At 49.3% G+C, this 137,885-nt stretch overlaps 7 protein-coding genes and 1 long non-coding RNA gene across 27 annotated transcripts; 6 read left to right on the top strand and 2 right to left on the bottom strand.

Moving 5' to 3' along the window:
- Positions 1–9,589: 9,589 nt before the first annotated feature.
- On the top strand, positions 9,590–32,588 carry LOC137750726 (eukaryotic translation initiation factor 3 subunit C). Its single transcript, XM_068525220.1, has 21 exons — positions 9,590–9,651; positions 9,788–9,927; positions 11,114–11,179; positions 11,286–11,475; positions 11,865–11,990; positions 12,182–12,236; positions 12,369–12,478; positions 12,878–13,005; positions 21,545–21,704; positions 21,841–21,944; positions 22,411–22,552; positions 22,742–22,867; positions 23,000–23,093; positions 23,797–23,987; positions 24,227–24,451; positions 29,821–30,184; positions 31,568–31,727; positions 31,819–31,884; positions 31,974–32,061; positions 32,160–32,322; positions 32,421–32,588. Exons 2-21 carry the CDS (start codon positions 9,827–9,829, stop codon positions 32,501–32,503), a joined length of 2,742 nt encoding a protein of 913 aa, XP_068381321.1. The 5' UTR covers positions 9,590–9,651; positions 9,788–9,826; the 3' UTR covers positions 32,504–32,588.
- A 26,498-nt stretch (positions 32,589–59,086) lies between these two features.
- Positions 59,087–70,470, top strand: ATXN2L (ataxin 2 like). Of its 12 annotated transcripts, none has more exons than XR_011070520.1 (23): positions 59,087–59,696; positions 61,197–61,233; positions 61,451–61,507; positions 61,596–61,667; positions 62,066–62,216; positions 62,620–62,744; positions 63,592–63,683; positions 64,138–64,338; positions 64,949–65,124; positions 65,291–65,401; positions 65,957–66,151; positions 66,236–66,307; positions 66,544–66,614; positions 66,791–67,086; positions 67,166–67,235; positions 67,626–67,772; positions 67,897–67,969; positions 68,063–68,250; positions 68,602–68,731; positions 68,822–68,943; positions 69,111–69,323; positions 69,457–70,009; positions 70,122–70,470. XR_011070520.1 is itself a non-coding variant. In XM_068525113.1 (23 exons), exons 1-23 carry the CDS (start codon positions 59,401–59,403, stop codon positions 70,127–70,129), a joined length of 3,093 nt encoding a protein of 1,030 aa, XP_068381214.1. In that variant the 5' UTR covers positions 59,198–59,400; the 3' UTR covers positions 70,130–70,470. The 12 variants fall into 12 exon arrangements, 7 of the variants coding, with proteins under 7 accessions (XP_068381214.1, XP_068381211.1, XP_068381215.1 ...); XR_011070518.1 differs by having other exon boundaries at positions 59,197–59,696; positions 65,960–66,151; XM_068525113.1 differs by having other exon boundaries at positions 59,198–59,696; positions 69,457–69,646.
- Positions 70,471–72,901: 2,431 nt separating this feature from the next.
- On the bottom strand, positions 72,902–76,381 carry TUFM (Tu translation elongation factor, mitochondrial). The gene is made up of 10 exons (XM_068524642.1): positions 76,217–76,381; positions 75,920–76,114; positions 75,281–75,447; positions 74,962–75,066; positions 74,705–74,869; positions 74,425–74,557; positions 74,237–74,341; positions 73,965–74,116; positions 73,756–73,875; positions 72,902–73,268 (listed from the first exon to the last, which is right to left on the bottom strand). The coding sequence occupies exons 1-10, from the start codon at positions 76,257–76,259 to the stop codon at positions 73,095–73,097; spliced, it is 1,359 nt and encodes a 452-aa protein (XP_068380743.1). The 5' UTR covers positions 76,260–76,381; the 3' UTR covers positions 72,902–73,094.
- A 283-nt stretch (positions 76,382–76,664) lies between these two features.
- Positions 76,665–81,083, top strand: LOC137749972 (uncharacterized). The gene is made up of 3 exons (XR_011070335.1): positions 76,665–76,831; positions 79,664–79,795; positions 80,925–81,083. It is a non-coding gene; the product is annotated as an uncharacterized lncRNA (long non-coding RNA).
- Positions 81,084–86,069: 4,986 nt separating this feature from the next.
- SH2B1 (SH2B adaptor protein 1) lies at positions 86,070–94,408 on the top strand. Of its 6 annotated transcripts, none has more exons than XM_068524033.1 (9): positions 86,070–86,154; positions 88,312–89,339; positions 89,597–89,698; positions 89,924–90,015; positions 90,128–90,303; positions 91,950–92,153; positions 92,364–92,575; positions 92,716–92,887; positions 93,627–94,408. In XM_068524033.1, the coding sequence occupies exons 2-9, from the start codon at positions 88,401–88,403 to the stop codon at positions 94,001–94,003; spliced, it is 2,274 nt and encodes a 757-aa protein (XP_068380134.1). In that variant the 5' UTR covers positions 86,070–86,154; positions 88,312–88,400; the 3' UTR covers positions 94,004–94,408. The 6 variants fall into 6 exon arrangements, with proteins under 6 accessions (XP_068380134.1, XP_068380132.1, XP_068380133.1 ...); XM_068524031.1 differs by lacking the exon at positions 86,070–86,154 and adding an exon at positions 86,264–86,343; XM_068524032.1 differs by lacking the exon at positions 86,070–86,154 and adding an exon at positions 86,390–87,963.
- A 4,215-nt stretch (positions 94,409–98,623) lies between these two features.
- ATP2A1 (ATPase sarcoplasmic/endoplasmic reticulum Ca2+ transporting 1) lies at positions 98,624–114,832 on the top strand. Its single transcript, XM_068565784.1, has 22 exons — positions 98,624–98,756; positions 99,065–99,082; positions 99,421–99,503; positions 100,890–100,994; positions 101,699–101,837; positions 103,770–103,850; positions 104,737–104,822; positions 104,974–105,271; positions 105,464–105,630; positions 108,452–108,540; positions 108,834–108,936; positions 109,185–109,316; positions 110,599–110,721; positions 110,847–111,065; positions 111,730–112,065; positions 112,263–112,483; positions 112,572–112,774; positions 112,967–113,052; positions 113,151–113,284; positions 113,397–113,514; positions 113,675–113,792; positions 114,558–114,832. The coding sequence occupies exons 1-22, from the start codon at positions 98,639–98,641 to the stop codon at positions 114,581–114,583; spliced, it is 3,003 nt and encodes a 1,000-aa protein (XP_068421885.1). The 5' UTR covers positions 98,624–98,638; the 3' UTR covers positions 114,584–114,832.
- RABEP2 (rabaptin, RAB GTPase binding effector protein 2) lies at positions 114,803–126,308 on the bottom strand. 4 transcript variants are annotated; one of them, XM_068565785.1, is made up of 14 exons: positions 125,934–126,308; positions 125,219–125,428; positions 123,000–123,157; positions 120,347–120,457; positions 119,912–120,259; positions 118,884–118,979; positions 118,700–118,798; positions 117,571–117,855; positions 116,576–116,753; positions 116,414–116,425; positions 116,266–116,321; positions 116,116–116,169; positions 115,908–116,045; positions 114,803–115,465 (listed from the first exon to the last, which is right to left on the bottom strand). In XM_068565785.1, exons 1-14 carry the CDS (start codon positions 125,992–125,994, stop codon positions 115,364–115,366), a joined length of 1,908 nt encoding a protein of 635 aa, XP_068421886.1. In that variant the 5' UTR covers positions 125,995–126,308; the 3' UTR covers positions 114,803–115,363. The 4 variants fall into 4 exon arrangements, with proteins under 4 accessions (XP_068421886.1, XP_068421887.1, XP_068421888.1 ...); XM_068565786.1 differs by having other exon boundaries at positions 115,908–116,024; positions 125,934–126,306; XM_068565787.1 differs by having other exon boundaries at positions 117,571–117,726; positions 125,934–126,304.
- Positions 126,309–130,978: 4,670 nt separating this feature from the next.
- On the top strand, positions 130,979–136,475 carry CD19 (CD19 molecule). The gene is made up of 14 exons (XM_068524182.1): positions 130,979–131,069; positions 131,319–131,606; positions 131,930–132,133; positions 132,251–132,544; positions 133,579–133,689; positions 133,960–134,008; positions 134,332–134,420; positions 134,808–134,921; positions 135,044–135,148; positions 135,230–135,298; positions 135,403–135,462; positions 135,558–135,614; positions 136,192–136,284; positions 136,387–136,475. Exons 1-14 carry the CDS (start codon positions 130,979–130,981, stop codon positions 136,473–136,475), a joined length of 1,713 nt encoding a protein of 570 aa, XP_068380283.1.
- The last annotated feature ends 1,410 nt before the right edge of the window (positions 136,476–137,885 follow it).

Genomic DNA, 137,885 nt, shown 5'->3' with positions numbered 1-137,885 from the left:
AGAAGTTGAAAGAACTTACACAATGAGTACTGATGTATGTACCACCTGGGTTCTACAATGAATGTTTTGTTCTAGTTGCTTTGTCTTGTAGCCAACCTTCCATGCAAATCTATCCTTTACTTAGTTCAACTTATTTTTGTGATGCATTTCAAAGTAGGAGGTTGACTGCAATACACCTCCCTCTTAATGCTTCAGCATGCACATTTTTACCTAGAATCCAGTCTATTTTACAAGTCCCCTTTCTTTTTTTTTAATTTATTTATTTTTGGCAGCGTTGGGTCTTCATTGCTGCGCGCGCAGGCTTTCTCTAGTTGTGGCGAGCGGGGGCTACTCTTCGTTGTGGTGCGAGGGCTTCTCATTGTGGTGGCTTCTCTTGTTGCGGAGCATGGGCTCTAGGCGCTCGGGCTTCAGTAGTTGCAGCACACGGGCTCAGTAGTTGCGGTTCGTGGGCTCTAGGGCATGCAGGCTTCAGTAGTTCTGGCACACAGGCTTAGCTGCTCCACGGCATGTGGGAAGTCCCAACAGTACCTTAAAAAAGGACTTGTAGGGGGACTTCCCTGGTGGCACAGTGGTTAAGAATCCACCTGCCAACGCAGGGGACACAGGTTCGAGCCCTGATCCAGGAAGATCCCACATGCCGCAGAGCAACTATGCCCGTGAGCCACAACTACTGAGCCCACGTGCCACAACTACTGAAGCCCACGCGCCTAGAACCTGTGCTCCGCAACAAGAGAAGCCACTGCAATGAGAAGCCCACGCACTGCAAAGAAGAGTAGCCCCCGCTCGCCACAACTAGAGAAATCCCGCACACAGCAACGAAGACCCAACACAGCCAAAAATAAATAAATAAATAAATAAATAAAATTTAAAAAATAAGGTACTATTTATATACAGTAAAATGCACAAATCGTTATATATTTTTAAAGTAACTGAGGTTGGCTTAGCAGTATTTCCCATACTTCACTGTTAACCGTCTCTACCATATTTGTGATATCTGTGCATGACAGTACATTTATTAAGATTTTTTGGGAATTCCCTTGGCGGTCCAGTGGTTAGGACTCTGTGCTTCCACTGCAGTGGGTACAGGTTCCGTCGGGGAATTAAGATCCCATGTGGTGCAGCTAAAAAAAAAAAATTTTTTTTCACTAAAGGGAATTTCCTGGTGGTCCAGTGGTTAGGACATAGCACTCTCACTGCTGAGGGCCTGGGTTCAATCCCTGGTCAGGGAACTAAGTTCCCACAGCCTCACAGTATGGCCAAATAAATACTTTTCATTAAAGCAACTAATTTTTAATAAAATTCACTCATTTTAAAGGGAAACGATGTTACTATTGAAATCATGAGCTTGGAATGCTAGTTATATATATTTTTTCTATGACACATTAAAATAAATACATAGGACTTCCCTGGTGGTCCAGTGGTTAACACTCTGAGCTCCCATTGCAGGGGGTCCAGGCTAGATCCCTGATCACGGAACTAGATCCTGCGGGCCACAACTAAGACCTGGCGCAGCCAAGTAAATAAATATTTTTTAAAAATACATAGCTGTTAGAGTGTAAAATGAACATTCAGGTACCCCCTGAGACTACCTCATCTCTACCAGTGATGCTTGTGGCCCACACTCAGGGGAAATGCTGACACAGTGCTTGATAGCATGGGCTTTGGCGGTGGAGAAACCTGGTTTTGGGGTCCCAACTCCGCTATTCAGTAGCTCTATGATCTTAGACAAGTCTCTCCATCTCTCTGCACCTTAATTTCTTGACGTGTCAAATGGGAATAACAATAGTATCAACACAGCATAAGGTGGTTGTGGAAATCACATGAGCTCCTGGGAAACCATAGCACTCAGTATATGTTAGCTTAGATCATGCTATGGTTTGAATCCCGCCTTTACCTTTTACATTGCCTTATGCCAGTGGTTCTCAAACTTTAGTGTGCACCAGAGGGCTTGTTAAAGTACAGATTGCTGGGACTTCCCTGGTGGTGCAGTGGTTGAGAATCTGCCTGCCAATGCAGGGGACACGGGTTCAATCCCTAGTCCGGGAAGATCCCACATGCCACGGAGCAACTAAGCCCTTGCACCACAACTACTGAGCCTGCAAGCCACAAATACTGAGCCCGCGCACCTAGAGCCCGTGCTCCGCAACAAAGAAGCCACCGCAATGAGAAGCCCGTGCACCACAATGAAGAGTAGCCCCTACTCACTGCAACTAGAGAAAGCCCGCACGCAGCAACGAAGACCCAGTGCAGCCAAAAATAAATTAATAAAATAAATAAATTTTTTTTAAAAGTACAGATTGCTGGGTTCATATCCAAAATATATAAAGAAACCATACAATCCAATAGCAAAAAAAGGAAATAATCCAATTTAAAAATGGGCAAAGGAACTGAATAGATGTTTCTCCAAAGAAATACGAAAGGCCAACAGGCCAACAGGTACTTGAAAAGATGCTCAACAGCACTAGTCATGGGAGTTCCTTGGTGACCTAGTGGTTAGGATTCGGGGCTTTCACTGCCGTGCCAGGGTTCAATCCCTGGTCGGGGAACTGATATCCCGCAAGCCGAGTGGCGCGGCCAAAAAAAAAAAAAACTAGTCATTAGGGAAATGCAAATCAAAACCACAATGAGATGTCACCTCACACCTCTTAGAAGAGCCATCATCAAAAAGACCAGAGGTAACAAATGCTGGCATGGACGTATAGAAAAGGGAACACTTGGGCACTGTTGGTGGGATTGTAAATTTGCACAGCCACTATGGAAAACAGTATAGAAGATCCTCAAAAAATTAAAAGAACTACCATATGATGCAGAAATTCCACTTCTGCAAATATATCCAAAGGAAACGAAAACACTAATTTGAAAAGATATCTGCACCCCTATGTACATAGCAGCATTATTTACAATAGCCAAGACATGGAAACAACCTAAGTGTCCATTGATGGATGAATGGATGAAGAATTTGTGGAATATATATATATATATATATATATATATATATATATATATATATACAATGGAATATTATTCAGCTGTTAAAAATGAGGAAATTCTACCATTTGCAACTACATGGATGAAGCTTGAAGGCATTATAGTAAGTGAAATAAGTCAGATAGAGAAGGACAAACACTGTATGATTTCACTTACATGTGGAATAAAAAAAAAAAAACACTTTTTTTTTTTTTGGCTACGCCACTCAGCTTGTGGGATCTTGGTTCCCCATCCAGGGATTGAACATAGGCCACAGCAGTGAAAGCGCTAATTTATGATCCATGAGCATAGGATGTCTTTCTGCTTATTTAGATCTTTATTTTCTTTCAACAGTGCTTTGTAGTTTTCATCGTATATATTTGAACCTCTTTTGTTAAATTTATGCCTAAGTATTTTATTCTTTTTGGTGCTCTTGTACATGGAATTACTTTCCTAATTTCCTTTTTGGATTCTTCATTACAAGTGTCTAGAAATACAATTGATTTTTGTCTATTGATCTTTTACGCTCCAACTCTGCTGAACTTGTTATTAGTTCAAATAGATTTTTGTAGATTCCTTAGGATTTTCTATATACAAGATTATGTCCTCTGCAAACCTTTCTAATCGGGATGCTTTTTATTTCACTTTCTGGCCTAATTGCCTTGACTAGAGCCTCCATTACAACATTAAATAGAAGTGGCAACATTCTTCAACATTCAAATAGAAGTAGACATTTTTGTCTTGTTCCTGATATTAGGGAAAAAGCTTTTAGTCTTTCATCATTAAGTATGATATTAGCTGTGGATTTTTTGTGGATGCCCTTTATCATATTGAGGAAGTTCCCTTCTATTCCTAGTTTGTTAGGTGTTTTGATCATGAAGGGGTTTTCAATGTTGTCAACTGCTTTTTTTTTCATCTATTGAGATGATCGTGTGGTTTTTGTCCTTTATTCTATTGATATGGTGTATTAGCGAATTAATATTCATTTTCATATGTAAAGCTGACTTTGCATTTCTGATAAATCCCACTTGGTCATGGTCTATGTATTAGATTTTCTAGTATTTTGCTGAGGATTTTTATGCCTCTATTCGTAAGAGAAATTGGTCTGTAATTTTCTTTTCTCGTGTCATTTTTGTCTGGTTTTGATATCCAGGCAATGCAGGCCTCAGAGAATGAGTTGGGAAGTGTCCCCTCTTCTATTTTTTGTGATGAGTTTGTGAAGAACTGGTGTTAATTCTTTAAATATTTGAGGAATTAACTAGTGAAATGATCTGGATCTGGGCTTTTCTCTGTGGGTACTTTTTGCTACATGTGGTTTTTAAGCAGTTAATATGTGGTTAGTATGACTGAGAAACTGAAATTTTAATTTCATTTAATATTAATTAATTAGGTTAAATATAATAAGCCACAGATGGTTGTTCTTACAGAACAGGTCTTGAACAGTGGTACTCAATGGGGTGGTATTGCCCCCTATCGTCATTCTGGAAGTTTGTGGGGTTTTGAATCTCACTGTAAATGGGGCAGAGCCCTTTAGAGGGTGAGGGCCTAGCCATCCTGCCAAGCACAACATGGTCCTGTGTGAAGAGTAATTTTCCTACGTCTGAGTGGCTTTTTAGTGTCTCCCCGCAACCCAGACATCTAATTCCATTTTACATGTGAACCCAAAGTATATCTTGCTTGGTTTTAATATACGTGAATTTTCCAGGATTTCAACTATCATGTTCATTGAAGGACGACTGCACTTCGTTTTGTTTGAACATTTACCAAGAGCTTTTTGCTGTATTTGGAAAATCCCCTCACTAAAGGCAACACCCAGTGTCTCATTCACTGTGATTCTAAGTACATATAAAAATGCTAAGTATATATACACATACTTATTTCAAAATATCAAATATGAAGAAAAAAATTCAACGTTTGTTCATATGATAATCGTCGTTTCATAAATCCAAACTATGTCATTGCAAGTAGGTGCAAATCTCTATTTCTTTATATCTTCTAGGGAAATCACATCTCAACATTTACATATTTAAATGCATATTTTCAATAAAATTTTTTTCCTATTTTTCCTTTATAAATATACTTAGAGCACAGCAGTATTTACTGAAGCTGAATGTACACTTACTCAATGACTCAGCTATCCCACCGAAGAGGATAAGTATTTATGTCCACAAAAAGACTCGTATCAAGATGTTGATAAAAGCTTTATTCACAAGAGCCCAAGACTGGAAAGAGCCCAGATCAACAGGAGAATTAATACATGGTGACATAGTCATGCGATTGAAGACTATTCAGCAATCAAAAAAGAAGGAACTTTCAGTTCACGTAACAACATGGATGAATCTTATAGGCTTCTTAAAGTAGCCAAACACTAAAGAGGACATACCTTATAATTCTACTTTTTACATGAAACTCAAGAAAAGGCAAAACTAATTGATTACGGTAGAAGTCAAAACAGTTGGTGCACTCAGCTGTATATATCTTCAATATTTATTATTATTATTGTCTTTCAATAATACTAATGAAAAGAACACATTATTGAACACGTACTATGGGAAATGCACTGAGAGGGTACTAAGACATACAAGATACTATCCTTGTCTTCAAGGAGCTTGGTGGCTATTTGGGAAAATAAAACACATACAAAGTAAAATAAAATAGTGTGTGTCAGAAGTTTATATTATCTATTAATTTCATAAAATGTTTCAAGATATTTGTTTTAAAAGTGGGGCATTGGGTCTGCCTGAGCTGAGGCCTCAGTGGCTGGAGTTGAGTAAGAGAGGGCATGGTACCCAGGATTTAGTCCCAACAAGGAGTCAGCACCACCTCCTTCCCTACCCCATGCTCTGTTCTCTGCCTCCTCTCAGTCCACTCCCCTTCCAAGTTATGATTTATTCCACTGTGATCAGTATTAGAAAATAAAATTATACATTCAGAAGAGTCTTCTGTGGCTTCTAAATCAGAGGACCTCACTCTGTCACTAGCTTAACCATTTCCTGCTCTTTCAGAGTCTTAGTTTTCTCATTTGTAAAATGAGGTTAGTAATAGCTGCTTTTCCTGCCTACCTACAAGTTTGTTATGAGTTTTACATGCCTTTATGCATTTGAAATTGCCATTCAATTGCCAGTAATGATTATCACCTTTCTGCTTGCTGGTTACATTATTACAGGCACTGGGAGAGAAGCAATTTGCTTAGGGTCATGTGACGCCCACAATGAACTGGAGATGCCAGACTGATCAAAAGTTCCTCCAGGGTGTGCTTCTTGCTCTGGAACCATTAAGGACCTCATCAAAATCTAGGCATTAACAAAATTCATCCGTTAAAAACACCCACGTTCTGCTTGGCTCCAGTTACAGAACCTAGTTATACTCACAAAGGAAGACATCCTCGGGGTTTTTTTTACTTTGCTGTCCTCACTCCCATCCATCTTCTTCATAAGACCAAGTTGTGGCAACTCAAACATTGTTAGCGTCTAGCTCTAAAACAGCAAACCTCCCAATAGTTCAGATGGCTGTGAAATAATATTCGGGTTAAAATACAGGCTAGCAGTGTAATCCTGGGCAAGTCACTTGGCCTCTTAGGAGGGCCAAGGAATTCCCTGGCAGTCCAGTGGTTAAGGCTCCGTGCTTCCACTGCAGGGGGCCTGGGTTCGATCCCTGGTCAAGGAACTAAGATCCCACAAACAGTGACATATGGCAAAAAAAAAAAAAAAAAAAAAGAGGGTTGGGACAATAATATCTGCCTTACAGGGTTGTTGTGAAGATTTAAAAGAGGTATTCATCAATAGGAACACATTTTAGATTTCATGATATATAATGATATGATAGTCTGCCATTAAAAAGAATGAGAAGGGAAGAGGGATAAATTTGGAATTTGGAATTAATAGATACACACTACTGTATGTAAAATAGATAATCAACAAGGACCTAGTGTATAGCACAGGGGACTATATTCAATGTCTTGTAATAACCTATAGTGGAAAGCAATCTGAAAAAGAATACCTATTTATATATGCATGTATAACTAAATAACTTTGCTGTATACCTGAAACATTGTAAATGAACTATATTTCAATTAAAAATAAAATTTAAAAAAAGAATGAGAGGGCTTCCCTGGTGGCACAGTGGTTAAGAATCTGCCTGCCAATGCAGGGGACACAGGTTCGAGCCCTGGTCTGGGAAGATCCCACATGCCGCAGAGCAACTAAGCCTGTGCACCACAACTACTGAGCCTGTGCTCTAGAGCCCACGAGCCACAACTACTGAGCCCGAGTGCCACAACTACTGAAGCCCACGCGCCTAGAGCCCGTGCTATGCAACAAGAGAAGCCACCCAATGAGAAGCCTGCGCACCGCAACGAAGACCCAATGCGGCCAAAAATAAAAATAAATAAATAAATTTATAAAAAAAAAAAGGAGAGATCCATAAGCATTAAAGAATGAGCTGCAAGATACATGAATAATGAAATAAGACGTAGAAGAGCACATAAAATATGACATGATTTGTGTAAGAAATCATGTCATCCCATCTCTCTCTCTAGGTAGACAGACAGATGGTTATAGATAGACAGATAAATAGTTATCGATAGATCTGTCGACCTGTCTTTCTGTATATAGATATAGGTACATAAAAGGATATAGATATATGTATGTATGTTCATGTATAAGGATTATATAGATAAGGATATATAGACAGAGAGAGATATCCAATATCACATGTAGACATCCAAGAGATAGATAGATAGATGTTTATACAATTCTTACACGTATACATACACCCGTATATCTATATCCTTTTATGTATCTATATCTAAATACAGAGAGAGACATCTGGAAGATTACGCTATAGACTGATCATTATATTTGCCCCTAGGGAGAGAAGCTAAGGAACTGGAGATTGGGGTGGAAAGGAGATTTTTTTCCCCCCTGTATATTCTTTTGTATCATTTATATTTTTAATCATGTACAAGTATTATTTTCAGATAAAGAGAGATGATCACATGAAAGGGCCTGGAACATGGTAGGTGCTTTAAAGATATTTGTGGATGTCCAGTGAACCTTGTTCATTTAACTAAGGTGTCTCAAATGTATTTAAATTTTTTCTTTAAAAACAAAAACGAACCACAGCAGAATGTGGTATGTGGTATCACATGAAGTTTTGACAATGCTTAGTGGATTGTCGGTACATAGGTGTTCATTAAAATAGTGTTTATTCTTGTCTCTATGTTTGAAATATTTCACGATAAAAAAATTTAAGAAGCCTGCTGGGTAGTGACAGGAGGGGGATACGAGAAGGGAGTTTGGGTGGGGTTCTGGTCATGTTCTGTTTCTTGATGTGGGCATACAGATGTGCTCACTTCGTGGAAACTCATCAGGCTGTACACTTATGATCTGTCACTCATCTGAATCTATGTTACAGTTCAATAAAAATTTTACTAAAAAAGCCCCCTCCCTGTTAAATCGAAAAATTTCATAATGACTTAGTAAAGGATTAGTGAAAAATAAACAGTTTGGATATGATTTTTCCTTTGCAAATGATCAGGGTCTTGGGTGTAACTAGAAACCACTCTAAAATCAGTAGCTTTACTTTAGTCTGAATTTGCATTTCTTCATCTTCAGTGACAATGATCTTCAAATCACTCAACCTCCTTTACCCTTTACTCAAGCTCCCTTGGCCATTTCAGTGCATTCCCTTTCTGTTTTGGGAGGTAAAGAGGTTGACTTCAGCATCAGGTGGATCTGTGGGGAGAGAGGGAGGAAGAGAGGAAAGGAGAGAGAAAGAGAGACAGAGAGGAAAAGGGGGGAAAGTGGAAGGAGAACAGGGGTGACAGGCCAGGATGTGTGGAAAGGCCCTGCCACATTCTAACCCCAATATACCAGCTGTTGAACTTGCCCTGAACTTTCCTGTCTCTAGGATTTTGTTCAGACTGTTTCCTCTACCTAAAGTGGCCTCCTTCTTTCCCCATGATCTGCTAAGTCCCAGTTTTCTTTCAGGGGAGCATTGTACCCCCAGTGCTAAACAGTACCAGACATGCAGCAAGTGCTGAATGAATGAAACCACCTTAAAAAATGTAAAACAGTCGCATAAGCATTTGTGGAATAGTGAATGAATACTAGCTAATATTTATTATATGCTTATGTTGTGCAAGGCATTGTCCTAAATGCTTCACATATACTAAGCCACTTAATTCTCATAACACCCTATGAAGTAGGTCCTATTATGGTCCTAACCTGGGGAAACTGAATCACAGAGAGGTTAGGAAATCTGCCTAGGTTCACACACTAGTAAGTGATGGAGCTGGGATTCAAATACAAAGTCCGATCCGAAGTTTGCTCTAAGCCTGGCTCCAAAACCTTGCAGCTCATCAGCATCGCGTGGGCGCTTTAAGAAAGTAAACTGGCCCTGAAATTCTGATTCCACAGGTGAGGTGTGTGCTTGGTTGGCTGGCTGTGAGCAACAACACCCGAGGGCAAAGCGCGGTCGGATCCAGGAATGTCGAGACCGCCTCCTCGCGGCCAAGTTTACTGCAGGCCTGACCCTGCCCCCTGCGAGGCGCGAGGGCCACTGGGAGTTGTAGTCTCACAGTATGGTTCGTCGGCGTCTCCCGGAAGTGACGCAAAGGTCCCGCCTTCTCCTCGCCGCGTTTCCGCTGCTTCGGCTAAGTAGCGTGATTCGGGAGGTCAGCAGGTACGTACTTCTTGGGCCTCGTGCTTTGGGGAGGAGGGCCCGGGTTGGGGTACGTGCGGAGACGGTGAGGATGGGGGTCAGGAGGTGGCGGCCCGGGCCCTTTCTCGTGGCCCGTGACTTTCGGGCTCTACCGTAGGTCTGGCCGTGCCCGCCGCAGCCGCTCAGCGCCGTCGCCATGTCGCGGTTTTTTACCACCGGTTCGGACAGCGAGTCCGAGTCGTCCCTGTCCGGGGAGGAGCTCGTCACCAAACCTGTCGGGGGTAACTACGGCAAACAGTGAGTGAGGGCCTGGGCCATGGGGACCACTCGTGGGGGTGAGGGGTTCGGCAGGCTGTGGAAGGCCGCGTATGTGGGAGGGGAATGGAAATGGGGGCGGTGAGAGCGGGTTCTAAGGATGTTGAGAGTTTAAGGGACCGGAGCAGTGTTGGAGGGACAACCGTAACGCTAAGGGTGCTGTGAATTGTGGGAATCCACCCACCCGGCAAAGGATAGAGTCACAGAGAAGAGGTTTCCCACTGGCTGGGTGTGTTGCATCAGCAAGAAACCCCCAATACTCGCTTGATACCTGGGAGTTCCTTGATGTGGCTCTGAGGTTCTTAAACATCTATTAGTATTTTCCTGTTGTTTATTTCCATTTAAATACTCTTCTCCCATCTCTGCAAATTAAAATTCTTTTCTCCCTTTGGAACGTTGGAATGTTGTTTTTCAAACTTTGGTCATACACATGCCACTTTCATTATTTTTGCCACATACTTGTACTTAAGAGTATATATACATACCACTTCAAAGTCTTGTTTCAGCATAAAACTCATTTTTAAAGGTGAAAAATACAATCTGTGTATACCCACATGAATATGATTTCATATCTGTGCCACAAGTGGAAAATCAACATCACTTGCTATAAAATAAGAAATAATTGGAAAAGTTAATAAGATGGAAAGAAAAGAGATATTGTTGCCAGCTGAATGCTGTCTGGTCTGGTTTTTAATTATTAAGTAAAAATAACTAGTAATGGAGGTGTCAAAGCCGTTGAGACTCTTTCCTTGCCCTTGGCCTGTCACACTCTAGGAAATATTGCTTTCTAGGACCTAGTTCAGGTACCACCTTTTTCATTCATTCTAGGTAAAGTACCTCTTTTGTCAACTTCTTTTAGTAATTCTTAGTGATTTGTGTCTTCACATAATTAATTTCTTGACACAGTAAGTAAGCACTGTCGTTTGTTTATGTTTGAGAGGCTGGAGATGGTCATTTTTTAAATGTGTTACAACATTTGATAAAAGGCTTTACTTGAAGTAAGCTCAAAAGATTGAGTTCTATATGATGCGGCTGTGAAGAGGAAGAATAAAACAAGATGAGTGTGGTAGGAATGGGCTACCTGCCCCATCTGAGAAGAAAAAGAGAGATCATTTGGAAAGACTGGAGCTAGGAATAGAGGTTAATGGTCTCTTTTCCTTCCAAATAGGCCACTGTTGCTGAGTGAGGATGAAGAAGATACCAAGAGAGTTGTCCGAAGCGCCAAGGATAAGAGGTGAGGCCATGGGGAGGCGGGGTGATGGGGAGTTTCTGGAGCAGTGGTGGATTTTCTGGTTGGTGATGGTGGGCATGGGCAATGTGGTATTGGGCTCTCAAACCAGGTTTGAGGAACTGACCAACCTTATCCGGACCATCCGTAATGCCATGAAGATTCGGGATGTAACCAAGTGCCTGGAAGAGTTTGAGCTCCTGGGAAAAGCATATGGGAAGGCTAAGAGCATTGTGGACAAGGAAGGTGTCCCCCGGTTCTATATCCGAATCCTGGCTGACCTGGAGGACTACCTTAATGAGGTGTGATTCCTGTGGGTGCAGGGGGATCTAGAAGGGGATTGTGGACCTGGAGCTTTCTCCTGACCCACACCCAGGGATCATGTCTTCTCTGACTTGTTTGGCAGATATTCAGTATTTCCCAGAACATAAGAAATACGGGGATGAAGCAAGGAGCTTCATTTATGCTAAGAATTTTAATCGTATATATTTTTATATTACCTCTTATTTGTGGTTTTGTACTTTTGATACATAAATGAAGCATTGGTAAACAATAAGTTAACAGATATAGTTATTAAGTAGTATAGATGTTTATAGATAGCAGAACTCAAAAGTTGTGAAGCCTGAAGTTTAGGGAATACTACTTAATCTCAGATCCCTGTTCTCCCTTTCTTCCCTATTCTTTCCTTCAGCTATGGGAAGATAAGGAAGGGAAGAAGAAGATGAACAAGAATAATGCCAAGGCCCTGAGCACCCTGCGCCAGAAGATCCGAAAATACAACCGAGATTTTGAGTCCCATATTACAAATTACAAGCAGGTGAGGCTGCTAGAGGGAGACTCTCTGAACTTTGGGGACAGTGACCTCATGACTGAGACAAAAAAGTATTTGCAAATGGGAGATGTGTGACTGGAGAAGGAATCATGAGAAAGCTCTGTGCGGTGGAGGAGATGGGATGGGGTAGTGGTTGGCAGGCATCCTTAATTATTCTCTCCTTTCCTTCTGTCAAGAACCCTGAGCAGTCTGCAGATGAAGATGCTGAGAAGAATGAGGAGGATTCAGAAGGTGAGTGAGGAAAACCCTTAATTGCAGATGGTTAGGAGGTCTAAAATTAAGGGTTTCCTTGGCTTGTTTTCTTGGTTGTCATTCAGCTCTTCACCATTCTAACTCTTTTTTTTCTCTCCCCTTTCCCACCAGGCTCTTCAGATGAGGATGAGGATGATGAAGGAGTCAGTGCTGCAGCTTTCCTAAAGAAGAAATCAGAAGCTCCTTCTGGGGAGAGTCGGAAGTTCCTCAAAAAGATGGAGGTAAGAGCCAGGGTTACACTGAGGGGTGGTTTGTCTGTTGTGGACCATTCTTGGGTCTCTGGGGAGAAGAAAAGACTCACAGAGCCCTAGGGTTGGGAGGGGTGGGGTTTAGCAGAGTCTGGTCTGGGGACAGGTTTCCTCTTCGATTAGAGCACTGAGTGACTTGGAATCTGGAGAACTAGATTGCGGGCCCAGCTCTGCCCCAGGGTAGCTTTGTGTCCCTGGAGCAAGTTACCACTTCTCTCTGGGTCTTGGTGGTCCAGTCCAGCTCTTAATATCCTGATTCAACCACTCTTCTTCTGCTCCTGAGAGTCTCTGAAACATGTGTCAGCAGGGAGAGCAGAGACACCAGTCAGTCTTCCCATCTTGTTTCTTCTGATCATCTTTTTTTTCTCTAAGGATGAAGATGAGGACTCAGAAGATTCAGAAGATGATGAAGATTGGGACACAGGTTCCACATCTTCTGATTCAGATTCAGAGGAGGAAGAAGGGAAACAGACAGTGCTGGCATCAAGATTCCTTAAAAAGTAAGAAAAGTAGTGGTACTTTGGGCCACAGTCGGAGGGGTAGGAAGCCTTTAATCATCTTGAAAGTTGTTGCTCCTGTGGAGTCCTTTTATTTATTTATTTATTTTTTCCATTTCAGTTTTAATTTTTATTTGTCTTTTATTTTTTATTTTGACATTAAAAGGTTTTTTTATTGAAGTATAGTTGCTGTATAATATTATACAAGTTATGGGTGTACAGTGTAGTGATCCATAATTTTTTTAACTTATTTTTTATTTTATTTTATTTATTTGGCTGTGTCGGGTCTTAGTTGTGGCACGTGGGATCTTCTTTGCAGCATGCGGGATCTTTTGTTGCGGTGCACAGGCTCTTCATTGAGGCGTGGGCCTCTCTCTAGTTGTGGCTTGCAGGCTCAGTAGTTGCAGCACGCGGGCTTAGTTGCCCCACGCGGGCTTAGTTGCCCCACAGCATGTGGGATCTTAGTTCCCCGACCAGGGGTTGAACCCACGTCCCCTGCATTGGAAGGTGGATTCTTAACCACTGGACCACCAGGGAAGTCCCTAGTGATCCGTAATTTTTAAAAGTTATACTCCATTTATAGATTAGTTCCTGGTGTTGTACAGTATATCCTTGTAGCTTATTTTATACCTAGTGATTTGTACCTCTTAATCCCCTACTCCTATATTGCTCCTCCCCCCATGGAGTCCTTTTAGGTTGTAGAGGCCAACAGAGGGATCTCAGAGTCAAGTATGTTAGTTGGCTAAGGTCATAAAGCTAATGTGTCCTGCAGATGAGATTTGAAGGTTCCACTGTCCAAATATTTAACCATGACATTACTTGCTGCATGTGGACTGAGTGTTTATCTCTCTTTGATGCTGATTAGCTGTGTGATATTGGGTAAGCTACTTAACCTTTCCAGTCTTCAGTTTTATCTTTTGTAAAATGGAGTGGTACTTGACCCTGTCTCAAGGATACCTGCAAAAATATAGGGAGGTGATACGCCTGGCTCAGCCTGGGACTGGCATGTGGTGTGCCCTCAGTGACAGTAGCGTCTCTTCTCACTCTTCTGAGAACCTAGCATATAGCATATAGACTGCAGCAAGCCTTCCTGAACTTTACTAGTATCGTCATGGTATGGGGGAGGATTCTGATTTGGATTCTGGTCACAGCCCTTACTACTTTAGTATCTGTCAACTTGGGTGAGTTACTTAACCTTCTTAGGTCCTGGTTTCCTCCTTTGAAGTCAAGGTGACACCTATCCCTGTGTATTCTACAGAAGTTGAGTATCAAGCTCAGTGATAACTGGCAGAAATACTGATGCTCTAAGGGTTGCTTTCCTACTTTCAAAAGTTGGGGTTATGCAGCTTCAGGAGTTAGTTCCCTCACACTAGAGGGGTCAGACACAGCCATTTTATTGAGAAGCATTTTTCATCGTGTGCTCCAGGGAACACTGGTCAAATGCAGGGGGAGTATTGTGTATCTGATGTCTTTTTACTCACAACACTTCTGACACCATATGTGTTTTTTTCTCATACCAGCTAGTTTTCCAACTCTCTGGACACTGACTGGGTGTTCAACACTAATTCAGTTCTGACACTACCCAAAGTTAGCATAGACCCCGTGAGACTGCCACCACCTTAGAGGCCAGTTGTAAGTTCCAAGTGTGGCTCCTGTACTTCTGACCAACCGGCTCTAAATTCACAGAGTTCCTACAGTCCCCTCCTCAGATTCGATAATTTGCTAGATCGACCCACAGAACTCAGGAAAGCTCTTTAGTTACTATTACCAGCGTATTATAAAGGATACAACTCAGGAACCGCCAAGTGGAAGAGATGCATAGGGCAGGGTATGGGAGAAGGGGCATGGAGCTTCAGTGTCCTCTCTGAGTTCATCATCCTCCTAGCATTTCAGTGGTTCATCAACCAGGAAGCTCTCCAAATTATCATTCAAGGATTTTTATGGAGGCTTCATTACATAGCCTTGATTGGTTAAATCGTTGGCCGTTGATGCTGGGCTCCATTTCCAGTTCCTCTTATCCTTCCTGGCGGTCAGAGGGTGGAGCTATAAGTTCCACCCCTCTAATCATGCTTTGGTCTTTCTGGCAACCAGCCCCCATCCTGAAAGCTTTCTGGAGGCCTGTCAAGGCCTCATTAGAATGAAAGATGCTCCTATTGCTCAGGAAATTCCAAGGGATTTAGGAGCTCTGTGTCAGGAACTGAGGACAAAGACCACATAAATTTTTTTTTTTTTTTTTTTTTAAAAGGGCAGTTTAATATGGATACATGGGAGCAATTTTTTTTTTTTTTTAAGTATTTGTTTACTTATTTATTTATGGCTGTGTTGGGTCTTCGTTTCTGTGCGAGGGCTTTCTCTAGTTGTGGCAAGCGGGGGCCACTCTTCATCGCGGTGCGCGGGCCTCTCACTATCGCGGCCTCTCTTGTTGCGGAGCACAGGCTCCAGAAGCGCAGGCTCAGTAATTGTGGCTCACGGGCCTAGTTGCTCCGCGGCATGTGGGATCTTCCCAGACCAGGGCTCGAACCCGTGTCCCCTGCATTATTGGCAGGCAGATTCTCAACCACTGCGCCACCAGGGAAGCCCCCACATAAATATTTCTTATTATGCCACAGTATCATATTCCCTTCTTGGAGAGTTTACAACCATATATCAGTTAAGCAAAATTGATCTGTTTAACTTTGTTTCATTAGCTATCTCTTAAATTTGCTTTACTGTGAAACTCATGTTTTAAGCCTACTGACATCCTATAGAAATATCAACCTTATTATTGGTTCATATCTTTTATATTTCCTTTGTGTTTTTGTCTTTTCAATAATTGTGTATTGAAGTCTCCATTATTTGGACCAGTGTGTGTAGTGTGCACTGCACATGTGCATTGCACAAAGGCTCCTGTCTGAGGGAACAAGTGGGGACTAAGGTTAAACTTAGGATATCATGAGAACAGAAAACTACAGACCAATATCTTTTATGAATTTAGGTTCAAAAATCCTCAGCAAAAACCAGTCCAGCAACATACAAAAAGGCTTTTACATCATGACCAAGTGCAATTTATCCTAATAATGCAAAGTTAGTGTAACGCACGACAGTCAATTAACGTAATACACCATATAAATAGGATAAAGGATAAAAACCATATAGTCATCTCAGTAGACACAGAGAAAGCATTTGAGAATAATCCTAACACTCCCTCATGATAAAAGCACTCAACAAAGTAGGACTAGAAGGGGGCTTCCTCTGCTTGATAATAGGGCATCTTTGAGAACACACATACAGTTGACCCTTGAACAACATTGGTTTGAACTGCACAGATCCACTTATACACAGACTTTTTCAATAAATGTGTGCTGTAGTACCACACGGTCCATGGTTGGTTGAATCTTCAGATGCAGAGGACCAACTGTAGAGTCACATGCGGATTTTTGACGGGGGATTGCCACCCCATCCCCATGTCGTACCCCACATCGATCATGGGTCAACTGTATATCTTCTCCTGTCCTTTTATTTTGCACTTCACCATGGTTTATGTTTAGAGATGTCTCTTACAAACACAGCTCGGCTTTTTTTCGTTTTCATCTCATGATCATTGCTATTTTTTTTTCTGTTTTCAATTGTGCCACTCATAAAATTTACCATTAATCATTTTTTAAGTGTCCAATTCAGTATCATTGAGCTCATTCACTCGGTTGTGCAACCACCACCACTGTCTCCAAAACTTGATCTCTGCTTTTTAATCTCTGCAGGTTAATTTACATTTATTGTGATTATAAATGTATTTTGTCTTGTTCTTGCTCTCTTATTAATGTGCTTTTTATTTATCCTCTTCCTATTTTTAACTTCCTTTTTTTAACATAAATTTATTTATTTATTTTTGCATTGGGTCTTCGTTGCTGCGCGTGGGCTGTCTCTAGTAGTAGCAAGCGGGGGCTGTTCGTTGCAGTGCATGGGCTCTCATTGCGGTGGCGTCTCTTTTTTTTAATTTAATTAATTTTTATTTTTTTATACAGCAGGTTCTTATTAGTTATCTATTTTATACATATTACTGCATATATTGTCAATTCCAATCTCCCATGTTGGTGTCTCTTGTTTTGGAGCATGGGCTCTAGGCACACGGGCTTCAGTAGTTGTGGCTCGTGGGCTCTAGAGCGCAGGCTCAGTAGTTGTGGCCCACGGGCTTAGTTGCTGCACGGCACATGGGATCTTCCTGGACCAGGGCTCAAACCCGTGTCCTTTGCATTGGTAGGTGTATTCTTAACCAGGGTGCCACCAAGGAAGCCCACCACACATATTTAAAGTTAGCAATTTGGTAAGTTGTGACATGTTTATACTCATGAAACCATCACTGCAATCAGAGTAAATAAAATCCATCACTCCTAAAAATTGCTTTACGCCCCTTTGTAAACCTTCTCTCCTGCCCCACTTCTCTTTGCCCTTTCTGTGGTCAACTGCTGATTTGTTTTCTATCACTAGATAGGTTGGCATTTTTTAGAGTTTTATATAAATGGATTCATACAGTATGTAATTTGGTTGGGAGCGATTTGGCTTTCAGAATTATTTTTCAGAATAATTATTTTAAGATTAATCCTATCTTTATCATTTTTACTTTAGAGGTTACCCTTGATATATTTTTTTAACCTGTGAAATTTTACTTTGTGTACCTAACCCACCTGATTCCCCCCCACCCCCCGCCAAAAAAAATCTAAAATTAGATTTAGTTAAAGTGTCAAGTGTCAGAGGTTGGGTTAACCATGGGATCCTCAAAGGCCTTATTGACATTAAGAGTTTGTGGCTTTGTAGTGTCAAAGAATAACTCAGAGACACTATTTTACTTGTATAACAAGGTAGACCAACTTTTAAGATCGATTTCTAACCAAGACAAAAAAGAATTTGATAAGAGAAAGAGGAATAAGGAGAGAGGGAGAAACCGCAGACGGTGGTGGGAATGTTGAATTTTGTTTGCACATTTGTGTGTGTGTAAACTCATTAGCTATCTAAGCCAGCCAAGGTTAGTTTCAGTTGTTAATGGATTATTTAGAAACATGACAGGCTGTCCCTATAATGTCTGCCAGCATCCTTTTTCAACATCTCCGTATTAAACCAGTCTATACCCTTCCTCTCATCAGAATTTCTCAGCTTTCATCTTTTGGTCAAAACAAGCACGTAAAGGAACACATTTAATCTCAAGAGCTTCAGTTTCTTTGATGTGGGATAATAAGGTTGTCTAGCAACATTAAAGCACCTGGATATTAGATAGTGGGTTTGGGCAGAAAATATGAGGATAGTCACAGATACAATAAAAGAAACATTTAGGACCTTTATTTAATTTTCTAATCAGGCTAAGCCTATCAAGGAGAATGTCTTTTAAGAATCACTTTAGTGAACTTTTAATCAAGTGGCTTTTTTCTTAATTGATTTGTTTTTTCCAAAGTATTTATCGAGGTTCAGTAAGATGTTATTTATTGCACATCTTTATTTATTAGCCTTGACTGACCAGTATTTGAGATCAGTTTTATTTAGGGTTAATTCTTTTTTTTTTTTTTAATTTTTAGCCGAGCCTCGTGGCTTATGGAATCTTAGTTCCCTGACCAGGGATTAAACCCACGCCCTCGGCAGTGAAAGCTTAGAGTCCTAACCACTGGACTGTCAGGGAATTCCCTATTTAAGGTTAATTCTTAGCTAAGGAATTTGTTAGTTTGGGGCTGAAATGTTTAAATTATTTGTTATTTTGGACCATACAAGAGGTAAATTACAGATCACATGTTCGTGTTTCTGAATTGGTAGTTGGGGTAGGAATTCTTAAGTACAAACTGATGAAATCTAGTATCTTGGACCCCTTCTCATAAGTTACCATGTTGGAGTCTTAATCAAATGTGAATATTGGTTTGCAACTTTGGGAGCTCCCTGGTAAAATCTGAAACTATCCCTATGCACAGAGGACAAGGGGAGACCGAAGAAAGAGGCAGACCACTCCAGATTGGTAGGTGGCAGGTGTAATAAGCAAGGGAACTTAAATACAAGGTTTATCTTTGGTGGCCTCAAGATGAGTAGATCTCTGCACCTGTCTTCCAGAATCTTAAGAGTTTATATAGAGGCTATAATAGAGCTCAGTCACATATTCAGATCAGATGGTCTCAACACATTGCTCTCAAGGCTGCATCCTTGAAGTGGCTCCTAAGGTGGGAACCGTGAGCAGAACGTACATTCCAAGGACAGGGGAGGGAGTAAGGAGCCTCCAGTACCCTGGATCCAGCTCTTGGGTCAGCCCATGGTCACATCCTCTCAATGACCTCTTCCAATAGTGAGCAACCAAGATTTTTACTGTGAAACTTCGATAATGATGAACTGATTCAAAAGAAGTTAAAAGAGGAGGAATACACAGAATACATTTGTTATCTCAAATTAGGAATCCTAATCTGAAGGGTTTTGGAGGAAGTTGTCTACATCTGATATGGTTGCCCTGTGGAATCTCGCCGAGATGCTGTCTGCTTCTAAGAGCTACCTGCTTCTGGAGGCCTTTTTTAAAGTGAACCTCAGGATAGATCTCTGGTGGGACTGGATCTCCAAGTTGTTAGGATCCTAAGGAAGAGTGTATGTCTAGAGGCTCTAGATCATAGTTGTGGTTAAGAGGGTGTGGAATGGTCCTTTTCAGTGTAGTTTTAGGACTAACTTCTATTGGTGTCTCTTAATGTCTTCAGTTTCTTAGCTGTGTATTTAGGTGGAGGTGTATCTGGTGATGTCCCTCTACCTGAGAGCATAAATGTCAGTTTTCTGATCGATTCTAACGATGTGAATATACCAAGGTATAATCTGTCATAGGGGAGAGATCAAGTCAAGTTTTAGGTCTTTCAGTTAGAATTTCATAGGGTGAGAGTTTGTGTTTTTGAGGTGTGAATCACAATATCCTGAGGGCTTCGAGCAAAACTTCAGGCCAAGGATAATTAAGTTCTTTTGAAGTTTAGACGGCATTGATTTTTAAATAGGATGAGGTCCTGTGATCTCAGAGCTTTGGGGATGGATGATGCAGACCAAGCAGTTTCAGCTTAATGAACATACTTAGCGTATTTGCAAAGGATTTTAGCTATGAAATGAGTTTTTATCGTTAGGGAGTATTGCATTAGTACAGGAGGAAAAACCATTAAGCTTTTATTGAGTTATGGCATAGGGAGTTCCCTGGTGGTCTAGTGGTTTGGGATTCGGTGCTGTCACTGCCATGGCCCGGGTTCCGTCCCTGGTTGGAGAACTGAGATCCCACAAGCATCCCACAAGCCACGTGGCATGGCCCAAAAAAAAAAAAAAATGGCATAAATCTTTTGGCAAGGGCAAGTTTTAATCCAACTGGCAAATTTATAAGCTATTACTAAAGCATATTCAAACCTTTTAAGCAGTTAAAATGAAATTTATTTATAAATGTTTAAATGGTGTTTTAATTATAGATAACTTGAATGTCTGTTCAAGTCTTTCTGGAGAGACTTTTTCCTCAGTATCTTTATAAAGTTTGAAATAATTTGTCCCTGTCATTTGGTTTATATTTCATTATATAAGTATTAAAGTCTGGAAATGGTTTCAGACATCAAATAGCTTAAGTCCACTTTGAGGTAGCCAGTGATCTTTTTCTCTTTTGTTGGGGACATTTTGTTGTATTGAACAGTTTTTTTTTTTTTTTTAATTCAGAATTTATATTAATAATTTTCATAAGAGGGGAAAGAAAGGCAGGGAAAAGCAGCCAGTCTGGGAACCGCAAAAATTTTTTTGCACTTTTTTTTTTTCTAAGCACTGATTTTAAACTGATAAATCAGTTGGTGATTAAAAGATTAGTCTGGGGACTTCCCTGGTGGTGCAGTGGTTAAGAATCTCCCTGCCGATGCAGGGACACAGGTTCAAGCCCTGGTCCAGGAAGATCCCACATGCCGTGGAGCAACTAAGCCTGTGCACCACTACTACTGAGCCTGCGCTCTAGAGCCTGGAGCCACAACGCCTGGAGCCCGTGCTCCGCAACAAGAGAAGCCATCGCAGTGAGAAGATGGCGCACTGCAACAAAGAGTAGCCCCCACTAGCCGCAGCTAGAGAGGACCCGTGCACAACAACGAAGACCCAACGCAGCCATAACTAACTAACGAACTAAATCAATAAATAGATTTATTTATTAAAAAAAAAAAAAAAGATTAGTCTGGACAGAGCAGCTAGTACCAGAGAACAACTGTGTTGCATATGGATTCTTTGGAAAACCTTAGAGTTTAGTTGTGGAGCAACATGACAGGCTGTTTCTGTGTCTGTAGTGGCCTGGTTAGCACCTCTGTCTTATTAAACTAGACCATACTCTTTCCTTCATACGAGTTGCTTAGTGTAATATGGTAACAGACCTTGGTAAGTGGTCTGGCAGATTCAAATGCTTAGTGGTCCTTGCTTTGGTTATGGTTAGTTATCCATAGGTCATTCTTGTAGAGTGTAATTTGGACCCAGGAGGAGAAAAAGAGGGATTTCGTGGGAGGAAGAAGCCTCAAGGTGGAGAGGGGGCTGATCCTTCATCTTTTCCTGTGTCTCTTGGCAGGGCCCCCACCACAGAGGAGGACAAGAAGGCAGCTGAGAAGAAACGGGAGGACAAAGCCAAGAAAAAGCACGATAGGAAATCCAAGCGCCTGGATGAGGAGGAGGAAGACAATGAAGGCGGGGAGTGGGAAAGGGTCCGGGGTGGAGTGCCCCTGGTTAAGGTGAGGATTTTAGAACGAAAAAGAATTGGGAAACAGTTGGGGAGAGCATACAGGTACCCTCCTGGTCGGATTTGGGAGAACAATTAAGGCAAGAACAGGTTTCTGTCAGCCTGCACATAACTTGTGTGTTACCTAGGAGAAGCCAAAAATGTTTGCCAAGGGAACTGAGATCACCCACGCTGTTGTCATCAAGAAACTGAATGAGATCCTACAGGCACGAGGCAAGAAGGGAACTGATCGGTAAGATTCATGGGCCTGGGCTATGTCACTACAGGGTGAAAGCTCATTTTCTCTTAAGACACAGGGTGAAGGTTGGTGGGGAAATAGTGCTATTTTGGGAAGATCTTTGTGTGGTTACAGTAGAAGGAATGATGTACTTGGAATACACCAGTCTATTTTCTGCTGTTTACATTCTGTTTGACCTTAGATCAATCACTTAACCTTTGGGGGCTGTTTTCCCATTTGTAAAATGGGAATAATACTCATCTTCTTTAGTTATTCAGTGACTAAAGAGGATGGTAGATTGTTAGCATTATTGCTATTTCTGTTTGGAATTTATGAGGGAGAAGCAAGTATATAGATGGTGAGGCTAGGGGTGGGTATTGGGAATGAGGCTGCTTTTCTTGTCTGAAGAGGGCATGCTGTATGACAGGATAAGACTTTTTTATTTGTTTCCTGTGCCTCACCCAATTCTGTACCCCTCCAGTGCAGCCCAGATTGAGCTGCTACAGCTGCTGGTTCAGATTGCCTCTGAAAACAACCTGGGAGAGGGTGTCACCGTCAAGATCAAGTTCAATATCATCGCCTCTCTTTATGACTACAACCCCAACCTGGCCACATACATGAAGGTGAGAACAATAACGAGCATCCCACGGCGGAGCTGGTGGGTCATGGGAAGGTGGCTAGTGACTCAAGACTCAAGGACTGTTGGAGCAGTCTTGGTGGTTGAAGGCCCGTGGATTTCTGGTGAAGGGCTCTTGGGAGGCATCTGCTTGTTCCACCTTCACAGCTCTGACTGCTGTCTGATCTCTTGGCAGCCTGAGATGTGGCAGAAGTGTCTGGACTGCATCAATGAGCTGATGGACATCCTGTTTGCAAACCCCAACATCTTTGTTGGAGAGAACATTCTGGAAGAGAGTGAGAACCTGCATAACGCTGACCAGGTAAAGAGGGCATTTGGCAGGCTATTTGGAAGTGTGTGTTGTCTGCTTTGGGAAGGCTTGTTGGAGACAGAAGGGTTGAAGTCCAGGACTGGAATCTGGGCTAATTTATTTCCTCCTTTGCCTTCTCTTCAGCCGCTGCGTGTCCGTGGCTGTATCCTAACTCTGGTGGAACGAATGGATGAAGAATTTACCAAGATAATGCAAAACACTGATCCTCACTCCCAAGGTGAGCCCGAGCAAGCATGGGCATCAGTGAGAGGAAAAGTGCAGGGATTAAAATGAAGGATTATACTAAGTGAGAATGTTCGGAAAGCCAGCCCTCCCTCACCCCAGCATTCATACCACAGGGCCTCTTTAAGATACTGGACCCCACTCCCGTAGCTTCTGATTCAATAGGTCTGGGTGAGGCCTCACATTTTGCATTTCAAACATGTTCCTAAGTGATGCTGCTGTCTGCTACTTTGAGAACTGTTGGGGTATGATGGTCTCTGTCCACTTGGCTTGTTTAGCTTGTACGCCTTAAGCATTAGAATGGGGAAGTGCAGGACATTTACACAGTAAAATGTGAGTGTCCACATGTGTCCACCAAGTCAAAGGTGTATTGATGAACAAGACAGCTTGGGGCCTTCATGCTCATGGAGCTTACATTTCGGTGCTGAAGCAAGGCAGTTCTACAAAAAAAATGAACGAGTCAGTTGTAGATAATGTAAAGTGTGAATTAGAAATTCAGATCGGGACATGTGACAGAGGATGTCTGGAGTGGTGGCTGCTTTAGATAATGGTTGAAGAAGCATCTGTAGGTAGGGCCCATTTGAGGTGAGAGCCGAATGAGAGGAGGAGGAGTTAATCAGGGGAGGAATTAGCAGAACAGAGTGCCTGGGAAAGCCTGGGTGCCTGGCTAAGCTGAGGGTGGGTGCTCTCCCTGCCAGAGTACGTGGAGCACCTGAAGGACGAGGCACAGGTGTGCACCATCATTGAGCGTGTGCAGCGCTACCTGGAGGAGAAGGGCACCACTGACGAGATCTGTCGCGTCTACTTGAGGTGCATCCTCCACACCTACTACAAGTTTGATTACAAGGCCCATCAGCGGCAGCTTACCCCCCCTGAGGGCTCCTCAAAGGTAAGTGCTTGGCCACCATGTCAGAGGGGAGAGGGGTGTGTCCATCGGTTCTGCATGTCTGTCAGGACTTCATGGCAGATCTTCTATTCCCTGGGGACTGTCTGTGGTGGAGCAGAGGGACAAGGATGAGGCTGGATGGGGTCTCGTCTTTGGTTGCTGAAGGTTGAGCCATTTAGAACCATTGTCCTTGCCGCATCTCCTCCTCCAGCAATATCTCCCCCCACCCCCTACCCCTCCAGTCAGAGCAAGACCAGGCCGAAAATGAGGGCGAGGACTCAGCTGTGCTGATGGAGAGACTGTGCAAGTACATCTATGCCAAAGACCGCACAGACCGAATCCGCACATGCGCCATCCTCTGCCATATCTACCATCATGCTCTGCACTCCCGCTGGTACCAGGCCCGTGACCTCATGCTCATGAGCCACCTACAAGACAACATTCAGCACGCGGACCCGCCAGTACAGGTAGGATGGGAAGGAGGCGTTCTGGCCCTGGTGGCAAAGGGAAGACCAGGCCAGGCCCCCGTCCTCTCTGTTCAGGCAAAGTGTCTCAGGCAGATTAGCCACCTGTCTGGCTAATGCAGATACAGGGAGACACTTGGTCCTTCCCGAGTGCTAGCATTCTTTGATTCTCCTACATATTAACATAGAGTCCTCTGGGATAGGATTTGGGTTCAACTAATATTTATTATAACTACTATGTGTCTGGTTTGGAACAAACATTAGGAGATCATCTTACTTAAAAAGATGAAAAAGCATTTAAGCAGTTAAACTGAGAAGGACAGGGACCCAAATACAGTGTGACGTGTGAAACATAAAACTTTGTGTGTGGCAGCATTGTGAGGACATTTTCATGTAGGAGTATTACAGCTGTGTCTAGGTATAGATCCTATAAATGTGTGTTTAGAACAATTGTGAGGGATTTATGTATAAAACATTTGGTGAGCCTGTCTGGTGGTGCTTTTTGAATAGCTCTCCTACTTTTTATTCCATTGTATGAATTTATCACAGGTTCTTGAATTTCCTCTTGATAGATACCTGATCAACCAGTTTGGGGTATTATAAATGAAGCTCTTGTGATATATGTATAAGTTTGTGTGGATGTATGGTTTCTCTTGGGTAAATACTTAAGAGTGGAATTGCTGCATCATAGTGTAGGTGTATGTCCAGTTTTATAAGAAGCTCAAAAGTGAGACTTCCCTGGTGGTACAGTGGTTAAGAATCTGCCTGCCAATGCAGGGGACACGGGTTCGAGCCCTGGTCCGGGAAGATCCCACATGCCGCAGAGCAACTAAGCCCACAACTACTGAGCCTGCACTCTAGAGCCTGCAAGCCACAGCTACTGAGCCCCCGCTCAGTACGAGTACTCTACTCAACGAAGAGTAGCCCCCGCTCACTGCAACTAGAGAAAGCTCGCGCACATCAGTGAAGACCCAAGGCAGCCAAAAGTAAATAAATAAATTTATAAAAAAAAAAAAAAAAAGAATGAAACTCAGAAATGGTTGTACCATTTTTCTTTTTTTTTTTAAAATAAATTTATTTATTTATTTATATTTATTTTTGGCTGTGTTGGGTCTTCGTTTCTGTGCGAGGGCTTTCTCCAGTTGCGGCAAGTGGGGGCCTCTCCCGTTGGGGAGCACAGGCTCCAGGCGCGCAGGCTCAGTAGTTGTGGCTCACGGGCTTAGTCGCTCCGCGGCATGTGGGATCTTCCCAGACCAGGGCTCGAACCCGTGTCCCCTGCATTGGCAGGCAGATTCTTAACCACTGCGCCACCAGGGAAGCCCGGTTGTACCATTTTTCACTTCTACCTTGTCAATATTTAGTGTTGTTGGTCTTCTTAATTTTGGCCATCGTGGTTGTTGTCTAATGGTATCTCAATGTGGTGTTAGTTTGTATTTCCCTGATAACTGTTGAAATTGACTACTTTTTAAATGTTTATTGTCCCTTTATATATCTTCCTTTGTGAGATGTCTGGTCAACTTTTGCCCCCCCCGCTTTTTTTGAAGATTGGATTATTCATCTTTTTATTATTGAGTTGTAGGAAATCTTTATATATCCTGGATACCAGTCCTTTGTCATATAAATGTTTACCAAATATTCTTTTCCAGTCTGTGGTTTGCCTATTCATTTTCTTAACTATGTGTTTTGATGTATATTCTAATATATCAGTTTTATCTCTTTTGGTTATTTTCTGGGTCCTATCTAAAGAAACTTTTTCCTACTTGCAATTCATAAGGATAATCTTTTTTTATTTTTAAAAAGTTTTTGGAAGTTCTTGTGGTTTTAGCTTTCACATTTAGGTCTCTGTTGTCTGCATATGGTGTGAAGTCAGGGTCAGAGACGTTCTTTCCCCATTATATTGCTTTGGTGCCTTTGTGGAAAACCACATGAAAAACCAACCACATGACCCTATAAATGTGTTTCTGGGCTCTCTATTCTATTCCATTCATTCATCTTTTTGTCTTTCCTTATGCCAGTTCCACACTGTCTCTATGGCTGTGCCTTTAGAGTTAAGCCTTTTTTTTTTTTTTTTTTTAAATTAATTAATTTATGGCTGCATTGGGTCTTGGTTGCTTCGCCCAGGCTTTCTCTAGTTGCGGTGAGCAGGGGTTGCTCTTGGTTGCAGTGCGTGGGCTTCTCATTGCAGTGGCTTCTCTTGTTGCGCAGCATGGGCTCTAGGCGTGCAGGCTTCAGTACTTGTGGTACTCGGGCTCAGTAGTTGTGGCTTGCAGGCTCTAGAGCGCAGGCTGAGTAGTTGTAGCGCACGGGCTTAGTTGCTCCACGGCATGTGGGATCTTCCCGGACCAGGGCTCGAACCCGTGTCTCCTGCATTGGCAGGCGGATTCTTAACCACTGCACCACAAGGGAAGTCCCTAGAGTAAGTTTTGAAGTCAGGTAGTATGACTCCTCCAACTTTGTTGTTTTTTAAGAATAGTTGGAATGTTCTGTGACATTTGCATTTCCACATAAATTTCAAAGTCAGCTTGTCAATTTGTGCAAAAATGCCTGCTGGGATTATATTGAATCTGTAAATCAATTTTGGGAGAACTGACACCTTAACAACTTTGAACCTTTTGATCTTACGTGTTATTCTTCATTTAATTTCTTCAGCTTCTCTCTGCAGAGGTAATACACATCTTTTAAAAAATTATTCCTGAGAATTATACGATTTTTGATGCTATCGTAAATGCAATTTTTTAATTTAATTTAATTTTATTTTATTTTTTATTTTGTCCACACGGTTTGCGGGATCTCAGTTCCTCAACCAAGGATTGAACCTGGGCCACGGCAGAGAAAGCACTGAATCCTAACCACTAGACCACCAGGGGACTCCTGTTAATTTCATTTTTAAATTGTTAACTACCAGTATCTAAAAATAGAGTTAATTTTTTTACATTGGCCTTGGATCCTGCCATCTTGCTAAATTCAGTTTTAGTCTGGCCTTCTGTCCTCTGTATTTGCGGATTCAACCAACTGCAGATTGAAGATATTTGGGGGGAGGGGGAGGGATTCCAGAAAGTTCCCCAAAAAAACAAAATTTGCCTTGTTTGGTAACTATTTACATAGCACTTACATTGTATTAGGTGTTACAAGTAATCTACAGATGATTTAAATTACATGGGAGGATGTACCGTAAGTTATATTCAAATACTATGCCATTTCATATAAGAGACTTGAGCATCTGCAGATTTTGGTATCCATGGAGGGTCCAGGAACCAATCCCCCATGGATACTGAGGGACAGCTGTATTGGGTCTAGTGTTTTATAGATTCCTTAAGTTTTTTTTACTGAATTAATCATGTCATCTGCACATAGGGACAGTTTTATTACTATACCAATCTCTGAGACTTTTCTTTCTTTTTTATTTCTTTTTTGCCATATTGTAATGACTCAAATCGCTAATACTTAGTGCTGAATAGAAGTGAGAGCAGACATCTTGCCTCCTTCCCAGTATCAGCAGGGAAGCGGTGAACATTTCACCATTAAGAAGAATGTTACCTATTTTTATAGATAGTATTTTTGTAGATAGACTTTCTCAGATTGATGGAGTTCTCTTCTGATCCTAGTTGGCTGGGAATTTTTGTCCTTAATAGGTGTTGAATTTTGTCAAAATCTTTTTCTGCATCTATTGAAATAATGCACAGTTATTTCTCCATTATTCTGTTCATATGGTGAATAACCTTGATTTTAGATTTTTATACCAGACTTTCATTCCTGTGATATATCCTACTTGGTCATGGTATATTATCTCTTCTATGTATTGCTGGATTTTGCTTGCTGGTATGTTTTTAAGGCTCTTTGTATCTAAGTTCATGACCGATATTGACCTCTATATTTTTGTTGTCAGTAAAGACTTGGTCTTTCCCCCCCACCAAAATCCGTACTACCTACAATCTTCCCTATCTTAATTATTGGTAAGTCCATCTTTTCAGTTGCCTAGGCCCAGAAGCCTTGAATTCATCTTTGATTCTTGTTTTTCTCTCACATTTGATTCCCCACCCATTTGTGTTGAAAATCCCTATCTGACCACTTATTATAACTTCCACTGCTACCCTCTGGTCTAAGCCACCATCAGGTTCCCGGTCTGTCTCTCTGCTTCTGCCCTTATATCCCTTCAGGCTGTTCTTTCTTTTTCTTTTTCTTTTTTTTTTTTTTAACGTTTATTCCTTTTACTTTTTTAATTAATTTATTTTTGGCTGCATTGGGTCTTCATTGCTGCGCACGGGCTTTCTCTAGTTGCGGCGAGTGGGGGCTGCTCTTCATTGCGGTGTGCGGGCTTCTCATTGTGGTGGCTCCTCTTTGTTACGGAGCACGGGCTCTGGGGCACGCGGGCTTCAGTAGTTGCGGCACGTGGGCTTAGTTGCTCCGCGGCATGTGGGATCTTCCCGGACCAGGGCTCAAACCCATGTCCCCTGCTTTGGCAGGCAGATCCTTTTTTTTTTTTTTAATTTTAAATATACTTATTTATTTTTGGCTGCATTGGGTCTTTGTTGCTGTGCATGGGCTTTCTCTTGTTGCGGTGTGCGGGCTTCTCCTTGCGGTGGCTTCTCTTGTTGCAGAGCATGGGCTCTAGGCGCGCGGGCTTCAGTAGCTGTGGCGTGTGGGCTCAGTAGTTGTGGCACACAAGCTTAGTTGCTCCACAGCATGTGGAATCTTCCCGGACCAGGGATCGAACCCATGTCCTCTGCATTGGCAGGCGGATTCTTAACCAGTGTACCACCAGGGAAGCCCCTTCAGGCTGTTCTTAATGCAGCAGCCAGAGTAACCCTGTTAATAAAGTCAAATTATGTCACTTATTTGCTCAAAAGCTTCCTGTGGTTTCCCATCTTAAAATCTTCAACACGGCTTACAACGCCCTGTGCTTGCCCAGACTCCAGTTTCTGATCACATCTTTTACCAGCTCTAGCCATATCGCATTCCTTGTCCTTGAATACGTCTGGCATAGGGCCTTTTCACTTGCTTTTCATGTTTCCTAGAATATTCTTCTTCCTCCAGAGATCTGTATGACTTGCTCTTTCTTTTTCTATTAGGTCTTTGTTTTTAAACATCCCCTTCAAAATGAGGCCTTCCCTAGTTATACTACATAAAATTGTGAGTTCCCACCACTACTGCCACCACTCAGACTCCCTTCTTAACTCCCTCGTCTGCTTTATTTTTCTCCTTAGCTTGAGTCACCACCTGCATATTATGCTTATTTTGTCCTCCATACCCCTGTCCCTAGAGTGTAAGCTCCATGGAAGGGGAGGAACGGGTCTATTTTGTTCTCTGTCCTAACCCTGTGAAAGACTTGCCTTGTGGCTATCACCTCTGAGTGCATTGCCCTTCGCTCTTAGATCCTGTACAACCGCACCATGGTGCAGCTGGGCATCTGTGCCTTCCGCCAAGGCCTGACCAAGGATGCTCACAATGCCCTGCTGGACATCCAGTCAAGCGGCCGGGCCAAGGAGCTTCTGGGCCAGGGTCTGCTGCTGCGCAGCCTGCAAGAGCGCAACCAGGAGCAGGAGAAGGTGGAGCGGCGCCGGCAGGTGCCCTTCCACCTGCACATAAATCTGGAGCTGCTGGAGTGTGTTTACCTGGTGTCGGCCATGCTCCTGGAGATCCCCTACATGGCCGCCCATGAGAGTGACGCCCGCCGGCGCATGATCAGCAAGCAGTTCCATCACCAGCTGCGGGTGGGCGAGCGACAGCCCTTGCTGGGTGAGTGTGGGGCTCTGTAGTGCAGCAGACTTTGTTCATTTGTTCCTTGATTACTTGTAATCAAAGGATTAAGAGAAGATAAAGGGAGTAAACTTTCCCACAAGATGATTCCCTTTGATTTAATGGCATTTCCATGTATGGCATAAAAGCATCATTTTTACTAAGTAGTCTTCATGGTCTCTTACCATAGGACACGTTGTCTTAGCTTACAAATTAAGCTCCCTGCTTCCTATCATTCTCCCCTTCAGTCTGTATTTGTCAGTAGTATCTTTCTACGAAGTGTGGGATGTTATACACCCCCAGCACCTTCAGAAGTTCTTCATTGCCTGTAGAATGAAGTCCAGCCTCTTTAGTCACTAAGTTAAAGTCTCCATGACCTGATTCCAACAATATTTTTAATTTAGTATAAACTTACGTACTACTTTTTTCTGCCTGGCACTAATAAGTGTTTTATAAATAATAATAATTCATTTATTCTTCATTAGTCATAGCCCTATGAAGATACTATTATGACCCCCCTTTTTCCTGATTAAGAAACTGAGGCACAAAAGTTAAGTGACTTTACCCAGGGTTAACACAGCTGGTATGTGTCTCTCTGACCTTTTCGTCTTTTTCCCTTTCATCCATATTATTTTTTAGCTAACTAACTAGACCCTTGGCGTTCAAGAATCTAACATTGGCTTCTTTGAACACTTTTAGAGATCTGATCATTCAATCCAGAGGTTGAGTGAGTTGTGATTTCACTGGGAAAGGAATTTGAATTGTGCCCTTCCTGTAAGGCTGGTGCATGGAAGGACTTGGCAAGTGAGCCAAGCTTACTGCCCACAGCCACGTCCCTCTACAGATTTGTCCTCTACTGGTTGTGTGTATGGTCATATTAAGAGCAGGCGCACTTTAGGCACATTTTGTCTGCGCTGTGTAGTGGTGCTTTACTTCGTTTTGTTTTCATTGGAAAATTGCCAGTGAAAATCTGTATGTCCAGCATCTCTTAGGGCTTCTTGGTTCACATTCCCCGCCTCTCTACTACTGTCTGCAGTGGATGTTAGACATTTTTTTTAGGTCAGTGAACCTTGTAAGAATCTGATAAAAGCTGTGGACCCTTTCCTAGGAAAATGTGCATAAGGGTACACACAGCAATTTGTCAGCATTTTCAAGGAACTCACCAATCCCCTGAGGCACATCATAGACTAAGTCTAAATGTAAATACAGTTATTCTGATATTAAGTGACTATTACAGTTACATGGCTACTTAATGGAGAGCTGGGAGAGTCTCAGTCCAGTTGTTTGCTCTCCTAGCCTGGGTTCCTCCTTAAATAGTGCTTGTGGGGGAAGGAGCCCTCATCCCAAGTTTTCCTAGGCCCTCCCTCATTCCCAACCTTTCAGGTCCCCCCGAGTCAATGAGGGAACACGTGGTCGCTGCCTCCAAGGCCATGAAGATGGGTGACTGGAAGACCTGCCACAGTTTTATCATCAACGAGAAGATGAATGGCAAAGTGTGGGACCTTTTCCCGGAGGCTGACAAAGTCCGATCCATGCTGGTTAGGTGAGCAGAGAACAAGACCCTAGTGGGTGGGGAAGAAAAGACTTGGTCTCCTTCACTGAAGATCTCCCCCTTTTCTCCCTTCTCCCCACAGGAAGATCCAGGAAGAGTCACTGCGGACCTACCTCTTCACCTACAGCAGTGTCTATGACTCCATCAGGTAGGATGGGCCCTGAGGAGGCACAGGAGCCCCAGCTTTGTGGTCAAGGGTTCTAATTGCTCCCTGCTCTTGGCCTTCTTTCTCCCCAGCATGGAGACACTGTCTGACATGTTTGAACTGGACCTGCCCACTGTGCACTCCATCATCAGCAAGATGATCATTAACGAGGAGTTGATGGTAAGGGCCATCAACATGGGCACATGGGCAGGTGGAGTCATGGAGAGATTGGAGTGCAGGAGACTGATCTGTCCCTTCCTCCGCCTCACTTCTGTCAGGCCTCCCTGGACCAGCCGACACAGACAGTGGTGATGCACCGCACTGAGCCCACTGCCCAGCAGAACCTGGCCCTGCAGCTGGCTGAGAAGCTGGGCAGCCTGGTGGAAAACAATGAGCGGGTGTTTGACCACAAGCAGGGTACCTATGGTGGCTACTTCCGAGGTGAGTGCTTCCATCCCCTCTGTGCTCCCAGGGTCCTGGCCCCCTTACTGCCTCTCACTTGGCATTCACCCCCTCCCCTCCCCATCTCTCTCCTGCAGACCAGAAGGATGGCTACCGCAAAAATGAGGGCTACATGCGCCGGGGTGGCTACCGCCAGCAGCAGTCTCAGACAGCCTACTGATTGCTTGACTTCAGTTCCCAGTGCCCTAAACCATTCAACGTTTAGGTCCAGCCACACCCCAGTCATTAAAGGTCTATTTAGAGTTGCTGCAGTTCTGCCTGTCTGTGTGTCGCCAGCGGTGTGTTGGACACATTTATTTGCTAATCATATTTCTAAGCTTCTATCCCATGACAGGCACAAGGCTCAGGATGCAGGGATGACTTGCACGTATCCCTGACTTCAAAGAGCTTGCTGCTTTTTGACATTTGACCGGCAAATTGTAATAACATGTGATAAGTTATAACGGGTGTTTTTTTAAATGGTGGTGGGTATATTGAATAGGATGTGATTATGGGGCATAAACGTCAGGGAAAGCATAGTGGAGGCAGTGGTGATGGACGTTGCAAGTGGATGGGTGGTGGTTCACCAGGCAGGGAAAAGGGAGAGTTAGTCTAGACCCGTGTGAAGTGTAGTCCTCAGACCAGTGTGGATGCACAGTTAGCCTGTCCATGACAAAACAGGCACCATAATTAAGAGTAAGCACTGAGAAACTTTGCCATTGCTGAGATATCTAAGCATGTGATCGATTTTCTGATTTGTGTGTATAGTGTTTTTGAAAGTATATACCCACAATAGGCTGGAAATTTTTTTAATGGCCCTTCACCACATTTGAAAAGCATGGTGTAGGCAAAGGAAAAAGAGCACTTAAACAGGATGAGAGGAACAGAAGAATAGTGTGGTTGGTATAAAGTGTTTGTGGAGTATGTGCAGGAGATCAACTAGAGGCTTAATCTGGGGGCCACCTCATGAAGGCTAAATGCTTTGGACTTGTGGAAACAAAATAGAATGGATCCATTTTTAAGAAGGGTAATGGAGCAGTACTGTGGAGTATAGAGTTGGAGGCAGAGAGCCTACCAGAGTAAAAAGCATCTAAAGCCAGGGTGGGGCTTCCCTGGTGGCACAGTGGTTGGGAATCCACCTGCCAATGCAGGGGACACGGGTTCGAGCCCTGGTCCGGGAGGATTCCATGTGCCGCGGAGCGGCTAGGCCCGTGCGCCACAACTACTGAGCCTGCGCTCTAGAGCCCGTGCTCCGCAACAAGAGAAGCCACCGCAGTGAGAAGCCCGTGCACCGCAACTAGAGAAGGCCCGCGCGAAGCAGTGAAACCCAGCACAGTCTAAATAAATAAATAAATAAATTTTAAAAATAAATAAATAAAGCCAGGATCGGGTTGGGATCAGAGGTGAGGGAATGATAGAAGAGGGATGTATGTGTCAAGCTGTGGGGTTCTGTGACAGGTTGAATCTGAGAGTAGTAAGAGCGACAGATTCTCGTGTCTGGGGATAAATTGACAGTAGGGATGTTATCAAGAAATTGTTGGGCTAGTCTTTGTGTTCAGAAATACAAGAAGAGCAGGGGTTCAGAGTGGGCTTGATAATGAGGTTGGTTTTACGAATGTTGAGTTTGAGGTTCCTCTGGGACATAAGCAAGGCAGTTGGATGTTAAGGTTTGGGATGCATATTAATTAGACTATTAAGCTGCTCTAACAAATGGACTCCAAAGCAATGATTCACACAAAATGGTTTAGTTCTCATGTGACAGTCCAGAGGTAGGTGAGTGGCCCTGGCTTGCAGTTAAGCAACTATATTACAGGATCATCTGGGGACTCAGGGTCCTACTGTCTTAATGCTTCACCATCCCCTAGGTGGTGGTTCTCATCTGTATGGTTGAAGCTAGTGCACCAGCCCCACATCTTTGTTCAGGCCCATAGGAAGGGGAAGAGAAAATAGAGGGCCTGGAAATTACCCTGATCCCATGGGCTAGAACCTAGTCTCAAATTCTTAACCATCCTGTGGAGAAGGCTAAAATGCCTCTATCTGGATGGTTGTGTGTTCATTTAAACTTGGGGGTTATATTATTAAAAGAAGAGGAGAGTGGACCATGGGGGCACAATTATTAGTCCGTCACAGAAGGAAAAGAACAAAAGATTTTGGATTGAGTGGCTTATAAATGGTTGTCAAAAGTATGGTAGTGGGTAACATTTATCAGAGCCAGCATTATTGACTGCTTACATGCTGGGTGCTTTACACGCCTTACTTCATTTAATCCTTCTAGAATAATCCTATTATCTCCATTTTATAGTTGGGGAAACTGACATTAAGTGATCTGCCTGAGATCACATAACTAGGAAGTACGGTAGATAGATGCACAATAAGGCAGCCTGACTCTGTGATCCTAGCTCTTAACCGTTGTACTTAGTGATAATTATATTCCAGGAATGGTCAGCATAGAGGAGGAGACAGCTAATGACTGAACTCTCAGCATGTGAGTGGTAGGTGAAAGGGGGAAGCCAAAGAAAGGAGTGGCCACAGAGGCAGTAGAACCAGGGAGGAAAGGTGATGGAAAGGCTGAAGAGTCTGCATCTCTAGACTAGGCTTCCCCGTACTAAATTTGGCCAGTTTAGCATCCTTTGGCAGAAGGTACAGTCATCGTGTTGCCCGGTTCCATGAAGTCCCTTTCCATTTTCCAGTCTAGAACTGGTAACCACTGAACAGTGTTGTCAAAGCTTTTTCTGTCTGGGCTAGATATTAAATATTTTAAGCCTTGTAGGCCACATGTGATATGTCACATAATACCGTTTTTCTTTTGAACAACTCTTTAAACATGTAAAATCCAGTCTTGGCTAACTGATTGTACAGAAACAATCCACGGACCAGATTTGCCCCAATCCTTGCCCTAGATACAGAGGGATTGGTGCCACCTGGAATTGTACCACATGGCATTATTGACGGAGGCCTAGAATACGTTCAACATGATTTTGCCTCAGCCTGGCCTTACGGAGGGAGGCAAAATATGACCTCTGCCAATGCACGCCCTTCAGTTTTTGTTTTTGTTTTTTGTTTTAAAGATTATTTATTTATTTTTGGTTGTGTCAGGTTTTAGTTGCGGCACGCAGGCTCTTTGTTGTGGCTTGCTGGCTTCTCTCCAGTTGTGGTGTGTGGGTTTTCTCTTCTCTAGTTGTGGCGTGCAGGCTCCAGAGCACGTGGGCTCTGTAGTTTGCGGCATGCAGGCGCTCTAGCTGAGGCGTGCGAGCTCAGTAGTTGTGGCGCATGGACTTAGTTTCCCCACGGCATGTGGGATCTTAGTTCCCTGACCAGGGTTTGAACTCCCGTCCCCTGCATTGGAAGGCAGATTCTTTACCACTGGACCACCAGAGAAGTCCCACGCCCTTCAGTTTTGGTGAAAAGCTCAACTTCACAAGTTTTTCTCAAAATTTTCAAGAGTTCACAGAATTTCTCAGTTGTACGAATCTAGCTGAAACAATAGTCTTTTATGAAAATAAAGTCAGATTCAAAAGTTTTCAAGACCTCAGCAGGAGTTTGAGCAAACCTAGAGGATAAAAAACACTTTTTGTTAAAGGAAACTCCAATCAAAATGTCTCAAAAGTATGTTCAAGCAAATTTGGATGAAATAAGAATGAAACAGTTTTTGTGAAAGCTAAGCTTAGATTCATAAATTTTCCTGTTATGAATTTGAGCAAATGTAGCTAAGACAGCCATTTTTGTGAAAGCAAGCGCAAATTCACAGTTCTCAGATGCAACTTCCTAGCATCAGTTTATGCAAGTGTAGGTGGAAAGCAACAGTATTGGCTCTTGTGAAATTGTGTGAAAGCACAGATCATGAGTTCTCAGAAACTGCTTCCCAACTTCTGGTGCTGGTCAAGATTTAAGCCCACTACAGCCTATCTCCAACTGATTATAACCAAAAATTGGAAAAAATACAAAAAGTTACCTGAGGATTCTGAAAAATAAAAGAAGTCAGATTAGGGAGGGGGAGTCAAAACTTAACGCAATCCCTACAGGGCTGAGTTTCCTGGTGTTTTTCCTTTTTCATGGCTTTCACTTCTGAGGTCAGGCTGCAAAACCCCCTAAAGAACCCAGCTTAGCTTTGGCCAGAGGACTGGGAAAAGGGATCCTGTGAGCTGGAGAACATAATAGGAAATCCATTTCTTTTTTTTCCTCTGCTGGCCCCCAAGAGCAGGCAAAAGTTGCAAGGCTGCAGCACTCTAGCTCTGGCAGCTAAAACTATTATTGTCTGGGCAGAGGAACCAGGAAAAGGGGACACTTGTCTAAAGAAGGGGAATCACCATTCTGTTTCTCTTCCTATTTTGGCCCAAGTATGGCCCTGTCATAGAGCTAGAGCTGTAGTGGTGGCACAGGCAGCTAAAACGTCTAAGGAACCCTATCCTTCTGACAGGTTAAATTGCCTGCTGAAACAAAAATATTCTTGAGAGGATTTAGACAGAATCTAGAGTCTCACAACATAATATTCAAAATGTCCAAGATATTGTCCAGAATTACCATGTGACCAATTCTCAAGGGAAAAAGTCCATTGACAGATGCCAGCTCATATCAAAACCTATAAAGCAGCTATTATAACTACTGCATGAAATGAATATAAACACACTTTAAGTGGATGGAAAGATAGAAGTTCTTAGCAGATTCTCAACAAAATACAAGCAAACTAAATTCAGCAGCATATTGGAAGGATTATATGCCATGACCAAAAGGGTTTATTGCAGAAATGCAAGGGTGGTTCAATGTAAGAAAATCAGTGTAATACACCACATTCATAGGACAAAGAAAAACCCATATGAGCATCTCAGTTGATGCAGAAAAGGCATTTGACAAAACACAATGCCCTTCCATGATAAAACAATAGAAAACTAGGAATAGAAGGGAATGAATATTCTTTACATCAGGGGTCCCCAACTCCCAGGGCCCAGTCCACGGCCTGTTAGGAACCAGGCCGCACTGCAGGAGGTGAGCAGCAGGTGGGCGAGAGAGCGAAGCATCATCTGTCTCTCCCCATCGCTCGCATTACCACCTGAACCATTCCCCCCCAAACCGGTGGAAAAATTGTCTTCCATGAAACCAGTCCCTGGTTCCAAAAAAGTTGGGGACCCCTGCGTTACATGATAAAGGGTATAGGTGATCCTGTATAGAGAAAATTCCAAAGAATCCATAAGAAAGCTACTTGATCAAACGAATTCAGCAAAATTACAGGGTACACAACACAAAAATCAGTTGCATCAAAGGACACTACCGACAGTGAAAAGGCAACCCACAGAATGGGAGAAATTTGCAAATCATACATCTGATGAGTTATTGTTCAGAATATACAAAGAACTCTTAAAAACAACAACAAAAAGATTTTTAAATGAGCAAAGGACTTGAAGATATTTCTCCAAAAAAGATAAACAAATGGCCAATAAGCACGTGGGAAGATGTTCAACATTATTAATTTTTAGGGAAATGCAAATCAAAACCACAAGATACCCCTTCACACCCATTAGGGTGGCTGCTATCACATAGAAGATGAGTGTTGGTGAGGATGTGGAGAAATTGGAACCCTCATATGTTGCTAGTAGGAATGTAAAATAGTGAGGCTACTACAGAAGACAGTTTGGTGGTTCCTCCAAAAGCTAAACAGGATTACTGTATGACCAAGCAGTTCCACTCCTAGGTATATACCCAAAAGAACTGGAAATAGGAACTCAAAGTGATGCCTGTACAGCAGTGTTCATTGCAGCATTTCTCACAGTAACTAAAAGATGGAATCAACCCAAATATCCACCCACAGAGAAATGGATAAACAAAATGTGGTCTATACATGAAGTGAATAATTGTTAGCCTTAAAGAGGAATAAAGTTCTGATACATGCTACAACCTTGAAAAAATTATGCTAAGTGAAATAAGCCAGACGCAAAGGACAAATATTCTGTTAGTCCATTTATATGAGGAATCTAGAATGGGCAACTTCATAGAGGCAGAAAGTAGAATAGAGGTTTTCAGGGGCTGGGGCGGCGCAAATGGGGAATTACTGCTAATAGCTAAAGAGTTTCTATTTTGGGTGATGAAAAAGTTTTGGAAGTAGATTGTAGTGATGGTTACAAAACATTGTGAGTGTACTTAATGCCCCTGAATTGTGTACTTAATAATGGTTAAAAATTACTATTACACACCTATTAAAATGACCAAATTCCAGAACACTGACAACACCAAATGCTGGCAAGGTTGTGGAGCAACAGGAAATTTTATTCATTGCTGGTGGCAAAGCAAAATGAATGGTACAGCCACTTTGGAAGACAATTTTGACAATTATCTACAAAACAAAGTATGTTCTTACCATGCCATCCACCAATCATGCTCCTTGGTATTTACCAAAGGAGTTGAAAACTTAACGTCTACACAAAAACCTGCACATGGGTACTTACAGCAACTTTACTTACAATTGCCAAAACCTGGAAACAACCAAGATGTCCTTCAGTAAGTGAATGGATAAGTAAACTGGGGTACATCCAGATGATGGAGTATTTTTCAGCACTAAAAAGAAATGAACTGGGACTTCCCTGGTGGCACAGTGGTTAAGAATCTGCCTGCCAATGCAGGGGACACGGGTTCGATCCCTGGTCTGGGAAGATCCTACATGCCATGGAGCAACTAAGCCCGCGAGCCACAAATACTGAGCTGGAGTGCCGCAACTACTAAATCCCGTGTGCCTAGAGCCTGTGCTCCACAACAAGAGAAGCCACCTCAATGAGAAGCCCACGCACTGCAACGATGAGTAGCCCCCACTCACCACAACTAGAGAAAGCCTGCGCACAGCAATGAAGACCCAACTCAACCAAAAAAATTTTAAAAAGTGAACTATCAAGCCATGAAAAGACATGGAGGACACTTTAAAATGCATTCCGAAGAAAAGTTTACGTATTGTATGATTCCAACTATGTGACATTCTGTAAAAGGCACAACTATGGAGACTAAAAAGATCAGTGGTTGCCAGGGATTGGGGGAGAGGGAGGGAAGAATAGGTGGGGCACAAAGGATTTTTAGGGCAGTGAAACTACTGGGTGTGATACTATAATGATGGATACATGTCATTAAACATTCCTCTAGACCCATAGAATGTATAACACCAAGAGTGAACCCTAACGTAAATTATGTACCTTGGGTGATGATGTGTCAATGTAGGTTTGTTGATTGTAACAAATGTACAGGGGGTGGGGGGACATTGATAATAAGGGAGGCTGTACATGTGTGGGAGCAGGGGGGTATATGGGAAATTTCTGTACCTTCTGCACAATTTTGCTGTGAACCTAAAATTGCTCTTAATGGGAATTCCTTGGCAGTCCAGTGGTTAGGACTCTGCTCTCTCACTGTTGAGGGCCCAGGTTCAATCCCTCATTGGGGAACCTAAGATCCCAGAAGCTGCAGGGTGCAGCCAGGAAAAAAAAAAAAAAACTCTTAAAAATAGTGTCTTTTTTTTTTTAATGATAAACTTCATCTTATGTATATTTTACCACAATAAAACAAAAATGGATCAAAGGTCTAAATGTAAAACTTAAAACTATAAAACTGTTAGAAGGAAACATTGGTTGGAAATCTTTGTTACCATGAGTTAAGCAAAGATGTATTAAGTGTAATACCAAAAGCATGCTTCAAAGAAGAAAAAAAAAAAGATAAATTGGACCATCAAAATTGAGAACTTCTGTTCTTCAAAAGTCACTGGCGAGAATGAAAAGACAAGCTAGGACTGGGAGAAATTTGCAAATCATGTATCTGACAAAGGACTTGTGTCCAGAATATATAAGGAACTCTCGAAACTCAGTAAGGAAGTAACACGACCCAATTTAAAAATGGGTAAAAGATTTGAACAGACACTTTACCAGATATATCGATGGCCAATAAGCACATTAGAAGGAGGCGTAACATCATTGATTATTAGGGAAATAAAAATTAAAGCCATGAGATACCACTGTATACCTATGAGAATGTCTAAAATTAAGCAGACTGACAGTACTAAGTGTTGGGGGCGGGATGTAGAGGAACTGGAACTCATACACGGTGGGAATGTAAAATGGCATAACCATTCTGGAAAACAGTTTGGCATTTTCTTCAAGAGTTATACAGCTACCATATGGACAGAGGTCTCAAGAGGTTTAGAGCATTGAGGACACCCGTATGTAATGCTCTCCATGGCTTGCTTGCCTTTCCTGGGCTGGTGACAACCTTGTGGATAGGAAGGACAGAGTGAAGTGGGAGATGCAGGGGCAGAACCTGGTTTTGGTTCCTCTGCCACCACTTCTGTGTAGGTGTGATCTGGGGCAGATTTCTCTCAACCTCTCTGAGCTTCAATTTCTCCATAGCTACATCACTGGCACACTAAGATTTAACAAGATGTGTGATAGTATAATTGTAAAAAGCTGTTTAAGCATGCAATGTGCTATGTTGTCATAAACATCAGGGAGTTTTAATTACTTGCTTGAGGTCATACAGCTTTTAAATATAAAAGAAATGTATGATGCTAGTACTTGAAAGGACTTTCAGGTGTTGTAGTCAACATTTGCCAGATGAGGAAATTAAAATACAAGGAAAGTTATTTTCCCAAGGTCGTTTGCATCCCTCTGTGACTGTCACGAATTCTCACTCCATGACTCTCTCCCCCTTAGTGTAGGAAAGAAACTCAGGCCCCAAGTTGTTATCTTCCTGCTATAAGTTATGGATGCCTCTCCTGGAATCTCTGCCACAATTCCTGGGCTGGCCTCCCTGAGAAAACAGGACAAGAGTTCCTAGCCCTTGTCTTGGCACATCTCAGTCTAAGAAAGAAATTCTGGAGTCTGAAAACAAGCGGCAGCTTTCTTTGGGGGTAGAAAGTGGCTACACAGCCCAAACCTTTAAAGACCACATGGTGTGTCTAAGTCAGGCAGAGAGAAAGGCTATGGCCAATGAAAAGCTAAGGGCATTGCTAACAGATGTCAAGCCCCCACTTGGGTTCAGTCCAGGCCCTGGGGCTAAGGGAGGTATGGAATGTGGTAGGAAGGGGCATGTAGTCGAGAGGTGTGGCAGACCCACCAATAACTCATACATGCAACCTGAGTGATATTTCAAAGAAAAAAAATTTTTTTCTGACTATAAAGTCACTCTTGCTTATTGTAGAAAATTTGGCAAATACTAGAAAGTGTAAAACCGATAAAATCACCTGTATTTTAAAAATAAACACTTTTAACATTTTGGTGCCTTTTTTTTTTTTTTTTTCCTGGCATGTGTATATTAGTTTACTACCAATTGGGATCATCCTATATAACTCTCCAGCGGGTGGGGTGAACCAGCAGGAGGGGCTTGGTACATACATGATGGGTGTGTTTTTTTGGCCTCTGGGGAGCAGCCACTGGATCTTTCCAGGGGAATTTCTGACCTGGCTACTGGGATTTCTGCTCTGAGTCACGTTCTTTTTAACAGGAAAACTTGTTTCCTTTTGACCTGGGTAACCACTTTTGGGAATGATGTTTCACTTCCCAGTGTCTTATTGGGGGTCAGGAGAGAGACACCCCTTTGTTCTAGTCTAGGGATCACAAGACAGTGCCTACAGGGGGCAGTCATGAGGAAATAATGCAGTGAAGCAAGATAAATGAGAAAGGCAATAGGGGATGGTGGAAATGTGACAAACTGGAGAGCTTTGCCCTATTTTAGGAGGCAGCCCCTCAGAATACGGGCCCAGTGTTGCCAGAGCTGATTTTTCAAGAGAAGCAGAAATTTGGATTTCATTGTGAAATCTCCTGATCTTGGTATTTTGGATTTTTAAAAATTTTATTTATTTTATTTATTTATTTTTGGCTGCGTTGGGTCTTCGTTGCTGCGTGTGGGCTTTCTCTAGTTGTGGTGAGCGGGGGCTACTCTTCCTTGCGGTGCGCGGGCTTCTCATTGCAGTGGCTTCTCTTGTTGCGGAGCACAGACTCTAGGCTCACAGGCTTCAGTAGTTGTGGCACGTGGGCTCAGTAGTTGTGGCTCGCAGGCTCAGCAACTGTGGCGCACGGGCTTAGTTGCTCCGCAGCATGTGGGATCTTCCCAGACCAGGGCTTGAACCCGTGTCCCCTGCATTGGCAGGCGGATTCTTAACCACTGTGTCACCAGGGAAGCCCGGTATGTTGGGTTTTTATTAAACACTTTACTGATCAGTACTTTGTAGGACAAACATAATATTTGCTGGCTAGGTTCAGCCCCAGGGCTCTCAGTTTGTTGAATTCTGCTCTCATGATGCTGTTAGTAAGAATTAATTAAGCATTCGGCCAAAATTTATTGAGGCTTTCATGCAGGGCTTTGAGGAAGGCACTGGGGTGAGATTCAGTGAATGTCATTCATTTAAACAGTCATTTTGGTTCACCTTTTCTGTGCTAGCCCCTGATCTGGGCCCCATGGATACATATGAACAAGGCCTCACTCTCAAGAGAAAGAGGGGAAGGAAGTGCCACCCCTTTGCTCTGGAGAACAGATCTGCAGTCAGAAGAGATGAGAAAGGGATTGTCAGGACAGTCCAGACAGTTGTCACAAAGCAAGCCTTTGGTCCCCTCTTCAGGACCTAGGATGCCCTCAGATCGAACCGCCAGGCCCCAGATTCCTCAAGGTTGAGTGTAGAAGGGTCTAGTATTTTGCTGCCTTTCAGTCCTCTGACATCCTTGACCTAGTGTCTGTCTTCACCCTCTGCACTACCTTTATTTCCCCAGGGGGCGCTATTCCCTCACAAAACACAGCCCAAGGCCCGCTCTGTATATCATAGAAGATACAGTGCAAAAGAAAGCTGAAGTGTTTATACTAATATGAGGCAAAATAAACTTCAAGAAAAAAATGTTTTTAGAGACAGAGAAGAACATTTTATAATGATAAAAGCATACCATTGTGAAGATACAATAATTATAAACATATAAGCACCTAATATGAGAGCCCCATGAAGCAAAAACTGACAGAATTGAAGAGAGGTTACAGTTCAACAATAATCGTTGACGACTTCAATACCTCACTTTCAGTAATGTAAACAATAAGTAGGCAGAAGATTAACAGAAATAGAAGACTCAAATGACGCATAACCAACTAGACCTAACAGGCATCTTATAGAACACTGTATCCAACAACAGCAGAATAAACATTCTTTTCAAGTATACTTGGAATATTCTTCTTGATAGAACATATATTAAGCCATGAAACAAACTTCAGTACATTTAAAAAGACTGAAATCACACAAAGTGTGTTCTCCACACCATAAAGGGATTAAATTAGAGATCAAGAACAGAAGGAAATTTGGGAAATTCACAAATATGTGGAAATTAAAGACCACACTTCTAAAAGATTGATGAGTCAAAGAAGAAATTACAAAGGAAATTTTAAAAGTACTTTGAGGGACTTCCCTGGTGGCACAGTGGATAAGACTCTGTGCTCCCAATGCAGGGGGCCAGGGTTCAATCCCTGGTCAGGGAACTAGATCCCACATGCATGCCACAGCTAAGGAGCCTGTGTGCCGCAACTAAGACCCTGTGCAACCAAATAAATATTTTTAAAAATAAAAGTACTTTGAGATGAATGAAAGCAAAAATACAACATACCAAAACTTAGGGAAATCATCTAAGTCAGTACTTAGAGGGAAATTTATAGCTGTAAATATATATATAAAAAAAAGAAGAAAGATCTTAAATCAATTAGGACTGCGCTTTCACTGCCGAGGGCACGGGTTCAATCCCTGGTCGGAGAAATAAGATCCCACAAGCCATAGCACTGCCAAAAAAAAAAAAAAACTAAAAACCCAAAAACCTAGAAAAAGAAGAGCAACCTAGACCCAAGGCAAGCAGAGGAAGAAAATGATAAAAAGAAATAAATGAAACAAAATAGAAGAACACTAGAGAAAATCAATGAAACTGAAATTTGATTCTTTGAAAAGTCCACAAAATTGACAAATCTTGGGCTTCCCTGGTGGCGCAGTGGTTGAGAATCTGCCTGCCAACGCAGGGGAAACGGGTTCGAGCCCTGGTCTGGGAAGATCCCACATGCCGCGGAGCAACTAGGCCCGTGAGCCACAACTACTGAGCCTGCGCGTCTGGAGCTTGTGCTCCGCAACAAGAGAGGCCGCAACAGTGAGAGGCCCGCGCACCGCGATGAAGAGTGGCCCCCGCTCGCCACAACTAGAGAAGGCCCACGCACAGAAACGAAGACCCAACACAGCCAAAAATTAATTAATTAATTATTTTTTTTTAAAAAAAGTTAAAAATTGACAAATCTTTAGATGGATTGACCAAGGGGGGAAAAAAAAGAGGACTCAAGTTATAAAACAAGAACAAAAGAAGAGACATCACTACCAACACTCAGGAATAAAAGTATTATAAGGGAATATTATAAACAGTTGCGTGCCCACAGATGGATGAATGGATAAGCAAATGTGTTATATACATACAATGGAATATTATTCAGCCAGAAAAATGAATAGAATTCTCATAGAAGCTGCAATATGGATGAACCTTGAGAACATTATGCTAAGTGAAATAAGCCAATCATAAAAAGATAAATACTGTATGATTTCAGTTATACCTAGAGTAGTCAAATTAATAAAAAACAGAAATAGAATGATGGTTGCTAGGGGCTGGAGGGAGAAGAAAATGGGGACTTATTTTTTAATGGGTACAGAGTTTCAGTTTTTCAGGATGAAAGGAGTTCTGGAGATAGTGATGATAGTTGATTGCAGTAACCAAAGAAATGTGTTCAGAGAAAATAAACTTGTTTAGACTATTAGTCATTAGGTGAGAACAGTTGCTCAAAAGAGATGAAGAAATTGGGAGCAACATGAATGACGATTAAAAAACAAGGTGAATGGGAATTCCCTTGTGGTCCAGTGGTTAGGATTCCATGCTGTCACTGCCGAGGGCCTGGGTTCAATCCCTGTTTGGGGAACTAAGATCCCACAAGTTGCATGGACAAAACAAAACAAAACAAGGGAATGCTTTCAAGTGGTTTTTCTTGGCTCTTGATGATTTAACAGATGTTACCAGTACTGTTTAGTTAGTGTGTTTATTTGAGGAATCAATGTTTGAAGTAACTCAAGAATTAGCCTCTATGAATAGTCTATGTGAAATAAGTACAGGTAAGTATATGTTTAAAGAAATTGAGAAAACACTAATTCAGTACAAACTGAAGTGGAATCTGCTAAGATGTGTTACAACTGATGTTGGTAAAAATATATGTGGAATAGAAAAAGCCTTAGTTGGACAAATTTACAAAGCTTGTGAAAATGTGAGGTATTTAAAGCCTATAATTATAAATTGTATTATTCATCAGTAGGTGCTTTGCAGAAATTATTTGAATCTGTTATACGATATGGAACTAGTACTGCCAATTGTGAACTTCATTTGCTCTTGTGGACTTAACCATCATAAATTTTTGTTAGAAATGAAAGCTGAATATCCTGTCTTACCCTACCCCATAGCAGTTTGATGTCTTAGCAGTGCTAAAGTTTTACTGTGGTTTTTTGAACTCACAACTTAGATTAAAATTTTTTCTGAATGAAAAGAATCAAACTCAACCACTACTATCCAACACTGAATGGCTTTGGTAACTAGCTTTTGTTTCAGACTTGACAATGTTAATTAATGAATTAAACCTAAAATTACAAGGCAAAATAGCATTTATGTACATAAATTATGATGCTGTAAAGTAATTTCAATGACAACATTGTCTGAATCACAAGTAATGACAAGCTGCATCATACACATGATGTCAAAAGTTAAAACAAGAAGCAAGATCTCCATTCCCCCACAAATTTGTAATAGCTGTTATTTTCCAAGCTCAAACTACTACAGTTCCAGCAGCAGTTTTTAGGATTTTAATACAAGCAGTACAAAGGAAATTTCCATATTTCAGAATCCATTTAACTGTGTGATTGAGGCTATTCCACATAACCTTCAATTGGAAGTGATCAATCTGCAATGTGGTGACATGCTAAAAAGCAAATATCAAGAAAAAAATCTAATAGAATTCTTTAAATGCCTTCCAAATGATGAATATGCTCAAGTAAAATCAAATGCTTGGGACTTCCCTGGTGGTCCAGTGGTTAGGAATCCTCCTGCCAATGCAGGGGACACAGGTTCAATCCCTGGTCTGGGAAGATCCCACATGCTGCGGAGCAGCTAAGCCCATGCGCCACAACTACTGATGCCCATGCGCCCTAGAGCCCACGCACTGCAACTACTGAGCCCCTGTGCTGCAACTACTGAAGCCCCCACGCCTAGAGCCCGTGCTCTGCAACAAAAGAAGCCACCGCAATGAGGAGCCCGTGCACCACAACGAAGAGTAGCCCCCACTCGCCACAACTAGAGAAAGCCCACATGCAGCAATGAAGACCCAGCACAGCCAAAAATAAATAAAAATTTTAAAAAAGATTAAAAAAAAAGCATCCTATTAAAAAAAATCAAATGCTTGTGGATTGATATCTGTATTTTGCAGTACCTGTCTGTGTGAAAGACACAGATTAAAAGTATCATTACAAATCTGAATTAATATATAAACATTTGTGATAGATTTTGATGATAGGGAACACTCACTTTGAACCCCAATTAAGCAAAATGTTATACAAAAAAATTCCATTATTTTCATTAGTAGACTTAAATTACAAAAATTGTACTCATTGTTATTATATTTTTAATCTGACAAATAAAAAATTGTTTTCTCTCTTGTTATACAAGTACCTATAGTATCCTCATTTTTGCCTCTTGTCCCACAATACCTAAAATATTTACTATTTGGTCCTTTACAGAAAATGTTTGCCAACTCCTGCTCTAGAAAATGCAGGCAATCTATAGTGACATAAAGCAGATCAATGGTTGCTTGGGGATGGGGGGCTTGGAGAGGGTCAGGTGGGAGACATTACAAAGGGTCACAAAGAAACTTTTGAGGTGATGGATATGTTTACTATTGTGATTGTGGTGATGGTTTCATGGTTGTATACATATGTCAAAACATACCAAATTTTGCACTTTAAATTTGTACAATTTATTGTATTTTAATTATACCTCAATTTAAGCTGGCTTAAAAATGAATTCTGTGAGTTGATGAATTACAGTGATAGTTACATTCACAGTCTCACAAGTTTCTTATATGTAATTCTGGACACTAATTGGGAAAGATTGGGATCCTGAAACTTGGAATAGGGATGTCTTATATTGAACCATGATGAAACTGATAATCTTGAATACACAAGTTTTCTGGGCTTCCCTTGCCAGTAGAACTATCTTGCATTCTGACGTCTAAGGACACTAGTGTTCCTTGCTTGAAAACTCTGTGATAACCTCACCTGGGACAGATTCCTTGGAAGGGGATATTCATCCTCCTTAAAACCACAACTATTCCTGTTGCCATTAGATCCATAACAAGGGTCAAATCTCGGTGGGCTCCAGAGGATTTAGGTGCACACTATAACCCAGGAGGAAATAATTTATACAGCAAAAGAACTGCAAGACTTTGCTAATATATATCAGCAGAAACCTGGGGAATTTGTGCAGAGGGGATCCTAAGAGTGTTAGACCAAGTAGAGCAAAGTATAGCCCCGGGTTGGGTTGAATTCATTGATATGGGTGCACTTGCTAGAGACTCTGGATTTAATGTGTTGGCTCATATAGCTGCAGGTGGCTCTTTAACAGTTTACATAGTAAGTTGACTGCAGTGTGAACTTAACAGTGGCCTACCTTCGGTGAAGTTGAGATGCCAGAACCTTCCTGCCATGATGTAGAGCAGGGAATAGAGATAGGAATTTTGGAGTAGATTTATCACGTGCAATTAAAATATTCACCACCTAATTACATTTCATGAGAAGGCCTAGAAGATATTTCCTTCACAAAGGCATTGAGTAATACATTAGTGAGGAAAACACCTGCATTTTTTTTTTTTTTTTGGCCACGCTGAGTGGCATGTGGGATCTTAGTTCCCCAATCAGGGATTGAACCCGCGCCCCCTTCCGTGGAAGTACGGAGTCTTAACCACTGAACCACCAGGGAAGTCCCAACACCTCATTATTGAAAGCTCCGTTTTGCTGTGTGTTTGTGTAAGCCAGGTATTACCATGGAGGATGCCACCATTGAGATGGGCTCTCTGATTTTAATGGGGATAATGGGAACCTGAAGTAGCAGAGGCCAAATGACAGTATATTACCACCAAAGACAAGATGGATGCATCTCCTGTAAAGGGCAGCAGGATATACCATTAATTGGAATGCCTTGGCCCACAGCAATCTTTGGCAGTGGCTAATTGGTTACCATGTTCCTAAGAACAAATAGATGAGAAGCCTACTAAAAATTTGCTTGGTCTATATAACAGGGGGAAAAAATCCTGCTCTGGTAGCCAAAAACCTAACTTGAGTCACCACAGTGGAGAGCCCTGGTTTCTCTCCCAGTTTCCAGACCTAAGTCAGCATAGATCCAGAATCCTTTGATTGAAGGGGAGGTTGGGTGTCCTCAAGAAAGGAACTGTGGCCCATTTACTAGAGTGACTGTACATTAGGGAGAAGGAAATACCCAGACCTTTTGAGGATTACTAGACACTGGCTATGTATTGTTGGTAACTCCTGGGGATCCAAATGCTACTGTGGCTCACCAATCAAAGTGGGGGCTTAAGGTGGTCAGGTAATAGATGGGGTCTTAGCCCAACTCACAGAGGGCTCAGCTGATCCACAGTCCCACCCTGCGTTTATTTCTAAGTTCCTGAGAGTATAACTAGAATAGACCTTGATAGCAAATGGAAGGATCCCCACAATGGCTCCCCAGTCCATGGAGTGAGAATATTATGGCAAGAAGGGCTAACTATAAGGGCTAAGGGCTAATTATGGCCTCACTTGGGAGACCACACCCTGAAAGGATGGGGTTCTCTTTTACAGCATGGAGTGTATACTTTAATCAGAGACCATTATATGATGCTGTTTCCCCTAAAGCCAGAATACATGGGTCTGAGAATCAATGGGTGGAAATGAATCTTGCTCTTCTCATTATTTATTTTTATTTTTTTTATTATTTTTAATTAATTAATTAATTTTAATTAATTTTTGGCTGCGTTGGGTCTTCGTTTCTGTGCGAGGGCTTTCTCCAGTTGCGGAGAGCGGGGGCCACTGTTCATCACGGTGCGCGGGCCTCTCACTGTCGCGGCCTCTCTTGTTGCAGAGCACAAGCTCCAGACGCGCAGGCTCAGTAGGTGTGGCTCACGGGCCTAGTTGCTCCGCGTCATGTGGGATCTTCCCAGACCAGGGCTCGAACCTGTGTCCCCTGCATCGGCAGGCAGATTCTCAACCACTGCGCCACCAGGGAAGACCACTCTTCTCATTATTATACTTAATAACCCACTTGTAGAATTTTTGCTTCTCATCTTGGCAACTTTGAGCTCTGCTGATTTGGAGGACTTAGTCCTCAAGGGAGGAATTCTTCCACTAGGGCACACAAGGATGATTCCATTGAATTGGAAGATGAGACTTCCGCTGGGCTATTTTGGACTTTCATGCCACTGAACCAATCAGCAAAAAATGGGGGTTACTCTACTGGCTGGAGTAATTGACGCTTATGACCAGGGGAGACTGGGTTGCTGCTACACAGTGGGGGTGAGAATGGTGTGTCTGAAACCCAGGGGTTCTCTGGGGTGCCTCTGGGCACTACTTCCATGCCCAGTTACAAAGGTTAATGGAGAGCTACCACAACTAAAAGAAGGCAGGACAATTGAGGACCCATAAGGAATGAAGCTTTGCATCACTCCACCAGGTAAAAATCCCAACTATCTGAGATTCTGGCTGAGTGCCAAGGAAAGATGGCTTGGATACTTGAAGAAGGAACTATAGTTATTAATTACAGCCTCATGACCACTTACAGAAATGGCAACTGTAGAAGCTTGGCATATTTTCTCTTCCCTTAATATATTCACGTGTTTATTTGTATATGCTAACCAATTTCTTTTTCTCTCTCATTTTTATTTTCATACAAGTTGTTGGGGGTTAACTTTACAATTAGTGCTTAGGTAGTAGAATATTCTGTAGGACTGTGATTGAATTTGAGGAGTAATTCATATAACCAGCAATTTATACAATGATGGTTCCCTCATTTTAGGGAACAAGAAAGAACTCCACTTGTATGAAGGGTAGCTGTATCTTACAAGGTGGAAACATAGTGGCATGGTGTTCTAATGTGTAAAAAATAGGGTGCATACAAAAGCTGAATAGCCAAAGAGATGGCTACGATGATGGTTATCAATTTATTGCCTCTCAGCTTCAAATCCACTCTTCATTGCTAGGGTTGTGCTGGACACATAATAGACACTCCATTAATGCTGATGCATAAGTGAATGAATGAGTGAGAGAACGGGATGGATTAGAAGGTTACTTCTAGAAAGAAGAAATCGTTTTGGAAAGCAGAAGTCAGGAGAAAGGGACATGGGTATGAAATGAGTCCAACTAAAAGAGAATTGGAAAGGTTGAAGGAGGAGAGAAGGTAGAACTTGCCCGAGAACCAGAAAGACGAGCCAAAGAAAAGAGAACAAAGGGCACCTGGGGAAGTGAATGAAAAAGTAACTCTAAGTCAGTGTGTGGCATTTTAGGCATGAGAGACAGGGGGGCACTGGGGAAATGAATACAGGTCTGAGAGGAAGAAGAGGGTGTTCATGGAGAAAAGTCTGGGCTTGGTTCAGGCTTGGTCCGGGGTTGGACAAGGAAAGTTCTTTTTTTTTTTTTTTTTTTTTTTTAAATATATTTATTAATTTGGTTGCACCGGGTCTTATTTATTTAGTTATTTTTATATTTATTTTTGGCTGTGTCAGGTCTTCGTTTCTGTGCGAGGGCTTTCTCCAGTTGCGGCAAGCGGGGGCCACTCATCATCGCGGTGCGCGGGCCCCTTCACTATCGCGGCCTCTCCTGTTGCGGAGCACAGGCTCCAGATGCGCAGGCTCAGCAGCTGTGGCTCACGGGCCCAGCCGCTCCGCGGCATGTGGGATCCTCCCAGACCAGGGCCCGAACCCGTGTTCCCTGCATTAGCAGGCAGACTCTCAACCACTGCGCCACGAGGGAAGCCCAAGGAAAGTTCTTGAATGTGGACTCATCCATCCAACATCACGAAGAGGCTACATGGTCAGAGATTTGGAGGATACTCAGGAGAGGGATCATTTCTAAAGGATTTGAACACTGAGCTATGGGAAGGTCTTTCTCCTTGGAACAAGTGAGAAAGTTTCCAGGGAGAAGAGTCTGCTCCAGAGGTCTCAGGAAACTGACTCTACTTTTTTCCTTCCTCCATGGTCAGGAGACTGGCAGTGGCAACAGGGTTATCAGGGTGATGATGAGCCACAGGAATATCATCCTGACCGTTTTGATGAGCATCACTGCCCTGGCTGTGTGATTTTCTACATCTAAAGAAGCACAGAAGTATCTGGGGGTAGAGAAGGAACAAGGTGAAGACCCTAGAGTGAGACAAGAAATAAAAGTTGGGGACATGGTGACATGGACTAGGAGGGGCAGGGCAGCTTGGGAAGGGCAGGAACTTTGCTGCCTTTCTTGTGGAAATCCTGGGATTCTGGACAGGGAGAGGAGAAAATTAGGCAATTGATTCTTTGGAAGGAGAAACTACTCTAGCATCCTTATATATTCCCAGTCTTCAAGATCTGAAAAGTAGCAGATGGAGGGGACAGGGAAGAGGTGCCACCGAGAACTGGGTTCCTGTCCTTGAGGTAGACTTGGAAGCATAGTCCCTATGATCAAGTGGGCTGGAGCTCCCAGGAGGCAGGAGTGCTAGACCCCACTGTTCTCTGGATTACTGGAAGGTGGGGGAGAGATGAAAACATGATATGTAAATACAGAAATGCAAAGCCCAGGAAAGTGCAAAGGGATTGGGGGCCAGACACTAGCAAGAGAGAAAGATGGTTTTTGAAGAATGGAGAGGTTCCTGGAAGGAGATGGAAGGAGTGAGCTTGAATGTGTGGGAGAAAATGAGCTCAGTCTTTGAGTCGATGTTCAGGAGGCCAGAGATAAACATGAGAAACTGGTCAGGGGAGACAAATGAGAGAGCCAGGTCCTAGAAGCAGAAAGTGAAGAAATGTTTGATGAGCAGGTACCAAAAGAAGGTGATGGAACTTCTGAGAGACCTAAAGAAGATAGAGAAACCCAGTGAATCAAGTGGGAAAATGTGGGTAGAGCATCTGTTAATGTGTCGTTTGCTCTTGCCCTTACTTTCCTCCTGAAGGATGCAGTCATGGAGATCTGTGCCTAGTGGTCCATTGGGAGGGAAATGAGAAATCCAGAGTCTTCTTTTGGAAAGGAAGTGCAAGATATGCTCAGAAAGGGAGCTTATTCTCCAAACTGATTGCGAAGGCATAGCTAAGGTGTGCCTATCTTCTTCTGATGAAGGCTGAAGCAGGGCTTCATACCATATTTGGATGGCATGAGCGGCATTGGAAAGACCTTGGTGAAGGAGGACAGCAGACACTGGGGTTCATCCAACCTGATGGCTGCACACTGTGGCTTGCACACATACATTGTTTGGCACACAAAATATTTCCCCCGAAAAAGAAAAGAAAAATTGGGAGATTTCAATTTTTAAAAATCCAAACTTCTGGCTTCTTCTATTTTTTTGTTTTAAATCAAGATCTCTGGCAACACTGGGACACATCCCTGCCTGGCATTAGTTGGTTGGAGCTGAGAAGCAGGCACCCCTTTTAGATAGGGCACATGCTCTCCAGTTTCACGGTGCCTCTTTGTTTCACCCTATTTTATTACCCGTCTCATGCAGGAATTTGAGTATGGGATCCTTCCTCTAATCCAGCCCCTCCTTTTACAGATTCAGACTGGGGCCGCAGAAGTCCAATCACTTGCCCTCGTCGGTAGAGCTAATAAGAGACAAAGGCAGAGCTAGAGTTCTTGTCTCCCGGGACAGACTCTCTATTCTTTCTGCTACCGTGCAGGCCTTTGTGAAGGAAAACTGCCCCTGTGGGACATCTGTCGGGGAGATGTTGTTGAGCTGGGCTTCATCATAACGAATGTCTCTTGCTGTTCCAGCCACTCTCCCTTAACATGTCTTAAGTGAGGAATGTGGCCTCTTTGTATCAGTGGAGTCTGGTAACACCTGAACCTCAAAGTGGGATTACTTTGCAGTGAACATTGGGGTACTGCCTAAGGGTACTCTCAAGAGCTAAAAACTCCTCACCTAATTTATCAACAAGTTTATGAGTGTTTAGTAAATATAATTAGGTGGTTTACTCTCCCTCTTTTCCCTAACTTTAGGGGTATCAAATAATTTTTACTTATTTAATTACATGTAAATTCCTTATTTTTAAAATAATTTCAGGGAATTCCCTGGTGGTCCAGTGGTTAGGACTCCATGCTCTCACTGCCAAGGGCCCGGGTTCAATCCCTGGCTGGGGAACTAAGATCCCACAAACTGAGTGTCCAAAAAAAAATTTTTTTTTAAATTTCAAATTTACAGGTAAGTTGAAAGGCTACTACATAGAACTATAGTGTGACATTTACCAAGATTCACAAACAACTAATATTTTGCCAATTTGCTTCATCATTTTCTCTGTGGGTGTATAAAGAATATATATAACTTGAACTATTTAATAGTAGGTTGCATATATCATGTTCCTTTGCCCCATAATACTTTGGTGTATAATTACTAAGAATATACTCCTACACATCTACAGAGTTAGCACATTCAAGGAATTTATCATGGATGTAATACTGCATAGTCTATATTCCAAATTCATCAATTTTCCCCACAATGTCTTTTCATATTTATTTATTTATGTTTATTTATGGCTGTCTTGGGTCTTCGTTTCTGTGCGAGGGCTTTCTCTATTTGCGGCAAGTGGGGGCCACTCTTCATCGCCGTGCGCGGGCCTCTCATTATCGCGGCCTCTCTTGTTGCGGAGCACAGGCTCCAGATGCGCAGGCTCAGTAGTTGTGGCTCACGGGCCTAGTTGCTCTGCGGCATGTGGGATCCTCCCAGATCAGGGCTCGAACCCACGTCCCCTGCATTGGCAGGCAGATTCTCAACCACTGCGCCACCAAGGAAGCCCCCCACAATGTCTTTTATAGCAATTTTGTTCTGGATTTAGGCCAGGATCAAGTATTTCATCTAGTTGTTAGTCACTTTAGCCTCCTTTAATCTGGAACAGTTCCTCATCCTTTCTTTGCCTTTCATGCCATGGACATTTTTGAAAAATACAGTCATTTCTACGTTTCTTCTTTTTAGCAGTGTATGCATTATTTATTTATTAGTTATTTTTTTAATTTTACTTTTGGCTGCATTGGATCTTCATTGCTGCAAGCAGGCTTTCTCTAGCTGCAGCGAGCAGGGGCTACTCTTTGTTGCGGAGTGTGGGCTCTAGGGCACACGGGCTTCAGTAGCTGTGGCACGCAGGCTCAGTAGTTGTGGCTAGCGGGCTCTAGAGCGCAGGCTTAGTAATTGTGTTGCATGGGCTTAGTTGGTCCATGGCATGCGGGCTCTTCCCAGACCACGGATCGAACCCATGTTCCCTGCAATGGCAGGTGGATTCTTAACCACTGCGCCACCAGGGAAGTCCTGCATGTATGTTTATATCTGTTAACAGTATGGATGCATGGATTCTTTTATTCAATGAGCTATAATCACTCACTATCCTTATTTGTTTCGATGCTCAAATTGTGCCAGATTTGGCCTTCTTAAGATGGCTCCTGTGGCTCTTTGATGCGCTTATAAATGTTTTTAGTACTTATTTTCTGGCACAACAAAATGTTCCAAGCTCATCTGGTACCTTCCTTGTGCCTGTCCAGGCTGGAGTCAGCCATTTCTTCAAGGAGCCCTGGTTTCTTTCAATGGAATATTTAGTAAACAAGATCTGGGAACTTGTGTAAATATCAGTCTGTCTATCCATCTAATTTTTTCCCATAAATTTCATACTGATGCTTCCCATTCCAATCCCCACAGTTTTTGCTCACTTCTCTCACTCCACATTTGCTTCTCCCTACTTCCTCAGTGAGAACGCTCCCAACCAGTCTGCATATTTACTCATGTGCTCAATCCTACCATGCACCCAAAATAATTTCCGAATTGCCATGCCCTTACCACTAGAGCACACTGACTTAAGAAGAATTCAAGGTTTGCAGATATTTTTTTCTTTAGCAGAAGGTGCTTAAAAGTTACTTGAATTAGTTCTATTTTTTTGCCCTTCAGGGTATTTTAAATAAATTTATTTGTTTTTTATTTTTGGCTGTGTTGGCTCTTTGTTGTTGCACCTGGGCTTTCTCTAGTTGCGGCGAGCAGGGGCTACTTTTCGTTGGTGGTACGCAGGCTTCTCATTGTCGTGGCTTCTTGTTGTGGAGCACGGGCTCTAGGCGCGCAGGCTTCAGTAGTTGTGGCATGCGGGCTCTATAGCGCAGGCTCAGTAGTTGTGGCGCACGGGTTTAGGTGCTCCGCAGCATGTGGGATCTTCCTGGACCAGGGCACGAACCCATGTCCCCTGCATTGGCAGGCGAATTCTTAACCACTGCGCCACCAGGGAAGCCCAAGGGTGTGATTTTTACTTATCTAAAATAGTGTTGGGTTCATTTATTTATATCTGTATTCAGATTTTAGGTACTCTGTTTCTGTTGATTTAATTTTTTTAATATGTTGACCATTATTTGAAAAGTCAAAACTATATGAAAAGGCTCAAAGAAGTGTCTCCCTTTCCCCATTCAGGGCACTGTTGTTTCCCTCAACAAGAGGGATGGAACCCTCATCTTCTCCCACCCCTCATGGGTGCCCAATTTTTTAAAAAAATTATTTATTTATTTTTGGCTGTGTTGGGTCTTCTTTTCTGTGTGAGGGCTTTCTCTAGTTGTGGCAAGCGGGGGCCACTCTTCATCGCAGTGTGTGGGCCTCTCACTATTGCGGCCTCTCTCGTTGCGGAGCATGGGCTCCAGACGAGCAGGCTCAGTAGTTGTGGCTCACGGGCCTAGTTGCTCCGCGGCATGTGGGATCTTCCCAGACCAGGGCTCGAACCCGTGTCCCCTGCATTGGCAGGCAGATTCTCAACCACTGCGCCACCAGGGAAGCCCCATGGGTGCCCAATTTTATTAGTTTTTGGTTTACCCTTCTTGCGTTTCTCTTTGGAAGAATTTGCAGATATATTTGTTTTCTTATTTCCCCTTCTTCCTTGCACACAGGAAGCATAGTTAATACTCTTTGCTTTCTTCACTTAACAGTATACCCTGGAGATCACTCCAGAGCAAATCACAGGATATAATCTCTAAATTGCAGGTAATAAGACATTTCATTCATTTATCAATTTATTGAATGACTGTGTGCCAGCCACTGAGCTAGACAGGAAGGATAGAGAAATGAGTAAAATACAGTCCCTGACCTTAATGACCTTAGGCTCCAATGGAAAGGGGAGCCCCCCCCCAAAAAAAAAAAATCAGTGTTCTGGGGGCCTGGAGGAGGGAGTCAATAACAAGATGTTCGAAAGAACTGACACCTGAGCTTGAAGAATGAGCAGTAGGTGAAGAAACAGCACATGTAAAGGCAGAGTTGAATAAGGGCAAGGCATGTTGCAGAAATGGGAGTTTAACAGGCTGAGACATAACAGAGTGTGGGAGCAGAATGTGGGTGGGGAGACAGGAGTGCCCATAACGAGGCCGGGGAGGTGGCATAATGCCAGGAAAGAGCTAGACAGTTATTCAGACATCCAGGAGACATGGTCCTCAAAATACCTCTTGGATCCATCCACTTCATAGGTATTTAATTGACTGCCTGCATTGTGCCAGGTATTGCAGAAGGAGCAGCAAGAATAAGATCCCAGCCGTTAGGGAGCTGATACCAGCAGGAAAACAGAATGAAAGGGAGCTCACAGAATACAGTGGAGAAAATTGCTGGCCAAACACAGAGGGAGGGAACCTAACACTCTAAAAAGCTAGGAGTGAGGTGGGGTGAAGGAATAGTTCCCAAAGAGTAAGGTAGACTTTTAGCTAAGTGTGTGCATGTTCAGGGGAGAGTTGGGAGCTGGAGGAGTTCCAGTGCTAATGCCTGAGTGAAGAGAGAATGAGATGTTGAAAGTTTCGCCGGGATTAAGACCATAGACCCATCACTTCTCCACTCCATTATCCACTTTGCAAAGAAAGAGTAGTCCTTTAAAAATGCAAATCTGTTCTCTTCATTTTCTGTAAAAGGCTCCCCACTGCTTTGAGGATGATGTCCACGTCTCTTTTTTAAAAATAAATAATTAGTTAATTTTTTGGGCTGTGTTGGGTCTTCGTTGCTGTGCGCAGGCTTTCTCTAGTTGCTCTAGTTGCGGCGAGCAGGGCCTACTCTTCGTTGCGGTGCACGGGCTTCTCATTGTGGTGGCTTCTCTTGTTGTGGAGCTCGAGCTCTAGGCGCGTGGGCTTCAGTAGTTGTGGCATGCGGGCTCAGTAGTTGTGGTGCACAGGCTTAGTTGCTCTGTGGCGTGTGGGATCTTCCCGGACCAGGGCTCAAACCCGTGTCCCCTGAATTGGCAGGCAGATTCTTAACCACTGTGCCACCAGGGAAGTGCCTTTTATTTATTTTTTAAAATATTTATTTATTTGGCTGCACCAGGTATTTGTTGTGGACCACGGATCTTCGTCGCCACATGCAGGATCTTCATTGTGGCATGCAGGATCTTTAGTTGTGGCATGTGGGATCTAGTTCCCTGACCAGGGATCGAACCCAGGCCCCCTGCATTGGGAGTGTGGAGTCTTAGCCACTAGACCACCAGGGAAGTCCCTCCACATCTCTTTTAAACTCTGGTCCCAGGTTACTTACCTTTCCAGTTTTTGTGTGTGTGTGTGTGTGTGTTTTTTAATTCCTCCCTCTTATTTTATACTCGACATAATGAAGGTTTCTTACCTTGTCATATCCTATTTCCCCTGCCTAGAAATCCATCACCCAAAGCTGAATTAGGTGTACTATCATAGTGCCCTGTGCTTCACCTAATAGATCTCATCTAATTCTCTGAATCTACCATTAGTTTGAACTCCTTGAGAGCAAGAAGTGGTTTAATTAGTTACATCCAAAGCACCTAGCCTAATGTCCTAATGCCCAACTAATTTGAATGAATGAAGGCTGCCTTCATTGCGGAGTTGGGTGGAGGATTTTGAACTAGACCCTAGGAACTATGGCCTTCAGTCTCTTTGTTACTACAGTTTAAGGGTTCATCCTAGGGCATGGAGAAACCATTAGGTTGAAAATCATTAAAATAATTTAGAATTAGGCATAGATTTATCCCCAAAGATCAGCATGCTCAAACTGATAACTTTAATGCCTATCAGTCTTTTATGTAAAGCAGATAAGGTCCCCATGCAACCTACCACAAGCCTAGGGTAAGTCCCTGGTCTAGTCGCGGGATTTCTTTTTGCACTCAAGACTCCGCCCATGGGCCTCCAAATGGCGGAAGAACTGCAGCTTACGTCGTGACTTCTCACACGACTGCGGAGGTATCCCGACGCTACGCCGGCGGCCTAGGCGGGGCGGCCGGCTCTTCCTTCCTCTCTGCTTCTTCGGCTCCACCCCCAGCGCTTCACACGCTCATTGTGAAGCGACAGCGGCCGGCAGCCTTCCGGGCTGCTTGAGATCTAGAGACCATAAGTCCTTGGCGCGCGTGAGCGCCCGCGCTGCTCTTTCCCAACTCCAAAGGCGAGGGGCGCGAGATTCACCTTTTTTTATTCTCGCCTCTCCCGCCCGGAGCTGAACGCCCCGGTGCGCGCGGACAGCTCGCGCCGCCGCTCCCTCCTCCCCCGCCTCCCCCTTCGGGAGCTCCCGCCCGGGCGCTCTTCCCCCTCCCCTTTCCCCGGCGACGCGCACGCGCGCCAAGCCGGCTCGCGCCCTCTCGCTTTCCTCCGGCCCGCGAGACCCCCCTCCCCTTCCGCCTCGCGGCGCTTCCTCGCGCCGCGGTCTTCTCTCGCCACCCCCGACACCGCGGGGCTTGCCCCCGCCCGCCAACGGCGGGTCCCCAGCTTCCCAGTCCCCGTCGTTTCCCGCGCTCTCTGGCGGGGGCCCAGCCCCGGCTTCCTCTCTCCCTCCCTTCCCCCTAATTCCCCTTCCGGACGCTGCCATCATGTTGAAGCCTCAGCCGCCACAACAGACCTCCCAGCCCCAGCAGCCGCCCCCCACGCAACAGGCCGTGGCCCGCCGGCCTCCCGGGGGCACCAGCCCTCCCAACGGCGGCCTCCCGGGGCCCCTGGCCTCCACCTCGGCTCCCCCAGGGCCTCCCGCCGCTGCTTCCCCCTGCTTGGGGCCTGCAGCCGCTGCCGGGAGCGGGCTCCGCCGGGGAGCTGAGGGCATCTTGGCGCCGCCGCCGCCGCAGCAGCAACATCAGGAGAGGCCAGGGGCAGCGGCCATCGGCAGCGCCAGGTGAGGATGGGTGGGTTTCCGGGCGCTGGAGCCGAGGTGGCTGAGACACCGCGCGAGGCGGACTTCCAGCCTGGCCACCTTTGAGGGGCGCCAGGGGGAGTGGGGAAACCCCGTGAAGCTGGGGTTGGGCCCCTCAGGTCCAAACAGGTCGGAGGAAAAGGGTCCCCGGATGGCCACCGGGGCATTTAGGGGCCGTGTTCAGCTCTGCGAGCCTAGTCAGGGCTCGGGACCTGGGCTTTAAGGGCAGGCAGGGCGCATCCCGCCAGCGGCGTCGGAACGAGGAGTTTTGGGGGGGGGGGGTGAAGAGGTGATCGGGGTCCCCGGCTCCATTACCACGAAGGGTCTGGCGGTCCCCGGCTTCAGCCAATGGGGAGTCAGCTGCGGGAAGGGGTTCCTGGCCGTAGCCAATGGAGGGGGGCGCGCGGCCCACAGTTTGGCCAATGGGGAGGGAGGGACTTGGGAGCGAGTTGCTACCTCCCCCTTCCCAGTCTGGCCAGTAGGAGGGGAGCAGGGCGGGCGGGGGGACGGAAGGAGGGACGAAGCTGGGAGGACTGCGGGTCGGGAACCTCCAGCGCGCGCGCGCGCGCTCTTTCCCTACGTGTGCGCGGATGCTCTGTCTTATGACCCGGCCATTCTCCAGCCCCGGGTAACATATAGGGCAGCTGCTGGGAGTGTGCGTGGACGGGTTCGCCTGGTGTTCTTGGATGAGTGGTGGACACCCCACTCGGTTTCTTCTGTGTGTGGGTGTATGGAATTGAGAGTGGAGGTACACGCAGGCGCAGTGGGTTCTGATCGCGGGAGGGGGTGGTTAGAAGAGGCCCGTGGGCTTTAGTGCGCAGGCGCAGACCGGGCGAGGCTTCCCGGTGGATAGGTTTTGCGGCTGCGCTGTCCCCCAGCCCCGCCAACGGCCCCCCTGATCGCCTTCTTCAACCGCTGGTTACATCACCCAGCGAGGAGCAGGGTTACCGGGCGATAGGTGACTCCTTCCAGAGTGGGTAACAGGCTGAATGAGTAAAGAAGTCTAGAAGGGTGGATTGTAGCGGGAGTACCCCCACCCTCCAGGGTTTAGGACGTAAAAATGATGGTCTTTTCTGTTTCGGAGGTAATATGCCTGAGCTAGGTAGTTCCAAATCTGCACTCTGAGTTTCCACCTTTACATCGGGGATGGGTTATTTGTTGTCGAATATTGTAGCATTTGTCTTTTGGAAGCATGCAGCCCTGGTCCTCTTGCAGAAAGTGAAACGGTTGTATTGAATTGGGTCTTAAAGCAATTGACAGCCGTTGATGATTGACTGGCATTTGGAGAAAATGGCTTTTAATGCCTGTTTTTCTTCCTCTATAAAGTGAGAATTTGAAAATCTTGTTGATTAATTGGTTTGTAGCCTAAATGATCATCTTCACATGGTATCTGGCTCTAGCATACCAAGTTCTTTGAAATCAGTTGTATAAGAGGGATTGAACATATTTTAAAAACTAGTTTCTCATTTCTTTCTCTTACAGGGGACAAAGCACAGGAAAGGGACCCCCACAGTCACCGGTGAGTGCCTTTTCCCCCCTGCCTAAAGTATAGAGACCTAAAAGATGTATATATGGGTATATAGGGCAGATTAGGTGCAGAAATAGTCAGATGGGTTCAGAAGCGCAAGGGGTCCAGCACATACAAGGTGGGTGTGAGTGGAATGTGGACATTTTGAAGGAAGATGAGATGGTGACCGGCTGTTCCTTTATTTGTCCCTCTCTTGTGTTACTGACAGGTGTTTGAGGGTGTCTACAACAATTCCAGAATGCTGCATTTCCTTACAGCTGTTGTGGTAAGTGGGTACCTAACCCCTAGGTTGAGAAATGTAATGCATCCGTTTGCTAGAGGCACTCTTCTTTCTTTCCCTCCCGCTCTTTCAGGGCTCCACTTGTGATGTAAAGGTAAAGAATGGTACCACCTATGAAGGTATCTTCAAGACGCTGAGCTCAAAGGTCAGTGTATTCAAATTAGCTTAGCTTTGGAGTTACATGGGAGGAAGAGGGGGAAAATGAAATAGGCTCATTGCAGATATAAATTGAGTGGTGTTGGTCAACATTGTGGCTGTAATCATTTTTGTAGGCCTGTGCCGGAATAGTGCTGCATGCACTTAAAAGATATGGGTTTGAGATTTGAGGGCTCAGTACTTTGATGTTAAAATGCTCAACTTTAAAGATGTGAATTTTTAAGTTTGGGACTTTGGCTAAGTCCTGTGGCTGGTGTTGAGAAGACAGTGCACGTTAGAATGTGGTGTTGGGGAAAGTTTAGAAAGGGTAAAACAAAAGTAGTCATATTTTTGTCTTCACATTTCTTTATACTGACCCTTGGGTGTTGGGAAATGGGACTTTTGTAGTTTGAACTGGCAGTAGATGCTGTGCACCGGAAAGCATCAGAGCCAGCAGGTGGCCCTCGTCGGGAAGACATTGTGGACACCATGGTGTTTAAACCAAGTGATGTCATGCTTGTCCACTTCCGAAACGTTGACTTCAATTATGCTACTAAAGGTATTTTTTGGGGCCAGGGTGTTATGTCAGACCCACTTCTTGAGTAGAGGGCAGAGAACGTGATGACTTGTTTCTCCTCCTCCCTCCCCCTCTTTACCATCTTCCTTTATTTCTGAGGAAGATGGCTAGATTTTTCTTCTTGAGAGTATGTCTTAATGTCTAAGATACAGTGGAATGAATTCCAGCCTGTGTTGTTGTTCTTTATACTTTCCTTGCTTTGTTTTCAACTCCTTGCTCCTTTTGAACTCTTAGAATGAGGCTTTTTATGCTGCACCCCACCCCTTGCCCCCACCCCCCAAACTCTGACACACAGAAACTTTTCTTTACTCCCGTGGTGGGAGGGGTGTTGGAAAGAAGGCTGTGAAATATCACCTGACTCCTGATCTTCAATCTGCCCTCACAGACAAGTTCACTGATTCAGCCATTGCCATGAACTCGAAGGTGAATGGGGAGCACAAAGAGAAGGTGCTTCAGCGCTGGGAGGGGGGCGACAGCAACAGCGATGACTACGACCTGGAGTCTGACATGGTACAGTCTCTTCCCCGAGAACCTGAGAGCTGGGGAGCTCTGCTGCCAGAGTGTGGGTTGTTGACACGATGTAATTCTTGGAACCAAGAGTTGCTGGGGTGGGCGGGGGGATCTCTTTTACTATTGCTTGTTGATGGCAGTTAGATTCCAATGGAAAGGTACAGAAAATAACAAAACAAAAATACCTGTTCTTCCATCATCTGTGATTGACAGCTGTTAACCTTTGCTTCAAATCAGTTTTTTATCCAGCCTGAAAAAAAAAAAAAGATGAGATTGAGTACTGTGTAGGCCCATTTTCCTTTCTCAGAACAAGTACCGTGACCATTTAAAGTTGCTCATTAGTGAGTGCATTGTTATTTCACTGCATTAATTTGTCTAAAATTTACTTTTCCTGCTTATAGATTTTGAATTTTTCATGTTGGTCTGTGGATCTAGTCATTGCTCTTAACTGTTGTGTGTTGTCCTATTTATATACACGTACATGTATGTATACACAACAAATTGTATTTATCCCTTTCCTTACTGATTGGTGTTTCTTTGGCCATTATTTTGGTATTAAAAATAGCGCCTTAGTGAATTTTTATAACATGTATCCCCATATACATATGCCAGAATTTCCCTGGGATATAAACCTGGAAATGGATGTTAGGTCTTAAAGACTTCTCTTTTGCTAGATATTGCCGGTTTGTACTACAGTCCGTAGTACTAGTTGACATTCCCACCAGCTGTGTTCCTTTTTTCACTCTTGATTTGGTCAGATTTTTAATCTTTCAACCTGATGGAGGACAAAGACAGGTTATTGTTGCTTTCCTTCCTGGGTTTTAAAACATTCTCCCTTTTCCTTTAGTCCAATGGATGGGACCCCAATGAAATGTTCAAGTTCAATGAGGAGAACTATGGCATAAAGACCACCTATGACAGCAGTCTCTCTTCTTACACGTGAGTGTCTTTTGGTACTTCTTATGTGGTACAGGTTGAGGTGTGGGGTCATCAACAGAAGGCGGGTGGGTGTGTAGGTGGAACATAGCTTTTGTACGTGCTTTTCTGGGTGCTGGGTTGCCGTCTCCCCACTCCTGATCTGCCTTGTGAACTGCTCCCGCAAAGGTTTTCTCTTTTCTCTTAACCTTGATTCCATGAGTAGAATTAACTGCTTTCTTGTCCATACTTTTTCTCTAAAACCTTAACAGATTTATATATGTGTCTAAGTGTCCCTCAGATTCAGAGATAGGCCTTGCTGCTCTGCCTGGGACCCTCCTAGATGCCAGTTCAATACATGCTGAGTTGTTGAAGGGTTTAAACACCTACATATCTGAGCTGGTGATAGGACTGATAGAAATGTCTTCCCTTTTTCCCCTCTTGTCCCGTGGCACTGGGATGGTCGTGGTCCTCTCAGGGTGCCCTTAGAGAAGGACAACTCAGAAGAATTTCGTCAGCGGGAGCTGCGTGCAGCCCAGTTGGCTCGAGAGATTGAATCGAGCCCCCAGTACCGCCTGCGGATCGCCATGGAGAACGATGACGGGCGCACCGAGGAGGAGAAGCACAGTGCAGTTCAGCGACAGGGTTCAGGGCGAGAGAGCCCCAGCTTGGCATCTAGGTGATTGCTAGGGGTGGCTGGTCCATGTGGGGCTCACCGTTTGGGCCAGGGCTTGAGCCAAGAGCTCGGTATACTCTTGTTGAAGCCTCACAGCCATGTAGGTTAATACATAGTTATTCCCAGTTCTTAGGTTTAGGAGACTGAAGTCTAGAATCATTAGGTAATTTGCCCAAGGTAACAAGGCTAAAGCTTACAGATTAAGGACAGGTTTTTTTCAGCTTTTTGATACATGTTCTTTTTTCCTCTGCATATTCATTCATATCTTTTTCTACTCTTCCCTTTATGAAAATGAAACCAAAGTGTATAGTGTCTTATAAAAGCTGCACCTTAAACCACAGTGTGATACTACCTTTCTTGTAGGTCAGGAGGGTTAGGATTGTGGAGTACTGGCTGCTTTGTTCTGGTCAGGGGTTGATGCAACATAAGGGCATAATCCTGGAGCCACAGAACACATAACCAGGACAGTTCGTCAAGTGAAAGAGTGCAGACAGCCAAAGCCAGGCATAGTTGTGTGTGTGTGTTGAGGCAGGAGGTGGACTTTAGGAGGAGGGCTTCATCTTTGTAAAATGTGTTTTGTGGCTACTTAATGTTATTTGAACTCTCTCCCCAGGGAGGGAAAGTATATCCCTCTACCCCAACGAGTTCGGGAAGGTCCCCGGGGAGGAGTTCGATGCAGTAGTTCTCGGGGTGGCCGGCCTGGCCTTAGCTCTTTGCCACCTCGTGGCCCTCACCATCTTGACAATAGCAGCCCTGGCCCAGGTTCTGAGACACGCGGTATCAATGGAGGTGAGTTATGAAGCAGACTTGTTGGGGGCAGGGAACAGGAAGGTAAGGAGGTGGGGAAGACAATTAAAAGGATTTAGATGGGTTAGAAGGAAGGTGTGTTGATGGTAATGTAATAGCAGGAACTCTGCCTCTTTTTTCCCATCTTTAAAAAAAAAAAAAAAATTAGGCCCTTCCCGCATGTCCCCTAAGGCACAGCGGCCTCTGAGAGGTGCCAAGACTCTGTCTTCCCCCAGCAGCAGGCCTTCTGGAGAAGCTTCTGTTCCACCTCCTCCTGCAGGTAAGATTCCAGTGGTGTTACATGAAGAAATGGATAGAAATTTGTGAAGGGATGTAAATGTGTCAGTTGTTAGAATGCTGGCATGGGAGACAGTTTCAAGATATGATAAGAGGTGTTCTGGAGGCTTGGATTTATGCTTTTTAGGAAATAATTTTTCAGTTTCCTTCGTGCAGAAGTCCCAGCGTGGCAATCCATGGGTTGTGTCTGGCCGGCAGATGTCTTTTGTTTAAATTAGTTGCCAACATTTTAAGACAGGAGAAAACACAGAAAATTTCTAACTTCTTTTGAAATACAGAAAGTTCTGCCAACACTGAACCTGTCTTGCTGCATAGCTCTGGTTGGCTGGAACTGAGTCATGCCTGTCCCTTTCAGCATTCCAGTCTTTCATGGTACCCATGAAGCCATTTTACCTGCTTACCTTACCTGCCTTGCCCTTCTAAGTATTTAGGTTTGTGAACTCGTGGATAAACTTTTCTTGGTGTTTCTGATGAGTTCCCGGTACCCATTGCTCATTGACCAGCAGTGACTATCACGTCGTTCTCCCTTTTCTTTCAGTAGGCCGGTTGTACCCCCCACGCTCTCCCAAGTCAGCTGCCCCTGCCCCAATCTCAGCTTCCTGTCCTGAGCCTCCCATCGGCTCAGCAGTACCGACCTCTTCAGCTTCCATCCCCGTGACATCATCAGTTGGGGATCCTGGAGTAGGCTCCATTTCCCCAGCTTCTCCAAAGATCTCACTGGCACCCACAGATGGTAAGAGCCACCTGCCTGAGGGCCGTGGACAGTGGGAAGTGTGGTTCTGGACAGAAGGGCCTTCATCTCTCCTTTCTTGTTCAGTAAAAGAACTCCCAGCCAAGGAACCTGGGAGAACGCTGGAGTCCCAGGAGCTGTCCCGGATAGCAGGGAAAGGTGAGGATTTTTTTTTTTTTTTTTCTGCCAGAGTCTAATACCCCTTGGATTAGGACAGCCTTTCAGTTAGGAAAGTTGTTGGAATTCAGACAATGTGTATCAGCCCTTTGATCCTAACTTAAAGGGATTTGAAGAGCTCTTCTTTTTTTCCGTGGTTTCTTTGTCCTTTGGGATGCTGTGTAGCTACCTTCGAGAAAAGAAATGTATATTTTTTCCTTTTTTGGTATTTCTCATAGTCCCTGGCCTTCAGAACGAGCAGAAACGCTTTCAACTGGAAGAACTGAGAAAATTTGGGGCCCAGTTTAAGGTGAGAAAAGTGTGGGAATGAGCTAGGATGTTAGGATGGAGTTGAAGGGGGTTTATGGAATAGGCACTGGGTGGCATCAAGAGGTGACAGCAAGCAAAGATGAAGGAAGGAAGGTGGGCTTGGGGTCTGGACTGGACAGTACTCTGTATGTTGTGTATGTGTTTCTCTCCTTCCAGCTTCAGCCCAGTAGCTCCCCTGAGACCAGCCTGGATCCTTTTCCTCCCCGGATCCTAAAGGAGGAGGCCAAAGGGAAGGAGAAGGAGGTTGATAGTCTTTTGGCTTCAGAGCCCATGGGGTCCCCTGTTTCCTCCAAGACAGAATCCATATCAGATAAGGAGGACAAACCACCCCTGCCACCAGCAGGAGGCGCCGAAGGGCCGGATCAGCCCCCACCGCCTTGCCCAAGCCAAACCAGTAGCCCCCCAGTGGGCCTCATCAAGGGAGATGACAAGGATGAGGGCCCTGTTGCTGAGTGAGTGGGGTGGGGAGCTGGGTGGGTATCGGGTGATGAGGGGCAAGCTGTGAGGATTTACTTTATTTTTCTCTCATAGACAAGTGAAGAAGTCAACACTGAACCCTAATGCCAAGGAGTTCAATCCCACTAAGCCCCTGCTGTCTGTGGTGAGATGGGATGGGGGAATGTGGGCTTTGGTTTCCATGGGGGAGACTTGGGAGCAGGGTGTTAGAGCACTGGAGGGGGAGCACCTGACTGTTAGGCAGCGAGAGGTGACACAGTCTGGTAGTTAGGAGCACGGGCCCACTGACTCGGCTTGATCCTTTGTACCTGCAAGCTTTGTGATCTTAGACAAGCCACTTAACCTCTCTGTCTCAGTTTCCTCACCTGTAATTTGAGAAAGCTCATCTCATAGGGTTTGACGTGAGGCTTAACCAAGATAAAGCATAGGATGCGTTTGGCACACAGCACTCCGTGGATGCTGTTGATTGGGGGGGGGGGGGGTGGTACGAAAGTCATTAAGATATCTTATACGTGTCCTCCTTTGTCTCTCACAGAATAAATCCACCAGTACTCCAACTTCTCCTGGGCCCCGGACTCATTCAACTCCCTCCATCCCGGTGCTGACAGCAGGCCAGAGTGGGCTATATAGCCCCCAGTACATTTCCTACATACCTCAGATCCACATGGGACCAGCTGTTCAGGTGAGAGAAGAGACTGGGTGGCCCAGGGTAAGAGGTTTGGCTGGGCTACCTGAGGGACCGAGTTACACCTGTTCTGAGCATTTATAAGCAAGTCGTTCAGTCTCACCTGTGTTCTTGTCCCTAGGCACCTCAGATGTATCCATATCCTGTGTCCAACTCAGTGCCTGGACAGCAGGGCAAGTACCGGGGAGCAAAAGGTGAGCAGGGTCAGGAGGGGCAGTCGGTGGCACTGCCTAGTGCCTGCTGGCAGATGGAGCTTGAGCTCTGCACTATTTTTCCCCCACCGGCAGGCTCCCTGCCCCCCCAGCGCTCGGACCAACACCAGCCAGCCTCAGCCCCTCCGATGATGCAGGCCGCCGCCGCTGCTGGCCCCCCTCTGGTGGCTGCCACACCTTATTCTTCCTACATCCCCTACAATCCACAGCAGTTCCCAGGCCAGCCCGCCATGATGCAGCCCATGGCCCACTACCCCTCGCAGGTGACTGAGGCGCGGGAGGAGGGAGGCGTGCAGAGCCCCCGCTTCTTAGAAAGCCCGTCTTCTCCACCTCCCAGACTCCGGGAGCTGGCGAGGGAGGCAGGCAGAGTTCTGGGTGGTGGTGTCCCACTTGGGCTTCAGTCCTGGCTCTGGTAAGACCTGTGCAAGGCAGTGGATCCCTGGGCCTTAGTAGTGCTACACTTTATATGGAAAAGAACTTAGTAGGGTTATTGTGAACGGGAAGCAGGGTGGTCGTGACGAGACCAGGGTAGCGCTGTGCCCTGGGTGCTCGGCAGCAGGCTCTGCCTCCCGAGCCCTCCGCCGTGCCGACCGCTCCTCTCCTTGCTCCTCCAGCCGGTGTTTGCCCCCATGCTTCAAAGCAACCCACGCATGCTGACGTCGGGGAGCCATCCCCAGGCCATTGTGTCATCCTCCACCCCTCAGTACCCTTCTGCAGAGCAGCCCACGCCCCAAGCCCTTTATGGTGAGTTCTGTACCCTCCCCCCTCCAGGCTGTGCTCCTCGGTCCCCTCCAGTGTGCTCAGCCCTGATTCTCTTCCCCTTTCCTGCTGTAGCCACTGTTCACCAGTCCTATCCACACCATGCCACGCAGCTCCATGCCCACCAGCCGCAGCCGGCCACCACGCCTACTGGGAGCCAGCCGCAGTCCCAGCATGCAGCCCCCAGTCCCGTCCAGGTGCCTGCCATGGGGGATCCAAGTGGGCGGGGCAGGAATGGGTGGCTGCAAGAGAGGGATAGGCTAGGGGTCATTCTCCAGCCGGGAGGGAGGACCAGGGGTCAGCAAGTGGTAAGCCGGGGGACCGGAGGAGGAAGTGGCACTCACCCTCCATCTCCCCTTGACAGCACCAGGCGGGGCAGGCCCCACACCTGGGCAGTGGACAGCCACAGCAGAACCTGTACCACCCAGGGGCCCTGACAGGCACGCCGCCTTCTCTGCCGCCGGGACCTTCTGCGCAGTCCCCTCAGAGCAGCTTCCCCCAGCCAGCCGCTGTGTATGCTATCCATGCCCACCAGCAGCTGCCCCACGGCTTCACCAACATGGCCCATGTTACCCAGGTAAGAGCCCACGTGACCTGCTTTGCCACGAGGACCTGAACCCTCGGTGCACCTTTCACTTCAGGCTCCTGACACTGGGATTTTCAGAGCCCGTGTCTGAAAGGTGCTCCCAGCTGCTTTTTGTTCTCTGCAGGCCCATGTCCAAACTGGAATCACAGCAGCCCCGCCCCCTCACCCTGGGGCTCCCCACCCGCCCCAGGTGATGCTGCTGCACCCACCCCAGAGCCATGGGGGCCCCCCCCAAGGCGCGGTGCCCCAGAGTGGGGTGCCTGCACTGTCAGCTTCCACACCCTCACCCTATCCCTACATCGGACACCCCCAAGGTGAGCAGCCTGGCCAGGCGCCTGGATTTCCAGGAGGAGCCGATGACAGGATTCGTGAGTTCTCGTTAGCTGGGGGAATTTGGCATGGAAGAGCTGATGGGCTGCAGGTGGGGCAGGATGCACGGGTTCTGGGTGGGGAGTGAGGGGTCTTGGAGGCAGGGCTGTCCCACAGGGCGCCTGCCGACCTGCACCTGTCTGTGAAGTATGTAGGGTGGGCAGAAGCCACAGTCGCCGCCGCCAGGGGCTTGCTCCTGGCTCTGTCCTTTGCTTCCCTCCGTCCTCGCTCAGTTGTGATCCAGCAGCCCCCCTCCCCACTGCCTCCCCAGCTCTCAGTGACCCCGACTGTCTCCTGACTTAGCCGAGGTAAGGTCAGCGCAGCAGACAGGGCCAGGCTGGGGTGTGGGGGGCTGAGCTGGGCACATGAGGAAGGGCTCTGGCTCACTGGGAAACGGCGATTGATCTGTGCTTCTGACAGCCCCATGAGACACCTTGAGGAGGCGCTTCTACCAGCACTGCCCCACACCCCGCACTGGACGGCACTGGATGCAGGGACAGCTGCTTGGGTTCTAATGCTCCTGCTCTCTTCTCTTTCCCCTCCAACCAGTTCAATCTCATCCCTCCCAGCAGCTCCCCTTCCACCCCCCGGGGAACTGAAGATTGTCCTGGCCGCGACCTGAGACCTCCATGAGTGGAGGGAAGAGTGACCTATGTCTCTTCCCCCAGCAGCTCGGACCAGTCCCAGCCCCCCAGTCCCCTTTTCCCCCCCGGGGGCGGGGGGAGCTGGGGAATTCCTGCCAAGCACCTTGAATGGGAAGGGCCTCAAAGTGGGCAGGGCCGGGGTCCAGCGGGGGTGGGGGGTTCCTGCTCTGCCCCTGCCCATCCCCACCCCATCTTGCCCTTCCATCCTCTCATCTATCCCCCCCGCTGGAGACGAAGATCTTTTATTTTCTATTATTTATAACCTCAGACTTGGGCCCCCTGTTCTTTCTTCCCCATTAACTTGAATGATCTGCGTGAGAGACACAGATGCCCCACAAGGATGGTTGGACAAGGACTTTTACTTTTTATTACATAAAAATATTTAAAAAAAATTAAAAAAAATAAAATTTTAAACTAACTTAACCTGCTTATAGTTTCCTCTTTGAAGAATAGTGAGATCGCAGCTCAGTTTTACGTGGTTCCCGAGGTGGGGCGGTGGGGCAGTGTAGCAGTACAGCCCAAAGATGCCTTTCTGGCTCTGTAAGTGCTACACAGGCCAATCAGTCTCTGTGGCTGTTTTCTCCCCTCAAAGTTGGCCTCATAGGTATGGTTTGAGGTTTTCATTTCTAATGTAAGTACTTCATGAGTTACGTCTACCTCTTTACACTGAAAAGTACATTAGTGTTTTGGGCCACTGCAAATAAGGGCCTGACTGGTACACAGCTGAGAGGTCTTGGGTGTGGGTGAGAGCTGTAAGATGAAGCTGCTGGTGAAAGTGGGGAGAGGGCTGAACTGAGCCAGGCTGAGGGGAGCAGGAGCTAAATTAGGAAGAGAGGAGGCAAGTATGGGATGGAGAAATAACAGGCTTCAGAAGAGGGGGTTTTTTCAGAGACGGTTTGGAATTCTTAACTATAGGACCTGGCCTTGGTTTCTTGTCTATAAAGTGAAGATTTCACCCTTAGAGGATAGAGGATGGGACTGGTGTTCAGTTATAGGCAGAGAAAATTGGCTGAGACCAGGGCAGGAAGAATGAAGTTAGATATCGGGGGAGAATTCCCAGGTGTGAGTATCTGAAACCCGGTATTCGGCAGGCATGGCACTGGGGAAGACAGGCGAGGTGTTTAAAGAGGCGAGTAGAAAGGGGTTATCTGTAGCAGCTAACTGGCTGTTAAAAACAGGCGGGTCTGGGGTTCCAAGTGACTGGAGCTGTCTTAGGGGCCATCCTTTGGGGTTGGGAGGCAATCCATGATGGAAGAAACGGGAGCAGGAAAGCCTTCAATTGGGCTCCTGATGTTTGCGGCGCAGATGGAGACAGGTTTCTGTAGTCCTGGGAGAGGTGTAATTGCAGGCGTTCCTGAGTAGCCCTTTCGATGATAATTTATTCCTAAGAGCAGAAGTCTTGAAGTTGGAAGGGAACTAAGCCTCCCCCCCCCCCACCACCCCCGGTCAGGAATCCTCCTGTGAAACCCTTCAGCCTCACCTTGGACACTGAAGAGGGTAAAACAAGTAACCTCGCTTTACTGTTGGACAGTACTTTTCATGAAGTTCCTTTGTCCTCTCAAGTTTGCCTCGTTCTGGAATCCACAGATCAGGCTGAGTTTCTCAAAACAGCTGCCAGGTTCGGCCCAAGACCCTTCTATGAGCTGCTTGTGAACAGGTTGTCGGTCCTGAATATACTCATTTGTCAGGATCCAAGTTTGAAAGGGTGCCCATTAATCCCTGCTGAATGTTACCTTTTTTGTTGGGGGTCAGCATCTGACCGGTAATTTCAAGTTTTTATAAGTCGCAGCATTTTTTTGTTTCTTTTGGGCTGTGCCATGCAGCTTGTGGGATCTTAGTTCCCCGACCAGGGATTGAACCCTGGCCCTGGGCAGTGAAAGCGCAGAGTCCTAACCACTGGACTGCCAGGGTATTCCCCCAAATCTCAGCATTTTACTCCCTGTGTATTTGATAAACAGACCTTGTTAATGTTAAATCTAAGTAAATGTTGAAAATGAAACTTTCATGCTACAGTTTCTCACTCCTGTTTGGAATTAGTGATGATACGGTGGTGATAACCCATCAAGCAAATTATGTTATTTACCAAGTACATTTTATGTGCTGGGTAAGATGCAGAGGTAAGATACAGTTCCCAGTATCAAGCTTAAATAAAGGTAGCTAGACATTAACAGCCTAGTAACTACTCAGAGGAAACCAGGTGGGTTTGGCACCTGAACTGGGCCCAAGCTATAACCACCTTCCCAGTATCTCCCAGTAGGGTATCCAAAATATAGCCTATTATATGTAGCATTTTGTTAGGCAATCATACAAAGCTCACTAGAATAGCTTTCAATCCTAATTTAGCTTCTCTGCCTTTCTCAAGTTGTCACAGCAGTGGTGACACCTTTAATAAGACAGGAGCTTTTCCACCCTGTACCATAGATGAACTCTTGAGGCTAGAGAGGTGAACTCAGTTCAAACGGCTCAGGGATCTCTCCCAAGCTATGTGTCCAGCTCCATTTTTATATTCCTCATCCTCTCCAGTGTGTACAAAGGACACAAGGCACACAAGCTAGCTTTCTATTCACAAAACAGTTTATTGACCTACCTCACCTGGCCAGCCACGTGGCCCTCTGGCCAGGGGAAGTGTCAGTCTAGCTGCAACTCGGCTGGGCTGCAGCCTCTGCCCTGAGAAGGGGGCACGAGAGGCAGGAGAGAACACTGGCCAGCACAGCCATGAACACAAGAGGGCCCCAGCAGAGGTCCAGACTCAGCTCCACTTGATGTTCTTGTCCTCCTCGGTCATGGCTGGTGTGTCAGTGACGAGGCCGGTGCCGATGGTCCGGTTGCCATCTCGCAGGGTGAAACGCTGGCCTTTTTCTAAGATCATTGGCTGCCGCAGGATTAGGGTGAGCTTCAGGTCCTCCCCGGGCATGGCAAGCTCCTGGAGGGCAGAGACAAGGACCACTCATGTTCTTCAGGGAGCCTCCATTCCCTATTTGTTTGCTACCAAGGAGGTTTTAACCTCCTTGGGAAAATGAAGCAGGGTGATGATTCCTTCTGGGGATACCTTCATCCCAGCTGTTAGGCACATGCAAACAGCATACGCAAAGGCAGGAAAGGACTGGTGATTAGTGTTTCTAACATTTTTCTGGAGAAAAAAATGTTTAGGGAATTTTGGGTTATACAAGTTTCTTAGTTACAGGGCTTCTCTGAGCCCTTATGTAAAATACACTGGAACTCTCAACCACAGGAACTCTTTTCTGGGAAATCTTTGTGGGTAAATGCTACCAAAGCTAAGGAATACTGGATGAGGACTCATTCCCCCTAAATCCACTGATCCAGGCCCTTCCGTCACCAGTTCCACCTGCATCATCAGCCAGCTTCTCTTTACGAGGGAAAAGTCCCCCACACTGTCATATACATCGTACCTTCCCTGGAGGCAGGACAGTCCGACAGGCCATGTCCCAAGTCAGGGAGAACATGACAGGCATGAAGTGGGATACAAAGGGCTTGTGGCGGCCACCCTCCTCCTTACTGAGGATGTACACCTGTGAGAGAAAACGAGGGTGGAGCTGGGCGTGGCTGGAAGCACCGAGCCTCTCCACGGTGCCTGCCCACCATCACAGGGAGCCCTCACCTGTGCCTCCACCTTCTGGTGGGGCTGGATGGAACCTGGCTTGGCCATGACCAGGCCACGCCTCAGGTCCTCCCGCTTCAAGCCGCGGACCAGGGCCCCAAGGTTGTCGCCTGCCTCTGCCCTCTCCAGGCTCTTGTGGAACATCTCAATGCCTAGGAGAGAGGAGAGAGGAGAGAGGAGGGAGAAGGGTGTGAGGCAGAGGGAAGGCACAAGGGGTCTGCGAGGGGAGGGGTCATCCTGGAGCCCCTGGGTCCCAAGGCTTCTTTCTGTACCTGTCACCACACTGCGAATATTCTTGCTATGTCCCAGGAATTCACACTCATCTCCCCTCTTCAAAATGCCACGCTCTAGTGTGCCTGTCACCACCGTGCCCCGGCCTGGGAGAAACAGGACAGGATATCAAGAACTCCGGGTGAAGCTTCTGTGAGGGGGAGGGAGTGCAAATAAGCAGGGTCCTCACCGGGGATAGAGTACACTGACTCTATAGGCAGCAGGAAAGGCTTCTCCAGGTCCCGGGTGGGCACTGTGATGTAAGTGTCCACAGCATCCAGCAGCTTCTGTACAGACTTCAAGCCTAGCTCAGGGTCACGTTGCTATGAGCGGGAGGTGACAGGACTCTGAAACTTCCATTCTGCTCCTCTTACGTGCCAAGAGCCAGTCCCCAGACTCAGAGCAGAGCTCTGACGCCCATCCAGCCCCAGCCCCAGCCAGCAGCAGCTCCTGCCCGACCCCGCCTTCACCTCAAGGGCGCAGAGGGCGGAGCCAACGATGATCGGAGTCTCCTCCCCTTTGTAGCCAAATTCAGTGAGCAGTTCCCTGATCTCCAGCTCAACCAGCTCCACCATCTCAGAGTCCTGCACAGCATCCGCCTTGTTCACATACACCACCACACGCTCTACTCCAATCTGTAGGTGGGCAAAGGCATAGAGATGGTGTCCTGAGTGGCCCAACGCCACTCCCCCCTTCCTCCTTCCACCCGTACCCAGGCTCTGGGTACCTGTTTGGCCAGTAGTAAGTGTTCTCGGGTCTGGGGCATGGGGCCATCGTTGGCTGCCACCACCAGGATGCAGCCGTCGAGGGGGGCTGTGCCTGTGATCATATTCTGGGGAGGGAGAGGAGAGGAGAGGAAACACTCAGTGTAGGTCAATGACCTCCTCAGCTCCCCAGCCACCTCCTTACCACCTGCTGTGACTGGCCAGGCCCACAAATCCATGATCTCAAAACCATACAGCTCAAGTATCTTAACCTCCTCCCCACAAGCCTAACATTTTTCCCGAGGGAGGGCAGTTCCAGGCCCTGTCCCCAGCAGCTCTCACCTTAACGTAGTCTGCATGACCGGGACAGTCCGTGTGGGCGTAGTGGCGGGCAGTGGTGCTGTACTCCACATGGGCGGCATTGATTGTGATACCTCGGGCTCGCTCCTCAGGGGCGTTGTCAATCTCCTCGTATTTCTTAAACTTGGCCCCACCTCCCTCGGCTAAAACTAACGGAAGGAAGAGAACACACGTTTCAGCTAAAGTTCCAGAGATAGAGGAGGGGCTCAGGCCACACCCCTGGGCCCCTCCTACCTAAACAAAGGACAGTCTGGGAGAAGTAAGCTTCCGAGACGCCCTCCTTCAACTCCTGGAGCAGAGGTAACTTCAGGTCAGAAAGAAAGGTTATAGGGCCTCAAGGGCCATCCCTGTGACTTTTCTAGGGTAACACCTCTGCTTACAGGGCACTCCCCAGGGCTGGAGGGAGGCCATTCGGGGTCCCCCAATTTATGCATCACAAACTTCTTCATGTCTACGGGAAATCTGTCTCCTGCATCTTGCAACCTACTGTCCGCCCGAGTTCTGGCGTCTGGGGTCACACTGAACACCTCTAGCAGCCTCTCCGCGGGCCCCACCTCCCTGGCTCCAGGTCCCGCCAGCAGAGCTGGCGCTGCCGGAAGCCTCCACCCCAACCCTGCTTACTTTTCGTGATGGCCGCGGTCAGTGTGGTCTTGCCGTGGTCTACATGGCCAATGGTACCCACGTTTACATGGGGCTTGTCGCGCACATAGATCTTCTTGGCCTCCACAGCCAGGCCGCGGCACAAGAGGGTCAATGCCGGGGCCTTCAGCGGCCGCAAAAGACCCATCAGCAGTGGGGTCGGGCCGGCGCCGAGACCTGCCGGGGCAGAGGCTTGGAGTCAGGGCGCGGGTCTGAGCCCGGCCGCTCCCGAAGACCCCACGTGAAACCGGGCCGCAATCGCCCTCCCCGCCCCCTCACCGCTGAAGAGGGGCGTCGCGCGCAGCAGGGTCGAGGCCGCCATTGTGGTCGTACTGGTGCCCGGACTAGTGTGTACCGGGCCCGGACTAGTGTGTACCGGGCACTGGCGGCGGCGTGTGCCGTAAGCAAAGGGCAACTGTGGATGGAAGTCGCTTCCGGCGGAAGTGAGGGCCGAGAGGGCAAGTCTGGGAGCTTCTAGCCCCCAATCTCTATGGCCCTGTCAACTTCCGGGCGCGGGACGTAAGACGTCCAGGAAGGTGCTGATGGCTCTCGGCTGGGTGAGGGTAGAGAAGGTTTCCAAGGCGCCCTCGGGCCTCGCGGGCTCAGGGCCCACGCAGTTCTCTCTGGTGGCGCCGGGGGGCGATGTGGAGCGTCCCACAGCGCACCTACGCCCCGGGGGCTCATGGGCGTTGTAGTTCCCAGGGCGGCGAGCTGTGCTGGCACTTAGCGTGGGAGGGTGAGGCCAGGTCTGGAGGCAAGGTCCCGTCCTCCTTGAGGCAGAAGCGGCTGTCCCAGCGTGGATGACTCCGGAACGTCCTGGCCCCGAACCCCCTGGAGTGCGACCCACTGCGCGGGTCTGGCGACAGATCTGGCGGCCGTGTGTCGCAGCTGGAGGTAGGACCAGGCCCTGCGGCCTGGCTGAGGAAGACCGTCCTGGGAATCTTTCGGGGGTGGGGCTCTAGTATTACCCATCTCTCCAATGAGCCTTTGTTTTCTTATCTGTAAAATGGGAATAGTAGTATCTACTTCATAGGGAGATGCTGACGTCTGGCTCTGAGAGGCAATGAGCTGGGCAAGAGACAGAAAAGGGCTCCAGAAGCCTCCAGGTCCCACAGTCTTTGACCCTCAAATACCCTCGCTCCTGGCTCACAGACTGCGGCGACAAAGTTTGCCGTCCACCCCTGTGGACCCTCAGCAGCCCAGAGAGTAATTCCCTCGATCGTCGTTCCACCCACCCAATTTTACAGATGACCAGGTGAGGGACAAACTTCTAGTGCCTTTAAGGGCAGCCTGAGTCTTTCTTGTTCCCGCTGTGTCCCTGGCTCCTACCACAGGGCGGGGCACTCAGTGAGTACTCAATAAATGTCTGTTGACTGAGTGAATGAGTGCAAGGATGACCTTTAACTTTCACATCCATCATCTCATCACCCTGGGATGATAATAGCAGCTGCTTAACCTTGATTAATGTTTCTGAAACTCATCAGAGCCTAAGACTCAATTGACGGTGTCTGTTTCAAATAGCTTCCTTAATTCCTCCCTTGGAGATTATGATTCAGTAGTGTCTGGGCATAGGCAAGGAAACTGTATTTATTTTTAACACACACAAACACCCTTGTTAAGCTCAGAGGAGTTTGGGAAACTCAGAATTAGAGACTTTTATGGATCAGACGTTGTGGAAATGCTTCATATTGGTTCACATTCAATGCTCCCAGTGTTATCGTCTGTAATAGGCGCCATTATTTACCTCATTTTAGCAATGAGAAAACTGAGCATAGGGTGATCAAGGAGCCCAACATGGCTAACCTCCAAAAGAGTGTGCACTTAGCCACTGCACTGTACTATAATTTAACTGTCATTTTACAATGAGAAACTTGCTAAGACTTCTGTCCTCCTGGCCCTCCAAACCCATCAGCTCTGCTTACGAAGGGTTGGTACAGTATAAAAGGGTTCTCTTTGTCCCCAGCCTGTACCTCAGTCACTCCTGGGAATTTCCTAAGACACTATTGGCCACCACCAAGATGTGAGATTTTGGGGGCTGGTACTTGAACTGATGCTTATTATTTTAGTGGTGCTATATTTATTTTAATGTGTATTAGTTTGACAGAAAGACTGGCATTGTAAATATTGAGTTGAAAAAATGAATCAATTTGAAAAACAATACTTGGTAGATAAAATGGGTGGTATGAATATATGGCAAATTTGGGGAGAGGTGAACATGAATGACTGAAATTTGCAAAACACAGTGCTCGGAAAAGAGTCCAAAGGGAGAGAGTTTCTTCTAAAGCTGTTGCGTGTAGCATTCTCTGTAATAGTCAGGAGTCTTGATTTACAGATAACAGAATTTACAGGGGCTGGTTTGAGAAGAGAGGGATTTGTTTAGAAGTGGTAGGCAGCTTGGGACTTCCCTGGTGATCCAGTGGTTAAGAATCTGCCTTCCAGTGCAAGGGACGCGGGTTCAATCCCTTGTCAGGGAACTAATATCACACATGCTACGGGGCAACTAAGCCCGCGTGCCACAACTACTGAGCCCACGCACCACAACTAGAGAGAAGCCCGCGTGCCGCAATGAAGAGCCCACTTGCCACAACAAAAGATCCCTCATGCTGCAACTAAGGGCCGATGCAGCCAAATAAACAAATAAATAAGTAACAAAAAAAAGTGGTAGGCAGCTTATAGACTTGTGGGGCAGGCTGCAGAAGTGGCTCCTAAGCCATAGAACTGATCTGATAAGAAAACCGCTGCTACTGCTGCTGCCACCAAACACTAAATGCCAGGACTTAGACTCATCTGTAACAGTGACTGCTTATGGCACTGAAGCCACTTTTGCATCAAGGAAGTGCCCTTCTCTCCTCTCCACCCCCAAAGCCAGGCAAATTCAAAGGCTCACATGGATGTGTCTGATTGGAGAAGTTTAGATCATCATATTTCAGTGCTCTTGTATCAGAGGAGGCTGCGGGATGTATTTTTCTAATTTTGTTGTAAGAACAAGACTGATAGCAGGGAACTTCTCCAGATGTCCAGCCATGCTTATGACCAGTATCACAGTGAAAGAGCAGAATGAATACAAATGCCCAGTACGTGGATACAGTAGCATAAATTTTGGCATAGCCACTAGATGAAATGTTGGGCTCAGGGTTGCAGAGACAAGAGCCAACCACCTGTGAAAATGCTTGTGAGCAGTGTTAAATGAAAGAAGTTTGGCCACTGTAAAAAAAAAATAGCAAGTGTACAAGGTGGGAGTGGGGACAAAGTGGAAAACAACTGTGATTTTAGGAGGCTGTAATTTGCTTGGAGAAGGAGAGATTTTTCTCGCAAACATTTCTTTTATGTGATTACAGTTAAAGGAGTTTTTTGTGCAGAATCTTGAACTCTTTAAAAAAGATGCTCTTGAAATCAAACAACCTTCTTGGTCTCCCCAGCAGTGCGTTCATTCTGCTCTATGACAGACACTTTGAGCTCCCACTTAACAATTATTTTTCCATCTTCCTGCAGTCAGGGCCCTGATTTTGTTCAGGTGGCCCTTTCCCCAGTTCCAGGAATAAATTCTGACAGAGCTAGCCCACTTCTGCTGGTCTTATTCTCCTTGCCAGGGGGTTTGTTTAGGGTTACGTGTGTGATTCCTTTGGGGCTAATGATTGGTAAGAGGCTATCTGCCTTGGGGAGGGCTTCCAGGAGAGGATCCCTCACTTTTAAGAAGGAGACACTGACGAGATGGACATCCTTCAGATTCTGGAAGTTGTTGGGTCTGGATGGGAAGCCTGGAACTACTGTGCCCATCATGCTCCCGGTCCATGATGAAGCCAAAATCCAGAAGAGGGCAAAGCGAAGAGGATCTTAGAAGTCTGGACTCCTCATGGTGTGAGATGACAAATGTCTTTATTGTTTAAGCCAGACTGTGTCAGAGTTGTCTCTTACTTGCAGCCAAATACACCCTAACAGATAAGTCTGCCTTACAACACTTGGTACCCTGAGACATATTTCTTGGTTTCACTTGTCTGAGACTGAGTGACTTGAGTAGGGCAAGCACTGGGCTTCCTTTATCTCCGTATACTCTGTGCCTGGCCACAGTAGGCCTCTGTGCATGTTTACACTTGAACTATATTAATGAGCCTTCCAAACCGAAGGGTGCTACCACTGTGATGCTATGAACCTAACATATCCAAAACCGGACACTCTGTATTCTCCCACACTCTCCTTACACATCTGAATAAATGGCACCACCTTTCTCCTTTCCCCTCATCGGACATCTATCCATTACCCAGTCCCACTTGTTTAAGTCTCAGTGTGACCACTTCTATCTCCACTGTCAATACTGTGGTTCAAACCAGGATCACCTCTCCCCTAGGTTACCTGATGACCTCTCCAATGGGTTTCCCAGCTTCTGTCCGTATTCTCAATACCTGTCAAATCCATCCTCCACACAGCAGCCAGGTCAATCTTTAAATATGATTCAGAAATGAATCCTCCCTCAATGACTCCTTATAACACTTAGAATAAAATCCAAGCTCCTGCTTTAATATGCGTGAACTGTATGGCAGGTGAATTATATCTCAATAAACCTACTATTAAAAAAAAAAATCCAGAGTCCTCCCTGTGGCCCACAAGATGCATGATCTGGCCTCTGCCCACCTCTTTGACCCCCATCTCAGTACTGTTTTCCTCTCTCTCCCAGCCACACTGGCCATCCTTCTGTTCCACAAACATCCACCATTGCTTCTACCTCAAGGTCTTTGCAGATGTTCTTCCCTCTCCCTGGAATGCTCTTCCCTGGAGATTTCCCCACAGCTTGTTCCTTCTCATCTTCCCACCTCAGATGTCATCTCTTCTGTCACTCTCGTATCAATGGTCCTCTTTAATTTTCTTCATAGCATCTAAATATCCAAAATTATCTTAGTAGTTTGCTTGTTTGTTGGGGTTTGGTTTTTTGTTTTTATTTTTTATTCTGTCTCACCAGCTCCTGACAGTAAGAACTTATTTTTCACTCTAGGAACAGTGCCTAATGCTTAGGTGAAGAAGTATTTGTTGAAGGAAGAATTTGTTGAATCATTTCAGTTGAGCATTCAGTTAAGCATTGTGTTGGGCTTAAGTTTCTCGATGTTTTCAATGGAAGGCAAATTTTGTATTCACATTCATTTAAAAAATAAAGGTGAGTCACTGTAACTTTTGGGGCTTCTGCTTTATTATCTATAAAATGGGGATGAGTGAAAAGGTTAAACCTTATGATCTCTAAGAGTTTTTGTAGCTCTAACTTCTAAAAGGAGGTGGGGTCTACTGTTATTGAAATAGGTTCTGGGGTGACCCACAACTTAGTGGCAAGGTGGGGACTAGGACCCAGAGCCTTGTTGTTGGTGTCACTCAACAGACTTATTGGAAGCTCAAGGGCATCCTTCACTCTTCCCCACCAGCCAGCCTGGCAGTGTCTCCTCAGAAATCTTTCTGGACATTCTCCTTGGAACTAACCTCACTGCACTGCCTTGGCCAGGTCAGCATCAGCCCTCTCCTGGACCACTGCACCCGTCTCCTCTCTGCATCCAGTCCTAGCCCTCCCATACTGGCCCTGGATGCCCTTCCAAACACAGAACTCTTATCACACTCATGTCACTCAGATGTGACTGGAGACATTCCAGTTGGAAACACTTTGTGAATGTCACACAAAAGCTCCTAAGTAAAAGGCACTTGAGAGGCAACCTAGGTGTGTTAGTCATGCGTGGCTTCCTAGAGGAGGCTACACTTTGAAGCCTGAAACCAGGGGGAGGAAGATTGGCAGAATTGGGGGAAATGGTGTGTGCGGTATCAGAGGCAGAACCTGAGTAAAGGTGGAGTTCTTCAGCTGTCAGAATGTTCTGATTGAGCAAAGCATGATTTGCTTGGAGGTAGGAGGTTCTGGTCAAAGCACCAAGGCTGAATTTGACATCCCAGAAAATAGGACAAAATAAGAGGAATTTCCATCTCTTGGGGTGGGGGAGGGTCAAGATGACCTCCAGAAGCCCACAAGCAACCACTTCCCCTTCAGCCAGAGACTCCAGTTTTCCTTTGAAGAGCCACGCCACCCTCTTCCATGCTCAGCCCATGGAGTTTGATTGGAGCTGAGCCCATCCCAACCTCAGGTGATGGGGCCGCGATCCAGTGTTTACCAATCAGCATAATCTATTCCTCATAGTCACAATTGTCTGTTCAGTGTTAGTATTTTGTTTCAACCCTCACTGGTGTACTGAAGTGCAGTTCTGGCACTGACTGCCCAGAGTTAGCACAGACCCCGCAAGTTAAGGGCTCACTCCTTCACAAGACTGCACCCACTTCAGATGCTACCTGCAAGTGGGGTCCCCCAGCCATCTCTACTTCTGGTCAACTGCCTACGGATCTGGGAGTTTCCCATGACCCCCGTCAGGTTTGATAATTTACTAGAACCACTCACAGAATGCAGGAAGGCACTGTACTTATGATTACAATTATGATTACATTTTATAATAAAGGATACAAGTCAGGAACAGCTAAATGAAGAGCTACGTAGGGAGAGGTCTGGGAGGGTCCACAGAGACATAGAATCAGGGCACATCACCCCCACCCCCCCGACACATCAGTGTATTCACCCACCAGGAAGCCCCACTGAGCTTCAGTGTCCAAAGTTTTATTAGGGGTTTCATTACTTAGGCATGGTTGCTTAAATCACTGTCATGTGACTGAACTCAATCTCCAAGTCCCCTCCCCTCCCTGTAGGTCAAACTGGCTCAAAATCCCAACCCTCTAATCACAAAGTTGGTGTTTCTGGAGAGCCCATCCTGAAGCTATGTAGGGACTTGCCATTAGCTTGTCAGCAGAAACTCAGGTGTGACCTAAGGGGCTCACGAATAACAGGCACATCTGTCACTGAGGAAATTCCAAGTATTTTAAAAGCTCTGTGCCAGGAACATGGGACAAAGACCAGACAAATTATTACACGATAGATAGGCATTGGGTGACCCAAGCTGAGCTGATGAGACACAACCCTATTGCACTTGCTGGAATTACTGGGAAAGCTATGATCTTTTTCTGCTGGGATTATGAAGCTGGCAGAATGTAAGCTTGGAATTCTGGTGGCCATCTTGCTATCTATGAGGGGAAAACCTGCCTGAGAAGGAAGACAGTCCAGAGGAAAGCAGAGCTAAGAGACAGAGAGCAAGTTCAGATGGACATTGTTTGAGCCTGTGGCTCCAGCCATGCCTAACATCATTCTACCTCTGATTTTTAAATTCTGTGAACCAATAAACTCCCTCTCTTTTCATGTTTAAACTACCTTAAATGGGGTGGGGAGGTGTTCCTATTACTTGTAAGTGAAAGCATCCTGAGTATTGCATCCCCTGTTCGTAAGGAGGAAGAAGTGTTTTCCCTTTCATATTAATACCTTGGCTTAACCTGGGCCCTAGATCCATCCTTCCCACCTTCCCCAAACTTCACTCCTTCAATTACCATCCTTTCTACTGGCTCCTTTCCCCTAGGACTTCAGACATAATCAGGTTTCCCTCAGGATTGAAACAAACGAGCAAACCTTTCCACCCTCTAAAATTGCAGCCCTCCATATCTCTCTCCTTCCCTTTTTGGCCAAACTGTAAGGCAGCTCTCAGCATTCCTCCTCCCACTTGTTCACCTTCCATTCACTCCTCAGTCCACTACCATTGGCTTCTGCTTCCTTTTCACTTCCCTAAAGATACTCTCAACAAAGTCACCAAGCAGTCTAAGTCAATGTATTCTATAGGAGACAATGGCAGTGCCCAGTAGCATGGATCCCTTTTTATCATTTGTGTGTGAAGTGTTTGCCCAATCCCCCCACACACCACACACACACACACACACACTGTATTCCCACACCCCCTGGTCTTTGGTGTGTGGTTTTTCTTCCACACAATTAGACCTTCCAGATTTTTTTTTTTTTTTTTTTTGAGTACTGTCCTCAGGCTACTGGAGTCTTTGCCTTGACGAAGTGCCTGAGAATTGACATCTCCCAGGGGAAGCCCTAGTCTACAGCTGAGGGATGTTGGTATATGAAAGGCCCAGCTCCCTTGTTTCTGGATAAATCTGAGGCACAACTTACATCCAGGGCTCCCTTGAGGAATCAAGCTGAACTACTCTCTTCCTGAGATCACATGTTTGCTTGGTTTCCTCTCCTGCTTCTCCCACTCCTTTACTAGTTTCTCCTGGTAGCACTTTTTAAATAAATCACTTGCACAAAAATTCTCATCTCAGAGTATGCTTCTGGAAAATCTTACCCAAGACAACATCTCAGCACTTTCTACTTCTCTTTCTTTACCTGCCTGTTAAATGTGGCTTTTCCCCCAGAATTAGGTTTCAGGCTCTCTTCTCTCTACACATATTACCGGGATAATCTCATTCACGTCCATGGCTTTAACCACTACTCATGTCTGATCACGACCACACTACTTTGTGCAGCTGGGGCTGTAGATCCATCTCTGCTGGACAGCTCCACCTAGTTGCCTACAGGCACCTCTTACACCAATACAGTAGTCATTAGGCACATGTGGCTATTTTAATTAATTAAAATGAAAACTTCGGTTCCGGTAATTCCCTGGCTGTCCAGTGGCTAGGACTCGACGCTTTCACTGCCATGGCCCGGGTTCAATCCCTGGTCAGGGAGCTAAGATCCTGCAAGCCGTGCAGCATGGCACAAAAAAAAAAAAAAAAAAAAAGAAAAGAAAAAGAAAGAAAACTTCAGTTCCTTAGTCACACTAGCCACATTTCAAGTGCTCAAAAGCTACATGTGGCTAGTGCCTACCAAACTAGGCAGTACTAATACAGAACACTTCAGTCATTGCAGAAAGTTTTATTGGACAGCTTAGACACATTTCCAAACCTAACCCATCATCACCGGCCCCTTACCTTTCTGTATTCCTCAACTTTTCTCTCTCCTGGACAAGGATGGGCCAACTACAGAGAAAGGGTATGTAAGGGTATCAGGGAGGAGGGGGGGTGATCACAGAACTAGAGGCCTTTCCATTGACATGTTTTCTGAACTGGAAGATGGAATTGACAAAGATGGTGATGAAGACCTTAACAAAGGCCATCTGGGAGCTGATGTTAATTTGGTTAGAACTGGGGTAGAGACGGGGACAAAGGCTGGTTAGGCCAGAACTTGCCCTTCCACCATGATTTTTTCCAACTCCATCCAGTAGCCTCAGCCTCGAACAAACATCCTTGTGTGAGTCAGGGCATTTATCCATCTCCAATCTCGTGGGTCACGAGGCCTTTGTGTTTCAGGATAAGCACATGATCCAAGCCAATCAGCTAAAGTCAGTTCTGGAAATTTTACTGCAAATCTCAGAAAAAAAGACATGCTCCTACGAGAGTTGCTAAGCTACTGGGACTTAAGTTTGGAGCTATGGAAATCCATTTTGCCACTAAGAGAGGCATGGGGAGAGCTCAGCCTAGAGCTGAACCGCAGGTTCCCAATATCTTTTGGCCCTTTTATTCAGCTGTTCCTGAAGAAGCTTGATCCATTCTTTTTAATGGCTTGAGCCAAAAGATTCCCTTATTGCTTAGGCCAGTTGGAGCTGGGTCAGTGAGAGACCTGATTGATAAGGATCTCATAGTGCTCATGATTTCGACTGCCCTCTACTACACCTTAATGAGTCTCAATTTCTATACCTGGCCTTGATGTCTCCTCAGCTCCAGACTGTATGTCCACCTACCTCCTGACGTCCCACAGACATGCCCAAAACTGACCTCATTATTCCTGCCCCCCCCAACCTTTATTTCCCAGTTCAGAGCTGGAACCTCCTAGAACCTCCAGTACTTTCCTCAGAGAAGCCAAGGTCGTTAAGTTCAGGCTCCGCCTCCTCGCAGGGCCTCACCAAGGTCACCCGCATCTTCCCTCCCCCAGCTCTTTGCGGGGCGGTGTCCTCGAACCCCTCTGCAGCCCGGCTGGGCGCTCTAGGCTACAGCAGGCCCTTCAAAAAGCCTTCTCAACTCGCTGGTTTCCGGTACCGGTGGCTCCTCTAGCCTTCATCAGGGCCTCGGGATTCTATTCCCCTAAGGTGCCTTCTCTATGGTTGACTGCGCCCTACGGTCCCGACTTTCCTCTGGGAGGACGCTCTGGTGGGACCCAACCCCTTCCTATGGCTGCTTCTGCGGTCCCTTTTAGGCGCAACTGGAGAAGTCACTGAGCCCTCCGAGACTCCCACCTTCTCAGCTCTGGAAGGGTGGCACGGAGTGGGAGGATGGCGGAAGTGAGTGTGAACGTGCCCTTCCTTCTCCTCTTTCTTCTCTATGGTCACTTCCTTCGGTGACGGGAAAAAGGGGGTCCCGGCGCCTGCGCAGAACCGGGCTGGGAGCTAGTCGCGGAGGGGGGGTGGGGGTGGGGCAGGGAGCGGGAGCTGCTGCCGCCGCCGGAGCTAACCGCGGGGACCGAGATGCAGGTGGGACCGGAACCGGAACCCCCCTCTTCAAGTCCCTCTTCCCTCTCCGCGACCCGGCCCCGGCGCCTGCGAGGAGCCTTGGGTGGGGGCGGGCGTGGGGGGCTAGAGGCAGGAGGGGCGCCCGGCCCCGGAGAGTGCAGCAGAGCGGGCTGCTTCCCTGGAGGCTGCGGCCCCGGGGAATGGGCGGGTAGAGGGTGTCCAGGGAGGAGGGTCGGGTCGGAGTGGGTTGACCACCGGGTCCGGAGGGGGGTCCGAGCCAGAGCGGAGCCTGCACCCTCCACCACCCGCCCTTCGGGAAATATCAGAACTGAGCCGAGAGGCAGGTGCACTGGGAAAAGGTGCCTGAGTCCTGCTTGGCAGAAGAGAAACTGAGTCACCAGCTCAGGAACCGCAGGGTCAGCGGGCCTGAAGGGGGCTGGGTCTGCCTGTGGTGCAGAGGGTTGGGTCGGCCGGCGTGAGCTGAGGTGGCCTCTGCTTGGAGATTGGTCTCTCTGCTGTGTCTGCACCTCTTGGCTCGGTTCCCGCGTGCTCCATGACTCTTTTATCTCCTGGCGTCTTCTCGTTGGTTTGGAATTGTCCCTACGGTTGGAGCCATCTGAGTGTGTAGGGTCTAGGTCAAGGAGAAAGGGGAGGGGGCGCTGACCGCGGGTCTGAGCAGGAGTCTCGGGTTTGGGGAGATTTGCCTGAACTGCTTTCACCCCATTCTTGGTGCCAGTCATCTTCCAATATAATATGGGGGAGGAACACTAACAGAAGAGCCATGGGTTGTAAATTCCATGCCCAGCTCTGCCGCTTGCTAGTTGTAAGACGTTGGGAAGGCTCTTCCCTTCGCTGATTTCTCTTTGAGAAAATTGGAACCCATAAAGATAGTAATAACGGCAAGTCATTTATTGTGTGCTTACTTTGTGTCAAGCAGGGACATGTTCTGTTTAATTCTCCCAACAATTTTAGGGGTTAGGGATCATTAGCTCTGTTTTATAGATACGAAAACTGAAGCTCGGAGAGGACATGTAATTTGTTCACGATCACACAGCTAATAGGTGGCAGAGATGGAATTTCATCCTAAGCCTAACTCCAGAACCTATGGCCTTAACCATCAGGCTAACCAGCCTTTAGGGCACGCTCCCCTGTGAGAGAAGAGGGAGGTGAAAAATCCAAGGCCCCAGCTCGCTGTTATATTTTATTTACTTCGTGGCCAGCAGAGACTTGCCCAGACCCAACCCACAGTCTGTCCTCACCTGGTGCTGCTGCCTCTGGGCCCCCGCCTGGAGGGGCACCAAAGAAGTGGGCTCTGGGCATTCCAAGCCTCCTTGACACAGTGCTTGGGTGCTGGGCCCTGGGGTCGGCTTTCAAGACAGTTGTTTGAATCCGTTGTCCATCCATCCTCCTTAACGAGCAGCCTCCCTTCTCAGAGATGGACCTCGGGATGCATGAGGGAGGGTCTCTAAGCTCTGCAGGCCTAGTTCCCCTGAGAGCTGGGGCAGTGAGGGGCGGTGACTGAGGCTGGTGCAGTCAGGACTGTGCGGTGGGAAAAACAGTAGACTTGGAGTTCTGAAACTTTTTCTGAGCTTCGGGTTCCTCATCTATTACAGAGGTTGTTAAAACCTCTCACAGGGAAAGGTAAGAATGGCACATGGGAGGCACGTAATAAATATTGAAGGATGGTTTTAGAGAAGGGAGGTGACGTGGAAAAGAGTCCCTTTTAGAGGAAGGTGCTGCACAGCCGTCCACCACTCCTGGAGCTGAAGCCAGGGAGAGTGGACTGGGGAGGCAGCAGGGTGGGTGCAGGCTAGACCTGGGGGTGGTGGGGCATGAGGATCTGGGGAAGGGAAGGGTGGCAGCGTGGTGTTCATCCCCGTTGCTCTCTTGAGGAGTCTAGACCAGAGGAGGGCGTCTGGCTCGGGGTGGGGCTCTGGCCCCGGTCCCACCTCAGCAGTGACTCGATGTATGTGCCTCTTCCTTCTGCAGCTGCTGCCGCTCACCCTGTGTCTTCTGGCCGCTTCCCTCTTTGCTGCCCCTCCCCACAGGCTCCCCCTCTCCACCTCCTGGGGGCCATCATGAATGGTGCCCCTTCCCCGGAGGATGGGGCCTCGCCCTCCCCTCCCCCCTTGCCCCCACCCCCTCCCCCGAGTTGGCGGGAGTTCTGCGAGTCCCACGCCCGGGCGGCTGCCCTGGATTTTGCCCGCCGTTTTCGCCTCTACCTGGCCTCCCACCCCCAATACGCAGGGCCTGGGGCCGAGGCTGCCTTCTCCCGCCGTTTTGCTGAGCTCTTCCTGCAGCACTTTGAAGCCGAGGTGGCCCGGGCCTCCGGCTCCCTCTCGCCACCCATCCTGGCTCCTCTGAGTCCTGGTGTGGAGATCCCGCCACAGGACCTGTCCCTTGAGAGCTGCAGGGTGGGCGGGCCCCTGGCTGTGCTGGGCCCTTCTCGATCATCTGAGGACCTGGCCGGCCCCCTCCCTTCCTCAGTCTCTTCCTCTTCTACAACCTCCTCGAAGCCGAAGCTAAAGAAACGCTTCTCCCTCCGCTCAGTGGGTCGCTCGGTCCGCGGTTCAGTCCGCGGCATCCTGCAGTGGCGGGGGACTGTTGACCCTCCCTCCCCAGCGGGGCCCCTAGAGACCTCATCAGGCCCCCCAGTGTTAGGTGGAAACAGCAATTCCAACTCCTCTGGCGGGGCTGGGACCATTGGTAGGGGACTGGTTAGTGATGGAACATCCCCTGGGGACAGATGGACTCACCGTTTTGAGAGGCTGAGACTCAGTCGGGGAGGGGGGACCTTGAAGGATGGAGGAGGCGTGGTGCAGAGGGAAGAGCTGCTGAGTTTCATGGGGGCTGAAGAGGCAGCCCCTGACCCAGCTGGAGTGGGCCGGGGAGGAGGGGCAGCGGGGCCTACCTCAGGGGGAGGAGGGCAACCTCAGTGGCAGAAGTGTCGCTTGCTGCTTCGAAGTGAAGGAGAAGGAGGAGGAGGAAGTCGTCTGGAGTTCTTTGTACCACCCAAGGTGAGGACCAGAGGAGGAGGGTGGGTGACTGGGAGCGAGGGATTGAGTTCTGGGGACGTGGCCGACATACCTGGCTTTGCTTACTTGGATTTTTAAAGCTAGCTCCTGACTCTGGGCTCCTAGCGTGGGCAGGACAGAGAAAGTAGTGTTATTTGTCTAACTCCCTCGGGGTGTGGAAGGAAAGATGAATCTCGAGGGAAAGGAAAGCTGGTCTCTGCGCACCAAAAATCTGGATCTTGTTCTCTCTCCTGACTTAGGCGTCTCGGCCTCGACTTAGCATTCCCTGCTCTACGATCACCGATGTGCGGACAACCACAGCCCTGGAGATGCCTGACCGGGAGAACACGTTTGTGGTTAAGGTAGGAGCCCTGGGCTCCCCTGTCCACTCGGAGCACTCTTAGCACATTGAAGCAAGGGATACTGATGCAAGGAGGGGCACATGTGCCAGGTACCTTGACGGTGTGTCCCCTGGGGCGGCAGCTTTTCTGGGACGGGCGAGAGGGAGGACGTTCCCGTTCCTGTTGGGGGTGAATTAAGGCCTCGAGACCTGGGAGTGGCCTGTGGGCCTCCTCTTGTCCCCATAGGTGGAAGGCCCCTCGGAGTATATCCTGGAGACAGCTGATGCTCTACACGTGAAGGCCTGGGTGTCTGACATCCAAGAATGCCTGAGCCCAGGGTGAGGAGCCCGTCTTCTGTCACTGAGGGGACCAGGGGGTGAGGGCGCTGAGCAGCCTTTTGCTTCTCCCCTGGTGACTTTCCTCCCAGCACCATTCTCCCTGTCTCTGCAGACCCTGCCCTGCTACCAGTCCCCGCCCCATGACCCTCCCCCTAGCCCCTGGGACCTCATTCCTGACAAGGGAGAACACAGACAGCCTGGAGCTGCCCTGCCTGAATCACTCGGAGAGTCTGCCCAGCCAGGGGCTGCTGCTGGGGCCCAGCGAGAGCAGCGACCGCCTTTCGCAGGGTAAGGGTGGAGCCTTAGAGAGCTGTGAACCTTGGGACCCGCCACGCAAGAACCCCGGCCATCAGGCCCAGGCCCTCTCTCCAGGCTCTGCTGTGCACCCCATGCCTGCTCCTCAGCTGCCACGACCAAATGTCTGACTTTTGTCCCCGAACGTGCCTGACCACAGTTCACAGTTTAGAACCATCACCATCAACAGCCCCACACGAGCTGCAGGCCGCTTCTCTCCAGCCTTCTATGCCCGGCCTTGTCCCCTTTTCTGTAAGCCTGTGCTGGCCACCACTCTGGCTGGAGGTAACGGTTCTCTTCTCCAGAGCTTCCAGAACGCTCTGTACATATCTTTGTTTTGTTCTTACTCTGCATCTCTCTGCGCATGTTGACGGTACTAGATTTTCTTTTGACTCCCTACTTTTAAACACACGTGTATGCTATCCACATACATAAACACACAAAGATGTGTCTACCTGGCCCCAGCTCACCTTTCTAGACTCCACTACACCCTTTTTTTCGGATCCTCCATTCTGAGCTTCAGTTTCACTGTGCCTAGCACACAGGCTGTATGCAATGAGTAAACAAATGAATTAAAGACTGTTAAGAGCCAGAACGGACCTTACAGGTCGTCCATTCCAATGTCCTCGTTTCTCAGGCAGCTAAGAGCAGAGAGGAGAAATGGCATTTCTGAGGTCATCCGAGAGTCACTGACAAAGACAGCAGCTATGCCAACTTGTTGCCTGAGCCATGGCACTCTGCACTCCGCATATTCCCATCCTCTGAGCACTGATTATGTACGATGTGCCTGTAGGCTCATGCCTGCTGCTTAGCAGACATTCAGGAGCGCCCTAGTACATCCTTGACCCTCTGCTAGGCTCTGGGGCAGGATGAGGAGCTCAGAGCTGCCTCGTGGGCTCACATTCTAGCTGAGTTGGCAAGACATCACTCCCTCTAAAAAGCAGGACTCCCAAATGGAGACCCTGTGCTTAGTGTCCTCTGAGCGGCACCAGCAAGAAGCCTCGGGAGCTCAGAGGAGGAGGAGAATCATGGGAGGTGGGATAGATGGGGAATTCTATACAGGCGAGGTGAGAAAAGAACATGGCTTGGAGAAGCTAGGAGAGCAGAGACCTGAGATGGGGAGAGCCCCGGAGAGCTGGAAGAATTAGACGGGATAATTGGGTTAAAGCGGAGGACACAAGAATACAAGTTATCTGAAGATCAGGTTGGTTAGGTTGGGGGGATTCACAGCAGGAGAATCTTTGATGCCTCTCAGAGTTGGAGGTTTTGTCCTGCAGGCAAAAAAGGACCCCTTTTTAACGTGAAAATATTTGAGGGATTCTACCCACCGCCATCCCCACCTCTGCGACTATAGCTGTAATTTCACCTGTTGATTCAGAAGAGATGTAGGCACATTAGGATTCTAGGACCTTGTTGGAATAACTGCAGTCCTTTAGCAATGCGTAAAGCATAAGTTAGGAGTCATTGATGAAAACCATTAGGGCTCAGTGCCTGAGGAAAGATTCAGCATTTCAGCCAGCTGACCACCAGTGTACCCAGGGTAACCTGGCTGGTGGGGAAGTGGGCCCAAGCAGACCAATCCTCCCAAAGAGTAGCTTCTCGAGCTCTCAATTTTGCCCTCCTCCTTTTTTTTTTTCCAGGGGCATATGGGGGCCTCTCAGACCGCCCCTCAGCGTCCATCTCCCCCAGTTCTGCCTCCATTGCCGCCTCCCATTTTGACTCAATGGAACTGCTTCCCCCAGAGTTGCCCCCCCGTATCCCCATTGAAGAGGGACCCCCAGCAGGGACAGTTCATCCCCTCTCGGCCCCCTACCCACCCCTGGACACTCCGGAAACAGCCACAGGTACCAGAGGTGTGAGTGTGTGTCTGCCTCCAAGCCTGGTTGACCACCTGCCAGAAACTCTTGTCTTGGGATCTTGAGGGATCTGACCTGGGGGGCTGGTGGGGGAACGGAGGAGGCGTGACATATGAGGGGAAAGCAAGGCTTTTCATCTCCCAGGATGAGGGAGGCTTCCCTGACACCTCAGTTTCCTTTCCTCTCTCTTTCCTGAAGGGTCGTTACTGTTCCAGGGAGAGCCAGAGGGAGGTGAGGGGGATCAGCCCCTCTCAGGGTATCCTTGGTTCCACGGGATGCTCTCTCGACTCAAGGCCGCCCAGCTAGTGCTGGCTGGAGGTACCGGCTCCCATGGCGTTTTCCTGGTACGTCAGAGTGAAACGAGACGGGGTGAATATGTCCTCACTTTCAACTTCCAGGGCAAGGCCAAGGTGAGTGACTGAGGAGAAGGCTCCGTGGTAGGCAGTGGGCCTGCGGGTAGAGTGGGGAACGCTGCCATCAGGGGAGAAGGGTTCTGTGACTGGCGGGGTTCGGGCTCCTGCTTTATTTACCGCACTCATCCCGCCCTCAGCACCTGCGCCTCTCGCTGAATGAGGAAGGTCAGTGCCGGGTTCAGCACCTGTGGTTCCAGTCCATTTTTGATATGCTCGAGCATTTCCGGATGCACCCCATCCCTCTGGAGTCTGGAGGCTCCAGTGACGTTGTCCTTGTCAGCTATGTCGTGTCCTCCCAGCGACAGCAGGGTGAGCAGAGCAGGTCTGCAGGGGAGGAGGTGCCCGTGCACCCAAGAAGTGAGGAGGTGTGTGTGCCAGAAAGACGGGGCGGGGGGCTTGAGGAGGAGAGGCTTTGTCAGGGAGAGAGGGCTAGAGAAGTTTCCTGTGTGTTGGGTTTCTCGGGGAGAGGAGTACACGGGGATGTAGGAAGGCAGGGGGCTCCGTGCTGGAGCCGGGAGGAAGTGGAGAGCTGGGTTGGCGCATTCCCATTCCATCGGACCCTCTGTTCCATCGTTTGTCTGTCTCCTAGATCCATCCTCCCTGGCCTTGTCTTTGCCCTTCATCACAACCTTGCCTTGGGCCTGCCCTTCTTGGGGGTGCTCGGTCTGATCCCCCACCCTCCTCCCTTGATGTCTGATGTCCCTGTCTGATCTCTCCCTTTTCCCCACCCCAACGTCCCATCTGTCCCCACGTTACCCCTCCCCCCCAGGCCGGGAGCAGGCCGGGAGCCATGCAGGGGTGTGCGAGGGAGATCGATGCTACCCCGATGCCTCCTCCACCCTCATGCCCTTCGGAGCGAGTGACTGTGTGTAAGTGTGGTCCTCCTCTCACCGCCGCCCATGATCCATCTTCCATGGATGGGGGTTGCTCAGGAGATGGGATACGGGGGAGATAGCACATGGCTCCTGGGGGGATGAGTGAAGGGGAGGCTGCTACAAGAGCTTGCCTCCCTCCACAATCAGTCTGTCTTCTTACCATTCCTATCCAGAACCGAGCACCTCCCATGACCCACCCCAGCCCCCTGAACCCCCTTCATGGACAGATCCCCCACATCCTGGGGCAGAAGAGGCGTCGGGGGCGCCAGAAGTGGCGGCAGCAACAGCCGCAGCAGCCAAAGAGAGGCAAGAGAAAGAGAAAGCGGGCAGTGGAGGGGTCCAGGAAGAGCTGGTCCCCGTGGTTGAGCTGGTCCCCGTGGTTGAAATGGAAGAGGCCGTAGCACCAGGCACGGAGGCCCAGGGAGGCGCTGGAGCTGGTGCGGCCCCCGGGGTAACCCTGATGGTGCAGTTCCAGCAGTTACCACTAGGGGGCGATGGAGAAGAAGGGGGCCATCCCAGAGCCATAAATAACCAGTACTCCTTCGTGTGAGATACCCTACCCCACCCTTTCTCCACTCTTCTTGCTCCCCAGCCCTCAGTTCGTGAGATTGGGGCTGGGCAGGGACATAGAGGAGCAGTGGGAATCCCCTCCCCACATGCTTCCTGACCCTTGACGGCTAAGGGCATATATGTTGGTACAAAAAGGTTCAAGAGCCCTGCTAACTCCCCAGTTCATACACTACAGGTGCCCCGTCCCCTGGGCAGGGGATTCAGGCTCCATTACCTCCCCAAGGGGCTCTTATGGTCAGCCCCATCCCTGGGGGCCATTTCCCCATTAACCACTCCTCAGCCCAAGGAAGGGTGAGGGGGAAGGGCTGTCAGTTATATTAAGGTGGTTGTTCTTGTTGTTTTAAACAAAATGGAGAAGCATAAATAAATAAAAGGGTTTATCTCAGTTCCATCGTGATGGCTGTGGCCAGTTTTTGCGGTGGGGACTGGGACCGGTGGGTCAGGAAGGTAGCCCACTCAGTGTTGCGAGCTCCAGAGCTGAGAGACTGGAGGCCTGTGTCAGGTTGAGTCCCTGTTGCTCTCCAGACCTGTGCTTTCGGCCCATCACTCCTCTGGGGGCTGTCGTGTTTCTTGAGCGGTAAGTGCAGAGCCAAACGGTGCTTCTCGGGGTCTCCAGCCAAGTTCTCTTAATGGGACAGGACAGTGAACGGCAGGATTGATGACCTCCAAGGAGCCTTCCTGCTCTGAATTCTTCAGTTAAGGCTTCCTACCCTAGGGAGAAAGCAGGCCGAGAGAGATTGTAGGGGGGCTGGGCTGGGGGCACAGTGGCTGTGTTGGGAGAGATTTAATGTGGCAGCCAGAGGGACCCAAGGGCAGGCTGACTGCCCCCCTTCTCAGAGCCAAGCTGGGAAGCTGCCAGATAGATGATAAAGAGTGCTGGCTTCCACTCCTGCCTTTGCTTCTCATTTGCTGTGTGGCCTGGGCAAGGTGTAGCCTCTCCAGGCCTCAATATCCTCATCTGTAAAATGGGAAGTTTCATCTAGGTTGGAGCTGCTGACATGATTTGCTTGGCCTGGACAATGTTTCCATTGGAATTTCACATAAAAGTTCAGATTACTGGCTTCTCTTGAAAATTAGAAGATCCAGCCTCACATGGTACCCACCTTCTACATCTGCTCCATCCCCACCAGCCCACTTCACTCACATGATGTGCCTAGCTAGGCCTGTGAGCATTTGAGTTTGCAACATCTCCTCCTCCTCCCTGTGCCTCCCCCCCCCATTAAACCCAGGCTCTCCTCTCTGGACTGAATTGCGACTGTGCCCTCCTCCAACCGAGGGCACGCCTGGGCTTCCCAGCTCTGTGGGTGCCAACAAGGAGGGGCCGGGTTCTGAAGAATCCCACCTGTTTTGTTGGCCCTCTCCCTTCCCCACCTCCATCCAGCTCTGCCTCTTACCACTCTGCCTCACTTTCCTTCCTGGGCAGTGTGGAGTCTACACTTCCATGCCCCTCAGCCTCTGCCCCCACCCCCAGGAGGCCCTATGACCATGCTTATGACCTTGCTATTCTGGGCCTTGCGTCCTGTTGGGAGATGGACAGGAGACAGCTGGCCTCACAGGCCACCCAGCCTGGGGGCTAGATGGGGGAAGCCTGCTGTCTCTCCTGGTTTTGTCTAATCCCTGGGGCTACCCCAAACCTTGGCCCCAGGAGACTGGGGATAGGATTCGCCTTGCAAAGGGAGGGGGATGGTTTGGGGATCTGGATGCTGTGTTCTCAAAGTGAGATGGCGAGCGAAGGCTGTGGCGCCCCAGGGTAAGCAGGACCTGATCCTCTCCTAATCTAGCAGCAACTGGTGCTGCGAGGCTCCCCCCTCCCCCTAAACCCTGCCAGCCCTCAGGGACTTGCCTTCTGAAGATGTGCGGGGGAAGGGCACAAGGGCCTCCTCACCGAACCCCCAAGATTTGCATGTCTTGACTGGAGGAGCCTAAGACACTTTCCTTCTAAGCCTGTCTATGGATGGTTCAGCTGAAGTTCGGAACTGGTCGGGGATCGAGCGGGCTCTATCTCTGTGTCCTTCAGAACTACGCCTCTCCCATTCTCAGCTTCAGTGCCCAGGAGGGGATGAACTCCTTCCACCTCTGGGCCTGGAGACCCTAGATGAGGGCTCCAAGAGAGCACGCGCCTCCATCCCAGTTCACACCCAGCCTTCCTGATGGTGATCCTTTGACAGCTCTTGGCTGGTGGCTTTCCCTCTCTGGCTTCAGTTTCCCCTCTAGGAAGCTGGGGGAGGCAGAAATGAATAACCTTACAGGGCCCTGTTGGCAGCAGTGCCCTGTAAAGCCTGCCTCCTTTCCTCGGCCTCATGCTCTCCAGTCCCTTGAAGCCGAGATCTGTCCAGTCTTCTCCCCCTTCTCCATGTTTGGGCATTCCTGCTCCTTTAAGACAGTGCCCCTGTCACTCCTCTAGGTGGTGGCGGGGAGAAGCCAGCCACCACCAAAAGGCTTGGCAGATGCTGAGCCTGACTCTGTCCTAAGAAGGTGGGTGCTGGGCCAGGTGGAGGATGTGACCTCCAACACCTCACACCGTTGTCTGAGCCCTCACACCCGCACATCGCAGCAGGATTCTGCTTCAGGGAGGGGTTTGTTGGACCCATGAAAAGGGAGAGAGAAGGAGCGCCGTGTCCTCAACTCACCCGAAAGGCCGCCCTCCCCCAGGTCCAGGCAGAGGAAAGGATGGGTATGGGGGGCTAAATCCTCCAGTGCCATCCACCCCTGCTGGCCTACCCACCCCCCAAAAGTGGGGCTTCCCTTTCCTTTGCCCCCCGTCTCCTGTGCCATTGTCTGCTTAGGAACTTGAGTGCCAGACGGCGAAGCGACCTTGAGAACCCTTTCAGGGGCCTATACCCCTCACTGTTCATTTCAGGAAACTGAGGCCTAGATGGAGGAAGGACTTGAGGCCAAGGCCATAAGCCTGCTTCCCCTCACTGACCTCTCACCATTCTCTCATTCAGCCTTTCTCCTCTCTGCCCTCCTTTCCTCCCCTGCCCACACCCCATGCTACCCTCTTGTCTGTTCCTCCCGCAGCTGGTAGTAACCAAGAGACGCCCCTATCCCAGAGCAGGGATGGGGGTGGGGTGTTCAGAGCAGCTGCTTCTCTGAGGAAGCTGATACTGAGGCCAGCCGCTCAGCAACAGCTTGTGGCTTTGCACCCAGCCCTGGGCCCCCACCCACCTGGCTGCCGCATGCCAGCTCCCTGCTGTCCCTTTTCCCCACTGCTCCTCAGACTTCCCTCTGACCCTGGCAGCCCTGTCTCTATTCCCCTAGCTATGACTGTCCTTATTTCCCCTAGACCTGTCCCCATCAATCTGCCCGCCGTCCATTCCTTTGGTCTGGAGCCTCTGCTTTATCCAGCTTCCCCGAGCCCCTTCCCTTAATGTCCCTTCCCTCAGCCCTCTGCCGACAGGGTGTGCCTGAGCACACAGCTCCGATCCTCACTCCCTTTGAGGACAGCTACTTCAGGGCCAGGGCGGAGTGCAACCACACGCCACGTGGGGTCTGCCATGGAAACCCCGTGGGTTAAAGAGAGCATGGTGTGGGATGAGGTGACCCTTATTCCATGACTTGGGGTGACCCCTGCCCCCATTCTGAAACATTGATCCCTCTCCCTCTGCCATCAGCACATTCTGTAGGCTCTTGGGTTACCCGGCTGCCTGGGTATCCCATTTTCTTGGTGGGGGGGATTCCCTGTCAGGGATGCGGGGCCCTGAAGGCTCTGTTCCCAGTGGCTGAGTTAGAGCGATGGGGAGGGGGGGTTTAGGGGAGAGACAGGCAGTCCTGGCTTTGCTCACCAGGGCCTGGACACTAAATCCCTTGTTGATGGCTGCGGCATCCCCTCCCTAGGGTAGGGTTACCATCTTCTGCCCTGTCCCCTTGACCCTCTTCCCTCCCTACTTCCCCTTGTCCCTCTAGAGCCACTTCCTCTCGCCCCCAAGGGATGTTCTCCCCCTTTTCAATCCCCTGAGGGTTGGAGTATCTCTGCTGCCCTTTCAACAAGCTAAGTGAGAAAGGAGGAGACTGGGGCAGTAGAAACAGGCAGGTTCAGGGGGATGAGACGAGAAGGGGACACAAGGAAAGGGAACGGTGAAGGCCTGAGAGGAGAAGTGGGCTTAAGGGAAGAACTGGAAGGGGTGAGGTTGGAACAGGAAATTCAGTGCGGCTGAAGAAGTCGAGGCAATTGGGGGAGGGCTCAGTAGCAGGAGACAGAAAGTGAAGTCTCTCTCTGCCCCCCCTTCCCTGGGGCTGGGGCCACCTTAGCTTCCCTCATGAGTGACATCTCAGGCTGCAGCCCCACTGTTCCCCCTCTGTCAGCAGAAATCTCTCTCTCTTCTGACCCCTCCTGCTAGAGTCTCAGCCAGCCAATCCCTGATCTGGGGGAGGGGGGAGCCGGGCCCCCCCCACTCCCTCATAAGGACCAGCTGGGGGCTGGGGCAGGTGGCTGGCTGCTGCAAGTGGAACGGGGGTCAGAGCTTCGTGGAGGGAAGAATAACTTGGGGGGGCAGGAGAGAAAAAGGAAGAAACCCAGACAAACAGGCAGGTGGACATACTGAAGAAGGCCCCCGACGTGTGAGAACCCCCCAGGAGGAACACACCGCCCCCTGGCCCCCAGGAAGGGAGCACAATGGAGGCTGCACACTCCAAGACCACAGAAGAATGTTTGGCCTATTTTGGGGTGAGCGAAACTACAGGCCTTACCCCGGACCAAGTTAAGCGGCATCTGGAGAAATATGGCCACAATGGTAAGTGTCCCTTGATGGACACACACACACACACAGACTCACGCTCAAACACACTGGAGCCTCTCCCTCCAGGGTATCTTAGGGAAGAGGTAGGACATGGTCCAATGACTGCAAGGGAGGGGAGGATACTGAGAAAACAGGGTCCCTGAGACCCTGATTTTTGGGAAGTTTTATGGGATAACCCTGGTGAATCTCAGCTGCCCTTTTGGTGGCCTGATTCTCTTACCTTAGCCACAAAGTCCTGGGTGTGGGCGGCATTAGACTGAATGCCAAATGAATATGTCCTTTTCTTCTTTTTCCCTGGGCAGAGCTCCCTACAGAGGAAGGTAAGTTACTGGAAGCCTTGAGCTCTCATAAATGACACCTCCTCCCCTCTGTGCCCCACTCCCTTCTCCCTGCCCTTTCCTTCCAACTCCTGGGGCAACTGTTCCTCCCCAAAGGTTAGAGTCTGGCTGGGGGCAGAAGTTTCCAGGCACTTTCTCCTTGAGGCATCCAGTCCTTGAACAAGTGCCCACCACTTTGAGGAGCCTCTTTCTGGACTCCGGGCCAGCTCCTCTCAGCCCTTTTCTCAGTACCAAATGGCCTGCCTGCACCTGGAGTCCCAGCCGTTCATCCGTTAGACCTTAACCCCGGGGGGGCACCCTCCCCTTGCCTCTTCCCTCAGGGAAGTCCCTGTGGGAGTTGGTGCTAGAGCAGTTTGAAGACCTCCTGGTACGGATCCTTCTCCTGGCCGCCTGCATTTCCTTTGTAAGTGTGGGAGGGCATCTGGGGGCAGGCTGGGAGTGTGGGTTGGGGGGATCTGGAGAGTCTGCTGGCGGGCAGCTCCAAATCATCGGCTCCTGTAGACCAAGCATTCAGCATCCTTTTCTACAGACCAGAAATGAGGGAGGTGGGGTGACGCTGATTTGTATACTCCTCTGCCCTCCCCCACACCCCGCAGGCGGGTTTTATTTTAAGCTTTAAGGGTGTTCTCAGCCAAAACACTGAAGTTAAGCCGCCCCCGGAGCTCCGAGGGCTCGGGTTACCCCCCCGAGCGCTGGGCTCCGCAGCTCCGACGCTGCTGCTGTTCCCAGGCCACCGCTGCTCCCAGCATTCCCCCCGGGGGCGCACGCACTGCTCCACCAATCCCGGGGCATCCTGGTGCCCCTGCCCCGCCCTCCTGACGCTGATTGGTCGAGGCAGAGACTCCCCTCGTAGAGGCGGGAAAGAGCTGCTGGTGCGAGGGTGACGCCAAAGAACCAGAGCCTCGCCTGTCTCTGGGCCTCACCTCCCCACTCCCCCCATCAGGGCTAGAACTCCCAGGATCCCCCTCGTCACCTACCTGGCCTGACCCTCCCCTTCCCCCTCACAGCCTCAGGGCTGCCCCCACCGGGTCTCAAGGCCCTGCTACCTCTCCTGCCCTGGAGCTCCCCTCCGCACCCACCATCCCAGCAGGCCGGCCTGCGTTTTGGAGTTTCTTCCTTAACATCTTAGTGGTCCTGGAAGACAAGACTCTGGAGGCAAAAAAGTCTCCCTGTCCCCTGGTGTCTTTAGTGGAGGCCCCTTGGGCCCCTGAGTGCTAGCTGGCAGGGCCTCACTTCTCCCTTCTCAGATTTGCTCCTTGACATTTGCCTGAGGCTGTTGCCTGGCAGAGGCAACAGCTGGGGTGGGGTGTGCACAGGAGGCCCCGTAACACTATCCCCCACTCCTGCTCCCTCATGAAATTGGAGCTCCCCTGCCTTGGGCTGTTGGGGGTGGGCCGTGGGTGGGCCGGGCGCCTGCGAGGACCACAGGGTTTTTCCTACTGAGTTTTGGCTCCCGGGGGATGGATGTGGCTGCGGGGGTAGTTGGCCTGGGTGTCCCCTGAGCTTCGTTTACAAGCCAGTAACTTGGTCAGGGAAACCTGAAAGCATTCCCAGTTAATCCCCTGGCTGCGCATGTCTGTGCCGGCCTGCACCCGCTGAATAACAGTAGTGGCCGCGCTTATGTGAGTTCGAGCTGTGGAGCACGTAGACCCTTAAAGGGATGTGGGGCTGCAGTGCCCCCGTGATGCCCTGCCCTGTTTGCTCCTGCACATGTTCTCACCTCCATTTCCTCTCCTTACTCACTTGAGGGGCTTTAGTACCTGTTATTCTCCCTTCCCTTGCTCCCCAGGTGCTGGCCTGGTTTGAGGAAGGCGAAGAGACCATCACTGCCTTTGTTGAACCCTTTGTCATCCTCTTGATCCTCATTGCCAATGCCATCGTGGGGGTTTGGCAGGTTAGCTTTGACCCCGCCTCATTCCTTCACATCCTGACACTGGACATGAGGCCAGCCTCCCTCCCTGTCTCCTTCTCCTCCATCACTTACCCTGGGCTTGCCTTGTTCTCTGGTCCTTTTGCCCAATTCAGAAAAGGGACAGAATGTTGGAAAGAGGCAGGAGACTGGTGTTCCCACTGTCACTTGCTGGTTGTACAACCCTGGGCAGGTTCCTTCATCTCTCTGAGTCTCAGTTTCCTCATCCATAAAATGGGGCTCATAATCCTATCCCTCAGAGTTGTGGTGAAATTTAACAAGATGATGAGTGTGAAAGTGCCCAGCCCTGTGTCTGGCATAAAGGAGGATTTCAGTAAATGCTAGTTTGATGTGCTTCTTTCTCTTACCTTATACCACCCTCTGCTTTTCCTGTCCCCTGCTTTCTGATTTTCTTTGATTCTCCTTCCTTCTCTCCCCCAAACCCCCTTACCTGTTCTCAGCTGTGGGTGATGGTTTCCTTAACCATTATGTGAGGTTTGTCTGCTCCCCTGGGCCAGGAGCCAGGACTGCATAACCTGCCTCCTTCTCTGTGATGCCCCTACTTCCCCTAGGACTCTGGCCCCTGCTCCTCCATCCCTACACCTCCCCCTCCTCCCTGACCAGTCCTCTGTCATTCCACGACCTTCCTCCCTCTGCTCACCCTCCTCTCCTCAACCCTGTCCCCCCAGGAAAGGAATGCAGAGAATGCCATTGAGGCTCTGAAGGAATATGAACCGGAGATGGGGAAGGTCTACCGGGCTGACCGCAAGTCAGTGCAAAGGATCAAGGCTCGGGACATTGTCCCCGGAGACATCGTGGAGGTGGTTGGTGAGTGATGGGGACGAGTGGTCCAGGATGGGTTCGAGGCCAAGAAGATGTGCATGTTGGGGGCTGGTCGGGCCCTGATCCCCAGTGTCCAGGAGGTAGCCAGGATGGTGGAGTCTCTGCTTCTCCTTCCCAGACTCCTCAGGAGGTCACCCCAGGGCACTGTGGCCACAGCACCCCCTCTCCATCAGAGTCTCAGCAGGAACAGCCAGTCCTGTCCCTGACGCTGCAGGCAGACCCCTGCTCCCCCTCCTCTCACCCAGCACTTGCAAGTAACAGGTGGAACCCGGTCCCTGCCAATGGCCCTGTCTCCACCCCCCTCCTGAGGCCTGGCTTCCCTCTCCTTCCACCCACCCCCAAGCTTGGTCAGCTTTAAATCTTGACCTCTCGGTACCCTTGAGGCTTCTCAAAGGGGAAGGAGCAAGGGTAGAAGGGAGGAGGGGGGCTGGAGGCTCAAGCCCCCGACCATGTAAGGGAAACTCAGGCCCCAGCAGAGAGCACGGGACTGGGAGGAGGGGAGCTCAAGGAGGGCCCCGCCTCTCCGGTGAGGGACACTTAATGCCTGACCAGGGAGGGGTGGGGGCCGGGAGGCTAAGATTACTGGAATTCTGCCCCCTTCAGCGGTTTTTATATTTGCCCTGTGCAGGCCTTCCCATGTCTCCCGGCCCCTGGCATAGGAAGATGTGTCTTTCTAGGCCTACATCCCTCCACCAGATACCCAAGTCCCCACCCTGGGAAGCTTGGTGACAGGGAGGGCGGGTGGGCTGAAGACTCCGGTGCCCCATCACAGGGCCGCCCTGCCACGGTGACAGTTTGGAGTCAGCGCCATGAATGTCTATAAATATCGCTTCAGTTTGGGTGACAGGGTGTCCCGCCCAACTCCATTGCTGACCTCCCCCCTCCTCCATCAGCTTCCTCTGGCACCGGAGGAGGAACCTTGGGGACAGGGAAAGGAAAGCAGTCAAACCCCATCCCCAGGACCATCCTTGGGGCCAGCCGGGATGAGGCTGGGAGGCAGTTGGCTTCCTTGGAGGCCTCTAAGTCTGGTGGGGCATCTGCCGTGTTCCCCAGGAAGTTTCCTGTGTGGACCCCCACCTTCTGTGCACATCCCTTGCGCTCACCCCTCCCTGTTTTCTCAGCTCTCTGCTGTGTATGGTGCCCCCCTGCCCCCCACCCCCCCAGAGCCTTGTTTCCTGCAGACTCCCCTTCTCTCCTGCCGTCTCCCCAGCTCACTCACCGTGGCTTCCTGCCTTCCCCAGATACTCAGACCAGGGCCCGGCAGGCTTCTGATGTGCGTCCCATCCCCTCCATGTGGACCTGCCAGGCCTGCACCCTCTGCCTCTGCTGCTCCTCCCTCTCCTCCTGCGTCTATCCTTCTCACACTTCCCTCTCCTGCTTCTCACTCCACCTTTTGTCTGGGTTGACACTGATTTTCTCAATTCCCATATTTTCCTCCTGTTGCTTGCTGCCTTCTCCAGCTCTTCCACTTTGTTCTCCTCCACGGACGCAGGTCTGTGAGACTTACCCTATTTTCTCTAGTTCTTTTCTTGCCTGTCCCTCCTCTCCTTTCTCCCTCGTGTTTCCCTCTCTGTTCTGCTCTCTCCCGGCCTCAGTTTTCGTTTCTCGTTAGATGACAGGATTGTCCCTGATTTTCCCTGATTTTTTGTCATTCAGGGTACATTTACTGAGCGCATACTGTGTGCCCAGACCGCCCCTTGCCAGGCTCACAGCCTGGTAGGGAGAAAGACATTCAGCAGGGGGGAACAATTGGAGTGAGTGTTAGAGGGAGGTGCTTGCTTGGGTGACAGGAGCACAGCCCGGGTGACCTCCCTGAGACCTGAAGGATGAGGTGAGGTCATCAAAGACTGGGTTTTTCTTAGGAAGAAAGAAAACTCCCATCTCAACTGACTTCACTCTCCTCTGGTCTCTCCACAGTGGGGGACAAAGTCCCCGCAGATATCCGCATCCTCACCATCAAGTCCACCACGCTCCGGGTCGACCAGTCCATCCTGACAGGTCTGCTGACCAGGGTCAGGGGAGGCATCAAGGGGGAGGGGGATGAGGATTTGATGAGGGAGGAGCTGAGTGGACAGACAGGGATGAAAGGGGACCCTCAGCAGTAGGGCCCCCTCCTGGCCCCGGAGTGGCAGCGACATCAGCCCTGCTCAGCTTTGCCCACTGCCTAAGCCTGGAACACAAGGGGTCATGGGAAATGGCGGGATGTTTGTCCCCATTTCCAGATGGCCATCAACCCGTCCCTTCCACACGGACATATGGACACGCTCCCCCAGAGAACTATCCTGCCTCCTCAGACGCCCCCAGCTGAGGAAGCAGAGATTCTGGGATAGGATGCAGGGTTCAGATACACTTAAAACCTCAGCTGCTTCTCCTTTTGTCCTGGGAGAGAGAGGGTGAAGAGCCAGTGAGCATGCTCCAAGGTCCAAGGAGGCAGGGTGGGCCGGCCCAGGGTGACTGCCTGAGCTCCTGCCATTCGGGTGAAGGAGGCAAGGTCCCAAGGGTGGGGGCCTCTCCCTCCCAGGAACGTGCTCTCCAGTTGACGGCGCACTTCCACATACGTCAGCTTGTTTGACTTTCACCAAGACCTTGCTCTGAAGTGTACACATCCTTGTCCCTATTTTACAGAAGAGCAAACCAAGGCTAAGTGATCCAAAGCCATGCTGCTTGTGAGTGGTCAGGCTGGGACTGGGGTCAAGGTCTTTTCACTCTTAAGTGCAGTGGGTTTCCCATCTGCCTCCAGGGCCTTCCTCCAGAGTCCAGACTTCCTCCAGGATTGTTGCTTGGTCCTTACCAGGCCCTGTCCTGCCAAGCAGAGAGTTAGGGGTGGGAAGTATGGGAGAAGGAAATGATGTCATCTGAAAACCCCTCTGCCCCTTCTCCACAGGCGAGTCTGTCTCTGTCGTCAAGCACACAGACCCTGTTCCCGACCTCCGAGCTGTCAACCAGGATAAGAAGAACATGCTTTTCTCGGTGAGGCTTCCAGGGCCAGCTGTCGCGCGCTCAAGCCGGGGGCCCTGGTCTGGGAGAGACATGGCGGTGTGGGAAGAGATGAGACCCACAGCTGGGGGGATGCGGCACGAGGGGCGTCACCTGACTCCCTGCCTCTTCTTCCCCCTCCAAGGGCACCAACATTGCAGCCGGTAAGGCCATAGGCATCGTGGCCTCTACTGGTGTGAACACTGAGATTGGGAAGATCCGTGACCAAATGGCCGCCACAGAGCAGGACAGGACCCCTCTGCAGCAGAAGCTGGATGAGTTTGGGAAGCAGCTCTCCAAGGTCATCTCCCTCATCTGCGTGGCCGTGTGGCTCATCAACATTGGCCACTTCAACGATCCCATCCATGGGGGCTCCTGGATCCGTGGTGCCGTCTACTACTTTAAGATTGCCGTGGCCCTGGCTGTGGCTGCAATCCCAGAAGGTAGGGCAACCTCTCTTTTTCCTCCCATTTGCTAATCTCATCTGCAGAGATCCTTTATCCAAATAAGGTAACATTTACGAGTTCCAGGGATTGGGACCCGATATCTTTGGGAGCTGCTCTTCAGCCTACCCCACTAGGTCTCCCTCCCTCCCCCGGTACCGTTCCCTCACCCCCTCTCCTTCCTCGCCACAGGCCTTCCTGCAGTCATCACCACCTGCCTGGCCCTGGGCACCCGCCGGATGGCAAAGAAGAACGCAATTGTGAGGAGCTTGCCCTCCGTGGAGACGCTGGGCTGCACCTCTGTCATCTGTTCCGACAAGACAGGCACCCTCACCACGAACCAGATGTCTGTCTGCAAGGTCAGGGAAGGGTGGCAACTCCCACTTAGATGGGAGGTGAAATGAGCCCTCCAAAGTTGTGGTTACCCCTTCATCATGGGTAGCTTTTCATTTTGGCCTGAGAAAGAAATGCTTAGATGGCACAGAGAGTGCCATCCTGCCAGCTACGAGAGGGAGCAGAGAAGCCCCCCTGGCCCAGGCAGGCAGCCCCCTGCAGCCTCCATCCGTGTGCTAGATGCTGCCCTGTGTTATCTCTAATCCCCCACAGCAGCCCTTCAGGGGAAGGTCTTGTTTACCCAGTTTTCCCGAGGAGGAAACTGAGGCTCCAGGAGATTCAGTGCACAGTTAATAAGGAGCAGAATTGAGTTTCAAACCCAAGTCTGTCTGGCCCTAGAGTGCCTGCCTGTGCACCAGACTACCCTCCATAGTGGTCATCCATGACAGGGCCCGGGAAGCCCAGCCACACGAATCCTGAACAGCATTTCCTGAACCAGGGCCCTTGATCTTTTCCGTGCCTTGGACTCTTTTTTTTATATATATACATTTATTTATTTGTTTATTTATTTTTGGTTGCATTGGGTCTTCATTGCTGCGCGTGGGCTTTCTCTAGTTGCGGAGAGCAGGGGCTACTCTTCATTGTGGTGCATGGGCTTCTCATTGCAGTGGTTTTCTTGTTGCGGAGCACGGGCTCTAGGCGCACGGGCTTCAGTAGTTGTGGCACGCAGGCTCAGTAGTTGTGGCTCGTGGGCTCTAGAGCACAGGCTCAGTAGTTGTGGCGCACGGGCTTAGTTGCTCTGTGGCATGTGGGATCTTCCGGGACCAGGGCGGGAATCCATGTCCCCTGCATTGGCAGGCAGATTCTTAACCACTGCGCCACCAGGGAAGTCCCGCCTTGGAGTCTTTGGCAGTCTGGATCTCTACATTTAATATTTTCAATGTATAAAATAAAACACACAGGATTCTGTTTCTAAAATACATCGGATTGGGAATTCCTTGGTGGTCCAGTGGTTAGAACTTGGTGCTTTCACTGCTGTGGGCCCGGGTTCGATCCCTGGTCAGGGAACTAAGATCCTGCTAGCCACACAGCGCGGCCAAAAACATAAATTAAATAAAATACATTGGACTGGGCTTCCCTGGTGGCGCGGTGGTTAAGAATCCGCCTGCCAGTGCAGGGGACATGGGTTCAAGCCCTGGTCCGGGAAGATCCCACGTGCTGCTGAGCAGCTAAGCCAGTGCGCCACAACTACTGAGCCTGCGCTCTAGAGCCCACGAGCCACAACTACTGAGCACACGTGCCACAACTACTGAAGCCCACGTGCCTAGAGCCCGTGCCCCTCAACAAGAGAAGCTGCTGCAATGAGAAGCCCACGCGCCACAACGAAGAGTAGCCCCCGCTCTCCGCAACTAGAGAAAAGCCCAAGCGCAGCAATGAAGACCCAACGCAGCCAAAAAAAATAAAAATAGATAATAAAATAAATAAATTTAAAAAAACTATGCATTTAAAAAATAAATAAATTGAGTGTCTCTATTAAAAAGAATACATTGGATTACAGAGGAAGCCAATGATTGAAATACAGCAATCAAAATATTTTAAAAACAGATTTGTACGTATAGCTGATTCACTTTGTTATACAGCAGAAACTAACACAACATTGTAAAGCAATTATACTTCAATAAAGATGTTAAAAAAAACACACACAGATTTGTGATTTGGTAAAGCGTATGCTTCTTTATTAATGTATTAAGTAGCAAGTCCAGCAGTGGGTCTTATAATTGCCATAACGCTGAAGCGGTGATGAGCATAAATGCTATTTTGAGAGCCCTGCAACAATACAACGTGACAAGAGAGTATTTGTGATTATATTGGTGGCCAAGTCACAGGTTTTGCTGATATTAATGTGGTCCATTGCCCCCATTCATAATTGGATGGAAATGCTAAATGTCAGAGAGAAAATAAAAGATGTAATTTTTGTTTCGCCATCAAAGTTCACAGACCCCCTTGGTCCAGGGTGTCATCCACGGACCCCAGGCAAAGAACCCCTGACCTAAACAGAGTTCTCTGGAATAGCATGTTTGTGAAATAGAAATTGGTGTCCTAAGAATCAAGGGTTGTGTGGTCAGACCAGGCCGAGAAAGGCTGTACCACATGCCTGTTGGCATTTGAAAGCCTCAGAGAAGGCTGACCATAGAGAGGGTGGACTTCACTCAGTTTAAACGAGTTTCCCAAACTTACCTGGCCACAGAACCATTTTATCCTGGAGCACATCTTAAGCCCCATCCCTTCCACGCGTGCTCTGGCTCAGAGTGGGCTGCTCCCCTCTGCTCTGTGTGATCTACATCCCTCCAAAGCACAGGCTTCAAAGCCAGACCACTGGTCTTCTGTCATGTTTCATAAAGATGAATTAATTGCCCACATTTGAAAAGTCAAGGGATATCATAGGAAAATAACCTGAATTTCTAGTTCTTCCTGCAAAACTGGGAGATCTGGCCACAAGAGGCTGGAGCTGTAGATGGGCCATGTACTGACAGGTAGACTGGTGGCCACCACACCTTGTGATGCACGTCTTATTTTACTAATTGATCTGTAAGAACCTCCAGCATGGCCTTTTGTTTTAAGGCCATGAACACAGAACATAGAGAATGATTTGCAAGGGAGTGGTGGGAGAGGGGAGGAAAAGGGAGGAAAAGGGAAGGACGAATCAGGGGATGACGGTGGGAAGTTGGGTAAGTCCGTGCAGATGGCCGGATAGAGGGACACTCGGGGCACGGGCCCCTTCGGTGCAGACTGCCTTCGGGGATGGGGAGAGTTAAACATCTGTGTGCATGCCCTTCTCCTCTGCAGATGTTCATCATCGACAAGGTGGAAGGGGACATCTGCCTTCTGAACAAGTTCTCTATCACTGGCTCCACTTATGCTCCAGAAGGAGAGGTGTAAGTTCCCCCAAAGTCGTCTTCCCAGTTACTCGTGCCCCTCCCCACCACACACACACACACACACACACACACACACACACACACACACACATATCCTCTCTCCCTGGGGCCTCCCTCTAGTTTTGTCTTCCTGTTTCTCTCTTGTTCCTTCCCCAACCTTATTCTCTCTCCCACCTGATCTCCAAGTTGGTTGCCATCTCCTTGCTGCATTCCCCGTGCTCTCTCTGCATCTCATTCCCTATCTTCTCTACCTGTCTCTTTCCCTTCCTTCCTCCCCACCCGGCCGCCAGCTTGAAGAATGATAAGCCAGTCCGGACAGGGGAGTATGATGGGCTGGTGGAGCTAGCCACCATTTGTGCCCTCTGCAATGACTCCTCCTTGGACTTCAATGAGGTAACCTCTCCACTCCTGAAGCCGCCCCTCCTTCCCCCTCCAGCTGGCTCAGAGTCCAGGCCTCCTCGACAGGCCGCAAGGAAGGGCTCAGGGGAAGGGGGTCCCTTGTACCAAGCCCTCTCCTGGGTGTAAGGGGAAGAGAGTGGCTTGCTACCTTCCCGTTCTAGGTGGAAGGTGGGCATGATAGATGGGAGCACGGGGCTGGGAGCCCAGGGCACCTACTTCCTCTTCCTCCTCTGCCCTCTCAGGCCAAAGGTGTTTATGAGAAGGTGGGCGAGGCCACCGAGACGGCACTCACCACCCTGGTGGAGAAGATGAATGTATTCAACACTGAACTGAGAAACCTCTCAAAGGTGGAGAGGGCCAACGCCTGCAACTTGGTGAGTCTAGGCACTCCCTCCCACGGTCCTTCTCCAGCCCACACTGTACAGGCCAGGACCTAAGGAACCTCAGGAGACTGGGCCCCCCATCCCCACCCGGGTCAGGCTGGTCAGGGCCTTGTGCCCCATGCTGGGACCCAGCCGGCACAGGCAGAGAGCCTCTCCACAGCTTTCCTTGGCAAGGCTGACTTGGGGTAGGACCTACTGCACCTGCACTTACACTGCTCTTCCTGGTGCCCGGTTGCAGCCTCCCTGGAAGAATTTAAGATCACTTTTCCTGTCGTGTCCCTAGTTGAAAGGGACAGAGCTGGACACAGAAACCACAAGTGACCCATCCTGGGACAGCCCCAATTTCAACTATTACCCACTGTCTCTAGAAACACACTTGTTTTTATCAGATCACAAGACCTGATTTAGGATTTGGGAAATATGACTGCCTCATATGCCTCTGCTTCCCCGTGTCCAGGTGAACAAGCCCAATTCTGTGACAATCACTCCAAGTTCTTGCTATTAATATTTACTGAATGTCTATATTGAATTCCTCTGGGGTATTATATTATATTCCCCACACGGCTCATTCCTTTTTTTTTTTCATAGAGGCAAGATGCTCACTGCTGCTTTATTTAATATGACAAAAATAATGAAAACAACCTAAGTATTTATCAATAAAGGATTCATTTTAAAAATTTACAAATGATAATAAAAACATAAAATTATTTTTAATTTTATTTATTGTTTTTATTTTTGTTTTGTGGAGAAACATCTAGAATGCATTTGGCACATTCACTTTTATGGAGTGCTTAGTACTACGTGCCAGGTACCAGCTCTCCATTGTCTAGCAACATACGTCTGTAGACGCACACATGTGGTTGTCTACATTTAAATTATTACATAAAAGTAAAAACTCAGTTCTTCAGTTGCACTAACCACATTCCCCGGGCTCAGTAGCCGTTGTTCGATTGCACCATCCAGATTATTAAACATTCCCATCATCACAGAAGTTTCTATCGGACAGTGCCACACTACGCCATCCTGTTTCTATTGTGCTTTAACCTGAGCACAGTAAGACACTGGCAGCACTAGCCTTGGAATTCTCTCCATTTCTGCTGTAGGCAGCAGACTTAGCTTTATCTCGGACTCAGCTTGGGGTCTGCTCTGACCTCCAGATCCTTTTTGACTATGTTTTAAGGGGTCTGGGACTCTTCCCTTCTAGCATAGCATCATCACTCTTTCTCCACTGGTCTCATATCTGGCCTCTCCCTCCCTGTCTCCTCTCTCCCAGGTGATCCGCCAGCTAATGAAGAAGGAATTCACCCTGGAGTTCTCCCGGGACAGAAAGTCCATGTCTGTCTATTGCTCTCCAATGAAATCCCGGGCTGCTGTGGGCAACAAAATGTTTGTCAAGGTCAGGGATCCGAGCGCGCCTCAGCCCCCCTTCTTCCCAGTCCTGAACCCTCCTCTCTTCTCCCTGCCCCGCTCACCGTGCACTGGAAGGAACAGTAGTCTCTGAATACCGTTCTGTTCTCCTAGGGTGCCCCGGAGGGGATCGTCGAACGCTGTAACTACCTGCGAGTCGGCACCACTCGGGTGCCCATGACAGGGCCGGTGAAGGAGACGATTCTGTCGGTAATCAAGGAGTGGAGCGGTGGCCGGGACACCCTGCGCTGCCTGGCCCTGGCCACCCGGGACACCCCCCCAAAGCGAGAGGAGATGGTCCTGGATGACTCTTCCACGTTCATGGAGTACGAGGTGAGCAGACGGAAGCCTCCCATTGTCCCAGAGTCACCTGCCTCACCCCCTCCGCCACCCTTGTCATTTCCTACTTCGTCACGGGGCCTAGAATCACAGGACGTTAGAGTTTGAAAGAACCTTAGGAATCATCCAGTCCAGGGCTACTTGGTGTGTGGTCCGTGGACCCATCTGAGATGAGGTGAGGTGCTTGCTCCAGAACAGAAGCCAGCCAGGTCACTAAGTACACTCGGGTTTAGCTGACGTGTTTCCACAGTGAGGTTTTCTAAGGACGTGCATCAACCTGCATTCTGGCATTAGCTCTTTATCTTGTAGTGGACCTGCTCTCTGAATAGCACCAAAGCCCCACTCCATTTTATAGAGGGAACAGTGTGGCCTGGCAGGTAACACAGATTTGCTCAAAGTTGTAGACCACGTGAGCAGCCCTGCTGAAAGCAGAAACCACCTCCCTCACTTCCAGTTCGAGTTCTTTCTATGAAAGACACGATCTGCCACCTACAATGGGCCTGGCACCACCAGGCCTGCAGGCACACATGTGAACATTTCCCACCCCTGAGCTTCGAGGCCCCACTGAGGTTTAAACACCAGGCCCAGGGACAGCTCTCCCCTCAGCTCCCCCCAAGCTTCCTCCTTGACCCTGTCGCTCTCTTCTCTGTCTCCCCAGACGGACCTGACATTCGTTGGTGTCGTGGGCATGCTGGACCCGCCCCGCAAGGAGGTCACAGGCTCTATCCTCCTGTGCCGTGATGCTGGCATCCGAGTGATCATGATCACTGGGGACAACAAGGGCACAGCCATTGCCATCTGCCGACGAATTGGCATCTTCGAGGAGAACGAGGATGTGGCCGACCGAGCCTACACTGGCCGGGAGTTTGATGACCTGCCCCTGGCCGTGCAGCGGGAGGCCTGCAGACGCGCCTGCTGCTTTGCCCGCGTGGAGCCCTCCCACAAGTCGAAGATCGTGGAGTGTCTGCAGTCCTTCGATGAGATCACAGCGATGGTGAGAAGACTGGCGTGGGGCGGTCTGCTTAGCGTCTATTGAGATGACCGTCTTGGGGAGCTGGGGACCGAGGGAGGACGGGGCTGAGCGGGGGCCCTGGCGAGATACACGGAGGTGAGGGATTCGGGCCCCGATGGAAGAGTCTCAAGGAGGGTACGAGGAGGGGGCTGGCGCCCACCTTCTTTCCCTCGCCGCAGACAGGTGATGGCGTCAATGACGCCCCTGCCCTGAAGAAGGCGGAGATCGGCATTGCCATGGGATCCGGCACCGCCGTGGCCAAGACGGCCTCCGAGATGGTACTGGCCGACGACAACTTCTCCACCATCGTGGCTGCCGTGGAGGAGGGCCGCGCCATCTACAACAACATGAAGCAGTTCATCCGCTACCTCATCTCCTCCAATGTGGGAGAGGTGGTCTGGTGAGCAGCCAGGAGGAACTCGGGGCTGGTGGGGGGTGACCACAGGCCTGGGAGGCAAGACAGACATGTGACCTCCTCCTTCTGGCAGCATCTTCCTGACAGCTGCCCTGGGGCTGCCTGAGGCCCTGATCCCCGTGCAGCTGCTGTGGGTGAACCTGGTGACAGACGGGCTCCCGGCCACAGCCCTGGGCTTCAACCCCCCAGACCTGGACATCATGGACCGGCCCCCCCGGAACCCCAAGGAGCCACTCATCAGTGGCTGGCTCTTCTTCCGCTACATGGCAATTGGGGGTGAGCAGGATGAGACCCCACACTCCTTCCCGACCCTCAGGGCTGATCCCCTCTCTGGGACACCAGCTTCCCCACAGCAGCCACTGCGGTGGGCCCTCTTCCTCCAGCGGCTGTTCATGGCCAGGAGGCCCTCTCAACTCCTCCTGTCTCCCCAGCCCTGGGCCCCCAACTCCCATCTTCTCTCCACCACAGCCTACGTGGGTGCAGCCACGGTGGGAGCAGCAGTCTGGTGGTTCCTGTATGCTGAGGACGGGCCTCACATCACCTACAGCCAGCTGGTAGGGCAGCACGGAGGGAGGTGGGAGGAGGCGAGGGGAGCAGGAGGGTGGCGTGGAGCCTTCCTCAGGACCCCAGCTTCTCCCCTCTCCTCCTGCAGACTCACTTCCTGAAGTGTACGGAGCACAACGCTGACTTTGAGGGTGTAGATTGTGAGGTCTTCGAGGCCCCCGAGCCCATGACCATGGCCTTGTCCGTGCTGGTTACCATCGAGATGTGCAATGCTCTCAACAGGTGGGGTCCGCGCACCCTCCCCCCACGGCCATCTGCAGGCCACCCTCCCCTGCTCACCGCTTCTCTCCCCTTGTGCCTCCACCCCTGGCTCCGCCGGCCCGCCCCCTTGCAGCCTGTCTGAGAACCAGTCCCTCCTGCGGATGCCGCCCTGGGCGAACATCTGGCTGCTGGGCTCCATCTGCCTCTCCATGTCCCTCCACTTCCTCATCCTCTACGTGGACCCTCTGCCGGTAAGCCTTCCTCTGGCCAGGGGCCGCCTGCTCCCCCCCCCACAGGGGGCCTCTGCAGGGGTCCGCGACCACGACCCCTGCAGAGGGAGGAGGGCGGGGTCAGGCTGGCGCAGTGGCAGCTCCTCGGCTCCTTCTCACTGCCCTTCCCGCCTCCTCCCAGGTGATCTTCAAGCTGCAGGCCCTGGACGTGGCCCACTGGCTCATGGTCTTCAAGATCTCGTTACCAGTCATCGGGCTTGATGAACTCCTCAAGTTCATTGCTCGGAACTACCTGGAGGGTAAGAGCGCACCGCCCCCAGCCCTGTCAGCCCCTGGGCCCTCCCTCTAGGCCGCGAAGGCGCCTGTCCCGCTTCCTTGTCAGGTGGGTGAGTTCCCGGGGCCCCAGTAGGCCCCGTGTCCTCCGCGGAGGGGCGCACCCAGCCCCTGCCCCCCCTTTGCCCGCTCCTCCGAGCCCGGGGCAGACACGGTCTCCTTGGCGCCCCAAAGCCTCCTCAGCCCTCTTGGTCCCCTGCGCCCACCTCCCTCCCTCGATAATGGCTGTCTCTCTGTCCTCTCTGGCCGTAGGATAACTCATTTCCCCCTCCTCCATCTCTCTGAGCCGTGTCACAGGTATCACCCCCCTTCTTGCCCGTGCCCTAGCTGCCGTGCCCCCCCTGCCCACCCCTCTCCCCCTCAGGCGGCGCCGGGGTCACGTGCCCTCGCAGCTCCACCTGGAGCCACTGCCGCTGGAGCCACTGCCGCCGCCGCCGCGCTTCCAAGTGGGGCTGGGCTGCTGCCCTTACTCTGCGGGGCCGGCACTGCCCGCCCCCGGGCACCACTGTCTGCTGGGCTGCGCTGCGTCGCGCTGGCTGGCCGCTGAGCCGTCTGCCGCTGGGGCTGCAGTGGCTGGGGGGGTGGGGTGGGGGCTGGGGACACACGTGAGTGGGGGTGGCGGGGGGCCTCCAGGTGAGTGTGCTGGGGGACAGGGACAGGTAGGGAGCTGGGAGGGACTTCTCTCCTGTGCCGCCCCGCCACCAGTCTCATCCTTCCCCTTCTCCTTCCAGATCCAGAAGATGAAAGAAGGAAGTAACCAGTCCTTTTGCCCTCCCTTCCCCACCCTGATAGTGACGCGTCTTCAGCCAGAGCTGTGGCACAGGCCTCCACCACGTGCCCCCCAGCCCAACATTCTTGTTTATAAACATAATGTCCCCTTCACGTCTCCTCCCCCTCAGCAACCGCTCCCCCACTTTTGCCCTTGTAAAACCTCCCCTCCCTGACCCCGTGGGGCTTGCAGGGACAAGGCGACCGATTGAGCTGAGCTGCTTATTTATTGAAAATAAATGACAGAAAAATCTGGCCTTGTCTCCGTGCACACCTTGGGGCCTGGTTCGGGCCCCTGGGGACAAGCATCTTAGTGTCATGCAGTCCAGGAAGCAGCCACCTGTCCCAGGGCGCGTGTGTGGAGGGACCCGGGGACACGACCCAGGGCTCCCAGCCACCACTCACACCTCGGCTGTGCCTGGGGAAGGGGACGGAGGTAACAGGCATGGCTGTTAGGCTGGGTGGGGGCCGGGGGCGGGAGGCTTGGAGCCCAGGAGGCAGCATAGCAGCCAGAAAGCCACAGGGCTGAGCCTGCCCCTCTGGTTTCCAGAGGGGGTTGGGACCCTCACCCAGGGGTCATCTTTGGAAGCAGAAGGCCCCGCCACCCCTGGGAGGAGGCGCTGGAGGGACAGGGCAGCGGTGGCCCCGTCACCTCAACCCCAGGCTTGGAGAGGGTGAAGACTCCATCCTGAGACCCCCAAAGCCTCGGCCTCACGGTTCAGGAGTGGAGAAAGACGGTCTCCCCCCCAGGGTGGGCGGTGCTGGCCCCTCAGGTGTCCTTGATGTCCCTGACGTCCCTGAGGGGCGCCTCGTCCATGATGCTGCGCACTTGCTCCAGACTCTCTGCCTGGCGGATCCGTTCCAGGCGCACCTGTGGGGGCCGGCGAGGGAGGCAGAGGGCCCTCGGTGGGAAAATGCAACCTCCACCCCATCGGCCAGCCCCCTGAGGGGCAAGAGCACGGGACCAGTGTACCCAGGGGCCTCACCTCCCCCAACCCCCAGTGAAAATGGGTTCAAGGGAAGAAATGGATCCTAAGAGAGCAGCCTGAGGAAGGGTGGGCAGGGGCAGGTGGAAGTGACATGATGAGCACGGGGCACGTCGGCGTGCCAGGCCCTGGGCCACGGGCTTCGCACCACCGACAAAGATGGAAGCACAAGATCTTCAACGTTTTTTGAGCACTAGCTCAGAGGAAAGGACCATGCCAGCCCCAGAGGGAGGGAGAGGCCTCTTCTAACTGGGAGACTATCCTTGCAAGACGGAGGACAAGTCACCTGGAGTCATGCCAGTCTGGTGGGGCGGGGACACGCCGTACCTGCAAGGCCTGGGACAGTCGTACGAAATCCCTCTGCACTTGCTCACTGGTCTCCAGCTCAGCCTGCAGCCGCAGCATCTTTGCCCTCTGTTCCGAGAGGAGGTCTGTGAGCTGGGCCTGGGGGCACAGGACATAGAGCTGGGGTCCTGGGCTGAAGAAACAGGATGTCTGGACAGGGTAACCCCTTCAATATCGCCCCGATCCTCACCTCTTCTGTGCGGCCCGAGCCCGGTGGCTGCCTCAGGACTTCCTGCTGCCTGGCCTAAGGGAGACATAAAGGGCAGCAGGGGCTGGTGAGGGTCTTCTCCACGCTGCCACCCTCCTCCACCATCCCGGCCTGGCCCAGGTCCTGCCTCACCTTGCTCTGCTCCTGCTGGACCCGCTCCATCTCCATCCTCAGGCTGCACAGGGAGGCTGGGAAGTCAGGCAGGGCCAAGACGTCAGGCCCACGCCCTCTCTCCTTCCCCGCCCCGCCCGGTCCGGCACAGGCTCCAGCCCATACTCACCCTCTAACACCTCTGTGCGGAAAGGAAAGAAAGAGAGGTCAAGGCTCATCATTCTCACACTGCGTCCTCTCTCCCCTCCTGGTACCCAGGCAGTCCCCGAGGGGGTGGGGACTCAGCCTCCCGGGGAGCGAGGGTGGGGTGGCTCGCCGCCTCCTCCCTCACCTGTCTCCTCCCGCTGCACCCTCAGCTGCCCCTCCAGGCTGGCCCTCGCCGCTGTCTCTTCCTCCAGTGCCTCCCGCAGGGTCACAATCTCAATCCGCAGCCGCTCGGCCTCGTGCTCCTGGGCCTGCTGGTGGGCCCGCGCCTCCTGCTGCGTGCGGCGCACGAGCTGCCGCAGCTCCTGGAAGGATGCAAGTCACGGGCTGGGTGCGGGGCCAGCTGGGGGCCAGCGGCTAGAAGGGGATTGTGGGGAGGGGAAAGGAAGGAAAGAAGGAAGAAAACATAACAGAGGAAACAACCCGAACACCCATCATGGGGAGACTGGACAAATACCCTGGGACGGCAGTGAATATTTTCCCGCAGCACAACCCGGGGTGGAGGACCCTCAGGAGCGGTGCTGAGTGAAAGCTCCAAGAGACTACCCAGAGCAAGATTCTGAGTTTTTATAACTAAAAACAACTAAAGTTAGCACTCCATGGTTTAGGCAGACGTGTATATGTAATAAAAACAATCCCAAAGAAGGGCAAGGGAATGATAAAGCTCAGGACGGCAGAAACAGAGCCAAGGAACACGGGGCGGGGTGCATGTAAGGCGATGTCAGTTATAGTTCTCAAGGTGGGCAAGGGTTCCGGCTGATGTTCATATTTTTAATAAATTCGATCAGCAGAGGCCACGCACAGATCAATGATGACAGCTTGTTATGAACCAAAGATTATGATGAATTCAATTTTGTGGATCTCACATCACTTAAAAATAACAAGCCAAATTACTGCTTCCTTTGCGTCAAGCATTCTGTTAACTCATTTTCTCTCCGTGCTGATACTGGGACGGGGTGTGGTCCCATTTGGCAGAGGAGGAAACTGAGCCTTAGAAAAGTTGAGTGAGTTGGCCATGGTGACGCAGCTAATACACAGCAGCCTGGGTCCATCCCCGATTCCCGTGGCCCCAGGCCAATGCTTTGCTGTGCGTGGAGAGGAAGGGCCTGTCCCCGCCCTTACCAGCAGCGAGCTGGGCAGCGACTCCTCCTGGCCCTCATCCTGCTCCAGGCCCCGGGGGGCTGAAGACGGCGGCTGCTCAGCCCGGAGCCCTTGGTTTTCCTCAGTCAGTCGCTTTACCTCGTGGCTCAGGCACTTGTGCGAGGTGGCCAGCTCTGCCTGGGGATGGACAGTTAGGACGAGGCGATGAGGGGACAGGGGGTCTCCAGTCTCCTGTGAGGCCAAAGCCTGAACACTCCTCCCAGTGTTCAGGAAGGAGAGCCAGGAAGCCCACGCCCTCCTTCTAGGCTGAGAAAGAAAGAAACACCCTTTAGTAAGCATCTTTGCCTCCCAAGCTCTTTTTTTTTTTTTTTTGGCCACACCACGTGGCTCACGGGATCTTAGTTCCCTGACCAGGGATCGAACCTGGGCCCCCTGCAGTGGAAGCACAGAGTCTTAACCACTGGACCGCCAGGGAACTCCCTCAAGCTCTTTCTACACCCTCCTCAATGACTTGGAGGTCACACAGTGGCAGCCACAGGCCACATCGGGTGTTTTATTTGGTCCATATGGGTGTTTTTAAACCTTAAACAAGTGCAACATTAAAAACTGGGAGACTACACACAAACATCCGGATCTCTGACTTCTCCTGATAGATGAGAAAACCAGGCAGCATCAAGCCTGCACTCCTACGCGCCACGGGCAGCAAGTCAAGGGGCACTAGCTCCCTTTACAGGGTCTCTTGGTTTGCCCTGCTGCTCCTTCCTGCCTCACACGTGGCCCAGTTCAATCATCTGCCTCTCCTGTCTGGTCTCAGGAAGTATCTGATTTTGCAATCCCTGCTTTTCATTCTCACAACTCTGCAAGCTAGGACACATTATCTCAATTTCAAGGCATCAAGGCTGAGGCTCTGGGCTTGTGGGATTAGCTCAAGACCACAGAGTGAGTGCGTGGTGGGTTCTTCTGAATCAGTACCAGGTGCCCTTGAAACCCTTTTACCCACCTGGCACCAACTCCAGGGCAAAGCCAGAATGGCTGGTGGGGTGGGAGGGGCAGGGGGCGAGGCAGGACAGGTGCCTCAACCTTCCACGTGCCCCCCTCAACCAATTCCCACCCCACTCCTCTCGCTCCCGTCCCGGCCCCCAGCCCTCACCATCTGCAGCTGAACCCGCTCCTGGGCCTGGCTCACGGTCCCCTGCAGGGTCCGCAGCAGCTGCTCTGAGTTCTGGACCTGGGCCAGGAGCACCTGCATCTGTGGGTGGAAGGGGGGGCGAGGGTGAGGCCGGGCCAGGAGGAGGCAGGGAGCAGAGGCCCTGCGGAGCAGAGGCTGAACCCACCTGCTTGGCGCAGTCCTCGTTGCTCCGTCTCAGGCCCTCTTGCAGCTCGTCCCGCTCCCGGCTGATGCTCTCCAAGTCCTTCTGCAGCTGCCGCCCCTGCCACAGACGCCGGCCTCAGCCTCGACCACCAAGGGGAGGCCTTCCCTCCTCGCCAGACCTCTCACGCCTTGCCCCCTGCACCTCGGTGGGCAGTGCCATCATCCACCCAGTCGTTCAAGCCAAAAGCCCAGGAATGGATGCTGACTCTTCTAAGTCCTCCACTCCCCAGCTCCAACCCACCAGCCGGCCCTGCCCGGCGGCCTCCAAAGTAGATTCCAAATCCACCCATTTCTCTCCACCTCTGCTGCCATCTCCTGGTCTCAGTCACTACCTTTCTCTAAACTATGTCAAGCATTGCCCTCCCAATGGGTCACCACCCTGCTTCTCCCGTTGCCCCCTCCCCCAACTGCAGTCCATTCCTACCCAAAGGCCTCAGTGACCTGTTAAAAGCCTAGAGCAGAGACGGCTTCTCCCTGCCTGACACGCCACAGAGGCTTCCTGCAGCTTCTCCTCTAAGATGCAAACTCCATGGCTGGCCCCAAGGCCAAGGCCGACCTCCTGTGACCCCTGCCTGCCTTTCTGACCTCATATCTCTTCCCCTCCTCTGCGGCCTTCCTGTTCCTCAGACACACCGTGGTCTGTCCGTCCCCTGGGCCTTGGAACCTGCAGTTCCTTTGGTCCCCGATCTTCAAAAAGCACCTCTTTTTCCAGCCAGGACGGTCTCCTGCATTGCCAGTCTCTACCCCACGACCCTATGAAGTCTTGTTCTGGGTGTCTCACCCTGTGACACTGTCTTCCTCATGTGCCCATGTGCATGTTTGGGCCTGGCTCCCTCACTAGAGGAAGCTCCAAGAGGGTGGGAGTTTTCTTCTTTACTGTAGGATCCCCAGCTCTAGCTCAGGGCCTGGACATAGTAGGTGCTCAGTAAGTACTTGAAGCAAGAGACGGATGGGTGCACGTCGGCAGCTCACTCCGCCCACTCCACTCACCTCCACCTGCAGCTGCTCCCACTGGTTGTCTGGGACAAGCTGGTAACCGGGAGGGGGCAGGTAGATGCCCTCAGGGACCAGGGTGCCCGTGGACACCAGAGAGGCTGTCTCCTCCTGCTCGGGGCTCAGGCCATGGCGGCTGCGGGGCAGGGAGGCGCTGCCGCTGGCCCCACCGCCGAGGGAGAAGGAGGAGATGGAGGCGCTGTCATCACAGTTGTGGGCGAAGGCCTCGGCCGCCGCGCCCCCGTCTCCACTCAGCTCCTCGAGAGGCTCCAGTGGGGGAGATGGGTCCCGGGACAGGAGCAACTCCGTGGAGCCGTGCAGGGAAGGGGGATGCCGGGGACGCCTCTAGGGAGAGGGGGCAGGGAAGAGGCTGGGGGGCCAGGGTCCTGCGGCGCCCCTTCTTCCCTCAGCGCCCCCTGGCCACCCCCTCACCTGGATCTCTTGGATCAGCTCCTCTGCCCTCAGCAATTTCGCCTTCAGCTCCTCAATCTCCTGCTCCATAGGCAACACGATCTCCCGCAGCTTCTCCGAGTCCTCGTGGGCCTGAGGAAGGGGGGTTGGGCAGTGACTGTCCCCCCTGACTGCAGGACCCTCAGGACTGTTCAGAGCTTTCCCTCCAAGCACGTCAGCTCTTCTAATCCTCCCAAGAAGGCACCGTCCACCCCCATTTTATTTATTTAATTTTTAAATATTTTATTTATTTATTTTTGGCTGTGTTGGGTCTTCGTTGCTGCGCGCGGGCTTTCTCTCATTGCGGCGAGCGGGGGCTACTCTTCGTTGCAGTGCACAGGCTTCTTATCGCAGTGGCTTCTCTTGCTGTGGAGCACGCGCTCTAGGCGCACGGGCTTCAGCGGTTGCGGCACACGGGCTCAGTAGTTGTGGCTCGCGGGCTCAGTAGTTGTGGCTCGCGGGCTCTAGGGCGCAGGCTCAGTAGTTGTGGCGCATGGGCTTCGTTGCTCCACAGCATGTGGGATCCTCCAGGACCAGGGCTCGAACCCATGTCCCCTGCATTGGCAGGCAGATTCTTAACCACTGCGCCACCAGGGAAGTTCCCACCCCCATTTTAGAGAGAGGAACACAGAGGTTCTGAGAGCTTACATGACTTGCCCCAGGTCACACGGTACAGAGCCAAAGTCATAACTACCTTCCTGTTGCCCACTTGTAGCGTGACATACTTTTCTTCCCCAACATCATGTATCCTTTTTTCTTTTATCATAGAACGTCACATTTTTAGTTGGGCTCATGACCTAAATTCTAGAATACCATCTACAATTCTCAGCTTCCCTATAACTAAGCATGGCCATATGACTAAGTTCCAGCTATGAGATGTAGGCATATGTGTCAGGTGCAACTTCCAGGACAGCTCCTCAAAGGGAGAGGGTGTGTTTTTCTTTACTCCTCCTCCTCCTTCTTGCTGGCTAAAATGTGGACGTGATGGCTGGTGCTCAAGCAGTCATCTTGGACCATGAGGCAGTAGGCTACCTATGGCAAAACAGCAACATAGGAGGAGCCTGGGTTCCTATTGACTTGTTGAGCTGCCACGTCAGTCCTGGAATGTCTACCTGTGGTTCTAAGAAAAACAGACTTCTATCTTATTTAAGCCACTGTTGATTTGGGTTTTCAAACTTTGTCCTAATCAATACGTCTTCCCATATTCCCATCACCGGCATATTTCTGGCCACTTCTTTTCAGTCTTTTCAGGTTTGGGATCCTGTTGAACTTGCACAGCCAACAGCCTCTGGACACCTCCACCTGGATGTTGCACAGGCTCCTCTGTCCAAGTACAGCCAAATCTGAACCAACTCATGATGCCGTTTCTCCTCCCATAAGCGCTAGGTTGGCGAGAATGACCCTGCTATCCACCCAGCTGTCCGAGGCAGAAATCTGCCAGTCATCCATCCTCTTCCAAGTCATGCCATTTCTACCTCTTGAATCACTCAAAACCCCGTCTCAGACAAGTTCAGTTTGACCCTCCAAATCTCTTATGTGCACAGTGGCAACAGGTAGGGTAAGCCTGCATGCTCTGCAGATGCCCACGCAGTAGATGGACGTAAGGCCAGGACTGGAACTTCCCGACTCTGGGCCTGTGGCTCCTTCCGCCGTACCAGGTCGCCTTAATTCAGCGGAGCCCTCTCCTTCACCACCCTGTGTAACCGCTCCCTGAGGAACACTCTGAATGCAAGTAAGTTGCTACTGCTGGCAACCCTCTGCTGGCAAACTATGGGTTGGAACCTTCCTTTCTTGGTCTCCTGTTTTGATCTTTGTCCTTCTAACCAGGCGACTTACTCCATCTGCCTGAGCCGCAGTTTCCTCACGTATAAAGTGAGGTAAGTACCTACCTCACAGGGCAGCTGTGTGGATCCAATGAGGGAAGATGTGAATTTGCTCTGAAAGATGAAGAGTTTGGTAATATGTGCTTCCTACAATTGTTCATGACAAGAATAATGGAGGCAATATACCACAGAGATTAAGAGCAAAGCTTTAGAACCAGACTGCCTAGATTTGAAAATCCCAGATCTGCTCCTTTTTATGTGCATAACCTGGGGAGAATTACTAAACTTCTCTGAGCCTCACCTTACTCATCTGTCAAATGGATCTAATGGGCCCCTCTTTTAGGGGAAAGACTGGGGAGACTTGAGTCTGTCAAGCAGCTATTGCAATGCCTAGTGCATGAGAGGTATCCTTAAATGTTAGCTCCCTCCCCTCTACATGACATGACTTTTTTCTTTTTCTTGGCTGCACCACGTGGCTTGCAGGATTTTAGTTCCCTGACCAGGGATCGAACCCGGGCCCCTGAAGTGAAAGCACCAAGTCCTAACCACTGGACCGCCAGGGAATTCCCTACATGACTCTTCTTAATTTGGGAGGTAAACACACCTGGCCATCCCACTAGTAAGTGGCAAGCCAGGACCGTGCTGAGTACAGGTCTCGTGTATGTTATACCTAGAGTTATTACTGGGTGCCCTGCTCCCAGTGATGTGGCAGTGGGACACAGATAATCCCTCTGCCCCACGGTCACCTTTGGCTGCTTCAACATATTTCCAAATCCCTGAGGAGGGGGCGGGTAGGCTGTCCCAACCCCAACCTTTTCCATCTGCTTCTCCAAGGAATCCAGGGGGTGAGCCCTGGACAGCAGCTGCTTCAGGCGCCCCAGCTCCCGCTCCTTCTCCTCACGGTCCTGCTGCTGCTGCTGCCGCTCCTGCTTCAGAGACGCAATCTGGGCTTCATAGCTGCTGATGGAGTCTGGCGAGACAGGAAGGGCAGAGGAGAGGGAGGGTCAGTGCGCCAGCCCTACCTGGGGGCGAGCGGGGGGCGCGCCATCACTGCTGCTCTCTGCAAGCCAATTTACCATAGCAGTGATGACAGTGGACTTTGTGGTGGGATGGTCCTGGGCAATCAGTTAGCCTCTCTGCATAATGTCCTCGGCCAGGGATTATCCCACTGGCTTGTTACAGGATCAAATGACATGATATCTGGAAGGGGTTCAGCCCTCTTCCTGGTACATAATAAATGCTAAAGATAGGCTATCTGTTGCTATTAATACATACCAATAACAATCAATATCTAATAAGGGTCATAAATATTCACTCTGGACTAGACTCTGAGCTGGGCTCTGGAAATAGAGAAATTAATCAAACACAAACCCTGACACCAGGAGCCCACAGTCCAATGAAGAAGACAGCCGTGGAAATAGTTACGAATCAGTGTGAGGAGAGCTCGTGAAAGGACCACTCCTGGGCTTGCGGATCCCAGAGGAAAGAGCCCCTCGCTCTGCCTGCCTGTCCAGGAGAGACACCAGCAAGTGGTGAAGGATGGAAAGGACACATTAAGTAACAGGAGCAAAGGCTCACAGGTGGGAAGGTGGATGGTGTGGCTGGGGCATGGTGGGCACATTGGAAAAACTGGAGTGAAGATGTAGGAGGAGATGCTGGGAAGGGTGGAGAGGGTGGCCGTGAATGGCTGCTAAGGCCTTGAATGCCACACCAAGGAGTTTGGGATTTATCCTACATGTCAGTGGGAGGTAAAGGGATGCTGGGCGGAACATGGTCATTTTTCATTTGCATAGTAATTTATTTTAACACGTACTAACATTAGAAGTAAGGGTTCTGTTGCCAGACTGCCTGAGTTCAAACCTCCTTTCTATCTGTATGACCTTAGGCAAGTTATCTAACCTCTCTGGGCCTCAGAGCTTCCTCTGAAAAATGGAGATGGATAATAGTGCGTAACACATAGAGATTATTATGAAGATTAAATACTCATAAAGCATTTAGTTCAGTGCCTGGCACTCAATAAATGTTAGTTATTATTATTATTACTATTATTATTATTTAGGACACAGTTCCTTATAGGGACAGGAAGTTCCCTTTAAAATAAATGTATATAGGTTTTTTAAAAGTGGATCTATTTAAAGAACAATATTAAGTAGATGACAGGGTAAGTCATACAAGGACAACCATGTTGCACAGATGGCACAGGGATGCCTGAAATGTGGGGAACCATGGCCCCAGAGAAGTCTGGAACCAGGAGCAGTTGTTAGAAAAGGAAATGACATGGTGGGATGGGAATTGTAGGAAGTTTACTCTGGAAGTCAATGTCAAGGCCAGATTATAGAGGGAGACTTGTAAGAAGGCTGGGACAACAGTCCGGGGGAGTTGACGAGAGCTTTGCTACAGCAGTGGCAGTGGAAGCAAAGGGGTGGGATGCAACTGGGAGCTATTGCAGAGACTCTGGCCTTGGACTAGAGGAGAAGGGGAATGGAGGAAAAGAAGCTGGGGGATCTGGGACAAGGGGAGCGGATGCATCCCAAGTACAGAGGATGAGAGGGAGAGAAGTCGGTGCATGTGGGGTGGGGTGGCGGGGAGGTTGTGCGCAGATGTAGGGGTGTTTGGGGAGGAAAGGAAACCAGATGAGACTTACAGAGCCTAGGCCCAGGGCCAAGTCTGAAGGCCAGAGGCTCAAACGAGTTCTCAGGGAACTGAGAAGCTGCTCACTTTCAGGGTTGATCAGTCATCAGTGAGGGACAAGAAATGACATGACATGGGGCCAGGGAACAGGTAGCAGCTCCGAGCTAAACTTAGCTGGAACTGACAGAGCTGCTGCTAGCGCAGGCAGCGCTGCTAGCGCAGGCAGCGCCGCTATGCAAATCAGAAAAGGGCGCGTCTCCCTCTGAGCCCCTGGGTCTGCCCTGCGCTAGGCAGCCCTGCTAATCTACCCCACAGGTGTAGGTTATGCCCCCTGACCCCTTTCTTGCCATGCACTCCCCCTTATGGGGCTGAGGGAGTCTGGGAGGAGTGCCTGCCTCACCTTTCAGGATGGCCTGCAGCGAGGCCACCTCCTCTTGGCATTGCCGCTGCACTGCAGCCACAGCCTCGGCCTTCGTGCTCTCGCTCACCTCGGCCACAGCCTTCATGGTTTCCATTTCTGCCAGGGCGCCTGCCAGCTCAGCCCGAAGCCGGTCGAGCTCCGCTGACTCGGCCTCAACTTTTGCCCCCTCCGGGGGCTGGGGGTCCAGCGCTGTGAAGGACAGGGATCAGCCTCTTTTCTCATCCCTCTCGGATTCCCAATATTCCCAGGGCATCAAATCCTCAACTTCTGCAACTTGGTACAGCAGCCAAGGTCCCTGCACCTTTACCTAGCCCCGCCCCACTCACCTGGCCCCTCCCCTTCCCCGACTCCTCCTCACCTAGCTCTGCCTAGTGTTGCATAGAGCCCCGCCTCTTCCTCCCTCGGTTCACCCAATCCCCTCTTTCCTCTGACACGACCCCTCCCTTCTAGTGGCTCGCCCCTTGTCCACCTGGCTCCTCCCTTCCCACACTGGGCCCCACCTCTAACCTGGCACTGGCCCTCTCCCTAGAATCGCTAGACCACGCCCCCTCCATCTTTCCACCCCCCCCCCCCCGGCGGCGTGGTCCCGCCCCTTTCTCCAGGCTCCCCCCACCACCCCCCACCCACCGACGCGGAGCTCGGCCCCGCCTCCGGCCTCGCCGCCCCTCGCGTGTATGGACGCGTCCTCACATACCGGCCTCCGGCTGCCGCCGCCGGCCATCCTCGCCCGCGGCCGGGCGCGCAGGTGCCGCCATCGCCTCCGCTGAAACGGCGGGTTCCCGCACTCCCTGGTGACGGCGCTCACCGCTTCCGGGTCCTCTCGGCTGTTTCCGGATCCGCTCGGCTGTTTCCGGATCGGCCCTGGGCTCGAGGCTGAGGCCGGAGTTGGGGAGGGGTGGCCGAGCCTCGGCCGAAGATTTCCGAGTGGATTCCCGGCCGCGGCCGCAGGTCCCGCCCCTCCCCGCCTTCTTTGTTGGGCAGCGGTGCTCGAGAAGGACGCCTGCCCTTCAAACCCCGAAGTAGTTCTTTCGTCAAAGGCCTTTGGGCGTCTCCGCGTGACCTTGGAAGCTTTGCTCAAATTACACCTCCTCCGGGACTCCCACTGCCTCAGCCTAAGGAGGGCGAAGCTCTCGCGGTCTCTCCCAAGCCCCGGAGCTGACCCCTTTGATCAGTCCCTGGCCGCCCTTCCGCCAGAGCTTGGCTCACATTACAGCGAATTGTGGTCTGGCCTCCCTGCACCTCCGCTTTCGTGGAGCGTCCCTCGGGGCAGGGCTGCTGGGTCGACTTCACTTTTCTGGGCGCCTGGGTCCCCGCGTAGTCAGTCGTAGAAGTCAGAAACGTCCATGTCCCCACCCCCACTTTGATATTCAGCCGGTCACCGCTTCCTGCTAATCTTCCCTCCACCTCCCAGTGCCTCTCAAATCCCTCCTTTCCTCTGTCGGCCGCTGCCCTAGGTCAAGCTCTCATTATCTGTGACCTCTCCCCTCCAACAGCCGACCTGACTTCTCCCCTTGGACGGTGACAGGTAACTCAAACTTCAGTCTAGAGCCTTGATTCCCTTTCTCCCAAACCCGTTTCTCCCTCTGGAAAGTACATTCCAGAAGCCTGCAAGTCCTTGGTTCTTCGTGTCCTTCTGCAAGTCCTGTAAGCTCTACCTCCAAAAGACTGAATATTCCAGAACGGGTCCCTTTTTCTTCATCTTCAGCTCTGACACCTAGCCCCAGTCCCACCATCACTAGCCCCACCTAGCCCCAGTCCCCATCATCTCTTTCCTGAACTTCCACCCTGCCAGAGGCTCCCCCTGTGTTGCCATTTGGCCCCTTTAGTTAATTCTCAAAGCAATTAAGAGTGATCTTTGTAAAACAGGTCATGTCTCATTTAAAAATGGGCGAAGGACAGGAATAGACATTTCATTGATGTCATAGATGGCAAATATGTGCATGAAAGAAGATATTCAACATCATTAGCCATTAGGGAAGTGCAGATCTCCTATTTGCACACCTACCAGGACAGCTAAAATTTAAAAAGAGTGATAATACCAAATGCTGGTGAATAGATGGAGAAACTGAGTTTCTCAGGTATTCCTGATGGGAATGTAAAAACGGTATAGCTACTGTGGAAAAGGGTACGACAGTTTCTTACAAAACTAAACATGACCTTACCTGAACACATCAAGCTTTTCCCCACCCCAGGTCTCGGCTCCGAAGTCACCTTCTCAGTGAAGCCTTCCCTGACCACCCTGTCTAAAGTAGCCACTTCTATCACCTGTCCACCATTAGATCGCATTAGAGACTTCTCACCACCTGAAATTGATTATTGGTTAACTTATTTATTGTTTATTAACAATTGGTTAACCAATTGTTTACTGGTTAACTTGTTTATTACCCCCTTTAGCCTTCTGTGGCCCCAAGACTTGAATCAGAGCTCCATGAGATTAAGAACGTTGTCTTTCTTGTACCCTGTTATTTTCCCAGCACCTAGCACAGTGCCGGGTAAATAAACAGTAGTAAATAAATATTTGGTGAATGAATGAATGAACACTTTCCTTACTGATCTCTCTGGCCTCCCTCCAACCCCCTCCCCTCCCCCACCCCACTGCAGCCTGGGTAGTTTTAGAAAATGCAAATCTGACCAGGTCAACTCCTAGATTATAAATCCCCAAGATCTTCTTGCCCTCAGAATAAAGTCCAGACTCCCTGTATATGTGGCAGGGTTTCTTGGGAAGGGCATGAAATGTTGCCTGTAAATAAGGTTCCGATCAACTATCAGGCTTGGATTTTAACCCGAGACCCTGGGAGTCATTGAAGGCTGTTGAGCAGTGGAAGCACACGGCTGATTCCAAGGAAACACCCTCTGTGAGGAATGTGGGTGGGAAGTAAAGGAGGTAGAGGACAGAGAGCCCACAAAAGAAGCTGTTGAAATGGTTCTGGTTGGGAAGAGTCCAAAACAAGAGAAAATTGACTCTAGAAATATTGAGGATAGAAAATGAACTAGCTTTGGTGACTGAGTACGTGGGGGAAAGAGAAAAGAAAGTTTTCTGTCACTCTTCCTAACTTCCTTCCCTTTTTATTTATTTATTTTAGTTGATTTACAATATTATGTTAGTTTCAGGTGTACAGCAGAGTGATTCGGTTGTATATATATATATATTTTTTTTCAGATTATTTTCCATTATAGGTTATTACAAGATATTGAAGATAGTTTCCTGTGTTATACACTAAATCCTTGTTGCTTATCTATTTTTTGTATAGTAATTTGTATCTGTTAATTGCGTACTCCTAATTTATCCCACCCCAACCCCGTTCATTTCCCCTTCGGAAACCATAACTAACTTCCTTCATTTATACAACAAACACTTATTGAGCACCTACTGGATGCCAGTGAATCAGGCAGTAAAGACCCCTGTTGTAGCACAATGAATAATCTAGGGCAGGAGGCCAATGAGAAGACTAAAAAATAAACAAGCAGACTTTGGGACTGGGGCAAATGCTGGGAAGGAAATAAAACAGGTGTGTGAGGTTAATTTCAAAGTACCTGGGGTGTCAGGAAAGGCCTCTCTGAGGAAGCAATGTTTGAACTGAGAGTTGAGCAATGGAAAGGAGCCAGTAGAGCAAAGAGCCAAGAGTAGATCCAGGAAGAAGGGCAGCAAGTGCAAAGGCCCTGAGTCAGGGGCAGAGTGGCGGAGAGTTGAGGTAGGAAATGTAGTCACGGGCAGCCTCCCCTAGGCCTTTGGAATATTTATTTTAGGCAGGTAACAGTCGCTGGAATGTTCTAAGCAGGGAGCTGACATGCTCTAGCAAGAAGGCTCTGCTTGCGAGGCAGCTGGGAAGCTAGTGAAGGGATGAGAGAGATTCTGTTGAAGGAAAGGCAGATGGGGTCCTGCCCCCTCACCGGCTCCATTCTCTTCACCCCTCCCCAGCCACCCCAACCCCCCCAAAGGGAGGTGGGGGCCCTGCCAGCTGGAGGGTCCCCTGGGGTTTGCCTAAGGCAAACAGGAAGCCACAGCCCAGTGAGACGGGCCTGGGAACCAGCAACTGAGAAAGCAGGTCTCCTGGGTCCCTGGCCCTTTTCCTTCCGTGACTGCAGCAGTGACAGACACAGAGATTCACATGGAGGGGGTGGGGTGGGGGGGAGGAGAGAGAGAGAGAGAGGAGACACGGAGGGGTATGTGGCAGAAGAACAGATTGAAGAGTCAGGATGCCTGGGTTCTGGTGCCCAGTTGTACCACCAGCCCAGTGTGTGATCTCAGGCAACACCCTGCCTTTGGTGGCGGGGGAGGGCTCGATTTTCCCACTTCTAAATGGGTCCCTTCCATAACTGAAGCAGGGGCTTCCTGGGGAAGAACTGGGAGAAAAAGGGGCATTAACCATCAGTCATTCCTCAGTACCGCTGCAAAGGAGCCCCAGTGGCAGAATGGCTTGAACCCTTAGCTATTAATGGACACTGTCTCTCACGAACTGAGAGCGCTTGCTATGTGCTGTGCTGGGCTACAAGTGCCGTATGTATATCATCCTGTTTAATCTCCACAAACAATATATATTTTTTTAATTTATGAAATTTATTTTCTTATACAAATTATGAATTTCTCTGGGTAGACAGCCTTCACCTTACTGCACTGATAGCACATCTGTAATACCAAGCTACGGGACAAGTCTTAACAAGGTCTGTATTCAACATAGCACTTGTCTACCGGGCACTGTAGAGCAGGATGAGGAAAAGCCAGGGTCCATCTCAGGTGAAGAAGGGCGAGGGGGCAGTGTGTCTCCCCTTCTGACAGTTGTTTTTCTCTGGGGAAGGGGAACATGCAGGGTTATGTCTGGATTCTGGAAGTGGGAGGAGATCTTGGAGGCTGAGAAGCCCAATGCAGCACTGCAGCTCGGCTCCCTTTATCTCTGAGGGAAGCAGGGACTCCTCTTTCACTCATCTGTAACACGTCACTCTGGCCTGGCTGATACTTTGGGGAAACGGGGACAGGGGTCATCATCGAATTAGCAGCAATTAAGAACAGGCCATACACTGTCACAGTGTGGAGGTGTCGTCCTGGCCCCAGGGACCTGAAAGCACAAACAATATTTTGAGACTACGGTTATTATCCCCAGTTTACAGAGAAAGAAACTAAGGCTTAGAAAGATGAAGACATTTAGCCAAGTGGCAGAGGTGGAGGATTCAAACTCAGGTCTGCCAGATCCCACTGTATGTGTGATGGGCTGGTTGTACGGAGGTGGAGAAAGGCCCAAGAGATGTTGTTTGAATGAATGAAGGGGGTGTGTGTGTGAAGGGAAATGAACTAAGAGCCTGAGGTTGAAGGAGGGAGGAGGGGGAGAAGGAGAGAGCCTGGACCCAGTCATTCAACAAATATTCCTTGGTGCCTACACTATAACGTGCCAAGCACTGTTCCAGGGCACTGTGTGTACAGTTGTGAACAGGACAAAGTCTCTGCCACAAGGGGCTTTCTAGTGGGGAAACAGAAATCCATCAAGAAAGGAGACATACAAATAAGATCATCTCACATGGTGGTAAGTGCTGTGATGAAAATAAAACACGGTAGCGGGGAGGAGGCGAGTTTTGTGGTTCTGGAGGGGTGCATGGAGAAAGGGCCTGAGGCATGACCACCCCTCCTCTCCGGGGGGACTGCCCGTCCTCCCCCACAGACGTCCATGGTTCAGTGCCCACCAGGTCCCCGCCTGCCCCAGCATCCCCCGCGCGGCAAAGCTGGGTGTCCCGGGGAGTCTGGCCACCATGCCACCTCCTCTCCTCCTCTTCTTCCTCCTCCTGTTCCTTACCCCCATGGGAGTCGGGCCCCAGGAAACACACCTACTGGAGGCTAAAGGTATGTCCGGAGGGCAGAGATGGATGGAAGGGCTGGAAACCTGGGTTCCGGTTGGGTGCCCTTGGGCAAGTCACTTACCCTCTCTGAGCCTCCATTTTGTTATTTGTAAAATTCAGGGGAGGACTGCAAGGACTCTGAGGACGTATCCACTCCCAGCTGGTGGGGTCGTCGGCTTTATAACCCAGTGTGAGGCGTGAAGGGGGCTAGGGGCTCCTCACTCCCCACCCCCATCCTTCTCTCTCTCCACAGAGGGAGGCAATGCTGTGCTGCCATGCCTTGAAGGTCTCTCAGATGGTCCCCCTGAGCAGCTGGCCTGGTTTCGGGGCTCCCAATCAACACCCTTCTTAGAGCTGAGCCTAGGGTTACCAGGCCTGGGCATCCATGTAGGGCCCCTGGGCACCCTGAAGGAGCCCCAGGGAACCTTGCTGTTCATCTTCAATGTCTCCGACCAGATGGGGGGCTTCTACCTGTGCCAGCCAGGCCCCTCTTCTGAGCAAGCCTGGCAGCCTGGCTGGACGGTCAGCGTGAAGGGCAGCGGTGAGGTCCGGGCTGGGGCAGGGAGGGCTGGATGAGAAGAGGGAGGCCCACCGTAGATGGAGGAGGTCCAGCAGCTGAAATGGATCTGGAGGGAGGGGCTGGAGGGTCCGAGGGACAAGCTGGGAGCCAGTTTTAGGTGGCTTCTAAAAACTGCTGTGGCTTCGTGACGTCAACACTGCGCTGCTCTGTATTTGTCTTTCACTCTTTTCTCTGAGTCGCCGTTTCTCTGTCTCTCTCTGGGTCTTTGCCTCTGCCTTTCTGGGTCTCTGTATCTCTCTGCCTCTCCTAGATGTCTCTGTATCTGGTTCTGGGTATCTTCCCAGGAGAACTGTTCCGGTGGAATGCTTCAGACCTAAATGACCCAAGCTGTGGCCTGGGGGACAGGTCCTCAGAGGGCCCCAGGCCCTCTTCTGGTCACCCCACAAGGTCCCAGCTCTATGTGTGGGCCAAGAACCGCCCTGAGATCTTACACACAGACTCTGCCTGTGCCCCACCTAACGGCACTTTGAACCAGAGCAACAACCATGGTAAGGTGCTGGGGAGATGCCAGGAAGTGGGGGGATGGTAACTGGGAACTGGATGGTGTGCAGGGGAGGAGACTCCCAAGGACTACACTTTCCTAGCCTTGGCTCTCCTTGCCCCAGACCTCACTGTGGCCCCTGGCTCCACACTCTCGCTGTCCTGTGGGGCATCCCGTACCTCATTGGCCAGAGGCCCCATCTCCTGGATCCATGTGCATCCCAAGAAGCCTATCATCAAATTGCTGAGCCTAAACCTGAGTGAGGATGCCCAACTCAGAGAGATGTGGGTCATGGGCACCCTCGGGGGAAAGGCTGTTCTGTTGCTGCCCGAGACCACAGCTCAAGATGCTGGCATCTATCATTGTAACCATGGCAACGTGACCACCCAGGTGCAGCTGAAGGTCACTGCCCAGTCAGGTAGAGTTTCTCCCAATTGTGGGGCATCTGAGTGGGGCTACTGGGAAGAACCGGAAGCACGGCAACCTTGGTTCCCCAACCTGAGGGCTAGTAGCAGCCTCATCCCGAGCCCCAACCTCTACACTGAACACTGACCCCAACTTTTTCCTCCCTTGCTTCCAAGACATTACTTTTCTGGGTCTTTTACCACTGGTTGTTCCTTCCCATCAACTTTGGGAGAGGCTTCCTTCCTCCCTCATTCCTCACTGTTGGAGCCTTGAGCCCTCTTCTTATCCCTGTCTACACTCTCTCACCCTTGATTACACACTCTTCCTGTTTGACCTCCTTTACTCCCATGGCTCCTTAGGCCACCATGCCTTGGTGACTCAGTTCCATACACCCCACACCCAACCAACTGCTGGCATTGCCATTTGATGTCCCATGGACATTGCAAGCTCAACATGTACAAAATCAAACTTGATATCTTCCTCAAGCACAGTCTTCTAGGTGGCCCTAGAAGTGAAGGACACTACCACCTGCCCATGTGCCCAAGCCAGCAACCTGGGCATCCTTCCTTTCCTCACCTGTCCATCAAATTGGCCATAACGTTCTGCCCATTCTGTCTCCCTTCTTTCAATCCTACCATGCTACTGCAACCGCAATTCTCAAACTCATCCTGAACTTTCCCTCCAAACTCGACCTCAGCAGCACATTGCCGCGTCTCACCTCTAACCTTGTGAACTCAACTCTGCCCTTTACGTTGACCATGGCTGTCCTTAACTGCAGCAGGAAGCTGATCATTATGCTCCCCTTAATCCTAACATTGTGTCTGACTATAGTCATAGTTTGTTCATGGTTTGCTTAACAGATGCCACTCCAGGCCCCGTGCCAGGCTCCGGGTCCTCAGAGGGAGGGAGGAGAGCCCTCCCTGTAGCTTGGGATGTTGAGGATCTGTGTCTTGCCCCGGCCCTCCAGACTTATGGCCCTTTGAGGTGTTGAGGCTGGACAGCAAGATGCCAGCCCGGGGTCTTCAACTCATAGCTCCTTCCCCCTAGCAGTATGGCATTGGCTACTGGAGACTGGTTGCTGGATAGTCCCTGTTGTGACTTTAGTTTATCTGATCTTCTGCCTGGGTTCCCTGGTGGGCTTTCTTCATCTTCGAAGAGGTGAGTCATGTCCCCCAGCTGGTCTTCCCAAACTTACCCCTCCCTCCTCAGGAGAGGCCACACTGGCCAGTCTGACAACCATCTGTTTCTCCTCCCACACCTCCCCCACAGACCTCAGAATCCTGCCCCCACTCCTTTTCTACCCCCTCCCCCAAACTACCCGAGCTCTTTGGAATTTGAAATCCCATCTCCTCCAAGTGACTTCCCCAGCATCCCCCAAGTCTTCACTCTTGAGTCCCTCCTCTGATCATTCCCCTTAACTCCCACCAGCCCTGATCCTGAGGAGGAAAAGAAAGCGAATGACAGATCCCACTAGAAGGTAATGATGCCAGCGCCCTCCAGGCTCCCACTCCTGCACTTTCACCTTATGCTTTGCACTTGCTGTTTCCTCTGCTCAGGGTGTCTTTTCTCCATCTCTATGGTTGAAATACTGCCCAACCTTCAAAGCCCAGCACCAAAGCTACCTCCTCTGTGAAGTCCTCCTTCGAGTGATCGCAGACCCCTCTGTAGGCTGTGGCAGAACAGAGGTGCTCATAACAAGTGACAACATTTTAACCTCTGAGGGTCTAGCCTGAATCTTGAGTGTCCCCTCCAGTCCCCTCCAGGCCTGGCCTCACAGTGCAATTCCCCTTCCTCCGCCAGGTTCTTCAAAGTGACGCCTCCCCCTGGAAACGGGGCCCAGAACCAGTACGGGAACATGCTCTCCCTCTCCACTCCCCACTCAGGCACGGGTAGGAGGCACCGCCAGGTCCCTGACCCAGAGCTAGAGCCCCACCCATTTTTCTCATCCTTCTAGACCCCTGAGCTCCAAGCCTTCCCGAGCTCGGAGCTCCGCCTTCAGAAAAGAGCCCGCCCCATGGTGCGGAGTCCCGCCCAGACTTGAGCCCCGCCCCCAGGACCAAGGCCCGCCCCCAGAACTCGTATCCCCGCCCCCTGACTCGGGACCTGAAGTCCGGTTCTGACCCCAGAACCTCGCCCGAGACTTCAGGCCACGCCTCTAGATTTAGATCCCGCCCCGCTGGCTCAAGGCTGGGTACCTAGACCCGGAGTCCTCCAGCAGGCCCTGAAGCATCCTCTGCCCGTAGCCCTGACCGCCCCCATCTCCTCTCACCCGCCAGGACGCGCCCTGCGGTGGGCTGCGGGCCTGGGAGCCACCGTGCCGTCCTACGGAAATCCGCGCAGCGACGTCCAGGAGGCCAGAGCCGCGGGGTCCCGGAGCCCACCAGGAACCGGTGATCGAGGGGGGTGGTTACTCACATGGGAGGTGCTGGAGCGGTCTGTGGCGGGAATAGTGGACTGGGGCCTGGAGGAGGGGGGCCGTGACCCGGTTCCCACCCCCATCCCCAAACCCCAGGCCCAGAAGAAGAGGAAGCGGAGGCCTATGAGGAGCCGGACAGTGAGGAGGGCTCCGAGTTCTACGAGAACGACTCCAACCTTGGGCAGGACCAGCTCTCCCAGGGTAAGACTGCCCTCCCTCATCCTCACCTTCTCAGCCGGGTGGGCTGTGGGCCCTCCCTGGATCCCCCTCCTTCTCCACCAGATGGCAGCGGCTATGAGAACCCTGAGGAAGGGGTCTTGGGTCCTGAGGATGAAGACTCCTTCTCCAACGGTAATCTGGGGTACTCGTGGGGCCTCATAGACTTGGGAGAACCCACAGGGCTGTGGATCCCCTACAGGGCCAGAGTGGTCCCTGGAGTTCTCTTTTTTCGGCAGCAGCTGAGTCTTATGAGAATGAGGATGAAGAACTGGCCCAGCCAGTTGCCAGGACAACAGGTGTGTGCGAGGATGGTCACATTCCTGCGGGGTGGGTGGTGGTGGTGGTGTGTGTGACGCGAAGGCTGGGAGTGACTTCCCTCTTCCTTCTCCAGACTTCCTGAGCCCCCATGGGTCAGCCTGGGACCCCAGCAGGGAGGCAACCTCCCTTGGTGAGAAGTGCTTGGGACCTGCCTGTCTTGTCCAGATTGGGTTGCTGTGGCCTGGGCTCTAATGTCAGGCCCGACCTTGACCTTGGTTCTGACCCCAAACCCAAGCCCAATCCTGACCTTAGATTTGACTCCTAACTCTAACCTCAACGCTGACCCCAATGCCCATCCTGACGCCCAGTATTCACCCCATCCCTCATCATCAACATCAGCCCCAACCCCAATCCAGTTCCAGCCTGGACTTTGACCTCCAGCTCACCTCAGCCCCAATGCAGACCTCAGCTTTGACCTGAGCTGTCTCTACAACCTCCACACAACTCTGACTTTGACTCCTTCCAATTCCGTTCTTCACTTTTTCTCTGACCACGACCATAATCTAACCACATGTGATCAAACCCTACAACAAACAAGGGCCCAGAACCTGATGCTACCCCTGTCACTCCTTCCTAATACAATATTGTTCAAGCCTTCCACTTTCCTCTGCCCCTAAGACTCCCTCAGTATCTTAGGCTGCACTTCCCTTCCCCAAGCCCCCAGCATGGCTCCCAGGCTTCCAACTCTCCATCCCCTGGCCAAGCAGGGTCCCAGTCTTATGAGGATATGAGAGGGATCCTGTATGCAGCCCCCCAGCTCCGCTTTGTTCAAGCCCAGCCTGGTCCCAGTCATGAAGAAGGTGGGTGCTTCTCCTGCTGTCTCCCATTGTCCTCTGAGGCTTCCTCCCTCCCGGCTGACTTTCAGCTCCACTTATATCTTACTCCTTCCTGGTCCTGACCAGATGCAGACTCTTACGAGAATATGGATAATCCCGATGGACCAGAACCAGCATGGCGAGGAGGGGGCCACATGGGCACCTGGAGCAACTAGGTGATTCCCTTCAGGTGAGCTGGGAACTGCCCTCCAGGGATGGGAAAGAAGACGGGAGATGAATAGGGATGGAAGTGGGGTGCTGGCTCCTGGCCTGCTCCCCATTACCATTTCTTCTGCATAGCATGGGCCTCCTCAGGCCCCTGAGATCCACACCTGACTCTGAAATCTGGGACCCCCAGCAGATGGCGCCAGCCTCTGGAGCAGTGTTACTCAGGATGCGTGTTATCTGTGTACACACACAGTGTACACAAGCGAAACTTCGGCCCCCTTTGCACTCCCCAAATAAACTCAGTGAGCTCTTCCGATCCTGTGACATAGTGCCCTTGTGTGGGAGGGGAAGGGAAGGTGAGGATGCATGTATTCCCATCCCCTCTTGAATCCAGCGGAGGAGGGAGAACTGCATCTCCGGAACCACAGGGCCTTTTCCCCGCCTGGGGCTTGGCCTGCACTCATCTCCCTCACTTGCCTGCCATTCCCGCCAGCCAGTCATTCAATCATTGTTCATTCAGCAGTTGTATTCGTGGTGCCCAGTGAAGACGAAGCAATCCAGGAATTGGCAGTCATCACTGCCATTTATTGAGCATCTACTATGTTCTAACATTAATGAAGGCATTTAACCTTTCTAATCATCTCTTATGTGCCAGGATTGTATCAGAGTATTTTATGTATACTTTAAGTGTGTGTATGTTTATATATATTAGCTCATTTTATCTTCACAAACAACCCTATTTCATAGATGAGGAGACTGAGGCAGAGACCCTAAATTACATGCCCAAGGCTTACCTAGATAGTAAATGCTGGGGTCAGAACTTGAACTCTGGCCATCTAATTCCAGAGCCTATATCATTCTTGACACTCTCCCTTCCTAGGTGCAGTTGTGTAGATGGAAAACCGAGGGTCAGAGAGGCCAAGTCATGCACTTAGCACTTCACAGAGCTGAATCCAGAAATCTGGCTGCTGTTCTAGCCATTGTGCCTACTGCCTGGTAAACTGCCTATGATATAAACCACAAACACAAAGACTTCAGAGCTAAAAGTCTCCAGGCCCTGAAACCATTATGTAGCAAGCTCTACCACACCCAAATTCCTGCCTGTCTCAGGCAGAGGTGGACTCAGTCATTGATAGTCTTGGTGTCATCTGCCTGGTCTCCCCAGCTCCAGTGCTCTTCTGAAACCCAGGACTGGCATCTGAAACCTAGTCCCTCTCCTGCTCCAGAAGTTTCAATGCTCTCTGTAAGATTGCCTAGACTTTTTCAGTACCTATATTTTTATTTCTAGAATTCCTTTTCTTAACGCACCTGTTCTTTCTTCATAATGTCCTGTGTTTGTTTTTGAGACTCTATTCCTTCTTTATCTCTGAACCTTTAAAACTTACTTTAACTGTATTAACGCTATTATGATGTGCCAG

Source organism: Eschrichtius robustus, chromosome 16 (genome assembly GCF_028021215.1).
Source record: "Eschrichtius robustus isolate mEscRob2 chromosome 16, mEscRob2.pri, whole genome shotgun sequence".
NCBI lineage: Eukaryota > Metazoa > Chordata > Mammalia > Artiodactyla > Eschrichtiidae > Eschrichtius > Eschrichtius robustus.
Note: the sequence above shows the minus strand (reverse complement) of the source record. Positions and strands in the feature narration are given on the sequence as shown.

Bases quoted from the DNA above. Each gene is read 5' to 3' on its own strand.
- CD19 (XM_068524182.1), top strand. From the start codon at position 130,979: ATGCCACCTCCTCTCCTCCTCTTCTTCCTCCTCCTGTTCCTTACCCCC. The intron at 131,607-131,929 runs GTGAGGTCCGGG...GTATCTTCCCAG, and splicing joins GGTCAGCGTGAAGGGCAGCG to GAGAACTGTTCCGGTGGAAT. The intron at 134,922-135,043 runs GTGATCGAGGGG...CCCAAACCCCAG, and splicing joins CCGGAGCCCACCAGGAACCG to GCCCAGAAGAAGAGGAAGCG.
- RABEP2 (XM_068565785.1), bottom strand. From the start codon at position 125,994: ATGGCGGCACCTGCGCGCCCGGCCGCGGGCGAGGATGGCCGGCGGCGG. The intron at 123,158-125,218 runs GTGAGGCAGGCA...CTGTCTCGCCAG, and splicing joins GCTGCAGGCCATCCTGAAAG to ACTCCATCAGCAGCTATGAA. The intron at 120,260-120,346 runs GTGAGGGGGTGG...CCCTCTCCCTAG, and splicing joins AGCTGATCCAAGAGATCCAG to AGGCGTCCCCGGCATCCCCC.
- TUFM (XM_068524642.1), bottom strand. From the start codon at position 76,259: ATGGCGGCCTCGACCCTGCTGCGCGCGACGCCCCTCTTCAGCG. The intron at 75,067-75,280 runs GTGAGAGCTGCT...CTCCCTCCCCAG, and splicing joins GTCATGCAGACTACGTTAAG to AATATGATCACAGGCACAGC. The intron at 74,558-74,704 runs GTGAAGGCGGGG...TCCCGCTCATAG, and splicing joins CCGCCCTCTGCGCCCTTGAG to CAACGTGACCCTGAGCTAGG.
- SH2B1 (XM_068524029.1), top strand. From the start codon at position 88,155: ATGAGGATCTGGGGAAGGGAAGGGTGGCAGCGTGGTGTTCATCCCCGT. The intron at 89,340-89,596 runs GTGAGGACCAGA...CTCCTGACTTAG, and splicing joins AGTTCTTTGTACCACCCAAG to GCGTCTCGGCCTCGACTTAG. The intron at 92,576-92,715 runs GTGAGTGACTGA...TCCCGCCCTCAG, and splicing joins ACTTCCAGGGCAAGGCCAAG to CACCTGCGCCTCTCGCTGAA.
- ATXN2L (XM_068525114.1), top strand. From the start codon at position 59,401: ATGTTGAAGCCTCAGCCGCCACAACAGACCTCCCAGCCCCAGCAGCCG. The intron at 62,217-62,619 runs GTATTTTTTGGG...CTGCCCTCACAG, and splicing joins CTTCAATTATGCTACTAAAG to ACAAGTTCACTGATTCAGCC. The intron at 67,087-67,165 runs GTGAGTGGGGTG...TTTCTCTCATAG, and splicing joins GATGAGGGCCCTGTTGCTGA to ACAAGTGAAGAAGTCAACAC.
- ATP2A1 (XM_068565784.1), top strand. From the start codon at position 98,639: ATGGAGGCTGCACACTCCAAGACCACAGAAGAATGTTTGGCCTATTTT. The intron at 105,272-105,463 runs GTAGGGCAACCT...TCCTCGCCACAG, and splicing joins TGTGGCTGCAATCCCAGAAG to GCCTTCCTGCAGTCATCACC. The intron at 113,053-113,150 runs GTAGGGCAGCAC...CTCCTCCTGCAG, and splicing joins ACATCACCTACAGCCAGCTG to ACTCACTTCCTGAAGTGTAC.
- LOC137750726 (XM_068525220.1), top strand. From the start codon at position 9,827: ATGTCGCGGTTTTTTACCACCGGTTCGGACAGCGAGTCCGAGTCGTCC. The intron at 23,988-24,226 runs GTAAGTGCTTGG...CTACCCCTCCAG, and splicing joins CCCCTGAGGGCTCCTCAAAG to TCAGAGCAAGACCAGGCCGA. The intron at 24,452-29,820 runs GTAGGATGGGAA...CTTCGCTCTTAG, and splicing joins ACGCGGACCCGCCAGTACAG to ATCCTGTACAACCGCACCAT.